The sequence below is a fragment of the Pinus tabuliformis genome, chromosome 8 (assembly GCF_031772625.1).
Source record: "Pinus tabuliformis cultivar Carrire ecotype Pingquan chromosome 8, CPIR1, whole genome shotgun sequence".
NCBI classification, from domain to species: domain Eukaryota; kingdom Viridiplantae; phylum Streptophyta; class Pinopsida; order Pinales; family Pinaceae; genus Pinus; species Pinus tabuliformis.
In genome coordinates, this window is record NC_142294.1 from 2,070,329,573 (window position 1) to 2,070,473,751 (window position 144,179).

The 144,179-nt window shown below is 39.3% G+C and overlaps 1 pseudogene; it reads right to left on the reverse strand.

Moving 5' to 3' along the window:
• Positions 1-362: 362 nt before the first annotated feature.
• On the reverse strand, positions 363-74,299 carry LOC149244784 (peptidyl-prolyl cis-trans isomerase CYP40 pseudogene; annotated as a pseudogene).
• Positions 74,300-144,179: the final 69,880 nt, after the last annotated feature.

The following is a 144,179-nucleotide window of genomic DNA, read 5'->3' on the forward strand; positions in this document are numbered from 1 at the left end:
TTCTGCATAACACTGGGGCTGGTACAGGTTCTTGCAAAACATAACTTTCACTTAATTTCATTGCAGTTGTAGTATGGGTGTTGTAATGATGTCATGTACTGCCGCATTATCATTGATCCATCATCATCATCATTTTAAAGAAGATCGAACATCATAAAATCATAGCTCTGCTTATGAATATGATTGGTATCCTGTAGTTGTAATTGATGACTGTATTCATGTCAGTGTCCTCCAAACAGCCACTAATGAAAACCCAACATGAATTCTAACGACAAGCAACAAACAGAACCAATAGAAGGACCTATACAGTGATCCGTTCAACCTTTGGTGATGCAACTTTATTCATATGTCATTCTATTGGTTCAAACAGTCACTGCTGCTCCAGGGACCGATATGTTGGTAAGAAAACCAATAATGTTATTCTTTAGGTCTTGCTCCTGTTCATGCATATGCATCACCAGATCTCGAATCAGGTAGTGCACTTCATCATTTATATCAACTTCATCACGACCTTCTTTCTCCCAGCAAATGTCAAGATAGCGCAATGCCTTTCTGTATTTTCTTAAAGCCATCTTATAATCCCCTTTCTTGTAATTTTCATTCCCAAAACATTTCGCAGAATCTACCGCATTCATCCACCATGAAATTTCTGCAGATTTCTCATCAAGATCAGCTGGCCAGTCTGGATACAAATCTCCATCTTTGAAGAAATTAGCTATTCCATCATCTGATCCTTCTGGGATCTCCCCACAATCTGAAATTACCACATCTAGAGAAGGGCGGTCACTACTTTCTGTGGGAGTATGCTCATTGCCACGCACAACTCCCATGCCTTTAATTACCTTCCCAAAGACAACACGCTTTCCATCCAGATGGGAAGTCCTTGTTGTTGTGATGAAAAATTGAGAGACATTTGTATTAGGTCCAGAGTTTGCCATTGACAACATTCCTCTGCGCTCATGTTTCAGTTGAACGTTTTCATCATCAAACTTTAATCCATATATTGATTCACCCCCTGTACCATTTTGAACTGAAATGTCTCCACCTTGTATTATAAAACCTTTGATAACTCTATGGAAAGGAAGCACTTTGTAATGCAGGGGGGCGCCGGTATGAGGGCCAATGCACAAAGTCCTGAAATTTGGTCATATCCTCGACAAGTTCCTCGAGACTCTGCTGAACTATGACATGCCCCTTCTCCCGCTTCTCCGCTTTCTTGATGTAACTTTGATGGATCACCAGTCTCCACTTCCCCATTCTTTTTCTGCTGCGATCACAACGAACAAAGAAATCGAATGCAGTGAAGAAAACTTCCACACGAAATGCCAGAAAGAATTCCAACTGATGCACGAAACAGTGATTCAAGCCTGTGAACGCTCTAGAGTCTCGGTTGAGCCCTAGTTTCTTGATTTCTTCTGTGAAGTCGGTTTTCAATTCCAGTTGGATTTTGAAGAATTCGGGTAGCGGACAACACACTGAAAGGATGGCGAGGATAATATGTAGCCTGACAAGTGTAATCGTTGGTAAAAGGGAAAAAGGAAAGTTACAAGAGCTTCACGCTGGCTTGTCATTTGGGTGTAAGGTACATGAGTAGTCGAGGTGAATATACTACTTGCCACATGCCGTGTCCAGAGTCGATTCTAATAGTTAATTAACACTCAGCACATGTACATTAGCAATATATCCTCCCTCAGAAACTTGCCATGTGTCATAAAGAGCTGCAAAGACAACCTTCTCATAAACCGATTCTGATCGAGCATTGGTTTCAAAAAGGACCACGATTTTGAGACTTGGGTATAAAACAGAGTTTTGATGGACCTCCGTTGGTGATCATGAGAACCTGCCACAACAGCTGTGAGAAAGTAGAACTACCACTGGAATGTTCCCCTTCAAAGCATATGCAGACAACGGCAAGTCATATCATCCTCTTCCTTCAATGGAGTACAGGCCCACATATAACAGTTTGATAAACCTCGTTTCCTGCAGTGTTTCCATCAATTCACCTTAAATATCTGTCATTTCCCAATTTCGCAGCGCAGCCAGTGCAAGGTCAGTGTTTTCGCTACGAAATCACTAAAACAGGTTGCGCTGCGAAACTGCTAAAGGATTCATGCGCTGCTGAAACACTTTGTCCTTAGCTAGTCTGAACAATTTAGTCAACAGAATTTTTAGTGATAACACCTCGGATTAACCATTGTTGAGGAGCCTAGGGTCACTTGTTGGTAAACCTCAGATTGACAATGTCGAGGAGCCTTCAAGGGGATTGAGCTTTGTTACTTTGCCCTTGCGCGTAGATCGGATCGTAGACTGTTCCCCCAGTTGTATTTTTTGCTATTGGTAACCTTAGTGTCCATAAACTTAAGATTTTTTCCTAAGGTGATGGTGAAGGAAAGATCTCACTGTACCTGGAGCAGATGTCAAGTAAAATCACTTGGACTCTCTGGGGGGGTTCTCTTCACTCGAGATGGTTTTGTGAAGAAACTTGTGCTAGTTTGTTTCATTAAGCAGGTTGTCGGGGTAACTGTTCCAACCGCCCTTTCTGTATTAAACTTCTACTAAGTTGGATTTCATCACCAACTAGTGTTTTTAGTACGGGAAGTTACTGTTTGTGCGTGGTTTGAACTCTTAGATTTTTTAGGTGTGTGATTCAACTGTTTGTTTCTTTAGAGATTTTAGGTGTTTTTATTGAAATTTTCTTTGTTGGCGTGTGATTAATTAATATTTAATCGTGGCTGAATTACTGAGACAATCTCGTAGACTTCAAGGGAAACCTCCTGAGTACACACCAAGCCAACTTGAAGGGTTGTGAGCTCTCGTATCACCTAGTGACAGTAGAGTTGGATCACCAGAAGCCAGAGAGTCATATTTAATTGTTCATCCTGATTATCAAATACAAACAATAGAGTATATTCAAGAGCCAATTTCATTTTCCAAAGTTACTAGTAGTATTTCTCCTTCCAGTGAATTAGCTGAAGAACCTGAAATTTCTGAGCCTGACACTGAACCTGCTGTTTTGGAACCATCTTCAGGATTTGTTACTCCAACTTCTAGTGATCCTGGTTCACCTAGGGTAAGAAATATCATTACTCAAAATCTTCCTTCTGGCCTCATTTCTATTGAAGAACTTGTTAGTCCAGACGAAGATGTAACTCTTCCCGAAAACCAACAGACTTTAAATCTTAGGGAGCGTGAATCAATATTCTACAGTCCTTTTAGGAGTGACGCTTGGTATTTATCATTGACAATTTTTTTAGAAAACCCGGGTCTTAGTTTTTCACCACCTCGAATTCCTTTTCATCCTACACCAAGAGGTTATTATCCTTCTTCGATCATGTCAAGACAGTCATCTATGTTTTCCCAATCACGGAAACATTTTATCTGGCGGTCCTTCTGTTCCTTCGGGGTACCAATCACTCTCTAGTACTTTTACAGGAGCAACTCCTCGACCGACTGAACAAGATTTATCATCTGGTAGTAATGGAACTCAAATGTTGAACGCAGAGCAAATCCTTATGATGTTTGGTAGTATTCCAAATCCTCAACCTCAAGGTAGTCAGTTACTGCCTGGGGGGCAACCCCAAGGTAGTCAGTTACTGCCTGGGGGGCAACCTCAAGGTAGTCAATTATCGCCTGGAGGGCTACCTCAAGGTTTTGAACCTTCAGGACCGTACACACCCCAAGGTCAACCCCAGACTCAGTACATACCCCAAGGTCAACCCCAGACTCAGTACATACCCCAAGGTCAACCCTAGACTCAGTACATACCCCAAGGTTAACCCCAGATTTAGTACATGCCTCAGGGTTATCAACCTCAAGGTCAATACCCAACTCAAGGTTTCCAACCGTCTTCTAGTCAATCATTTTTATAAGGAGCTGGAAATGTACCACTTAATTATCAGCCCTACGTTCAACCAGGTTATGGTCCTCCATATGCACAATATTTTATGGTTCCATACTCCGGAATGAACATGGTGTGGGATCCGTCTCAAACTCAACAGACTATGCAACCTAATGTGTAGTTACCTAATCAACCTAGACAACCTTTGGTTTCTGGTCTAACCCAGCAACCTGTCCAACTTACTGTTCAAATCCCTGCACCTGGTTTAGTTCAGCAGCCTGGACCTAGCACACCTCGTACTCCATCTCAAACTGCTGCAACTTCTATTCAACCTACAACACCTGTTTCTGGAGTTTCTGTAGCTCTGATTTCTACTATCCCCGCGTCAGTGCAAATTCCTCAAGTCTCTGTGCCACAGTCAGGACCTAGAGTTCAGACTTCGGTCCAGATGCCTGTAGGACAAGTACGTTTTCCACAAGTCAACTGCAATTCATATATTAACAGTTCCAGGGACAGTATCAATTCGGTCCTACTGTAAAAAACCCAGTTTATCAGTATCAACCATATCCTGGCTATACTTATCAACAGCCTCAACAACCCCAGTTTGGTCCGGTTAATCCTGGTTTTCCAGGAGGTTATAACATTCCTAATGCAAATCCGATTCCAAGTTATCTTGGATATCCTCCTCCTGGAACTGGTCTCATTACTCAAGGTTTTTGCAACCCTAACCGTTAGTTACCATTTATTGCAACTTTGGATTTACCTGATTTGTCGCGCCTTACGAACGATCTGATTTACTATCTTCCGTATTGGCCGCCAATGCCTAGTAAGTTGCCTAGTGATATCCTGAAATTCGAGGGTAAGTCAGGAGAGGATCCATCAAATCACATTATGACTTATCACCTCTGGTGTGCATTTAATTCAATCATTGATGATTCAATTCGATTGCATCTTTTTCAACGAACTCTTATTGGTCTTGCCGCCAAATGGTACATTGAGTTACCACGAGGCTCTTTTAATAATTTCAATCAGTTAGCCACTGCTTTCTTAACTCATTTTCAGTTTCCTGTCAGATACGACAATGGCACGGAACTGTTAACTTCACTGAAACAATCCACGTCCACATATATTTCTGATCATATTCATGAATGGCGACGTAGAAGGCATTTAGTGAAAGTTTTCATTCCGAATCAAATTTTAGCGGAATGGTTCATTAAATCATTGTTACCCAAAATCACTGAAGATGTAGCTAAGGGAGGAGTTTTCACTGAAGAGCAAGTCATTGCTTAGGCTCAGTACCTTGACCTCGTCTATATGCAGTCAGGTACTTTACATGAAAAAATCCTTGATCTTCCAAAACACGGTCAAATAACTGCAGCTCCTTCAGGGTCTCATGCCATTGATGGTATGATTGGTTCAGTTAGTACTAAAAGTAAGAAGAAATTTTCAAAGAATTCTTCTCCTATAATAACTTTACCTGATTCCCTAACAAGATATTCTTCCGCTGAAATTTCTGCCGACATCCATGTCGTAGAATCATCTACAACCAAATCAAAATCCGGTAGTAAAAAGAAGGGGAAGAAGAAAAACAAACAAAATTGAAAAGATAAAATGGATAAAAATGAATCTACTGATGAAAAACGGAAACCTCGCTATCCTTGTTTCATTTATGACGAGGATCATTTTACCAAAGAATGCCCACATCGAGTAGAGGTTTCAAATTTCCTTAAAGGTTCTCAAATTCCTGTTGTCTTAAAGGATCCTTTTCCTACTCAAGATAGTAAGATGATTGGTTCTTCCTCGAATGCCTTAGAAGAACCCATTATGATGATGTCTCATGTCAGGATTGCAACACGATCACAAGATTATGGTAGTAAAATTCCTGTTGGTGGTAAAGAAGCATAATCTTTTAATTCAAACACATCAACTACACCTCCTCCTGGTTCCGATCCACTACAGATCGAGAAACCCAACCCTGACTTAGTAATCAAACCACCTGCTAAAGGTGTACTTCGTAAATCAGCTTTCAATCCACATGCGAGAGCTGCTCAGAATTACAACATTGTTGAAGACTTAGCTATTTCCCCTTCAACAATGTCGGCTTTGGAAGTGTTGCAATCGTGCCCAGCACAACATAAATTACTATTGTCTACTATAGGAGTTATCGATATTCAGGATTCGAACCTAATAATCTTCGATTTAGAGAATAGTACACCCCGCCTACCTCATCAAATGGCTTTCCAGATTCCAGTTTTAGTCAAAAACAGACCTTGCTTTCAGACTGTGATTGATGAAGGGGCTTCTACGTGTATTATGTCGATCCAGTGTTGGAAATCGCTTGGTTCTCCCACACTCAATCAGTCTCCGATAATTCTAAAGGCTTTTGATGGTCGGGGGTTCCATCCTTTTGGTATTTTTCACGATTTAACTATAGGGGTTGAAGGAAAAACCGTAAATCTATATGTGGAAGTGGTTGATGCCCCTCTAGATTACAACCTTCTCCTGGGTTGTAGTTGGTCTTATGCTATGACTGCTATTGTTTCATCGATTTTTCGGCTTATCAAGTTTCCTCATAATGGAAAGATCATTACGATAGACCAGCTGACTTATTTCTCATCCGACCCAGCCTCTACAGATAGTATTCAGCACATCGGTAAAACGACTATCCCTTACAAGGATGTTGGCGTAGGTTTGATTAAAGATTCTGGTTTACTGGGAACTTTTTCCTTCCCTCCTCCTAATGTATCGCCTTCTATTACAAATATTCATATGATTTCATCGAATACTGTTACTTTTGATGATCCTTGGATTGTACCTTCTGATTCTGAGGTGGATTCATTTGATGGCGCGATGCCTTTGAGTCCCTTTGAAATTGCATATCAGGCTGTACAGTCGTTTTTTGATTCCTGTTCAACTGAAACTGATCTTCACCCTATAATTGTTGTCAGTCCTTTCGCAAATGGGGGTATTGACTTTATTACATATAACCCTCACTCGGCCGGGGGGCATGCATATATTATCCTAGTGGTAGATTATTTTACTAAGTGGGCCGAGGCAATGCCTACATTTTCGGCATATGGCAAGACTGGTGCAACTTTCATATTCAATCATATAATTGCTAGATTCAGTGTTCCTCAAGCTATTATTACTGATCATGGAAATCACTTTTGAAATATCATGATGACTGAATTGACAGATCAACTTGGCTTGCACCACGATAGTTCTACTCCGTATTACCCGCAAGCTAATGGTTTGGTTGAAGCTATCAATAAAGTTTTAGTCACTACGATTAAACAAATCATTGGTATTCATTAGTCCAATTGGCATACCATGCTATTTTCAGCACTTTGGGCATATCGGACCTCAGTGAAAACATCGATTGGTTCCACTCCTTTTAAACTGGTCTACGGTTTGGAAGCAGTGTTACCTATTGAATGCGAAATTCCATCATTACAATTAGCCATAGAATTACTCTCAACTAAATCTGAAGAAGAGAAACATTTTTTTGTACTTAGCTCAGCTAGATGAGAATCGACACATTACTGTAATAGCAAACGAGACTCATGCAAAAAGAATGAAAGCTTAGTACGACAGAAGTGTTACACCTCATAATTTTTCAGAAGGAGACCTAGTTTTAGTATATGATCAAGCGAACGATAAGCTAGGGGCTGGAAAATTTGTACCTATGTGGCATGGTCCTTACATTGTTAAGCAAAAGCTAACAAAAGGGGCTTATGAATTGATACATTTTGACGGTGTCTTTTTGAATAAACGCAGAAATGGACTTTATCTGAAGAGATATTATGCTTAAATTCTGTGTGGAGATTTTTTGTTAGATTAGTTTCTTTACAGCTGGTGTGTTTTAGATTAGAAAAGTGTGCCTAGTTTAGAGAGTGCTCTTATCACTATTCCTGCTTATCTTGATTTTACTCTTGATATTGTAGATGTCGACGTCTCTTCAAACATACATTGGTTTTGCTGATGGTGCTTGTCATAGTACACGGAACATTTCTTCCGTAGCTTGGGTTATCTATTCACCCTCTGATGAGTTAGTGTCTATGCATGGGGTAAGCCTCGATCAAACAATGAATAACATTGCAGAGTATAGTGCAGTGATTGAGTTATTATCTGAATCCATCTCATTTGGGATTTGAGTTCATTACCACTCATACTTTCCTCCTCTGCAAGTCTAAAACATCAGTTCCTCATATCAAGTCTGGAAAATAAGAGAAAAGATTTCAAAAGTCTTTAAAACTCTGGTTTCGCACTTTATATTTGTCTTACCTGCAGTCCCGCACCTAATGGTCATGTCTTCTGCACACCTGACAGCACTGTCTCTGTGTTAAAGGTGCGGACCCCTATGAAAGTTAAAAAGGCATGAGTATATTATGAAAAAAACTCACTTTCAGTTATTTCTAGAAGCTTCTGGAAGGAATCTTGAGGTGGCAAGTTCACTCTTTTAAGGTTCATGTAACCCATACCTTAAGGAGCTAATCCCTTGATGTGAGGAGCTTATCCCTTTGAAGGAGGATTCTATCCCTTCATAGGTGGACTAGTAACCTCCTCCTCTGCACTACAAAAAGAAGCATTGAGCTGGTTACTTGGGAGTTGGAAGCTTAATATTTTTTTTGAGGTGAAATTCTGCTGGAACTTAGTCTTCTTTAATTGAGTTTTTATGAGGAGAGATTACATACCTCTAAGATCTCATTTGGAAGAGTGCAAGACTTGTCAAAGTAAAGGAAATTCCTGTTTCGGACCCCAGGAAGAGCTTGTTCAACATCAAGGCTGAAAAGGTTGTAAGGTTATTCTACTATTCAAAGTTAATACAAATATATTTATTTTTCTCAATAAGCTGTTAATTCATGGTTTATTTTATGGATTCCTTTATCACCATAATAGACACGATTTATAATATTTGCTATGTAGGTGTTATTTAATGTTTGCTTGTTTGTGATTGCAGGTCTTCAAAGGTAACTCTTTCGAACGATTGGAGGACGACTACTACGAACAAGTACTGGATCTAAGGTAGGGTCTTAACACCTTTGTAGTATTTACTTATAAATCGCATATGTCTTGAGAAAGATAGGTTTGTTTGTCTGTTTGTTGCTAGACTATCTTCTGATACTAGGGAGATCGGTCTTGTCCGCAAGATCGATTTATCTGGCCAACATGAACTGAAGGTAGATCCCTCTAAGGTTGAAGTCATTGTGAATTCGCCTAAACCCAAATCTTCTACAGAGGTTAGGAGTTTCCTAGGGGCAGCACAATACTGGAGAAAGTTTATTGCTAACTTCTCATTGCTTTCAGCTCCATTACATCCTTTAACAAGTTTGAAACGAGTGTTTCAGTGGGGAGGCAAATAGCAGAAAGCATTCAACACCTTAAAAGAGAAAATCAGTACAACACCAGTACTAGCACTTCCAGATCTTCAACATCCATTTGAGATTGAGATAGATGCCAGTGACTATGCCATAGGAGCAGTGTCGATGCAACACAGAAAGCCCATATGCTATCATTCTAAGAAATTTACTTCTGCAGTAGTTAATTATAATACATATGATAAAGAATTGTATGCATTAGTACAAAGTGTGAAAAAGTGGAAACATTACTTAATGGGCAAATAACAATCATACATACAGATCATCAGCCACTTCAATATTTGCACTCACAAACTAAATTGCAACAATCAAGACATTATAGGTGGATGATTTTTCTACAACAATTTCATCTTGTCATCAGATATAAGAAGGGCATACACAATAAGGTTGTAGACATGTTGTCAAGACCAATCATAAATGCATCTACTATACTTAAGCATAACTCAATAATGCATGAAAGTTACATTGAACAATATGCTCAAGATGTAGATTTTAAAGATGTATATGCAACTTTAAGTCATGGCAAACAAGTAGAAGAATTGGATTATTATGTAAAGGACCAACTCTTATATCATTTGGGAAAGTTACGCATTCCACAAACTGAAAGAGTTAACATAATCCAAGAAGCACATACTTCTCTCATATTAGGTCATTTTGGTGTAAGTAAAATAATTGCATAATTGCAAAGATTCTGTTATTGGCCAAAAACGCATGAGACAGTTTCTAGATATATCAAAGGATGTACAATGTGTGCTATAAGCAAGCCTAGTAATAGGAAATTAGGCTTGTACACTCCACTTCCAATTCCTTCTCGTCCTTGGGAAAGTGTTTCCATGGATTTTGTTGGGGGGTTGCCAAAGTCTAGGAAAGGTCATGATTATTTGTATGTTGTTGTGGAAATGTTCAGTAAAATGTGTATTTTGATACCATGTAACAAGCAGGTTACAACTGAACAAACAACAAAGTTGTTCTTTCAGAATATATAGGTTCATTTTGGGTTACCCACTTCTATTGTATCTGATCGAGATTCTCAATTCGGGTGGAAGTTTTGGTCAAGTCTATGGGAGTTGATGGACACCAGGTTGAAGAAGAGCACAAAATTCCATCCACAAACAGATGACCAGACATAATTGGTCAACAGGACAATGATCCAGTTGCTCAGAGGCTTTTGCAACAAGCATCCCAAGCTTTGGGATGAGCATTTGTGTTATGTGCAGCATGCTTACAACCATGATGTATATCAGCAAAGACAGAATGCAAGGTGAAGGTAAGAACCTAAAACCAATAAGGTATGGACCTTTCAAGATACTTGAAAGAATTGGTGAAAATGCTTTTCACCTTGATTTGCCAACTTATATGCAGATCTACTCAGTCATAAATGTAGAAAACTTGAGATTGTATGAACCTTCATTGATTGAAGATCCTAAAGAGCAAAGTCAGTTGCCTTCTATTGAGGATCTGTTGCCTGAGTATCTCAATGAGTTACAAGAGGACACAGTTCTGGACAGGAAGGTAAGAACTACATGTCAAGGGGATGTTGAGTACCTAAGAGTAGGACTCAAAGGTTCAAATCCAAGCAAGGCACGATGGATAGAAATTGGACAAGTGAGGGAACTGTATCCTCACTTGATCGATGCCTAAAACCAACTTTTTGTGGTCCAAAAATCTTTTCAGTGGGGAGGCCTGATCCAAAATGGATCTTGGAAAAACCTCTTAAGTCTTCAATTGTATTTACAATGGGAAAATATGTTTCGAAGTCCCTTAAAGAATTATCGCATCGTAGCCTTTTATCGCACCGGAGAAATATATGTTTAAACCATGAAAAACAGAGTATAGCAGCAAAACCTTCATCGCATTCCACACACACACACACACACACACATATTACAATGGAGCTTCATTATCGCATCGAGCAAAAACCAAAGTGAAGTGTTAAAAGACCGTTGCCTTGAGGAATTGCGACATCGATCAACGCGATTTGAGGAGGGTCGTTGATCGAGCGCATAGATCAACGGTCCAGATCAACTACCAATATCACATCGCATGGAACCAAAGTGAAGTTAAAACATGTGTATGTTGAATAACCTCAGGATCGAAAGATCTGATCACCCAACGAATATCGGGTGCTAAAGTAATCGGACTTTAATTAAGAAATCAGACCCAAACTCTAATAGATTGGGAGTTTATAATTCCCATTGGGTCCATAAAGTTGGTTAAGTGTCGAGAAATTTGTTCACCCGAAATCGCTGTGGACCGTCGGATCCAATAAGTATAGATCAATGATTGTGATTGAATCGACGATCGCTGATCGGAAAAGTTGAGGACTGGAGACAATGAAACAGCGATACGTCGATAACCGATAAGGCCGATCAGTGCGATCGAAGATTGGGGAAGTGAAGCGACATGTGATGTATGAAGGGGCAATGAGTGGACCCGACAGGGTTATAGGTGTGGCAGTATAAAATTTGAAATCCGATATGAAGCGTTTATCCAGTTTTTTAGTGTTTTAATGTATTTTTTCGTATTTCCATTATAAACCCAAATACAAAGGGGACCATGGCATTTGGATCACTGTGACTTGCGATAGCGATAGAACGCAGACCCGAAAGGTTTATAAGTCAAACTATATATCTTTTGAAGTCTGGCTTTGGCAGATTTTCCACTGTTTTTCAGTGTCTTCTGTGTATTTCTCTGTGTAAATAGAGGAGAGTGTTTTCTGGGATTTTCACCCACGCCTAGTCCTTTTCGTTTGTAAAAAGGTGGCAATGATGTATTAAGCATTATGACTGTTAGTGTCGGTCTTGAAGCCCTCCATCAGTGACCCAAGCTCTTTGCATTTGCATAGGTAGGTGTCTCATCATTGTTAAGTTTTGCATCCCGTTAGGCATGCCATAGCCTTGAAGGAGGAGCTGGTTTATTTATGCCCCTCTTGGTTTTGCTGGATCAGGTCATATCAGTCATTAAGCTCTTTCAAGCTTGTCTTGTTTTGTCTTGAGGTCAAAGGTCCTAGGTCTAGGGTTTTGGTCATTTATCTCTGCAAGGTCATGTCTTTGAAAGTCCTTGAGTGCCCAGCAAGCCAGAGAGAGGATTGTAAACATGTTTCTTTGATATTTTCATCATGTACAGTTCATTTTTAACCTTGGATTTAAAAACTCTGTTTTTAAAGCCAAGGTCATGTTAAATTTTTGTAAAAAGAATGAAATTCCAAAAAGTCTTCAAAAGGACAGCAGTAACCCTGGTCCCCTTGCCAAAGTCTCTCAGATGATCTACCTGCAAAAAGAATCAAGTCAAAGCACTCAATGAGTCAAATTCAGGATAGAGGAAACCAAAAATCAGTGTTATAAAGTGTCAAAAGAAAAAACATTAGAAAGTGGGTTTGTAAATGAAATTTTTTCAAATGAGACTTATAAAAGCCCAAATTCCCTCCTTTCACTCTCATTGTGCATTCTAACGCTTGCAAGAGAGATAGAGAGAGTGATTGAGAGAAAGGAGCGAAAGAGGAGCAATTTCGGGCAGCAGAGAGGGGCGCGACCCGTCGAACCAGGTGCGCGACCCGTTGAGAGCTCTTCCGCGGTTCAGAAAAGCAACGTGCGCGACCCATTGGGAGGGGCGCGACCCGTTGGGCGGCCTGCGCGACCCGTTGGGCGGCCTGCCCGACCCGTTGAACTGTTTTGCTGCAAACTTCAAACAAAATTACCCAATCTTTCTCCAAGCCACAAATTTGTTCGAGGTAGGTGGTCTAATCTTAAAAAATCTTGTTGGTTATGAATGGTGGATGTCTTGAAAATGTTTGAATGATCAAATCATGCAAGTGAAAATACATTATATGGCTGCAATGTTAATGAGCAAACTGTGCTAGGGTTTATGTTGTTTCAAGTTATTTTTCCCTTTGGTTTGTTTCCCTCCTTTCCCTTTCACTCACCCTTATATGTTCATCTCCTTTCCCATATTATTTTACAAATGAAATGCAAATCTTTCCCCGTCCCTAATGACTAAAAATGTAAACCCTACCCGTTTCCCAAAGCATACAAAACCCTAATTTCCCTCTACCATATACATGTGTAAACAAAAGGAAAAATTCATGTGAAAACAAAAGAAAATGTTGATGAATATATCAGCAGGTTTGGTGTATGGTTTCCCTATTTCCCCTATTAATACATGTATGCATATTCCCATGTTCACTTTCATACATGTTTTTTCCTATATGTAATGATCTTTGCAAATGATTTCCCAATTACAAATATGTGTTCCTATATGCATAATGATTTGCAAAATTTCCCTTAAAAATTCCCTGTAATATTTATATATTCCCATTCCTTGTTAAAAGATCCCTCCCCTAACATTTCCCTCATGTCTTTTTCCCCTTGAAACAACATAGAGTTCAGCACTTTTTGCAGGCAGAGACAACAGTTCAGTTTGTCCACTTTGCTCCTAAACCATGTCAGAAACTGAAAGTTATGAGCAAAGTGATGACCATTCATCATCTACAGAGGCTGAGGTACAGAGGAGGCCTCGTAAGGGTGGTAAGGGTGGACATCATAAGCGAGAGGAGCCCACCTCTTTGGCAGAATTACAGGCCTGTCCTATGGCAGTCACTTGTTTTCGGTACATGTCTTGTTATGAGTTCTGTGAGAGGATTTATGGGATTCAGCACCATAGAGAGTTGGCCCGCTTGTTTGTTTTACACCTCCATGATGGACATGTCACTCTGGCAGGGGTGAGCTTTACATTGACACCCGAGGTGATCTCACAGGCTACAGGGATATCGAATGTGGGTGAGGTGTGGCCTAAGCGCAGGTTGCTAGATTTTGTTCACTTTGAGCCCTATGTCCGGCCACCATTCGTGAGACATTTGGCGGGTGTTTTTCCATTCAGATTTCTCCGGAGCGAGTATGCTCCCATCATGAGGCTTATTATGCATTATTTTACCTGTGAGGGCAGATTTTCACAGGTGTACTCATATCACATTCGCCTTTTGATGCATTTCACGCGAGTGAGGATGATGAACATCCCGGTCTTCTTCTTTCATAACATTCAGAGGATGGTGCCCATGTTGCAGAAGAAGACCCCGGCCCAGCAGTACATGAGCTTATGTCATTATGGTTTGATTCAGCTCATAGTCTCACCTCAGTTGACTCAGCAGGGCATCTCATGGGAGGAGTTCATCTCCCGTGAGTTTTGCACAGCACCACCCCAGCCACATCCCGAGGTCATTCATGAGGAGGGTGGACCGTCTCAGCAGCCTGATATTCTGGTCACTAGACATGTTGTTTCTTCACCTCGGCTCACATATCAGAAAGGCCCGAGGGCCTTATTTGCAGCAACTAGGCGAGTACTATCTCCACAGCAGGTGGAAGGGGTCTCGCCTTCATCTTCAGCTCAGCGAGTGTTATCTCCACATCAGGTGGAAGGGGCCTCGCTTTCTTCACCAGCACAGGTACTACAGAGGGGCAAAGAGCCCATGATTCATGAGGGTCCGGTGATTGATCTTGAGGCCAGTTCTCCTAGCCAAGAGGCGAAGGAGATCATTTAGCATCTCAAGGCTGAAAATGATGTTTTGCAGAGGAGAATTGAGGGTGCCCAATGGAATATCACTTACCTGGAGCAGCGGAACAAACAATTGGAGGAGGAGAAAGCACTTGATGAGCTATGGAGGATTCGTAGCGACCGATTCTTGAACCGTAGAAGACCCGGTGATCCATTGCCTGCTGACTGAGAGTCTATGCTCATTCAGGAGAATGCCCGCTTGGAGAGGCTGTTGGCTAAGGCCAACCAAGAGAAAAAGCTGCTGAGAAACATGAAGAATCACTATTGGGCAAGGATGCATGTATGCAAGGCCAAAATGAAAATGTTCCAAAGGAGGTTGTCCGAGGCTCTTAGGCGGAGGAAGAAGACCAATCCACTCCGTATCTTGGCTGAGGAATCCCTCAAAGATCATGGTACTCACTAGCTCAGCCATAGCACAAATCCCAAAAATTTTTGAGAATTTTGGGTAATTTTGGCAATTTTTGGAAATTTACAGGTTTTGGCTCCTCAACGGGTCTCACCCCCAGTGAGACCCTTTGTCATGGCAACTCCTTTTCACAAAAACTCAGCATTTCGCGATTTTTTATGCAAATTTACATATGCCCATGGATGGACTTGAGTTTTTATGGGGTTTTGGGCCTCCAGAAGGTCAAAATACATGCAAAATTTGACTTTCTGCCCCTTTTTTGAGTTGCAGAAAGCAGTCTTGGGAGAATTAAATTTTGACTAGGCAAATGACCTCCAAATTAAAAAATTCCAATTGGGTTGGAAAGTAGACTCACAGACCTTTCCAACGAGCTATCCTGTACCCAATTCTGACACCTGCAAGTGCCCCAAACAGAGCTCCAAAGGGGCGAGACCCGTTGAGCAGGGGGGCGCGACCCGTTGAGCAAACTTTGCCAGATTTCACTGTATAGCTCGGAAAAGCACAGTTTGACTTGGTTTGACTTTTTGGGGTTGAAGATGATTATCTTTGATGTAATTTTGGTAACTCTAAGACACTTTTACTCTTGTTTAACACTTCTAGAAGATTCATTCATGTAAAGGGTAAAAATTGATTGTATGAACTGGTTTCCAAGTTTATAGAGGCAAGTTGTTTTGACTGCCTATTTTCTAGTATCTAGTTTAGAAGTTGTTGAAACAGCTCCTAGGATAGTGAGCTCGACCCATGGAGGCAGGGAAAGAGGTTAGATCATCTATATTATGTACTTTCTTGCTCATTTTCATGGTTGGACTCTTGAGGGAGAAGCTATCATTGTATATTTTCACTGTATCTCTGCAATTTTTGGCTAAGGAAGACCAGGGTTTTGCAGTCATCTTTGGGATTCTTGTGGACTCATGTGTTGATGGTGTGTTTCTCAATGTTCTTGTAAGCTTTGTTATGTGATTCATTTCCTTTCTTTACTGCTGCACATTAAACAAATGAAGTGTTAAAGTACGAATTCATGCTAGCCATGCTCTGCTTTTAAATTTGTTTAATTTCAATGTTTTCTACTGTCTAAAGGGAATTCAAAGTCATTGTTTGCTCTCTTTAGCTCCTTATCTTTCATTCCTGATCATCCATCTCACTTTAAGGCATCAAAACTGTTTCCTACCTTGCCCCAAGGAACCCCCTGCAGAAACTGTGTCCAATCCCCGCACCCAAAATTGCAATTCCTCAATTTGCCACCAAAAACCCAAAAAACCCCAAATCCACCTTTTTAATCAGTTTACTAGCCTAATATCAGTGTTACCTTGTTGGTCATCTCATCCCATTGAAGATTTACCGAGATTGACCGGAGAGAGCCTTCTACTGCCCCGTAGGGCTAGCTACGAGGCTGAATGGTTTGATGTAGCCTTGAGGTTTACCTTTCTCAGCCTGAGGTGAAATTTCAAGCGCTAACATACTGGCAACCATACTGGGGAGAACATCTAATCCTTTGCTCATTGACGTGTTATTTCATAGGTCTTAGACGGAGCCTGAAGTTACGCCAGGTAGCCTTCGAAAACGCTCTTGTTTTACATCAGCGCAAGTAGATAAACGCTACTTCAGTCAATCTCCATGAGCTTGTGAACATAGTGCTTCATTGAACTCCTATACCAGTTTAATTGTTAACTCTAAGCCGTGGATGATAGGTTGAGAGTTTTCACAGGCTGAATGCTTTTTCTTTCCTAGTCATTTTGAGAAAACAAGCTGGCTACAAATCCTAAACCCATTTTTAGATCTCATTCATGTCCAACTATTTTTGATTATCTTGAAGATTTAGATTTTGACGAAAGCTTTGAATTATCTCTGTTTAAAGCTAAATCTGAAAGTGCACTCGATTCTCTAGTTCTTGACCCTGATTTTGCAGCTGCTATTGAGTTTGAGAGACATAATAAATTGGTTGAAAATTTCATCCTTAGACATCTTCAGTCACGTATTCAAGCTACTACCCTTGCTGATTTTGTTGAGAATATTTCTGATCACATTGGATCAACTATCACGGCTCACGAAGAAGCTTATCCTCCTTATGTTTCAGTTTCACCTATAATCACCTATCCTGAATCAGCAGTCGGTTCTCCTCCTTCTTCTCCTACTCCTCTGACTCCCCCAACTCCACAAACTACATCTCCTCTTGTTATAATCCCTGCTATCACAGCTCCTTCACCTCATACTCATCCTACTCCCCCACCTAGAGCAATGGCTGCCCGGTTTGCCCCATTGGTTTTACCTGCAAATCTTCATGATATGCCAGCTGATTACCAAAGTAAAATCCCCATGTTTGATGGCACTCCACAAAGTATTACAGCTCAGCAACATATCGACAAGATGACCACATTTTTTGATCTATATGAGTTAGATGAGGAAGATGTCACCATGCGGTTATTCGTGCAAACATTTGCAGGAGAAGTTAGAAAATGGTTCAGAGGATTGACAACTAACAACATTACTACTTTGGAAGCACTTCAGAATCAGTTTTTAGATCGGTGGGAAATCAGAAAGGATCCGCTTCAAATTAATGCCGAATACAACAACCTCAAGCGTAATCCGGGTGAGTCTGTTCAAGATTACATAATCAGGTTCAATACAGTTTATAATGCTATTCCCGATGATTTGAGGCCATCTAGAAAATCAGCACTTCTTAAGTTCCCGGATGGTTTTGATCCGGAGATGGCCTATTCATTGAGAGACAGAGATCATGAGGTGGGCCATTATGCAACCAATTATCCAGTGAATAAATCCAAGAAGGGATTCTCGGAAGGATCTGAAGGTGAGGACCTAGCCTCTCAGTTCAAATTGGATTTTACCCTCATTGCATGCATGGTTTCATCGATGATGGGTTGTGGTTGGTTTCTTGACAGTGGAGCCTCATTCCACATGACCGACGATAAGAGTTTATTCATTACCTTGGAGGAGAAAGACCTCCAGATGCGCATCGAGATGGGCGATGATGGAAAGTACTGTGTTTCAGGTGAAGGTACGGTTGTGTTTCAAAGGGAGCAAGGAGCGCCTCTCACCCTGACTGATGTAAAGTATGTGCCTAGACTGAAGAAAAACTTGGTATCAGTTGCGATGTTGGAAGACAAAGGCTATGATGTAGTCTTCAGTAAAGGAAAGCTTTTCCTTAGACACATCACCACGGGTCAAGTGAAACAGATCGGTTCATGGGTACAAAACCTATATGCTCTTGAGGTTCAAGATGCATGCCAAGCCTTGAGGAGCAAGGCAAATGTTAGAGACTTGGAGGTTGGGAAAGAGAGTACATTACCTCTCAACATGTATCGCCAGAAGAAGTCTCAGACAATTGTGGAGCAACCACAATTAGAGAAGCCGAGAGGAGACCGAGTGGAGGCATCCACTCATGTAAAGACCTCCAGTAGGGGGAAATTTCGAGCCAAGTGGGTAGAAGGATCACATGCAGCCATACCTCTAGGTGGGAGGTGTGGTGATGTGAAGTGATAGTCCCAAGAAGGCTAAAATAAGGGTAGGATACTTGAGGTACCCAACCTCTTTGATTAGACCTTACTACGGGAGCCCCGACGAGGAGTAGCAGGACTGGCTGAGTGGGTAGAGATAGATGCAGATGGAGCGGCAGAGGGAGCTTCAGCATAAGAGGGTGTTTCTAGCCCAAAAGGGAGGTCAGTAGGGAGATTAGTTACTTACTTCTCAATAACTGAGTTGCAGTGCAATAGTGGGTAGCACGATGCAACATGATGAGAGGAGGTGCAGTGCGGATGCAGTGCTAGGAGAAAGGACTAGCAGTAGCATGGATGCAGCAGGAGGAATCAGTGTGATTGATGCAGTTAGAGATCAAAGTGACAGAGGCTAGAGCAGTCAGATACTGAAGAGCACAAAGGTGCAGAGTTTTCAGTCGACAGAGGCAATAACAGTCAGAGACTTTGATGACAGAGGCATCATTCTAATTCAGGTTGGATTTTTTTTTTTTGTTTCTAGAGTTGTTGGAGCAATAACATTTGAGATAAGTGTTGCATGCAGAACATTCTAAAGGTTCTGGATCGGGATCGAGTTGAATCCCTTTCTTGTTGAGAGGGAGTGTTGAAAATGGCAACAAATGCTAAAAATAACATTGCTATAGACAACATTCAGGATATATTCCAATTTTAATTTGTCCTTGAATTAAAATTCGAATTTAGTCTCACCAGCTGTTTGAAAAATAATTAATTAATTCATTTTGAGTTAATTAGTTGGAGAAATTCAAACATGAAGTCTTTGTGAAGACATGCAACAGTTATTCCTTTGATTGAGGAAGTTATCCCTTAATTAAGGAGATAAGGATGAGTTGTATTTGAGTTGTAATTAGTTAGCTCAGTTAACTGAGTTAAGTCTAGTTAAATTAGTTCCAAACAGTTGGAGGAACTAACTGTGAGTTCAGTCAGTTAATACATGCATGCATGCAACTAGTGTTCTCTAGATAACTGAATATTCTCTCATATATAACTCATGCATGTCAGTTCAGACAAAGGCCCAGTTGAGATTAAAGGCAGGGACAATGTACTATCAGTTGCCAGGATTTTCCTATAAGAAAATCTCTTGCATGCAGAAGGAATTCATTCCTTCAAGATTGCGTAGTTTCTACAGAGGAGGTCAGATTAGTGTGTGAGGTGAGAATCACACAGGTTACAGCTGGAGGACCCAGGGAAAACTGTGCAAGGAAATAGGAGGTTTGGAGGATAGAGGAGAAGGCATATGTGTTGTCTATTTTGTCTATGAGCAACAGTGAGGGATTGTACTGAGAGCTGGATAGCTTGAGAGCTAAAGCTTTGTGTAATCCTGAGATTTTTCCACTTGTACGATAATACAGATAGCGGGGTTTTTAGATGAGGCTTTCCCCAGAGTATTCTTTTGTGTTTCATGTGTGATTGAACCTACTTCTCTGTTATACATGTTCTAGTTGATCTTGCTCAAAATTGATTAAGCTTCCGCAAGTTTGATTGTAGAAGTAGATTAAGTATTTTGCTTTAGTACATTGCATAGTCAGTTTAATCTACAGTGAGAATTTCTACAAAGTGTTCGCCAGAAATGTTACACACATCAATAAGAGCACACAATAATTCAAGAAATAAAAATCCTCAACATCATATTGTTAATCGTGAAACACTTCATTCTAAAATTAAACCCCCTTTTAATTAAAAAAATTACCTTTTAATTTATAACTTTAGTTATTTCTTTTCTTTCTATCTTGTTTCCTCTCCCTCTTTATATTCTAATTATCCTTATCATTTTCCCTCTAATTCCCCCTTTCTAGATTTTTTTTTCCTTATAAATAATAATTATTTTAATTAATATTAATCATTCAATTGTTTATTTACAATTATGAAACCCACTCCTCCAATCTTTTAACCTTAATTCTTTTCCTTTATTCACTTTTCATTCTTATTTATTGCGCCCCTTATTTCATTTTCTTATTTATCACACCCCTCACCCTCTCCCTTGTATCTCTTAACTTCCAATTTTCATTTTTAATTTTCTTTCCTATGTAATGCTTCCCATCTAATATTAATATATTATAATTAATAATGATAATTTTATTCACTCATCCTAGGAATAATATATCATAATTAATAATATTATATGTATTATATTATTATTTATACTATATTTATTTTATATTAATATTTCTCCCCTCTTTATGTTATTTTCCCCTAATTTATCCTTAATTCCCTCTGTGTTGACTCCTCTTCCTTAACTCATCGATTCCCTGTTACCCTATACATTCACCCTCAACTTACCTTATTTATCCTGGTTTTATCTCTTCTCATCTTTCAACTCAACTTTTTGTCCCCAATGATGAGTGAAGTGTTGTTGGGTCCCTATAATACTAGTGATTACCCCATTACTATTGTAGTTATACCCCTTATTTATATTGTTGTGCCCCTATTACCCCCATATTGTTATTTATGTGCCCCATAGAATCCCTCTATTGTTATTTTTGTGGCTTTATATTATTATTGTTAGGTCGGCTGGATTATATTGTGACTCCTTAGACTCCTATATATAGAAAGGAGGATTTGTCATTTGTATCATCCAAGAATTGTTCATTTATGTAATGTAAATGAGGTTTCCCCCTCGAAGAGGCTGAATTCTAAGGCGTTGATCTATCTTTTCTATCTTTTCTTGAGCTGGTTTCATAACATTTGGTATCAGAGCTTTGGATTCTAGGGTTTCACTGCTCCAAACAGGTCATCGTGGAATTTTCGCTATAACTTTTTTTCTGTGACGTTTCAGAAGTTGCAAAAAAACCCATTTGAGAATAAATCGCGCTGAACCTTGGTTTCGAATTTCAGAGCTTTTCGCGCGATATTTGCAGAGATATGATCTGAGGAAGTTGGTCTTTTTGCAGACTCCTGAATTACATTCAAAACAGGTGACCTGGGGAAAATCATCATAACTTTCTCTCTGGGGATCGGATTGAAATTTCGTAAGAAGGTACAGAAAGAGGACAGACTATCGTTTCTTGTGTGTGTGTTTCAGATTCAAAGGTTGAAGCAGTGACTCGTGGCACGTCGTACAAGTTCGCTTTACTGAACCAGTCTACAAGCAAGTCACTGTGGGAGATTTCACATAACGCTTCCTTGGAGAATCCAATTTGGCTCAGACTTGTGGCATTGGAAAGAGGACGCAGAAGGCTACTATAGGTAGCAATTTCAGAACTGGATATTACATAGATACATCAGATTCAATATCAGGCTTCTATAAAGTGAAAAAAAGGTGTGTAGTTTTTTTTTTTTAAATTTTTGTGTAAGCTTGGTTTAACGGAATTCAAAGGGAATAGTAAAGTATTATTATCGTTAACTGATGCCCCGAGGAAAGAAAATGCAAACACCTAGTAAGGAACCTGAAAGCTCTAGCATGACTCATGAAGAAGAGGAAGAAATGCTACATGATATATCAAAATTACAAGAACAAGTGCAACAAATGTCACGCTCACAAAAGCTAACATAAGCTAAGATAAGTGGCATGGAATCTAAGATAAATGGTGTGGAATCTAAGATAAAGGGCGTGGAAGCTAAGATGGATGATTCGAAGACAGATTTGAAGAGAGACATGGCAGATTTGAAGATAGATTTGAAGACAGACATGGAAGAATTGAAGAAGTTTCTACAAGAAAGGGTCACTAATGGTGAAAAGGTAGTAAAGGAAACTCATGATGAGAACAAAAGAAATGTTAATCATGATTCCATAGACGCTAATGTTGGATCGAAGAATCACCATATTCCAAAAATTGATATGAAGAAGTTTGATGGCAAGGATCCCGCCACATGGATATTACAGATGGAGCAATTCTTCGATCTCAATAATGTGCAAAACGCACAAAAGGTACGTATGGCAACTGTATATTTAGAACCAAATCAGTTTGTATGGTATCAATGGCTTTGCTCTCGTAAACAATTTATCACTTGGGCAATTTTTACGGAAGAATTGATAGCACATTATGAAGATACAAAAAGCAACACTTTTTTTAGCCAATTGATAAGTCTCAAACAAAAGGGTTCAGTAATGGAGCACATTGAGGAGTTCCAAAAATTAAACATAAGGGTAAAAGATATTCCAGAGGAGCATAGGATTGACGTGTTCATAGGGTCTTTAAAGGATAATATCCAACATGATGTTCACCTTTGGGAACCTGATTCATTAGAGAAGGCATTCAGGTTAGCAAGAAAAATGGAAAGCAAAATTATGGCAACCAGGAAGCATACCACTCACAACTATAAAGACGGAAGTGTTGTTGCCCTAGTCTTCCACAACCTATAAGGTTGACACCACAACAATTGGAAGAAAAAAGAGCAAAAGGGCTTTGTTACAGTTTTGATAGCAAATACACTAAAGATCATAAGTGTGCTGAGAAGAAATTATTCTACATAGATTGTGAAGAGGAAAAAGAAAAGGAGCAAGAAAGGTCAAAAGAAGAAGATATACTTCAGGAACAAAGCCTAGATGAAGAACAAATAAATCCAACCATATCTTGTAATGCATTGGCGGGAATTACCACTCCTCAAACCATCAAGATAGAAGGACAAATCAAGAAGAAAAAGGTAATAGTGTTGATTGATTCAGGAAGCACCCACAATTTTATTCATTGTAGGGTAGCAAAAGAATTGAATTGCTTCCTATATCCAACACCAGAGTGTCAAGTGATGATTGCAAATGGAGGAACAATAAATTGCTATGGAAAGTGCCATCATATCAAGCTATCCATGGGAGAATATGTATTGACTAGCCCAATGCTTTCCATTCCAATGGGAGGTGCTGATGTTGTACTAGGAGTCCAATGGCTACAATCCTTGGGTACAATAGCTTTTAATTTTCAAGAACTTTTCATCAAATTTTCTACAGAAGGAAAGGAAGTTGAATTAAGGGGTATTGCAGGGAAACCATGAAAGATAATCAGCTCTAATGGCATGACAAAGCTTCTAAAAAAGGAGCAAAGAGGTGTATTTGCACAATTATGTTCGCTAGATGTTTCCACATTGGAATCATCTATTTCTCCAGATCTCCAAAAAGTCCTGGACAATCATTCCAAGGTATTTGAGACTCCGAAAGGTCTCCCACCTATGCATGATCATGATCATGCTATTCATCTGATTCCAGGAAGTGTTCCTCCAAACATCAGGCCGTACAGATATCCCTATGTCCAAAAAAGTGAAATTGAACGTATGGTTGCAGAAATGCTAGAGGCTGGTATAATTCAACCGAGTCAAAGTTCTTTCTCAGCTCCAGTAGTATTGGTGCACAAGAAGGATGGATCATGGCGCATGTGTCCGGATTATAGGGAGCTCAACAAGCTCACTATTAAAGATAAGTTCCCCATTCCTGTTATTGATGAATTACTGGATGAATTGCATGGATCAATTTACTTCACCAAGTTGGATCTTCGTTCGGGATATCATCAAATCAGAATGAAGATTGAAGACATTCCGATTGGCATCAATGCATCATGAAGCTTTCTCTAGTTTACTACATGTTGTCCTCTAAGATGATTCTAGGTTAATTAATCATGCCAGAGCATCTAAAATGTTTTGTTTGTTTTAAAGTTTTTGGATGACCAATGTTATGAACAATTTGAAAATAGGTGCTTAAACTTTAACACTTGTCAAATAAAATGAAAGGGTTGTTTATTTGTCTTCAAATAGTTAATTGATTTTAATTGAATGAATAGTAGAGTTTTAAAGAATTACAACTTACTAAATATTCAAACTGAATATTTAATTAATTATAAGAAAGAATGCAGGTAAACAATGTTTACTTGCTCAACAAAATGTATTTAATCTTACGCAGATGGGTGTGACAATTTATAGATATAGAGGAGTTTATAATAACAGACAATTTTATAAACTAATCTCTAATTATTGTTTATAACTTCACAAGGGATTTAAGATGGACTAATATTCAGTTTAATCTTACCCAAATTTCTCCATAAAAACTTAAATACATGAAGAAAAACATAACGAAATGAACAAATAAGAAAAACTCACAAGGAGACAAACTATTTGAGGCAAATCCAAAATCATTTCATTAATTTGAAGCAAATCTCCAGTTTGTTGATCTAGATTGTCATTGATGTCAATATGGCAATATTATGGGATACTAAATGATTATATGAATCCAAGGATAAATAGAGCATATCCTTGAAGTAATAGGAGAAAGAAGCCAAGGAGGAAAGCCATCAAGGAAGCCATTGGAAGTCATATCGGAGCAAGAGAAACATATCGAGAATCAAAGAGTAGATATTAGAAGTCATAGGATTGACAAGCTAAGAAAAAGCATATGCCCAAGAATAAGAGACATATCAGAGGAACTAAGGAGAAATATCAGAGGAAGGAATAAACTATGGAAACCCTTTAAAAGTTCACAACACATGGAATAAAACAAACCGAAGGAGTTAACATATCAACATATATAATATCGGCGGGTTTTATTATGTGTCACCGCTCGAAATCCCCGATTGCAATATAAGAATTGTGGATCCGATGGTTCTGTTACATCTGCCTTAATACAATATCGCGTCTACCATATCACAAGTTTTTAAAGCCTTGTCACGATTGGAACCTTCAATTGCGATTTGAGTTGTGGACCTGATTGCTCGATTATAATACGCCTTATTGTAATATCGCATCCATAGTATCACAAGTTTCAAAGGAATGACACATAAAACCGTCGATTGCAATAACGCTTGTGGACCCAACGGACCGCCGATTGCGATAAAGTTGTGGACCCGAAGATTTATTAAAAACAACTTATTGAATATCGCATCCGCTCCATCGACAGTAGGGGTATAAAAAATGTTACATCGTAAAGCCAAAGGGTTGCGATTGCGATAAAAGCAGTGAAGTGGCATGTGGGGACCGTCAAACATCTATTATAATGTGGGTATAGCCTCTCCTATGTGGGTTACGTGAATAAACAAGTTTATGATTTAAATTGGATGAAAGGACCTCCGATATATATTTTAATATACAAGTCGGCCTCCCTTCCGATAAACATGTCTTTCGGTCATTGGTTAAACTCGTATAAAAACGAGTTAAAACGCTTCACTTCAAGTGGGCATCTGAGGCATTGATTACAGAGTAGAAGAAAAAGTTCACAAATCGTGAACTTGAAGGAACAAAGGAAGCGAAAGGTCGAGTAGGAAAGAAGGAAGCCAAAGGTCGATCAAAGGAGAAATACACATGAGCATTAAAGAGTTGAAGAACGAAGAAAGCTGAGACTGACTGCGCATAGGATCATTCATACAGCTCGAAGTTGTGTTTGACAGTGATTCAAATGACAGTTCAAAAGATAATTTGAGTATGAACATGGTTGTTTTCAAGTGAACGCACAATATAAAGCCACGACAGTCATTCCTTTGAATTAGTCACTCCTAAAGCAGCAACTGTGATAGTGAGAACAAAGGCTCGAAACAAAGAATTATTTGGTGTAGACTTTTGAGGCTTAGTGCAGCTTATTAAAGGCACATTGTTAAGAAGTCCTAGTTGTCCTTAGAGTTAATCTTGGAGACCATGATGCATTAATCATCATGAAGTGACCTTGGAGAAAGTGGTTGGGTAAATATGAAGAACAATGGCGACACTTTCATGGTAAGACAAGGTTGTCATTGATAAAGTAATGTGGAGACTAAGTGAAGGAATTAATGAAGATTGACAAGGCTTGTTGAAGAAGATTTTGGGAGCCGTCAATTACTATAAAAATATCTATACAAAGGAGTGGGTTGGAGCCCAGAGTGTTGGTGCCCTAAAGGTTGGAGCCTCAAACAAAAAAGGTAGGTGCCTTGAAGGATAGGGTTGAAGCCCTAGAGGATCGGTGTCCTCAAGAAACTAGGTTGGAGCTTGTACCAGAGAAGGGTTGGTGCCCTAACGGTTGGAGCCTCTAAATGCAAGGTCGGTGCCTTGAGAAGGTAGGGTCGGTGCCCTAGAGGTTGGAGCCTCACAAAAGACCAAGTTGGTTCTTGGAAACAAGTTGGAGCCTAGGGAATTGAAGATCAGTGTCTTCATCAAGGGTTGGAGCCCTATATATTGTACTTGATTCATTATAAAGATTATATTAATAAAAGCAATTATCCTATTGCTTATTTTTTGTTCTAAATATAATTGATTTAAGTTGTAAAAGTAACAATTGAAAAGAAATGCGGATTCACCCCTCCTCAGTATTTCCAACAATTGGTTTCAGAGCCAGTACCTTCACTCAAAGCCTAACAGCTTGAAGGTTGATCAATTAGAACACAAATGGTGAAGCCAAGGAAGAAAGTCTCCAATCCTCCTAAAGATGTGTCTCCCTCAACCACCGAAGTTGAAATCAATCAATTTGTGAAGGCTCCATTGTTCAATGGAAACTTTGATATATGGGAAGCAAGAATGAGGAATTTCTTAAAGACTCAAGGAATTAAAGTCTGGAAATTAGTGATTGCTGATAACATGATGGATGAAGAATCCAAGGAGTACAATGAAAAAGCGAGGAAGGCAATCTTGAATGGGCTACCAGATTCTATAAAGGACAATTTAGAAAAGTGTTCGTCAACAAAGGGTATATGGGACAAACTTCATGACCTTCACTCAAAAGGAGCATTGACCATGACCACTAGTTAAGAAGATGATGGAAAGCAAGAAGGAAATCCATAACCCATCATGGAAGCTAAAAATAAGAATGATGAAATCAAGGCTAAAGAAGACCTAGAAGATGAAGAGAATGAAAAAGATTTTGAAGAAGATCTCCTCACTAAACTTATGGCTGCCATGGAAGAGATTATCAGTTTGAAAAAGGAAAACGAGGAACTTAAGAAGAAAGCACTAGCTGGTGATCAAGACCAAACAAGGAATGAATTTGACCTTTTCAAGCTTAAAGTACAAGGAAGGGATGAAGAGCTTGCAAAGCTTAAGGAGTAATTTCATCAAAACAAAAGACACATCATGAAGAAGTCATATCCATGAAAAATCAATTAGATAAGGCAAAGAAACGAGAAGATACCTTGTCAAGCCATCCTGAACAAAGGCACAAAATCTTGAACAAACTTGAAGTAGAAATTGGTAAATACAAGGAAGAGGTCTCCTCTCTTAAATATCAACTAGAAGAAGCAAGAAATCTAGTACAAGGAGCTGAGAACACAATGGAAGCATTGGCAATCATATAAGGACAGTTTGATGAAGCAGAAAAGGAAAGAAACACCATGATATGTCAACTAAAAGTAAAGGATGAAGAATTCTTCAAACTAAAATTTAATGTCAACCTTCTCAACGCTGAAACATGTAAAGATACAAGGAATATGGAAGAAATGGAGAGCAGTCGAGCTAAGGAAAATGAAGAAATTTTCAGAATGAAATCAAATATCATCTCCCTTAAAACATAAGAAAATGAACCAACTTGTATCAAGGAAGAAATTGAGAAACAACTTGCTAAGAAGAATAATGATTGTGAAAGATGGGAAGAAGAGATTGTCTCACACAAGAAAAAGGTTGAAAGAATGGACAAAATCTTGAAGAGCTCTCAAGTCTTGGATGACATGCTCAACAATTAAAGATCTCCATTTGATAAATCAGGTCTTGGCTATGAAGGTGAATTCCCAAGCAAGAATGATAATGCTTCAAACAACAAGGATGTGAGGAAGCCATAAAGAAATGTTATGCTCCCAGTTCCAGCAAAGGCAAGGATAAGAGTCAAGGAAATAATGAAGGAAGTCTCATTCCAAGAAGAAATGTAGATGGTGTCAAGGATGCAAGAAGCAATTGTTATCATCAAAGGATCTCAAGGTAGAAAGACTTCAGAAGTACATCTAAGAAGTCTCCATCTTTAAGGTACCAGATTTTATTTCTTGGTTATTGTTATGCTTGTAGAAACTTTGGGCACATGGCAAAAGATTGTAGGGCATATCAGAAAGATAAATATTATGGTCCCCAACAATCTTCGAGAAGTAATTTGCAAGAAATCGTGAATTCTCATTCATGAACAACATAGAATGCTTCAAGTGTCATAACATTGGTCATATAGCACGTGATTGTTACTTAACTTGGGCTCCTACATAAACTAGAACCATGTCAGAGAAGAAACTTATACAAGTATGGAGAAAGAAGCAAACTGGATCCGAAAAACTCTTGAACACTCTCACCAAAAACACATGTCGTTGACTTTATGAAGAAATCCTTGATATTCTAAGTGTTTGATAATGGGATTGTACTAAAAAGAGACCATGCATACAGTTAGGTGGAGCTTGTGATTCTTGATCATTATTGCAAAAGCTATCCGTGAAAGGGTCCCTATGAAATCCTTGATGAGCTATATTAACAATAATTCTTTGATAGATCATTTCTCAGGAACACTCCATTGAAGAACATGATCTCTTATCTATCCAATGAACTGTTGTTGAAAATGTTTTTCTACTTGATTACTAAGTAGAAATTGGAGTAACAGAGAAGGCCATCTAATGCTAAAGAAATGGGGCGAAGAACTATGTTACTACTACTACAGAAGTTGAATGTCTCAACTCAGGGATATGATGTAAGAACAGGTAAATTATGGACACAAATAGAGGCAACCTTCAAACAAACAGATACATGTGGGAATGGATCTTGAAGCAAGAGCAGTTTTCAATCAGTGGAAAGAATTTAAAAGACAGTCACAAATTGGATATCAAAATATGCTAGTGGAGATAACTTGCAAGAACACAAAAAAAGGGCTCATCAAAAGGAATGTAGAAAGGAGAATGTTGTGTAGTTGAATATATCTAAGGTTGATACTTGAAACATCTTGAGAAAGTTCTTCTTTTTGGAGTAGCATCCTAAACCATCTTGGAGCAGGCATCATTACCCACAATTGAGCGTGCTTAAAGGCAAACTTTATGTAGAAATTATGCAAATTATCTACAAATCTACCTATGATATCTATGTAGAAAATTTGATTGTAGATTTACTCGATAATGCAATATACCAAAGAAAAATACTATAATCTACTTCTACTATCAAACTTGCGGAAGCTTAATAGATTTGAACAAGATCAAGCTGAACACATATAACCAGAAGAAGAATCAATGCACATGAAACACAGAAAATACTCAGGGGAAAGCCTCAGCTAAAAACCTCGCTATTTGTATTATCATACAAGGTGGAAATACATCAGAATTATACAAAGCCTTAGCTCTCACAGCTAGCCAGCTCTCAATACAATCCTCCTGGATGCTCACAGGAAAACAAGGCTTCTCACAAACCTTCTCCTCTGCCCTCCAAGCCTCCTATTTCCTTGCGCAGTTACCTCTAGGATGATCTCCTTCACCTAGTGTAACACTGCTCTCACACACTGTCAGAACTGCACAATCTTCAAGGAACCTTACCTTGAATGCATGCTTGTGTTTCCTTTATAGGCAAACACATGCAACTCATAGTACAATGTCCTTGTCTTTAATCTCAACTGGGTCTTTCTCTGAATAGACATGCATGAGTTATTTATGAGAGAATCTTCAGTTATATGGAGTACACTAGTTGGATGCATGCATGCATTAACTGACTGAACTCACAATTAGTTCCTCAAATTGTTTGGAACTAATTTAACTGGACATAACTCAGTTAACTGAGCTAACTAATTACAACTCATCCTTATCTCCTTAATTAAAGGATAATCTCCTTAATTTAAGGGATAACTGTTGCATGACTTCACAAAGACTTCTAGCTTGAATTTCCCCAACTATTTAATCCATAATGAATTAATTAATTATTTTTCAAGCAGCTGGTGAGACTAAATTCAAATTTTAATTCAAGGAAAAATTAAAATTGGAATATTCTGAATGCTATTTTTAGCTTTTCTTGTTTCTATTCTCAACACTCCCTCTCAATAAGAAAGGAATTCAACTCGATCCCGATCCTGAACCTATGGAAAGTTCTGCATGCAACACTTCTCTCTAGTTTTGTTGCTCCAGTAACTCCAGAAACAAAAAATATCCAACCTGAATTAGAATGATGCATCTGTCATCAAAGTCTTTGACTACTATTACCTCTGTCGACTGAAAACTCTGCGTCTTTGCTGACTCAGCCTTTCTGCACTGTTGTCAATCCTTCTCTGTGCTCTTCATTATTTGACTGCTCTAGCCTCTGTCAGTTTGATCTCTGACTGCATCAATCCCACTGATTCCTCCCGCTACTATGTACTTTGGGCTCCCGTAGCAAGGTACGATCCATGAGATAAAACCTCTCAATGGACCTTGCCCAATTTTAGCCTTCTTGAGACTATCACTTCACATCGCCCCACCTCACACCTGGAGGTATGGCTGTATGTGATCCCTCTGCCCACTTGGATCGTAATTCCCCCCTACTAGAGGTCTCTGCATGAGTGGATTCCTCCACTTGGTCTCCTCTCAGCATCTCCAATTGTGGCTCCTCCACAATTGTCTGAGACTTCTTCTGGGACTGCATGTTGAGAGGTAATTTACTCTCCCTCTCAACCACCAAGTCTCTAATATTTGCCTTGCTCCTAAAGGCTTTGCATGCATCTTGTACCTCAAGTGCATACAGGTTCTTGGCTAGCACACCAATCTCTTTCATCTTTCCCGTCATCACAAAATTTTCTGGAAAAAAAACTGATTTTAAATTAGCGATATCTCCCTCATACGAACTCCGATTCAACCGATTTTTTTTTTGAATTTGGGTATTTTTTCACAAGGAATCCAGATGTGTTATTTTTTTCTAAAAATTTTGCACAAAAATTTCCATATCTGCTCTGCAAAGTCGGAGCCCAATTTTATTATTATTATTATTTTTTTTTCCCGTAGAAAAAAGTCGTAATTTTATTCATATGAAGAAAATTACATTTTGCAGATGCTTAAAGCATATGCATATGAGCTGTTTCTGAATAATCAGGTAACATAAAAAATACAAAAAAAACAAGAAAAGAAGAATTGCTCCATCTGGCCTATACTTTCCTGCCTTTCTTCTTCTCCACTCTTCTCCAACCTCTAGTGCTGGGAGTGGGAGCAATAATGGCAAGTAGGTTTTCCAATGTATTCATTGGTTGTTCTTTGTCAGATTCCGATCCTTCGGAACCATGTGTTCGTTTGGTTCCACTTATTTCTAGTTGTAATTCTTGTTGTTGTTTCAAAATATTTTGCCCTAGGTTTGGCCCCTGGGTGTTCTCTTCCTGCGTGTTTTCCTGTCTCATTTGTGTGCCTGTAGGTTTTGTCTTCAATTCATCCTCTTCCAGTGGTTCGGTATGCTGCCAACCTTTGGGTTTTTTCTGTTGTTTCTTGTTCCCTTTAGGCTCCTTGCTAGTCAGTGGACAGGCATATTGTAGGTGCCTTGTTTGTAAGCAGCTGCGACATCTGAATGCTATGTTCTCATAGTCAAGCGGTTGTATCCACAGTGAATTATTGAAATTCAATGTGATGTGATCTGGTAGTCCTTGACTCAGGTCCACTTCTACACATATTCTGGCATATGTGAAAATTCCCCGAATAGCTCTGTCTTCATCTGTTTTAAGGAACTTTCCCAAGGAGTTTCCAATGGCTATTAAAACTTTTTGATGCTAAAAATGTAGTGGAAGGTTATGCAGCCTTACCCATACTGGCATTGTTGAAACTATCATGGTATTGGCATCGAATTCCGAGAACCAGGGGGTGATGAAGAGGCCTGCATTGCCCCAAAACCAAGACCCCTGATTGATGATGTTGTCTCGTTCCTGTTCTGTGCTGAATCTAACTATGAAAAACCCTTTAGGGCATAGATATATTTCACAGTTAGATGACCATGATGAGAAAATCCATTGATGTAGTGCATCCGATTTTGGCCAATAACCATTGAATCTACATATAACATCATTATGGGCCAAATTAGTGTATAGATCAGTTACCTCTGGTAGAGATACTGTAAGCGTTGGTGATTCCAGCTTCTGTTCCACGATGTAGGGGCCTGGTAGCTCTGATGTGGGTGCCGATTTGTTTAGTTGTGGTTCTTTTCCTTTGACTGCATCGCGAAAAGAGCCTGAAGCTTTTGAACTGGCTCCCTTGCATCCAGATCGCAGTCTCAGGTTGAGAATGATAATTGAATCTTTAATGACTCCATAGTCCTGTAGTGAGTGATGGTCCTGCAAGCTGAGTCCTGTATATATCAGATTTTGATATGTTGATGGGGTTCCCAATTTTATCTGGATCTCCTTTTATAGCTCTTGTATGCTCATCCCTTTTTTGATCTGTATGCAACAATGTCCTCCTTCTATCGATTTGATAAAGATGTGCATCAGATCTGCATTCATACATGGTGGATCAACCTTGTCCAGTCCTCAATTTGCTGGATCTGCCTTTTCTGTCTGCCCAAAGGCAACCCGAAAAATGGGAGTCTGTTTGTGTCTTATTATCTCCTGTTCAGGCTCGCCGACAGGCTCTCTCTGGCGATTTTCCAGATCTAGCCAGTGCTTGGCCTGATATACTATTGGGCGGCCTATTTTTGAGGATCCCCTTCCAGATCTGTAAGGGATATCGTATTTCAAAGAGGGGTAGGCCTTCCGAGTCCCCCGAGGGCCATGCGATCCCGTCAAGATCTCCCTATCGAGGAGCTATAGAGATCTTCGGATCTGAGGAAATTGCGAGAGCTTTAATCTTATCAGGGGTCCTAGTGCTGCAAAGCTACCTTAAAGAGGGTAGTTTATCCTCGTCGGAGCCAATGGGATTACGTGGAATATCAGATTTGGGTTTCTCTGTTGGATCCCCTTATATACAGCCAGATCTCGTGCCCTGGGGTTTCGCACCAAATAATCGCTGCTATGAGGGATGTCAACAGTCTGTGCATCGATGGCAAAAAGGATATCTTCCTCAAACTCAGACCGGTTATATGCGTGTCCCAAATCAGATCCGGGCTTGTCCATTAGCGAGAGCTTGTTGCACAGAAGCCAGTAGTGTGGATTGGCATGTATCGCACCAGATCTGGTGGCGGGACGGGCTTCAGGGGAGAAAATGGGCGCTGAGGACTCAACCAGAAGTGAGGTGCTGCGTCCCTGTTCTGCAGCAACTGCAGTTGATGTTGTCATTTCCTCCTGTCGTGAGCTAGGGTTCCCCAATTTTATTATTATTATTATTATTTATTTTTATTTTTCGAATTCTCTTCTTCGTATACTGTTCATTGCTCCGATAAACTTGGCTCTGATACCATGTAGAAATTCTGCAAACTCTCTACAAATCTACCTCTGAGATCTATGTACAAAATCTGATTGTAGATTAACTCGATAATGCAGTATACCAAAGAAAAATACTATAATCTACTTCTACTATCAAATTTGAGGAAGCTTAATAGATTTGAGCAAGATAAAGTTGAACAAATATAACTAGAAGAAGAATCAATGCACATGAAACACAAAAAATACTCATGGGAAAGCCTCAGCTAAAAACCCCGCTAACTGTATTATCATACAAGGTGGAAATACATCAGAATTATACAAAGCCTTAGCTCTCACAGCTAGCCAGCTCTCATTACAATCCTCCTGGATGCTCACAAGCAAAGAAGGCTTCTCACAAACCTTATCCTCTGCCCTCCAAGCCTCCTATTTCCTTGCACAGTTACCTCTGGGATGATCTCCTTCACCCAGTGTAACACTGCTCTCACACACTACTCTAACACACTATTAGAACTATGCAATCCTCAAGGAACCTTACCGTGACTGCATACTTGTGTTTCCTTTATATGCAAACACATGCAACTGATAGTACAATGTCCCTGTCTTTAATCTCAACTGGGTCTTTCTCTGAATAGACATGCATGAGTTATTTATGAGGGAATCTTCAATTATCTAGAGTACACTAGTTGGATGCATGCATGCATTAACTGACTGAGCTCACAATTAGTTCCTCAAATTGTTTGGAACTAATTTAACTGGACATAACTCAGTTAACTGAGCTAACTAATTACAACTCAAATACAACTCATCCTTATCTCCTTAATTAAGGGATAATCTCCTTAATTTAAGGGATAACCGTTGCATGACTTCACAAAGACTTCTAGCTTGAATTTCTACAACTAATTAATCCATAATGAATTAATTAATTATTTTTCAAGCAGCCGGTGAGACTAAATTCGAATTTTAATTCAAGGATGAATTAAAATTGGAATACTTTGAATACTATTTTAGCATTTCTTGTTGCTATTCTCAACACTTTAAAGGTCTGTTTGGGACATTCTTGGAGCAACATTGTTGAAGCCATGATAAAGTGGTTTTTGAGACATGAAGAAGGGATAATGTGCTAGCTGATGATGAGGCAACAATCTTTCTATGTTGAGTAAAAAGAAGAACACCATGACAAGGGGAGTAACATATCCATGAAAATCTACTATTCATGAAGAAGAGAAGCAGCTTGATAAGGGGAGCAATTCGACAGGGGGATTCCTTGTGCACTCCTTTGCCATTGAAATCAAAGGGGGAGAGAAGAAGAATATTGCCATCAATGACAAAGGGGCAGATTGTTGATCTAGATTGTCATTGATGTTAATTAGGAAATATTTTGGGATACTAAATGATGATATGAAGCCAAGGAGAAGTAGATCACATCTGTGAAGTAACTGGAGCAAGAAGCCAAGGAGGAAATCCATTAAGGAAGCCATTAGAAGTCATATTGGAGCAAGAGAAATATATCGAGAATCGAAGAGTAGCTATTGGAAGTCATAGGATCGACAAGCTATGAAAAAGCATATGCCCAAGAATAAGAGCTATAATGAAGGAACTAAGTAGAAATATCAGAGGAAGGAATAAATTGTGGAAACCTTTAAAATTTCACAGCAAATGGAATAAAACAAAATGAAGGAGTTAACACATCGACATATATAATATCGACGGGTTTTCTTATGTGTCACTGCTTGAAATCCCCGATTTTTGATATGGGCATTGTGGACCCGATGGTTCCGTTACATCTGCCTTAATACAATATTGCATCCTCCATATCGCAAGTTCATAAAGCCTTGTCACAATTGAAACCTTCGATTGCGATTTGAGTTGCGGACCCGATTGCTCCATTATAATAAGCCCTGTTGTAATATTGCAGCCACAGTATCACGAGTTTTAAAGGAATGATGCATAAAACCGTCGATTGCAATAAGGCTTGTGGACCCCACGGATTGTCGAATGCGATAAAGGTGTGGACCCGAAGATTTATTAAAAACAACTTATTGAATATCGCATCTAATCCATATGCAGTAGGGGTATCGAAAGTGTTACATCGTAAAGCCAAAGGGTTGCGATTGCGGGATTTTCATAAAGTTGTGATTGCAATCAAAGTAGTGAAGTGGCATGTGGAGACCGCCATACATCTATTATAATGTGGGTATAGCCTCTCCTATGTGGGTTTTGTGAATAAACAAATCTATGATATAATTGGATGAAAGGACCTCTGAGATATATTTTAATATATAATTTGGCCTCCTTTCCAATAAACGTGTCTTTTGGTCATTGGTGAAACTCGTATAAAAATGAGTTAAAACACTTCACTTCAAGTGGGCATCTCGGGCATCAATTACAGAGAAGAAGAAAAAGTTCACAACTCGTGAACTTGAAGGAACAGAGGAAGCCGAAGGTCGAGTAGGAAAGAAGGAAACCGAAGGTCAATCAAAGGAGAGATAGACAAGAGCATTAAAGAGTTGAAGAATGAAGAAAGTCGAGACTGACTGCGCATAGGATCATTCATACCACTTGGACCTATGTTTGATAGTGATTCAGATGACAGTTCAAAATATTATCTGAGTATGAACAGGGTTGTTTTTAAGTGAATGCACAATATAAATCCATGACAGTCATTCCTCTGAATTAGTCACTCCTAAAGCAGTAACCGCGATAGTGAGAACAGAGGCTCGAAACAGAGAATTATTTGGTGCAAACTTTTGAGGCTTAGTGCAGCTTATTGAAGACACATTATTGAGAAGCCATAGCTGTCCTTAGAGTTAATCTTGGAGACCATGATGCATTAATCATCATGAAGTGACCTTGGAGAAAGTGGTTGGGTAAATATGAAGAATAGTGGTGACACTTTCATGGTAAGAGAAGGGTGTCATTGATAAAGTACTGTGGAGACTAACTGAAGGCATTGCTAAAGATTGATAAGGCTCATTGAAGAAGATTTTGGGAGTCGTGAATCACTATAAAACATATCTAGACAAAATATAGCAGTGGGTTGGAGCGCAGAGGGTTGGTGCCCTGAAGGTTGGAGCCTCAAGCAAACAAGGTAGGTGCCTTGAAGGATATGGTTGGAGCCCTAGAGGATCGGTGTCCTCAAGAAATCAGGTCGGAGCATGTACTAGAGAATGGTTGGTGCCCTAGGGGTTGGAGCCTCTAAACGCAAAGTTGGTGCCTTGAGAAGATATGGTCGGTGCCTTGGAGGTTGGAGCCTCACAAAAGACCAAGTTGGTGCTTGGAAATAGGTCAGAGCCTGGGGAATTGAAGATCGGTGTCTTCATCAAGAGTTGGAGCCCTATATATTGTACTTGATTCATTATAAATATTTTATTAATAACAACTTTTATTCCTATTTCTTATTTTGTGTTCAAAATATAATTGATTTAACTGGTAAAAGTAACAATTGAAAAGAAATACTGATTCACCCCCCTCTCAATATTTCCAACAATTGGTTTCAAAGCCAATACCTTCACTCAAAGCCTAATAGCTTCAAGGTTAATCAATTAGAACACAAATGGTGAAGCCAAGGAAGAAAGTATCCAATCCTCCTAAAGATGTGTCTCCCTCAACCACCGAAATTGAAATCAATCAATATGTGAAGGCTCCATTGTTCAATGGAAACTTTGATATATGGGAAGCAAGAATGAGGAATTTCTTAAAGACTCAAGGCATTGAAGTCTAGAAATCAGTGATTGTTGATAACATGATGGTTGAAGAATCCAAGGAGTACAATGCAAAAGCGAGGAAGGAAATCTTGAATGGGTTACTAAATTCTATAAAGGACAATTTAGAAAAGTGTTCGTCAACAAAGGGTATATGGGACAAACTTCATGAACTTCACACAAAAGGAGCATTGACTATGACCACTAGTTAAGAAGATGATGGAAATAAAGAAGGAAATCCATAACCCATCATGGAAGCTGAAAATAAGAATGATGAAATCAAGGCTAAGGAAGACCTAGAAGATGAAGAGAATGAAAAAGATTTTGAAGAAGATGTCCTCACTAAACTTATGGCTGCCATCGAAGAGATTATCAGTTTGAAAAAGGAAAACCAGGAACTTAAGAAGAAAGCACTAGTTGGTGACCAAGAGCAAACAAGGAATAAAGTTGACCTTGTCAAGCTTCAAGTACAAGGAAGGGATGAAGAGCTTACCAATATTAAGGAGGAATTTCACCAAAACAAAAGAAAGCATCATGAAGAAGTCATATCCATGACAAATCAATTGGATAAGGCAAAGAAATGGGAATATACCTTGTCAAGCCACCTTGAACAAAGGCACAAAAGCTTGAACAAACTTGAAGCAGAAATTGTTCAAAGAGGTCTCCTCTCTTAAATCTCAACTAGAAGAAGCAAGAAAGCTAGCACAAGGTGATGAGAAGACAATGGAAGCACTGGCAATCATAGAAGGACAAGTTGATGAAGCAAAAAAGGAAAGAAACACCATGATATGTCAACTAAAAGCAAAGGATGAAGAAATATTTAAACTAAAATCCGACATCAACCTTCTCAAGGCCAAAACATGTAAAGCTACAAGGTTCATGGAAGAAATGGAGAGCAGTCTAGCTAAGGAAAATGAAGAAATTTTTAGAATGAAATTAGATATCATCTTCCTTAAAATAGAAGCAAATGAAGCAACTTGTATCAAGGAAGAAAGTGAGAAACAACTTGCTAAGAAGAATAATGATTGTGAAATATTGGAAGAAGAGATTGTATCCCACAGGAAAAAGGTTGAAAGAATGGACGAAGTCTTGAAGAGCTCTCCAGTCTTGGATGAAATTCTCAGTCATCAAAGATCTCCATTTGATAAATCAGGTCTTGGCTATGAAGGTGAATCCCCAACCAAGAATGATAATGCTTCAAAAAACAAAGATGTGAGGAAGCCAGAAAGAAATATTGATGCTCCCAGTTCTAGCAAAGGCAAGGATAAGAGTTAAGGAAACAATGAAGGAATTCTCATTCCAAGAAGAAATGCAGATGGTGTCAAGGATGCAAGAAGAAATGGTTATCATCAAAGGATCTCAAGGCAGGAAGACTTCAGAAGTACATCTAGGAAGTCTCCATCTCCGAGGTACCAAAGTTTATTTCTTGGTTATTGTTATGTTTGTACAAACTTTGGACACATGGCAAAAGATTGTAGGGCATATCACAAAGATAAATATTATTATCCCCAACACCTGGTCCTGTATAACTTTGTTTAAATCACCTATTATTGATGTAGACTCTGTTGTTGCTGATCTCGATTCCCCTACTTGATTCGGATTTAAACAAGAACGCAACAAATTACATATATAACCATAAATACAAATATGCAGTAGAAATAACACTTCATTTCATTAATATCAAACACTGAAATATGCTTACATACAAAATGGGAATAAGACTAGCTCGGGCAATGGTAGCTTATCTCTGAGAAGAGATGTGGCGGCTACATGCCTCTGAACTCTGTTACAATGAGGCTCAAAGGACTTTTTATTGTTGAGAAACAATGAAAAACCCTAAACATCCAAAAACCCAACCCTAGGAGATGAAGCACCAAACTATGGGCCCCGTTTGGGTAAATTGGTACATCAACTTCCCAAGGTCGTAACTTTCGCTTACGATCTCCATTTGATCCACAGAATACCTCGGTAGAAATATCTATCCGAGGACTACAAATTTTCAGTGAGGAACATTGCCCATGACCCATGTTGCTCCCAATTTTCCCAAAAAACTTCGTTTAGGACCTCAAACGGCTCCATAAGTTCAGGACCCGAAAAACTGTCAAAAATAGTAAATTGTGCTACAAATAAGGAAACTGAAAAACTGAAAGAAACAATGTTGGGAGTCTAAGTGGAATAAGCGGTTGGCCACCAATATCCACCTGGATCATTCCTCCTGCCTTAGGAAGTAATGGTCCCCATTGCGTTGAGTTCCTCCATGAGATGAGGAAACTTTTGCTGCACTTAGTCCCTAGTGAGCCACTTGCCCTGGTGAAGGAATTGGCCTGCTTTGACAACTCGATATAGTTCGATCCTTTGTTGTCGGGTCTTGATTTGTGTGTCCATGATCCGATTAGTTGTGGCTTGTTCCATGCAATCTGGATTTAACTCTGTAGGTGTGAGTTGTTCTGTAATGTCTGATGTGTCTAGCAATGGTGGGAAGTATGGTCGAAGGCGGTCCACATTGAACATTGGGTGTAGGCCAAGGAATGGGGAATGTTGAGCTCAAATGCATTGTCTCTCACAGCCTTGGTAATGGTGTAAGGACCATATCAGAGTGGTCCGAGTTTCCGATAGGCTCCGGTAAGGCAATCCTTTTGCAAATGCAACCAGAAATTGTCGCCCACCTGAAACTTGTGTGGCACTCGATGTTGATCATGTCACTGCTTGTACTTGGCATTTGATTTCTCCAGAATGTCGTGGACCTACTGGCAGATATGTTGGAAGTGCTTAATGAAGTTGTTTTCCTTATCGATTTTGGACTGGACATGAGCCGAATCTGCCCGAGTAGTTGCAAATGGAATGGTCACATTAATGGGACATAGTGGCTAGAATTCCAAGCCCACCTGAAAAGGGTTGTGGCTAGTCGAGCTGTGGAGAGCCCGATTATGACTTTCCTGGACATAGGGGAGGCTCTCATCCCATGTACGTGGATGCTTTGAGTTGTACATGTGCAGAATGTGTATGATCATCCTATTGACGACCTCTATCTGGTCATCAGTTTGTGGATGGAAAGTTGTGGACTTAGTGAGCTTGGTGTCCGGCATCGACCAACGACTGGACCAAAATTTACTGAGGACCCTACTGTCCTGATCTAAGATGATAGACTGTGGGATCCCAAAGTGTACCCACACTCTTTCAAAAAAGAGTTTAGCAGTGGCTTCCACTATGATATTCTTCTTGCAGGCTGCCATAATGGCCAGCTTCGAGAATCTGTCGACGACCACAAAAACATAGTCATTGTCATGCCCAGTAGAAGGAAGGCCCGAGATTTAATCCATGGAGATGGATTCCCAAGGTCGACTAGGAGTAGGCAGCGGAGTATAGAGGCCTTGCTTCTTGATGGTGGGTTTGGCAATGGCGCAGGAAGTGTAGGATCTGATGTACTTCTCGACATCCTGTCGAAGATTCGACCAATAGAAATACTTCTGCAGTACTGCCACCATTTTCTCGACCCCGAAACGCCCAATGTCTCGACTGTAGTGTGCTTCCAAAATCATCTTGGCACGCTCGCTTGAAGGAACACAAATGTGTCCCAGGTGGCATAATAGGGCATCCTCGAGGTGAAAATCTGGAACTTGCGGACCCTTCAAGAGCGTTTGGTATGTGTGGCCGAATTCTGGGTCGCTTTTGTAGAGAAGTGGCCAATCAGAAGTCTTGTGCCCACGAGAGTTTAGCACAGTGGTTAACGCCATGATAGGTGGTCAGATGAGGCAATCTGCAACATTATTGGTGTTGCCCTTCTTATACTTGATATTCAAATGGAACTGTTGCAGGTATGTGGACCACTTCTGATGGCGATCATTCTACAACTTCCCTTGCGTTTGTATGAACTGCAGGGGCTAGTGGTCTGTGTGGATGAATGTTTCGTTCCCCAAAATGTAATGCTTCCATTGTCGACAAGCCTACACAATGGAATACATATCTTTGTCATAAGTGGGATACTTCTGGAATGTGTCTGAAAGTGTCTCACTATGATATGCCACTAGATGCCCCGGTTGAGAAAGGACTACCCCAATAGCATAGTTAGATCTCAAATGGCTGTTGCAAGTCTAGTAATGTGAGCATTGGTGCAGAGTAGAGGTGATGTTTCAAATCTGTGAATGCCTTCTATTGAGATTTAGACCAAAAGAATTTGTATTTTTCTCCTCCCATGGTGACGTGACTCAAGGGCCAAGTGATATGAGAGAATCCCAACACGAACCTACGGTAGAAATTGGCAAGACCTAGAAAGTTGCGGAGCTCTGTCAGAGAGGTTGGAGCTGGAAAATATCGAGTGACTTGGATCTTGGTTGGATCCACATGCACCCCCCATTCATCAATAATGTATCTCAGATACCGAACCTGGGTCATGCCAAAAGTTCATTTCTCCAAATTGGCACATAGCTTGTGTTGCCGCAGTGTTTGGAGAACTTGTCGGATGTGGTGGAGGTGCTATTCCCAACTCTGGTTGAAGATCAGGATGTCATCCAAGTATACCACTACAAATGAGTTGGTCAATGGCTGCAAGATGTCATCCATCAGCCTCATGAAGGTTGCAGGAGCATTCGTCAACCCGAAAGGCATAACCAACCATTCAAAAGGGCCCTCCTTGGCTTTGAAGGCAATCTTCCACACATTGGAGGGTTCGATTGGTACCTGGTGATATCTTGATTTCAAGTTTATCTTACTAAAATATTTTTCCCCTTTCAGTTGGTCCAAAAGATCATCAATATATGGGATTGGGTACCTATTCCGGACAGTGATCTTGTTCAACGCCTGATAGTCAATACAGAGTCTTAAAGTCCCATCCTTCTTCTGTACCAACACGATTGGACTCCCATAGGGCGATGAACTTGGTCAGATGTGACCTTTCTGCAGCAGCTCTTGAATCTGCCTATTGATTTTATCGTTCTCCAGAACGGAGTGTTGATAGATCTGTCCATTTGGCAGCGGCGCACCTGGGGTCAGATTGATGGAGTGCTTGACCTGACATTGCAGAGGCACCCCTACGGGGGAGGTGAAGATGTCCTCGTACTCCTCCATGACCTTGTCCATCTGTTGTTGTTGTGAGAAGGGGCCCTATCTTGAGGTTGTGTCCACCGTATTATTCTTTCCTTGAGGGCGTATCATCAAGAAAACAAATTTCCCGGTTTTGGAAATGAGCTTATTGCATTGTTTTGCAGTAACCAAAGAGATGGTGGTAGGCGGTGCTACCTTCGGTATCCTGTACAACTTATTTCCCAAAGTAACAATAACAACACGAGGCCTTGACTCATACACAACATGTTGCTTCCATAAGTATGGTTGGCCTAGTAATACATCACAAACATCAAGGGGAGTAACGTCACATAATACCTCATCTGTGAAGGGCTTGATGCTGTATGGAAGGCGACACTGCTGGATCACGCGAAGATATCGTCCTTGGTGAAGCCACCCAATGGTGTACATTTGTGGATGTGATGTGGTCTATAAGCCCAACCACTTCATGAACTCTGCCTAAATGAGATTCTTTTGGCTCCAGCTGTCGACAATGAATTGTAGTGGGGAACCCTTTACCCACATCTGGGAGTGGAAGAGGTGCTCCTCCTCCTCTGGATCTTCGGGTTCCTCCTTCTAGATCTTCATGGTGGCAACGATGTTGTTGGGCTCCACATCGATAATCTAATTCCCTTTGTCATTCCCCTTGTCAGGTTCTGTCTTAGAGTCGGAACATGCACTTGATTCTGAAGCCTTTAGCTCGGCCACCAGTGACTGCTTGGCCGACACTCACTTGTGTTGTGAGTGGAGCTCTTAGGGAATCACACCACTTTCTCGTGTCCTTATTCGGCTTCACAATGTTGTTCTTTGTTTTCAACTTTGGTGGGTTGTCCTAGGCCGCCCTACCTTGGCTTGGTCCTCTATTCTGCGTTTTGGGGGCACCTTTCCCTTGCTTCATATTCGCAAATCCAAAGTCTCACTTCTTCTGTTTAAGATTTTTCTCGATCTTGATGACATATCAGTATGTCGTGCTGAGCGAGGAGATGTCCAGGAACTCCATCTCATCCTAGATGTACCTGTATAGGCAGCCGTGGTACTTGAGAACCAAATTCTTCTCAAAATCCTTGATACCCAACTTCATGTGAAGGGTATAAAAAACATTGGTAAACTCTGGCACATCTTGGTCACTTCCCTGTCACAGCGTTGTCCACTTGATGTATTTATCCTCATAGCTCCTGATAGGGTAGTACTGCTCCTTTATGGCATCCTGGAACGAGTTCCAAGTGGGTGCGGTTGAAAACAATGAGTTTGTACTTTTATCCTTCTACTCACAGTAGGTTTCCCACCAGTCTTTAATGTGGGGGGCTGCTTTGAGAAGTGAAAAAGTGATCTTTTCCCGGCTAGAAAAATCATGAACGAAAAAATATCCTTATAGCAGATTTAACCATTTATCTACAATGTCTGCATCTTTCTGACCCTCAAATATGGGAATGTCAAAGTTAAATTTTACCTTAAAGGGTGTGGCGCTCCCAGAGTAGCTTTCGAAAGTAGATGTGTCGCCCTTGTCTAGCCGCTCTGGGCAAAGTTGTCCATCATCACATTCCTTTGTCACTCGAAGGCTTCTTCAAGCAAGAATTTGATAGGATCTACGACCCCCTCGTCTTTCTTTTCATCCTCCATGGGAGGCCGTCGGGATTTGCAAAGCTGGTCTTGCAAATGTTTGACCAGTTCAAGCCCTAACTCCTTATATCCTGACCTCGTTGGGGACATGCAAAGAAAAACAGAGAAAGAGTAGACCCCTTTGATACCAGTGATCCGGATTTAAACAGGAACGCAACAAATTACAAATATAACCATAAGTACAAAGATGCAGTAGAAATAACACTACATTTCATTAATATCAAACACTGAAATATGCTTAGAGACAGAATGGGAATAAAACTAGCTTGGGAGATGGTATCTTATCTCTGAGAAGAGATGTGGCGGCTACATGTCTCTGAACTGTGTTACAATGATGCTCAAAGGCCTATTTATTGTTGAGAAACAATGGAAAGCCATAAACATCCAAAAACCTAACCCTAGGAGATGAGGCACCAAACTATGGGCCCCGTTTGGATAAATCGAAACATCAACTTCCCAGGATCGTAACTTTGGCATACGATCTCTGTTTGATGCGCAAAATACCTCGTTAGAAATATCTATCCGAGGACTACAACTTTTGAGTGAGAAATATTGATATATGGCCCATGTTTCTCTTGGTTTTCCCAAAAAACGTCGTTTAGGGTCTCAAAACGGCTCCGGAAGTTCAGGACCCGAAAAATTTCCAAAAATAGTAAATTGTGCTACAAATAAGGAAACTGAAAAATTGAAAGAAACAATGGTGTGGGTCCAAGTGGAATAGGCGAGTGGCCACCAATATCCACCTGGATCACTGTTATCCCTGCCACTGTAATGGGTATAGTTGTAATTGGAACTATGGCTACTTGAGCAGATTCTTCCTTTTCTTTAAGTATTTTTTCTATTTGCTATTCCATTGTCCTTATTTGTACATTTTGCTTAATGATTAATTCGAGCATTTCTTCTTTGCGTTGCTCACTTTCTTCTATCTCCTTAGTTTGAGGATCCTTTGTAGAAGGTAGTTTGAGCTGCTTCCTTAATGCTGAAATATCTACATTCTTCTTTTTTATAATGTCCTCTGTAACTTTAACATCAATGGGTCATACCCAATTTTGATCACTAAGTCTTCTAGTGATTTTACCCTATTATCTTTTGCCAAAGAGGATATATTTTCTATATTTAATTGTGACTGCACATTTGAAAGAGTTGTCCTTAATTTTGATAATGCCATAGCAGTGTTAGTCATGGTAGAGAAAAGCATCTCACCACACTGTGTGTGCATGTCCATCTGGTCGATCAGGTTTATCTGGTTGGCATCAAAGGAAAATATGGTCTTCTTGGAGTTTGAAGAAGCCTTTGGAAAAGGCACTTTAGCTTGTAGGAATTCCATTTGCATCCTGCCTTTTTCATTGTCAAAGGCTGTCAATGACCTGTGTTGTGAAGTGGATGTCTGTTTCCAAACTGAGCGTAGACATTTGCCTTCAAAGATTCATTCTTTTGTTTAATTTCAAGGAAATTGGTGAAGATGTTTGGCTCCTCTTGCTCACTTACTCCTGTAGACTGGGTGATCTCCAATAAATTCTGTGAAACTGAAGAGGAGGATGGAGTGGTGATACATTTTCTTCTGACCTTGTAGAAACCTGTGAATCATCCAAATTGATGATTATAGGCTCTTTCTAACCTTGAGTAGTAGTACCTTTGGAGTCAGTCTTTGGTTTCTTCTGATAAATAATGAATTCCTTTGCACCCTTTGCTGAAGATGAAGATTCTTCTCTTGGCCTCTTTTCCTACTTGCTTTGAGAAGTGGGAGTCTGGAGGGTAGAAGGAGGTAAAATATGTTCTTCTGCTTCTTGAAGTGTGTTTTCCTCCCATTATTCCTGATTTCCTTACTTTTCAATCTCTAGTCTTGGAGTATGATTGTAAGGTGTGGTTTTGAGTTCCACCCTTAAGTTGGAGATTATACTAAATGGGTCATAAGACTAGGTGAAACTTGGTTGGAATCCCATATGTCTGAGGATTGAGTCTGCTTCAATGCCTGCTGATCTGTTATTGCAAATAAATGATCCCACTTGGGATTTGATCTTAAACTAAGGTTTCCTCTTCCCTGAAATAAAATGTAGCTCATCCATATTGATAATTTGCCTTATATATTCTAGAGATAAAATTCTCATTGGAACATATTTAGGAGATTTGCGTGGAGCTAATTCACAACCATACACCCTAAATTATGTGTAATTCTAGTAAGGATACCTCTCTCCTGTCTTGGCTTGGTCACTCAGGTGCATAATTCTTTTAATCTTTGGGCTGATTCTAGGCTCACTTTGGCTACTGAGAATCTGTGCAACTGGATGAATAAAACAATCAATGAAATCTGAAAATTTGAACTCAGTTGAGTTCCTCCTGATCAATGAGGTCCACTGTGTGACTGATTGACTTACTTGCTGATCATCCTGCTTGTGTAAGGTTATAGGCAACACATCTCCTTGTTGAAAAAGGATCATATGCACTAATACAAAAGAATACTTGAATACTCCTTTAGTAGTGATTTTCATTAATTGTTCATGCATACTTTCAACCAAAAATTGACTGTAATTATACATGAAAGTTGGTTTGTGTTCTTTGGAGAAGATGGATAGATAACCTAGAATAGATTCATCTACCCATTGATATGTTTGGTAACCTAACAAGAAAGAAACTAAAGAAATGGTATGTTTTAACTCTCTTAGGGAACTTGGATTTTGAATAAGGAGGGTTTCTTTTAGGAATTCCAACATCTTATGGAAGAAAGATCTCAAAAATTTGAGCTCTTTGGGGGAAAGTGAGCTTATGGTATAGATCCATGAGGACAATAGTGGAGAAAAAGCTAAGGGAATCATTCTCAGGGATAAGAAGCATTTTATTGATGGTTTCAGGTGTGATAGATATCAGAATGTCTCCATTTTGAGCTACCACAGTTCTCTACAGGGGATTGTACCTAGCTTGACACCACATGACTAAATCAGGAAATGGATGGGTCTGAGGAAACATGAACATGGGAAATAAAGATTCCCATAGGTTAATTTCATCTTCTGAGTCTTGATAAGTTTGTTTTAACCAATGGTGCAATTCGAACATATCGAATTCACACTCTATGTCTACAATTTTGAAAAATTGGTCAGCTAAGGGAATGTGGTCAAGGTCTAGGGTATCAGTGACTTTGGGATTTTCCTGCGATGAGGTTTTACTACTAGAGGGCTGGTCCTTTCTTTTTGGTGCCATTATTTGCAAAAATGGGTGGAAGAAACAATAGAAGGCTAGGAGTAAGAATACCTAACAGAGAGCAGCTTTCGTTCTGATGGTAAATCTGGGTATGCCACAAAGTAGGCGCAAAGAGCAGTGAAATTTTGAAAACCTGTTAATCAGAAATGAAATAGCACCATAGAAATCACGCGAAAGGGATGAGGGGTTTATTTATAATGAGGAAGCACATAATTGTTAGAAGGGAACTGTTACCAAACGGGAGGGTGTTCATTGATGGCTAACGAGAAGCTAGAATGGATAGGTAAAATGGATAGGAATATAACGGATAAGGACACATGGACTGAAAGGATTAGTGGACAACATGCATGAGAAATGGGGATAATTGTTGGCAATATGACGTATGAATGAAGTGTGATGAGCGGATTTCAGAAGGGGTGGGGTAGTGGTAAGTTGTAATGAGTGGGGGGAGTGCTAAGTAAGGAGGGAGTGACACGTTGCAATCAGATCGCCATAAGGGAAACCGGTTTTCAGACCCCCCTCCTTGCTGCTATCGAGCAATGGTCGAAGGGGGTGCAAAATGGCTTCCCTATCGTTGATCTGGGTGGGGAAGAGGATCGTCGTCCAAAGATATTGGCTTGTTAGTGCTTCACGACAAATTTCCTTTATCATTTTATGACTTTGGTTAAAAACATCGTAAGTTTTTATTTATACAAAATTTATCACCTTTAATAAGAAATTAAGTTCTAATTAAACAAACCTTAATCTAAATTTGGGCGCATTTGGACTAGCAACCAATTTCTTGCCTAATTTCTTTGTAACCCTAATCTAATACATCACTTGGCCAAATTTTGAGCATGTTAGGCCATCATTTATTCTATTCTATCCTATCTAATCATGTTCTACCAAGATTAAACAATTTGGTGAGCTTATTCACTAATATAAAAACATAAATTTAAATGATTTGATCATGATTAAACTATATGATTCAAATCAAAACATCAGGTTGTGGCATTTTAAACAAGTTGCACACAAAACCCTATTTTATTTACAATGTAATTTATTCCTTTGAAGTGGCATTTAAATTTGCTCACTTGTACAATTTTTGATTTTCTTTTGATCGGGTTTCATTTAACACACACACACACACATATATAAAACTAACTTATCAAAAATAAAAATGTTACATCACTACCAACCTCTTTTTGCCTCTTTTATTCTCCAAATGTTTATTAACATAACAAGCAGGGCAGGCCCCTAGGCTCCCAGTTTTTTTGATCAAGCCCTTTTGTAGCAAATATACATTTCTTCTTTACAAGTTCTCAGCTCTTTTGGGCTGATAAAATATATCGTTTCTTTTTGTGGAATATCCTTATAGTTTTATGCATATGGTAAGTCCACAAAATAGTTTTCCTAAGACCAAAATGCATATGGTCTTTCACTACAACACTTAGTTTTGAACTTAGTGATAGTGTCAAAAAGGACATCATCCTTTCTTAATTCACATTGGCTACATATCTTTTTGATCTTAACCAAAGAGTCGATAGCTTGTTCAAAAACATGGTTTAGAGGGAGAGTAACAACTCTTAGCTAAATTTTGTTATGACAAATATTCCAAAAGTAGGTCAAGATAGCATGGTACTTGGCATAGGATAACATTGCAATAGAGTATATGAATACATCTATATGATATACCACCAGACCTTCTAATTTGATTGCTATAATGATGTTAAACCTTTTAATTGTGGGATTTGTGCAAATAAACAAATAGCGGAAAGACCCTTTGTTAGCCTTATATTATGTAGTTGGGACTTCTTCAAAAATGGTTTTACTTAACTCATTATCTGAAGATTCATATTTTTCAATTTTAATTTCCATTATCATTTTTTTACAAGAGTTCCATTATTGAGCCATCTACGATGCTTGTTATTTCATCTCTCTGTCCTTTTCTTTCAAGTCTCGAAGTAGTTTCTTTTTAATTATTTGTTGTTGAAGATGGAGTATCAAATTCATACTAGTCAAACGAATATGCTTTTGTATTGTCATCATTGAATGCTTTACATGGATCCTTATATGGATTGGATTTATGGGAGCAAAGGAGGAGGAGAGATACGGAGACTCACCATGTTTTCACAAGAAGAATGCATGGCTTACAATCAAGAAATATGTGAATGAGTGTAAAGGCGAAAAAGATTTTGAATGTTCCACAAATTGGCAACGGGCCTCATGGCTAAGGTTTTTCTAATTATGGTCAACTCAAAAATATCCCTATCTTTTTCTAGGAATACCTTTGGGGGGTCACCTTCTTCTATAAGATTCTTTCAGAAATTTCCTCTTTTCCTAGGAGCCATAGTCTATTGAAAGTAACTTCTCTAAAGAGTAGGAGCAAAAAGAAAGTACCCAAAACTATAGAAATTGGATACTTTGGAAATGATGGCTATGTACTTCACCTTCAATTATTGATAGTTAGAATGATTTTAGGGATAATTAAGACGTTAGATTTAAGGTGGAGTAATAGTTCGAATAATAAGAATGGACACGATTAAGTTTTGCACCTATCTCCCCACAGGTTAGAAAAATCTAGGTGGTTTCACCCCAGGCCTCAAGTAATTTTTCCTGGGACTTCAATGGAGTGAAGCACTTGTGATTGGTTCATAGAAATTGTAACACCCTCCTCCCACATCTACCTAGGTAACCCACCAACTAGGGTAAACATGTGATGAGAAGTTACTATGATATGATTCGACTCCCTATGTGTCAGTTAAGGAAGTGGAACCAATGGAACACATCACACATACCTTCCACATCAACAACAAAACTCCTAAGAGCCATCCCAACCACTTAGGTAACCAACCCTTGAGACCAACTGAAGTTTTAGTGCATCAAACCCTTGGACGCTCCCTTGATATGGACAAGGGTGCGTCTGAGAGGTTCCAGAAGCTCCCACAACAAGGGCAAGGGAGATTCTGGGAACATTTTTCCCCAGTGTTGTGCTTGCGACTGTGAGATTTGTGCCACTTTTTTAGGACTAGAGCCTAGATCACTGCCCAAAACTCAATGACACTTCCAAAAATGAAAGATAACAATGAAATATTGATACTAATGTAATTACTTGAACAAGGACTTGACTAGACCCCTACTATCCATGACAATAATTTTGTAAAATATGTCTCAAAGATGTAATCTAGAGGTTTAAACAATATAAGTGAGCATAGGGGTCTCATACTTATTTGAGAATCACTAAGAAGCATTGATGCCTCATCACAATAACTACATTACCATCTATTAAGTCATATATTCATTGTACATTCAGTGATTAACCAAAACATGATGAGATCCATACATTTCCATTGTCATAAAACTCATTCATAACCAACACATAAACAACGAAATATCAAGGATATAGCAACCATATAAACCACATATAAACAAGTTTATTTACCCATAACATACCAAGGTGAAAGAGATATTTTATTGATGATTGAATAGGCTGACCAGGTATGGGACTTCCATGAACCACCCGACCATAGACTAGGCTGAACCAAATCTTTCTTTCAGCTGGTCACCCCCATGCCATGTTCTAAGCATGAATTGGGATATCATGAAACAAATCCATCAAAACCAAACCAGGGCTTCTAGAGGCCAAACCATCTCAACCCTCAATCAGTGGTTCCACCTCACAGTCAGACATCATTAACCATCACCAGATCGGTCTCTACCCATGTTGTCCAAGGCTCCAATGCATTTGTTCCAACCTGGCTTTCAGGACTAATAACTCAACCCACAACTATCGTCAGGCTTCTAGAGTATTTGTCTAACCAAGGCTTCCAGGACTAGTAACTCGAACCACAACTGTCGTCAGGCTTCTAGAGCGTTTGTCCAACCAAGGCTTCCAGGACTAGTAACTCAACCCAAGTTGTTATAGGGATTCCATATCGTTTGTCCAACCAAGGCTTCCAAGACTAGTAACCCAACCCAAGCTATTACAGGGCTTCCAGAGTGTTTGTCCAACCAAGGCTTCCAAGAACTAATTACTCAACCCACAACCAAAGGCACAAGAAAACCAACCAAAAAACAAAAGTAAAAATCACAGCACCATGGCTATCCAGGAAATGGAAAGGCTAGAAAAATCCATTGTCAATCTAGGCAATTCTCCATGCCAATGATAGATCCTAACCAAGAAACCACATGCATGTGCAATGCATGCCAAAACTAGTAAGGAAAACATACATGCAACTCGGTACCTACAAGCAAAACCTGTTGTAGCTATTGATCCCGATGTCCTCTTGTGCTTTCCTTCTCTTCCTTTGCCATCTTGCTCCAAGCATCTAACTATGCCACACTCCCTAAGAGTGCTTCAAGAAAAATCAAAGTGTCCAAGAGTATGAGAGAGAGAGAATAGAATGACAGCTCCAAAACTGAACTGGCAAAAATCTTACACTAACCAAGCCTGTCCACTAATCCTCAAAAGCATTTTTATCAATGAGGCCTCTATTTTCTTCATTTTCTATTATTTTCCTTCATTTTCTTCCTCGCATGCAACTTTTGACCTTTCATCTTCCTTTTCTCCTAATTTCCATTATTTTCATAAATAAATGTGCCAAAAATGCAATTTTGCCTTTCCAAAGCCTTTGACATTGCCTTTGCCAATTTCCTTAGCCATTATAAACCAAATGAAAACCCACTAGGATGATTTTCCCACAATTCATCTTGGAATAGATGTCCCATGACCATGGTATTATATTTTTTACATGAATTTTTAACGAGCGTTGTTACAGAAATCAAAGGCAATTTCTACTTTTAGCCCCAACTTGATTGAATATCGATTAAGCAAGTTCCTCGACTGAAATGAATCTCCTCAGTGGGATTGGGATTTTGGTCGATGATCATATGTTTCTTCAATAGATTTGAGTGGCGGGTCTCGCGTGCATTTAAAGGGATAATTATTGGAAGTTAGTTAAGTTAATTGATTGCTTTAAGATTTCTCAAGCAAATCAAAAGTGTGGCTTTACGATTTCTTAAGTGGCCTTTGATCAATGATGTAATTGAATCATGTTACAACAATTCCCTCCATCTAAGGATATACACTTCCTCAAAGAGTGATAAGAATTATCATAGCAATGCCTTTTTGAAAGGATATGGTTTCAAGTATCTGCCAACAAATTTTCAAATATCATGTGAGGGGAAAGTTGTGTGATAGATGATGTCATTAAGGCCTCTAATCACAACATGACATATCATATCATGTTGGTTTGATTATATAGTAGATGCATATTAGACATGTCAATAATTTTCAAGCTAAAACTGTAGTTTATAGGATGGGAGAGAGTAGAAAACAACAAAAAACTGTCAATAAGGTAGAGAAGTTAAATATTACTAAGGAACACCCTAATGTAGATTTTGAATGTCAAGAATTAGTGAGTTCAATTTCTTCTGCTACACCTATAGTTTTTTGGTCAAGCATTCCTGCTCATGTTGCAAGAAGCTGTCCCGAAGTTTGAAGGAGGGCTCTAGTATTAGAGGTGGAAGGACCGAGCATGACAGGATGCGATTTGGATGCTTATATAGAGATCATTATGAGTCTAAACTAGATCCTAGTTGACTTAGTTGACATTAGGGATGACTTACATGTCTTTCACTACAAGCGTTGCAAGAGTTGTGCTAGAAAGGAAAGAGCTAGTGATTCAATGGATATAATGGACATTAGTGATGATTCTACTTGAACTAGGTTGCCTCTGGGAATTTAGAATGGAACTGTAAACAACCAGTTGATAAATGTCCCTGTATAGAGCTCGATGAAGAATGTGCCTTTTATTTTAGGAATATGATTGGGGTCAATATGTGTCTTGATGTCATGATGATATGAAATATCAACTTTGTAAATTTTTTTTAAGTTTTTACAAGAGAGTGTATGGAAGACTTTGTACATTATATTGCTATCTGGTGTGGGCTTCTAAATGATTTATTTATGTACTATCACCGTCATTTTATTTTTCCAAGAGTAGAGTACAATTTTATGCATTGTGATTCCCTTATCTCGTTTATCCTGTATATGTTTTGTGTAAATAAATAATATATTATTATTTTAATTCTTAAATATTCTTATATAAAAGTTTTAAAGACAAATGGTAACCTATTGTATAATAAATTCCTAATTTCACTTGGACTTGGTTGAGAAAAGCAAGGGTGTTGGAGATGGTCGGTAACAACTTCATATTTGAAGAAATAGTTCATGGAATAACTATAATGTATATCAGCGATAATATTTTTAAAGAAAAAATTCCTTTATTTGACTCAGACTTTTGAGATAGACATTGGTAGATCAAACCTCTATAATGGTTGCTTGCTACTCAAGATATTCAAAAATCACATTTTGAGGGTTAAATTGTGGAGGTTTTTATGAGTACAATATATCTTTTACCAAGGGGTCTCCTTCAGATGTTTCTCATTTTCCCGCAGACATTCGTAGCCCCGGTGGAGTCATCCTTGCTGAAATCATTTCCCTTAAGGTGTTTTGTTCTTGAAATAGTGTATGGAATGACTATTTGTTGATGAAGGGACTTTGTATTGGCAAGTAGAAAGTGCCTTCAAATGCCCACGAATGATTTTTAGTATCAATAAAGTGAAAGAATCTGGAAATAGTATATGTTGAAGCTACTACATCTTCTCTCTTTAATGAGAGCCAATATAAGGCTTCTTTCTCGGTACAACTGATTTTGTCATAGTTGCATAATTACACTTTAAATTTTGATAATGAAGATTGTTTCAAACAAGTTGGAAGCTCGACTCAACTATTTCAAGGGTCATCATGGATAATTTCAATGCGATGATGAAATTTAGATTTTTAACTAAATAAATGTTAAAGGAAATGTCCATTAATGGGGTCAACTTTCTCCTTACAAGTTCTCCAATACAAAGACATGTTCCCCTTCTCTAAATTTTATGATAAAGGGACCTACCCATAATTATTAAACTTGTTATGTTTCCATGGTTCCACTCTTTTTTTTTTGTCCTATTTCAATACTAAGTCCCTAATTAAAAAAATAAATATAGCTTTTATTTTCTTATCAAAGATTGTTTTCATTTTATTTTGATATATGTTATAATGGGAATCATTGTTATCTCTTTTATTTACTATGAATTATTGATACATTATGCATTGTAAATCATTTGTCTCTTCTCAAAGATATTCTAAGACATTCATTACAGGGATTTGAAGATGAATATGCAATATAACATCAACACAATAAACAAGTTGAAAGGGGCAAGTGTTAATAAACCTTTTAATAGAAATCCTATTAGCTCACAAAGCAAATTTAAGTTTGGAATCCCATTTTATTTTATTATCTGATAAAAATTTCTTAATGATGCACATAAGGTTTTTAATATATGACTTTGCCAATCCATTCCTTTGAGTGTGATAGCTTGTGGAATGACTAAGATGATGTTATAGTCTTGACAAAATTTGACTACTATTGAAGAAGACAATGCTTTCACATTATCTTTCGTAGAGAACCAAAACTGCAAAGGATGTTGATTTGATATTATGAAGGGAACATAATGAAATACATATTTATAACCAAAACACAAAGATCATTGAAAATTGACCTCAATTAATAAATGGAAAATGTTGAAATTGCATACATGCAAAATGAAATCAAACTAGCTCAAATGGTGGTAGCTTATCTCTAAGAAGAGATGTTACAACTATGTGCCTTCCTAAACTGTGTTACAATGAGGCTTAGAGGCCTTTTTATCATGGAGATGCAATGAGAAAACATAGACACCCAAAAACCTAACCCTAGGGGATGAAGCACCAAAGGCTTATGGGCCTCAATGGGGTAAGTTGGAACATCAACTTCTCTGGGTCATAACTTTGGCATACGACCTTCATTACGCACAGATGATAGCCCATTGGAAAGGACTATTTGATGGTACGTTTTCCAACTATTGAAAACAAACAATACCTAAAGTCAACCCATTTCCAAAAAAAGGTCATTTAGGGCCTCAAAACAACTCTAGAAGTTCATAACCTAAAAATTGCGAGAGATAAAAAATTGCCAAAAAGGGAAAATTGTGTTGTAAGCCAGTGGAATAGGTGGGTGGCCACCAATATCCACCTAGATCCAATGTTTTATTCTAAGAATTTAATAATGGTGGCTTCATTTTATTGTCTAACAGGAATAACTTCTACCCATTTAGCAAAGTAATCAATGGCCATAAGGATCCATTTATGTTGACTACTAGATGAAAGATGGATTTCTATTATGAAATCTAGTTCCCACTGTTGAAAAGGTACACTAATTCTAACTGGTTTGAGGGGCAGGTTTGGGAAATTTTATTTCCCAGTGAACATTTGGCTAAAAAAATAAGTCCAGTAGAAACCACTTCTCAAAATTTTATGAGTGGTGGATTTCCATGAAAAATGGCCACCACACAATGCGCTATGGTGTTGGTCTATAAGTTCACTAGTTTCTTCTTGTATGAGATAGTTAAGCAGGACATCGAGAGGTCCTTCCAGTATAAAATTTTATTTAACAATATCTCAAAGCTTTGAGTTTTATAACTTAGGCTTATTGTTTATTTAAGTTACCGGGGATTCAACATATTTGGTGAGGATGGGGATATTACCTTAATTTTGACATGGCTTATATTGATTATTGTGGGATTAGTATACATGACAGACCTCAAAAGGTATATCGACTTGACATAAATTAATTACAAAGACTTTAAGGTTAGAGTCAACCAATAATTTGGTCAAACCTTGGACTTTTGCCAACATAGTTGGTTTAATATGCTAATTTTGTCAAACCTTGGACTTTTCCCAGCATAGTTGGTTTAATATGCAGGTTGATTCTTGCAATCCATTTTCCCCTGTTACAATGGAAATCTCCCTGTATCAGTAATTTTTGCAGAGTGGGGCACACATGTATTTATTTTAGAATGGATTATGTTATTTCAAAATTCCTTAAGAGCTTTAAATAGAGTGAAATCTTGTTTTTCCATTATCTACTACTTGAGCTCAGAATCTCTCAAGGTTTTATTGGAAAACGCTCTAAGCTACTCAAATCCTTGGTCATTCTATTGTAGTAAAATAATTGCAATGGTGCGATTCAAGGAAAAAGACAATATTATGAACTCTTTATTGAAACCAAGGCTTACTAATACTGAAGCCTCACTTAAGGCAAAATTGATTAGTTTAAAAGCACCTTTGAATGACTCAGACCATTTAATTCATAACCCCTTTTCAACACGTTAATCCTTTACTAATTCTAAGAATTTAGGCACAATTCTTCTAAAAAATAGACCTTCCCTAAAAAGGATTGGATTTCCTTTTTATGTCTCGGTAAGGTGATGCTTTAAATCCTGGATCCTATTAGGACCAATTTTTATCTCTTGTTTTGGAATAGCTTAGCCAAGCATCTTTCCTTCAATCACGGAAAAATATGAATGACTTGGACAAGGAATTATATTATAAAATTGTAGTTGTTGGTGATCACTACCTCTCCTGTGGGAAGGGTGGCTGGAATATCTACAACAACAAGCCAAAAACATGTGTTTATGATTTCTTGGGAAATTTTTAGGTTTTGGATTGAAACTCCTCTGCATGCTTGGTTTCTGCAACTTAGAAGTTAGTAACATTGATTTCAAAATTAGAGTAGGCATATGTTAGAGTAGATCTTAAAGAAATAAAATTCAATTCATCCTTTCCACTTTGATTCATGTTGTTGCAATATTGACCATTTAATGCATGTACTTGATTAGTCTGAAAGGATTGTTGTTGACTTGCAGGGGTTGGCACACTCATCCACATCCACTCAGACCATTCCACCTTCCTACTGGACATCTCACACTGTTCTCAAAATTTGTCATTGAGATCACCCTTATAGGGCAAATGAAGGACATCATGGGCATGAACTTGTGTGGAAGATATGCCTCTTAGGGGTACTAGGCTCAGAAAAATGGCTCCCACACCCTTCATTCACCTCCATCCACCTTCCTCCACCTTTAAGACACCATCCTTGCTCTCAGAAGGTCTCATACCTCCTCTTGTAGCATTGCTAAAATCCCACCAGATTTGCTCTAAACTTTGAATCTTGCATTTTGAAGTTGAATAATGGCCCCTAGGCTTTAATTTAATGATTAAGGAAAATTCCAAGACCACTCCAACCCCATATTTTCCTCACTGTAATCACAATATAGCAAGTATAATTAGTCTTAGTACTTTTGAATTCCATAGTTGTGTTGAAGATTGAATTCCTCTTTTCAAGCAAGTTGTAATTATATAGATGAATCGTGCAAGTATATTATTGATTTGATTAGTGTGAAAGTAGGGTGGCATGGTTTACTTCTGCAACTAGACTATTTTATTCCTTTCATGCAATTACAATTAGCCTTTACATTTAATGAATGGTATTTTCATTTCTGTAGTTAGAATCATGTTCATTTCCTTGCAATCATGATATGATTTCATAAGAAATTATCTTTGTAGTTAGTTGAAGGAGTGATCTCTGAATACCTTGATCTAATCTAATGACTGAGGATGACATGAGTAGAACTTAACCTACTATGCATATAACACTATCACCTCTAAGTTTGTACGAACCCCGGGTTGATAATTTAAGTTGAGAGCCTTGGGAGTTGCAACATCCTTGATGCAATTCCAAGGATCATCACTTTTTGGCGTCATTTCTGGGGAAGTGTTCAAGTAGGTGTTGTTTATACTTAAGATTTACTTGTTTTTTTTGCATAAGTCTTATTGATTTAAAAGCTTAAAAAAAAGAGAAAAGTAATTCAAAAAACAAAGCTAGTCCTTTCATTTCTCGTAGGAGTAGGGATAGTCAAGGGAAATTCTTACCAAAAACCCCCACCCCTTCAAGTAGTCAACCTTCATTCTTCTTTGGTGATTGTGAACTTCCCTCTTTGGCTATAGGGGAGTTAGAAGACCCTCTAGGAGATCAACCTAAATTTTTTGAGGAACCCATAGGGGAAGAAGAACCTATCTCACTTACCCAAACCAAGGCTAAAAATAGACAAAATGAGCTCTTCCCTATAAGAGAAACCAATTGTTAGTCCAGAATGAATAATATAAGCCCTGCTTCCCTTCCACATTTCCATGGCCTAACCTCTGAAGATCCTGACACCTTCATGTTTGAATTTTTTGTTGTCTGTAGGACCTATGACTATGCCTTGGATGAACAAAAGTTGAAGTTGTTTCCATCTACCCTCAAAGATGCACCCTTGCACTAGTTTATGAGTTTACCTGGAGGCAACATCACTACCTAGGCCCAAATGCAACAAGCCTTCAATGACAAGCACAAGGATTTAATGCAAATTTGAGAGGAACAAATTACTCATAAACACAAACATAACATTTATTAAATTATTTTCTCTCCAAACTTGGTTCTAGAAATGAATTACATGGCTATTTATTCTGGAGGAGGAAAAATCTCGAATTCCTAAACGATAGAACTACTTCCTAGATATTTGGAGGAAGTTGAGAGAAATCCTATCAAGTCTAGGAATCTATCCTAACTACTTTATCTCCAACAAATTCTAGAAGTCTCTATAAAATCTAGAATTTTCTAAGATTCTCCAAATTAAATAAATAAACAAATATAAAATAGGAGATGCTCCTACATCATACTACCGAGGGGAAAAAGATACATTCATATGTTTTGCTTTTGGAGTTCTTCAATACTGGTACCATATTTTGAAATCTTTGTTGTTGTCATCCAAGTAGCATCTTCAACTGGTTGATTTTTCCATTTAACCAAGTATTGAAAATACTCTTTATTCCTGGTCCTTTTAGCCACCCTTTTGTCAATGATTGATTCAATCTACTTTGTTGGTGTTGAAGATAACTGCATCTCCCATTGAACTTTATCACTAGTAGGTGCATATGTATAATCATTTATTGGTTCCTTAAAGGGGTATATATCTGAAACATTAAATATTGGTGAGATGCCAAAGCCTTTGGGTAGTTCTATTTCATAATAATTCAAGGAAAATTTCCTATAAATTTTGCATAGTCCGATCTTTTTCAGTGTTGACTTATTATATTCCCCTTTAGGAAATATTTCTTTCCAAAGATGTGCCATAACCAAGTCCCCAACTTCAAAATCTAGTTGCCTTCTTTTGGAATATACTATTTGTTTATACTTGCTGCTACTTTCTTGTAATGTGACTGCTTGACTCGGTCCTATATTTCCTGCATACTGGCTGCAAAATCTTCGCCATGCACTTCTAAATTCTTGTTTTCCAAGGTTCCTTAACTCATAAATTCCTATTGGATGCATTCCATAAACAATTTGGAATGGATTTAATCCCGTGCTTTTGTTAGGTGAGTCGTTATATGCAAATTATGCCTTAGCAAGTACCTAATCCCATTGTTTGGGATGTCCACTTACCAAACTCCTCAAGATATTTCCAAGACTTCTATTTACCACCTCTGTCTGACCATCAGTATTGGGATGGTATGCTGAAATAAAATTGATACTGGTTCCTAACTTTTCCCATAGGGTTCTCCAAAAATGGCCCACAAACCTAGTGTCTCTGTCATAAACAATACTTGTATGTAATCTATGCAATCTAACTATTTCTTTGAAGAACAAGTTTTCTACATTAGTTGCATCATTTGTTTTTTTACAGGCTATAGAATGTGCCATTTTTTAGAATCTGTCAATAGCAACAAATATTGAGTCATTTCCTCTTTGTTTTTTAGGAAATCCTAGTATAAAATCCATGTTTATATAGTCCCATGGTTGATTTGGTATTGGTAAGGGTTTATATAATCTATTGTTTTGACTTCTTCCTTTTTCATATTGACATTTCCTGCATTTTTCAACAAATCTTCTTACATCTTCTTGCATGTGAGGCCAATAATAAAATTCTTGTAACTGTGCTAGAGTTTTATCTTGCGCAAAATGACCTACTAAGCCTCCACTATGTTTTCTTTTAACACATTTTCTCTCATAAAACATCTTGGAATGCATAACTGTCTTCCTTTGAACAAAAGTCCTTCTTGGATCATGTAATCTAACCATGGAGTTCTATCTCTATTTACAGGATTTTCACAAGCTGCATAAGCTTCTTTGAAATCTGGATCATCTTTATACATATCTTTTATCTCATAAAATCCTAAGACATTCACTTGGAATTCTTGTAGAATTTAGTTAATCCTGCTTAGTGCATCTGATACTTTATTTGAATGCCCACTTTTATGATTGATAACAAATGTAAAATTTTGTAAGAATTCAATCCATTTAACATGTCTTTGACTCAATTTTGTCTGAATGTTGATATATTTTAAAGCATATTATTTGTGTAAAGGATGAACTCTTTTGGCATAAGATATTGTCTCCATTTTTTTAAAGTTTGTATGATGGCATAGATTTCTTTATCATAAGAAGGTTATTTTTGTTTGGCTTCATTTAGTTTTTCATTGTAGTAGGCGACTGATCTTCCTTCTTGACTTAGAACAACTCCTATTGCGGTTCCACTGGCATCAGTCTCAACCTGAAATAACTTATTGAAATCTGGAAATGCTAAAAAAGGTTTTTCTCTAATCTTTTTCTTTAATAATTTGAAACTTTTATTAGCTACTTTTGTCCAATGGAATGGTTGATTTCTTTCTTTGATGGTTTCTACAATTAGAGCACATATTCCATGTGCCAATCCATGAAAACTTCTTACCTCTGAAATGTTTCTTGGGGTAGGCCAATTGATTATGACCTTCACTTTCTCCTGATCCATATTTAAGCCTTCCTTTGAAATCACAAAACCTAAGTACAATAATTATAATTTCATTAAACTACACTTCTTTTAATTGATTAATAATTTGTCTTGTTGTAACTTCTTCAAAACCATCTTACGATGTCTTAAGTGCTCTTCTTTTGACTGACCATAAATTTGGATATCATCAAGATAAACTATAACAAATTTAACAACAAATTCTTTTAGGACCTCATTCATTAACCTCATAAAGGTACTGGGAGCATTGGTAAGTCCGAATGGAATTACCAAACATTCATATAAGCCATTATTAGTTTTAAATGTTGTTTTGTATTCGTCACCTTCTTTGATTTTGATCCGATGATATCCACTTTTAAAATCTATTTTATAAAAATATGCAACACCACTTAAACAATCTATGAGATCATCAATACGAGGCAATGGAAACCTGTACCTGATTGTGATTTTGTTGATGGATCGAGAATATTTACACATTCTCCCTTGGAGTTATTATGTAGGCTACTTTGTTTGGAAGGTTGGCACCTGGAATGAGATCAATATGATGGCTGATAGTTTCAGTGGGAGGAAAATTATTAGGTAAGTCATCCACTTCAATATCAATGAATTCATTCAACATATTTTTAATTTCTTTTGGAAGATCATCTAGATTTGTGCTAGTGAGGACTACCTTTGGCTTACCAATCAAAGCAAAACTTATCTCCTCATGCTTGATTTCTTGAAGGAACTCTTTTCCACTAAGTAACATTACCTTGGATTGGTCTTCTTCTTGTGGTTTTTCACCCTTCAAAGGCAAGAGTACATGATTTTCTCCATCCCTTTCAAAATTATAGGTGTTGATCCTTCCATCATGTGTTGCTTTCATGTCAGATTGCTAATGTCTTCCAAGCAGAATATGATAAACATCCATAGGAATAACATGACAAAGAAATTTATCTTTATAACATCCTATTTGAAACTCCACTTCGCATTGCTCATTAACTAATATTTGATGTCCCTTTTGCAACCACGAGACTTTGTAGGGAGTAGGATGTTTAGTTTTCCTTAAATTCAACTTTTCTACCATTTCTGTGGATACTATATTATCAGTGCTTCCACTGTCAATAATGACTTTACAACATTTTCCTCCCGAGGTACAAACAATTTTGAATAGTGTTTTCCTTTGTGTAGGTTCGTTTACTTCTTTAGGATACTTTAATAAAGTTATTTTCATCATTAAGGATTCACCAGTTTCAGGTGCATTTTCATGTGTAGAGGATTGTACACTCTATGTATAAGTTTGTGCCATATGTGTCCTACCATGACTAGAAAATATTTCGGGACATTCATCAGATTTATCGGAAATTTTAATACATGTATAACATCTTACCAGAAAATATATATGTCTACCTCTTTGATATGGTCTCCATCCTCTAAAATCTCCTCTTGATGATTCTTCCTGATGTGAATTGTTGCCTTGTTCTTTTTGAATGGGAAATCTTCTGCTTGAATATCCTCTACTTGTTTATCCCCTACTTGAAGATCCTCTGTTGAAAATGCAACAAGATGATGGAGCTTAGTGAAAAGAAGTCGCCTTCACTAAGTGGGCCCACAGACTATTTTTGGCGCAAAGTCTATTTTTAGACTATGTCTATTTTTAGACATATGGATCATGGTCTATGAGTTGCAGGATGCTTTTTATGGATGATTGGTCATGTTGGTAAAAATAGATGGACCTCTATTTTTAGACATATGGGCGGAGTCTATTTTTAGACTGGCAGTCGAATATTATTAGCTCTTAATAATATTTGGACTATAAACATTATCTTATCCTCTTGCAGCACTTCAGTTCGAGCTACGGATATGGCACATGCAACTGCCAGAAGGAAATACACTTTTCCTATGGGTTGGTTGAGCTATTGCATGATGGACTTCAGTTAGAACTCAAGTGATTGAGTTTGGTGGAGTTGATTGAGGAGTTGATGGAGTTGTGTTCAGTTTGACTTAGTTGAACTAGTTGTATTTAGTCTAACTACCAAATACACTAGTGATGAGTGATGTGAATTAATTATTAATTAATTCACTAATTATTAACTCATAAATCAACTAAAGGATACATCAGTTAACTCAGTGCATGGACAATTCAGTGGAGACAAGTGTTAGAGGTGGGTAAAAGGGTGAGACTACTATCAGTTGTGACTATAGGTGTGCATGAGATTTGCACAATCATTGATTGAGATTGCCAATGAGGATTGCGCAGTACAAGCCAAGGGAATTCAAACTTGGATCTGATCTATTCTCAACTTGGATTGCGCAGTAGAGGCAGACAAACAGTGGAGGAGATTTGAACCCGTGACTTGTTCAGATCTGAGCTAGTTTGTGTGTAGCAGGTGGAGATAGTACTGAGTACTTGTGAGGAGTATTGTACTATGTATTGTTACATGTTCTCTATCATTATAATATACAGATAGTCGGGGGTTTTCAGCTGTATTCCTTCCCTAGTACATACTTCGTTGATATGTGTGATTGATGTTTTTAATGTGCGCATGCGATTGTTTTTGAATTCCGCAAATTGATGATCAATAGTAGAGGAGGTTATGTATTATGCATGCATTCTGCAAATAGTGTATAATCAGGTTAATCTCTGTGAATAAGTGTTATATTATTCAAATTTCTACATGGTATCAGAGCAGAGTTGATCATCAGATCTATTATTCAAAAAGTGATTACGTTTTATTTCTTCAGGCAGAGTCTGTAATCGGGCCGGGTAGCCTCTAGATTCATCCTTCTTTTGGAAGGTGAGATATCCGGTAAATGCCCATACAGTCAATCTCTGTACGAGAAATACTTTGTTCTCACGAATTTTAGATCAGAATCGGTTGAGTTTTGAGCTGGTGGAATTCGAATTTGCAGCAGTGTTTTCTTGGTGTCGAAGTTGAAATGTCTTTCAACGGATTGCGATTGGAGTATGCTCTTGAAGGCAGCTAGAATTATATTGCATGGAAAGACGATGGAGGTGGTGTTAGGTGACAATGGGTTGAAGGAGTTCATAGATGTTGAGGTCCCAAAGCCTAATGATGCTGCTCACGTTGAGGCTTGGCAAAAGAAGACAACAAAGTGTCGAAGGATTCTTTTGGAGGGCGTGAAGGATCAATTGTATCCAGCCTGCATGGAAAGCCTTCTCCATACTTGATTTTGAAAGCGTTGACAGATTTATTCCAAAGCAAGAGTGACCAGAGGAAGTTGGCGCTCAAGTATAAACTCAGAAACATTAAGTGTGAGAAAGGAGACAGTATGCCCAAGTATCTCACAAAGTTCACCCAATGCCGGGATGAGCTGGGAAGTGTGGGGGTGACTGTCGATGATGAGGACTTGGTGAGCTTGGCTCTCCTTGGTCCTCTGAAGAGTTGGCATTCCTATTCGGACTCTGTCAATGGTCGGGAGAAATTGCCAGGATGGGAGAGACTTTGGTTGGATCTTGTGCAAGAGGAGATCAGGCGGAATACCAGGGACGGATCTTCATCAAAGGCATATGGTGAAGAAAATTGTGCTTTGGCTGCCAAAGCAAAGAAGGGGAAGAAAAAGAAAGCTTCTCATTCCGGTGCGAAAGGCAAGAAGCAGGACATGTCCAAGGTGAAGTGCTTTCACTGTCACCAGCACTGTAAGATCTAAATTTATGGGAATGATTTCATTGCTGCAATCAAAAGACAATTCTACCCTCTAGCTTATATGTAGAAAGCCAACATGAATTGGCAGAAATTTAGACAACTTAAAGGTCAAAATGTGCAAGATTACATCCAAGAATTCAAAATAGGTCTCTGATGTTAGGTGTATATTTGTAGTCACAGGACACTTTACTAAAATACGTAGGGGGTTTACACAATTACCTTAGGCATACTATTTTAATGTTTAATCCCAATAATCTAGATGATGTGTGTGTGAAAGCCACTCATCTTGAGGCAAGAGGGAAAAACATCTCAGAAGAAGGTAGTAAAAAGTCGTTTTAGGGTAAAGAGAAAGAAAAGGGTTTCAAGGGAAATAAAAATGCATCCATTGAAAAGGAAGGAGAGAAAAAACTATGTAAACATTGTTCCAGAGAGGGTCACGATGAAGCTTACTGTTGGAAGCTTCATCTCGAAATGAAACCAAATAAAGTCAACAACAAAGGAAAAGAAAAGACAACTGAAATCACTCAAGAAGAGGATTTGGGATCCGAATCGGGTGATGAAAAAAAATCACGGCCATGGGGTTTCAAGGAAAGGAATCCATTGCCAGCACTAGTTCTTCAAACTCACATAATGAATCTCCAAATGAAAAGAGGAGAATACAACTGTTTCACATAAGGGTGATATTGAAACATAACAAGATTGAAACGTTGTTTGATTAGGCTCTCAAGACAATCTTATCTCTGAAAAAATTATCAAGAGTTTAAATCTGGAAACTGTTCCACATCATAAACCATATCCACTTGGATGGGTATGTGACAATGCGCAATTGCAAGTTACGAGAAAGTGTAAATTGAAATTCACAATCACTGCAAAATTCATAGATGAAGTGGAGCCTGACGTTGTGTTGTTAGATATTTGTGGCATCGTTTTGGGTAACCCATAATTTTATGATAGAGAAGCTATTTTCCATCGACATGAAAACAAATATCACATATTAAAAAATGGAGTAGAATATATTGTGAGAGCTCACAACAAGAAAACAAATCTTTTGCTTGTTAATGTAGGGCAAATGAAAACACTGGTGAATTCGAGCAAGAATTTTATGCTTCTCATGATCAAACCCAGGAATGATATTAATTATGAAGCGTATGATGGTTGTAATTTGAATTTGAAAACTGATTTTGTTGACGCTGTTAACCAATCTAGTGAAATGTTTCAGGAATCAAAGGGATTACCTCCCAAGAGAGGGATCCAACATGAGATACAATTGCAACGAAAGTGTCTTCTTCCTAGCATTGGCATGTTCAAGATGTCAGTGATGGAAAGCATAGAAATTAAGACGAAAATCCAGGGATTGTTGAATAAAAGGATCGTTCGGCCCACTCCTTTACCGTGTGGTGCACCTCTTATTTTGGCACCAGAGAAGAATGGTAAGCATTTCCTTGAATGGGATTCAAGAAGTGGTTTTCATCAAAGTAGAGTTGTTGAAGGAGATAAAGGGAAGACGACATTCAAAAATAGGAAAGGTTTGTTTGAATGGCTTGTTATGCTTTTTGGTCTTTGCCATGCTCCTACTACTTTTATGCATATGAAGAAATATGTGTTGAAGGCATTTCTAGATAAGATAGTCTATTTGGATGATATTTTCATTTTCAGAAAATTTCATTATGAACATGTCATGTGTGAGAAAAAAATACTTGATGTCGTATGTCAAGAACAATTGTTTATGACGATATCAAAGTATATGTTGGATAAAACTTCTTTGATGTACTTGAGTCATGAAATTGGTTCTTTCAAGTGTGCTCAAGTTCCCAAAGGGTTTTTGGCAATCTGCGTGGGACGTGGAGAAGGTGAGTTGAAGTTAGACCTCTCCAAGATTGATGTCGTAACAGTCTCTGGTGGTATTGACTCCATTCCTGTAGACACAATTGAAAGAATCATAGATCCTTGTGAAGATGCAGATGCCTTTGCTCTGCTTGTAATTTACGCAGGCAGGCTCAAGATGGTCATTTGGATAAGAGGTTTTTTTGGAGCATCCCAATGTTGGAGGAGAAATTTTGTTAAATTTTCTTCTATTGTAGTTCATTTTCATTCGTTGGAATTTGCGCAAAAGGTCTTCCAGTGGGGAGGAAAACAATGAGAGACATTTGATGTTTTAAAACAAAAGATCAGTATAGATCCAGTCCTTGCTTTTCCATACTTAAGATAGTCATTTAAGTTTCAGGTTGTTGTATGTGACTATGACATGGGCGCAGTCTTTCTGCAATGTGGTAAGCCCATTTCTTTTCATTTGGAAATTTTCAATGATAAAGTGTTTAAGTTGCAGCGACAAAGGCATTTCCATTAGATGGGTTTTCTTTTTCTATTCCACTCAGTCAAAAGATATAAGAAAGGTATAAGCAACAAGTTTGTTGATGTACTTTCTAGGCCTATAGTTTGTATAACTACTTTCCTCGAGCATCATTTTGTTTTACATCAAAGTTATGTTCAGAAAAGTACATACTTTCGAGATGTATATTCAAGCTTGAGTTAAAGGAATCAAGTGGAGGAATTTGTTTACCATTTACATCATAGTGTATTATATCATCTTAGTAAGAAGGATGTCTCTAATGATAGTAACATGGACAAGGCCAAAGAGTTCATTGAATGACTCCAAATGGTACATCAAATAGTGCAAGAACATCTTGAAAAGGTTAAAGGCAATTACGCAGAAAGACACGACAAGAATCGTGGAGATCACAAGTTCCAATTCAATGATAAATGGATCGAGATTGGAAAGGTGAGGGAACTATACCCTCACCTTCTGAACAATTGAAAGTGATCCTTTTGGTGTCCAAAAGGCTTCCAATGGGGAGGAGTGATCAGGTGCTCAAAATTGTGCTCAAAAAGCAAAGTGTCAGAATTTTATTAAAATGAGCTTCAAATCGAAGAGCTCGTCATTCTGATTCCAATGGTGTGAACGAAACTCAAATCCAAGCTCGTATGCAGAAGTTAGAGAAAGTCAAAGTTCATATTTGACTTGCTTACATGGCAGGATTGGATGATGTGGCAATGTCCTTCAGCGAATGAGGAGGTGCCAAGTGGCAGGCCTTCATTTTCCCCCACATATCGCAAATCACATGTCGTGGGTAGGTTGTGTTAAAGAATCAGCCCCAAGTAAGGCCAGGGTTGCGATGCGATAAATCACAATCGCACTTCGCAACAGGGAAGACATTACAAAAATCAGCCTCAGCAGGTACCGGGTTGCGATGCGATCGCAATCGCACATCAACGAAGGAAAGCATTGAAGATAATCAACCCCCATCATACTTGGGTTGCAATGAAATATCACAAATGCAAATCGCAAAACTCTGCAAAGTCCCGCATATCCAAGACGCGGGGATAACCGCAAATTGTGAAATGCGAATAAGTTCTCATATGCGAGATGTCATCAGTTCTAGTTTAATGTCCCATCAGGTCCGCCGAATCGCAATCGCATATCGTTGTTGGGTTCACAGTCCATAAGCCCGCATAACTCCACCGATTGCAATTTGTGATAAGACAGTCGGTGCTCACAGATTAAGGCCCGCCACTTCACAAAATTTTCACTCGGTTAGCGGATTTTGCAGTGAAATTGTGGATTCCTGTTGGTTGTGGAACATTTTGTGGAACAAATAGTGAGAGAACTAGGAGAAGTCATAAATTCTTCAATTTTCCACCAAATTGGATGCAAAAAGAGGCTAGATAGCCATTTTTTGGACATTCTGAACTGATTGGAGCAGGTTTCAGAAGCATTTGATCATTGCAAACACATATTTTTACACTTTTGAGCATAATAGAGAGGCCCAATCCATTGGAGGCTAGACCAAGGAGACGTAGCTCAGGAGGGGTGAACTCCTTTATCATGTGCTTGTTTGACGCAGGAGGTTGACAAAAATGGGGTGGTATTCTGGAATTAGACTACTGGTTAACTTTGTAACCAATTAGCTGCGCACAAATAGATTCTGTACGTGTATTTTTCCCTAAGGGTCCCACTTGCTTGACCAATCACCATCGGTCCTTCTTTGACTTTTCCCTTTGTCAAGCGCTTCAATCCGCGTCGTTGATCTCACTTCTCTAGATCCAACAGATATCGCGTCGTCCACTCACCAACTAACCTGAACGATCTCCACCGTCGATGTGACCTGTCCAATCGAACGGTTGTCGTGAAATCTCATGCAGATTCTTGCACAACTGATATCAGGTCGAGAGGGTGTGAGAAAAGTTGTTTTCTCGTGCTACGTGTCGCCCGCTAAGGTTAATCGCGTGAATTTTTGAAATAAAATTTCCAGCCTTTTGGTTGCACGAGATACCGCTTACCACTTGTCGAATACTACCACGTGCTTAATTCACAATTTTAATAAAGATTCTTAAGGAAAGGTTTAGCGCTTAAACTCAATATTTACCCTTAATACTAATCGACCGTGATTTATAAATAAAATATTTAAATAGAGAAAAATACCAGATTAGGGTCCTGAATGCTGATACACAGCTACAAATGAATTTCTGCACCAAAACAGTGCGTCCACGCCACACTTCAATTAATTATTCAACAAAATGGAAATTACAGAGTCTTGGCCCTCTCGGCTCGATTAAAACAATTTGTCTGACCTATGTTCAATCTCAAAGCCTATCTCTATCACTCAAACTCTCGCTTACTCACTCTATTCTCGATCATCTCCTCCTTGTCATTACATTCTTTTTCCTTTTATGAATCAAATCCTATCCTAACTGCATTGACAACTCAATCTCTATTTTTATCAACTCAACCATTAAATCCCTATTCTCAAGCTCTGATACACACCTATACTAACAACTTATCTCTTAGTCTAAAAATAATACAATATTCTAATTATTACAATAATTAAGTAAAGATCATTTTCAAGAGATCCAACCCTCTCTACCAAAACTGATTTTGACCACTCAGGTCAGTGAAATTCATCTCTTGTTAGCCACAACATGTGAACATACAATCACATTGTTGGCTAAGTCTGGATGCTCCTACATCAGACTCCCGGGGAAGAAAAGAATTCTTCATCAAACTTTCAGGATTTACTCCATACTTTTGTAATTTTGCTGTTGTTATCCAACTGGCATCCTCCACTGGTTGTCCCTTCCATTTGACTAGATACTGAAAATAAACCTATCCTCTGGTTCTTTTGGATACTCTTTTCTCCAAAACAGCTTCCACCTCTTTCTTGACTGTCTTTGGCATTTGTTCTTCCCAGTTTAAAGTTTGAACTTCATCTTCTGTAGGTTCCTTCTGTAGCTTTGTCTCTGTCTCTTTGTATGGATACAAATCTGCAACATTGAAGATAGGTGATATTCCAATTCCTTCTGGCAATTCAATTTCATAAGCATTAGTTGAAAACTTCCTCACAATTCTGCATGGCCCTATCTTTTTCATCTTTAGTTTATTGTAAATCCCAACAGGAAATCTTTCTTTCCTCAAGTGTACCATCACTAGATCCCCCACTTGGAATTATTTTTCCCTTCTTTTCATATCATCTCTCTGTTTGTATTTGCCACTGATTTCTTGCAATCTGCCTTTGACATCTTCTTGTAGTCTCTGCAAACTCTTTAGCTTTTGCACTTCTTGTCTCCTGTTTACGCAAATTTCTGAGCTCATACACACCTCTTGGATTCATTCCAAAAACAATATGAAATGGACTCATCCCAGTACTTCGGTTTGGAGTGTCATTGTAAGCAAACTCAGCTTGAGCAAGTGCTAAATCCCACTGCTTAGGATTTTGATATAGTAAACTTCTCAATATGTTCCCCAAGCTTCTGTTTACAACTTCGATCTGTCCATCTGTTTGAGGATTGTATGCTAAATTGAAACTAACGTTAGCACCTATTTTCCTCCAAAGAGTTCTCCAGAAATGCCCAACAAACTTTGTACCCTGTTCAAACACAATACTTACAAGCAATCCATGTAACCTTACAACTTTTGAAAAAAACAGATTAGCAATATGTGTTGCATCACTAGTCTTTTTACATGCAATGAAATGTGCCATTTTGGAAAATCTATCTACCACAACATAAATGGAATCATTCCCTCTTTGAGTTCTAGGTAACCCCAAAACAAAATCCATACTAACTGCATCCCATGGTCGGTCTGGTATTGGCAATGGCTGGTACAATCTTGTATTTTGGCTTCTCCCCTTAGCATGTTGTATACCTGCACTTCTCAACAAATTTATTAACATCAATTTACATCTTTGGCCAATAGTAAAAAGCATTTACCTGAGAAAAGGTTTTGTCTTGTCCAAAGTGACTAGATAATTCTCCACTGTGTTTCTCCTTGATTATGTTTTCCCTCATAGAACATTTGGGAATGCACAATTTGTTACCTTTAAACAATAAACCTCCTTGGATAAGATAATCCAACCACTAACTTCTATTATGAACTGTCAGATTTTGTACAACCGCATAAATATCTTTAAATTTTGCATCATCTTTATACATATCAACCATTTCTTCAAATCCTACAACACCAACTCTTAGTTCTTGCACAATGAAATTTACCCTGCTTAAAGCATCAACAACTTTGTTCAACTTACCACTTGTGTGTTTTATCACAAAAGTAAAGCTCTGTAAAAACTCTACCCACTTGGCATGTTTTTGATTCAATTTTGGTTGGTTGTTTATAAACTGTAATGCATGATTGTCAGAATATAATACAAACTCTTTTGGTAGCAAATAATGTCTCCATTTTTTTAAAGCTTGCACAATAGCATAAAATTATTTATCATAAGAAGAATACTTCTTCTTAGCTTAATTTAGTTTCTCACTAAAGTAGGCTATTGGTCTCTGTTCCTGACTCAAAACTGCTCCAATTGCAACTCCACTAGCATCAGTTTCAACTTGAAATACTTTTCCAAAATTAGGTAAAGCTAAAACTGGTTTCTCTGTAATTTTCTTCTTCAGCAACTTAAAATTTCGGTCTACTGCTTCTATCCACTTGAATGGCCGATTATTCTCTTTGATTGTTTCAATAATTGGTGCAAAAATCTGACTAAAATTCCTGATAAATTTTCTATAAAAACTTGCAAGAACATGAAAGCTTCTTACCTAAAATATGTTTCTTGGAATAGGCCAGTTCCAAATTGCTTGGACTTTCTCTGGATCCATTTTCAAGCCTTCTTTAGAACTACAAATCCCAAATAGACTAATTCTTCTTTCATGAAACTACATTTCTTTAGATTTATCAACAGTTTCTCTTTCTGCAAAGTTCTTAAAACCAACTTAAGATGCTCTAGATGTTCTTCTTTGCTTCTACTGAAAACTAGAATGTCATCAAGGTAAACAATGACAAACTTGCTTGCATATTCCTATAAGACTTCATTCATCAATCTCATGAATGTGTTGGGTGCATTAGTGAGTCCAAAAGGCACCACTAACCACTCATACATCCCACTGTTTGTTTTAAATGCAGTCTTCCATTCATCTCCTTCTTAATCCTTATTTGATGATATCCACTCTTCAGATCTATTTTAGTAAAATACTTTGACCCACTTAAACAATCCATCAAATCATCCATGCGTGGTAAAGAAAATCTATACCTAATAGTAATATTGTTTATGGCTATGAAATCAGTACACATGCGCCATTCACCACCTTTCTTTGGACTGAGTACTGTTGGCACATCACATGGACTAAGACTCTCTCTGATTAATCGCTTATCCATCATTTCTTGCACTTGTCTTCCAACTTCTGCATTATCTTGAGGATTTAATCTGTATGCTGCTTTGTTTGGCAAACTTGCTCTAAGTATTAGATCAATATGATGACTAATACTCTTGATGGGTGGTAATGTATTTGGAAACTCATCCATAATAATATCAACAAAATCATTTAATAGAGTTTTGATTTCTTCAGATAAATCGTCTAAGTTTGTGGAAGTTAAAATTACCTTAGGTCTCCTTATGACAACAAAATGCATTTGTTCATCCTTCTTGACTTCTTGCAGCAATTCTTTCCCACTCATCAGCATAACACTGTTTCCAGGCGCTTCTTTGTCTACTTCATCCTTCAATGGCAGTAGTGTATGTTTATTTCCATCTTTCTCTAAAGTGTAATTATTCCTTCTCCCATCATGAATAACTTTCTGATCAAACTGCCAACGTCTTCCCAGCAACACATGGCATACATCCATTGGAATTACATCACACAATATCACATCATTATAAGTACCAATATGTATCTCTACCTTGCATTGTTCTGTCACAATAAGTTGATGTCCTTTTTGCACCATGATACTTTGTAAGGAGTAGGGTGTATTGTTTTCACTAATCCTAACTTGTCCACCATTTCTGTAGAAACAAGGTTATCAGTGCTTCCACTGTCAATTATCACTTTACAGAATTTCCCTTTGGACTTGCATGTAGTTCTAAATAAACTCTTTCTCTGAGCTGGTTCTCCTGTCTCTTTCTCTACCTTAAGCAATACCCTTTTCAATAACAAAGATTCTCCTTCTTCGGGTGATTCTTCCTTGTTTGCAATTTGAGGTTTTTATTCCTTTGCCTCAGCCACATTCACATTCCTCTAATTTGTTGCTTTATTATGAGGACAGTCCCATGATCCATGTCCCCATCCTCCACATGTGTAACACCGAATTTCTCTTCCTCAGCCTCTTCCTCTGGGTGCAAATCTTCCTCTACTAAAGTCTCCTCTCTGTGGTGGTCTACTACTTGAACTTCCTGCTTCACCCCGAGGGTGCTGAAATCTTGGTCTGGTAGTTCCTCTACCTCTTGCTGAGTTTTTCCCTATGTTCCTTTGATTTTGCTTCCTCAACATCTTCTCCTCTAACTTCAAAGCTACTTGATAGGCATCTGCAATTGTCTTCAAACTCAGCAAGCTAATTTCATCCTGCATGTCATACCTCAACCCATTGATATATCTAGCTACCTTCTCTACGTCATCCTCTGCATGTCCTGCTCTAATACTCATCTTATAAAACTCTTCTGTATATTCTTTGACAATCATTCCTTTTTGCCTCAAATTCTGTAGCTATCTGAAAATATTTAACTGATAATCTTTTGGCATAAATTTAGCTTTCAATCTACTCACCATTTTGTCCCATTGTTGATCTTGGACTTTCCTTTTCTTGCTTTGGATGTTTGTAATTCATCCCACCAAATAGATACATGACCCTTAAATCTAGTAACTGCAAATTTCACCTTCTTTTTGTCATCAACCTCCTCATAGTCAAAATACTTATCTGATGAACTGATCCAGTCCATCAATTCTTCTACATTGAGATTCCCATCATACAAAGGTATTTCCACCTTTGGTCTTCCACTTGCTTTGGCCAATATCTTTAGAACTTTGGTAGCTTCACTTTCATCCTCTTCTTCTTCCTTAGAAGATTCCTCTGCAGCACTGGCATCTCCTTGATCAGGTGATCTCCTTTGAGCAGTCTCCATTGTCTCCATCCTTGTACGTAGATTCTGGATCTCATCTAGCAGAACTGCATTTGCTATAGGTCTCCCCCGACCTATGCCTCCTTCTCTCCTCGGTGGCATGTTTACTGTAGCAAAACTTAATTACTATGCTCTGATACCAAAATTGACACAGGAGGTTGACGAAAATGGGGTGGTAGTCTGCAATTAGACTATTGGTTAAATTTCTAACCAATCAGTTGTGCATAAACTGATTCTATACGTGTATTTTTCCCTGAGGGTCCCACTTACTTGACCAATCACTGTCGGTCCTTCTTTGAATTTTCCCTTTTTCAAGTGCTTCAATCTGTGCCGTTGATCTCACTTCTCCAGATCCAATGGATATTGCGTCGTCCGCTCACCAACTAACTCGGACGATCTCCACCATTGATGTGATCCGTCCAATCGGACGGTTGTCGTGCAATCTCGCGCAGATTCTTGCACAATTGATTTTAGGTCGAGAGCGCGCGAGAAAAGTGGTTTTCGCGTGCTACATGTCGCTCGCTAAGGTTAATCGCATGAATTTTTGAAATACCATTTCTAGCCTTTTTAGTGCATGAGATTTCGCTTACCACTTATCGAATACTACCTTATGCTTAATTCACAATTTTAATAAAGACGCTTAAGGAAAGGTTTAGCACTTAAACTCAATATTAACCCTTAATACTAATCGACTGTCATTTATAAATAAAATATTTAAATAGAGAAAAATACCTAATTAGGGTCCAGAATGCCGATACACAGCTACAAATGAATTTCTGCACCAGAACAATGCGTCCACACCACACTTCAATCAATTATTCAACAAAATGGAAATTACAGAGTCTTGGCCCTCTCAGCTCGATTACAACAGTTTTTCTGACCTCTGTTCAATCTCAAACCCTATCTCTGTCACTCAAAGTCTTGCTTACTCACTCTATTCTCGATCATCTCCTCCCTATCATTACATTCTTTTTCCTTTTATGAATCAAATCCTATCCTAACTGCATTGACAACTCAATCTCTATTTTTATCAACTCAACCATTAAATCCCTATTCTCAAGCTCTGATACACACCTATACTAACAACTTATCTCTTAGTCTAAAAATAATACAATATTCTAATTATTACAATAATTAAGTAAAGATCATTTTCGAGAGATCCAACCCTCTCTACTAAAACTGATTTTGACCACTCAGGTCAATGAAATTCATCTCTTGTTAGCCACAACATGTGAACATACAATCACATTGCTAGCTAAGTCCGGATGCTCCTGCATCATTGTTGTAATGTGTTTTTGATGATGTTATATACATGTTTATGCTGCTGTTAATATTCTGATTTATGTTAAATTTCTCATTGTTAAACACACACATGGGAAGCAACAGAATATGAATGATAAACAGGAGAGTACATTTATTATTAACAAATTATATACATTTATAGTACATGGTGTGACCCTTGGATTCATATTCCAGGTGGTCTCTTGGACTCCTTTTGGCTGTTTAGCTTCCACACCAACCCTTAGAGGATTAGGTGTCCAACATTCCCCCCCTTAATCCGAAGGGTTATGTATGAGTCCAAGAAGAGAGCTGTAATAAAAAACGTGCAAAAATGCATGGCAACACTAGGCTGAATGTGCTCTCTAATTTTTTTTTTATAAAGGGCAGTGGTTTAAGGATGACCACCAACACTAGAATGCTTAGTGTAGTTCCCAGAACTCTTCCAAGTCTGGCATGAAGCTCAAGTCTTCTGCTAGAGGAAGTGCTTCTGATGTTTTGAAGAGGGAAACCTTCAACCATGAAAGGGAGGTCTCACCCCGCATAAAAGGGAGAACCTCAACCTGAAAAGGGAGGTCTCAACCTGTGATGGTTTAAGGATTACCACCAAGTTTGGAATGCTTAATGCAATTCCTGGAACTCCTCTGAAATTGGCAAGAAGCTGAAGTCTTCTACTAGAGGAAGTTTCCCCAATTCTTTGAAGAGGTATCACCGACTGAAGGCATGCTCAGGGGCATCTTTGTCTCTGGCTACAACTCTAAATCTGGTATGGCAGGTTGCGGCTCAGGCTCGCTTGATGTGGCTTTGAAGCTTGTAGATGACTATCATTCCCCCCTGTCAGATACAAGGTGAGATGATGGAGAAAACTCAACTGCAAGACTGTTCAATACTCTAGAACAAGTTCTGACATGTGACTAGAATATCTTCTTGGTTGTTGATGCCCATTGCCAAGAAGCGATCCATCCAAGATGAATCTTTGTTCTTGCGGTAGGCTTGTTTCTAAAGCATCTGTGTGAAGAATGGGTGATTTTATGACAGTGCTTACATGGATGAAGATCAAAACCGTGATCTTTCAGATGGCCAACTCGGTCATAGTGTTGGCATTTCACAATCTGTTGCTGTGGAAGAGGGGTAGAATCTGAAATAGCTGAAAGGTGAACTGTCATGAGGAGCAGGTGAAGATGAACCGTCCTAAAGAAATCCAACACTTTGAAATTGGATTGGTTTGGAGTAGTCTGGAATATGAAAGGACACGTCCTTTCCATATCCAAGACCAGTTCTGTGCTTGTTGTGGACAAGCTCTTCCCAAGGTCTAATGACCAACTTGGGAAGTGCAGACTGAATTTTGCTTGTGCATGCAATTTTGCTGCTTTATTGAGCACTGGATCTGAATCAATTGTAACATTATTGTCTTGTGTTTATGGGAGTTTGTTTCAATATTCTAAACAGAATCATGTTCAAAATGATGACTCCACTGCTGTAATTCTTCCTGCTGTAGTTGAGATTCAAGCTGCAAAAATTCTACCTTTTCTTGTGTATACTGCAGATAGGTTTTAATATCACAGAGAGTGTTCTTGCTGATTTTCATTGTATCATGATCAGTAGAATGTATCATAGTTTTCAAGAACTCTAATATTTCAGTAATTCAAGCCATATTCTTCATTTTCAAAATTACACTTTTTTTTTAACTGATCACAACTTTGAACAAATGAAGAAGCAACACCCACTCACAATACTATGTCAAAAATCTTTTCTTTATCGTTGGAAATTTGGAACCTTAAGCAAGTCAACATTACCATTGACCAAGAAAATTTCAGCTTTGGAGAGAGTGCAACTTACAATTCAAGGTATATAATTCAAAGCAGAGAAAACATCAGCATATATATGCCACACAACCTTAAAAAATAACTCAATGCACATATAATTTGTCATTTGTCATATGAGTCAAGCTGTCAATGCAAAGAGAAGAGCCACCATACCACATACTACGTGCAAAGCATACCATGAATTACACACTTATACCATGACCTTCAAAACATATGCTCCATTCACCAACGCATAAAAATAATGCAGCATATAAACCAACACCCATCACAACACATATATATGGCTTCAACATATATAAAAGAAATGTAGCGAACAAAGTTTGGATGACACCAATGCTCACGGAACTGTAAACACACCAACACACCTCTTTCCCTTCCAACCATATATCCCATAAATGTTGTCCATGGTTTTTCATCCAAGCCTCGCAGTTTCTCTGTAAGCTTGAATTATAGCTTCTAGACAACAGTTTTTGGAGGGATTTATCCCCACTTCCCTATCTGCAAAATCAGAGGATTTGGGCACCATACTCAGAAGGATTCGGCATACCCATATGCGCATCTACTGTGAAATCTAGAGGAGTCTAGACCCAACAATGCAGGGCCCAATGAGGAGCATCCAGAGCTCAAGCAAAAGGGAGCAGAAGTTGAAAAAGTACTTGAAACCTGGTGCATTGGCCCAGCTTAGGGATGTAAGGATCCATGCCAGATCTCAGACTTCAAAAATCGTATTCCATTAATGTAATTATCGCAACTCATTCTACTATTCACCAAAACGAAAGAAGCAATAACATGTAATGCAAAACTAGCCACTATTATAATCACCAAATAATCTCTATTAATTCCGACAGAAAGGAAGCATAGTCACCCAACAATTGCACATCTTCTGGGTATGAGGGGAATATGCCCGTTTTGCCATATCGCAGAGTTTCATGTCGGGTTTTGATCCAGACTTAAACAGGAACGCAACAAATTACATAGATAATTATAAACACATATATGCAGCGGAAATAATACTTCATTCCATTAATGTAAAATACTGAAATATGCTTACAAACAGTAATGGAAATAAACCAGTTAGGGCGATGGTAGCTTATCTCCGAGAAGAGATGTGTGGTGGCTACATGCCTCTGAACTGTGTTACAATGAGGCTTGAAGGCCTATTTATTGTTGAGAAACAATGTAAAACCCTTCACATCCCAAAACCTAACCCTAGAAGATGAAACGCCAAATTGTGGGCCCCATTTGGGTAAATTGGTACATCAATTTCCCAGGGTCGTAACTTTGGCATGCGATCTCTGTTTGACATTTACAATAGCTCGTTAGAAAGATCTATCCCAAAAAACGTCGTTTAGGGCCTCAAAACGGCTCTGGAAGTTTAGGACCCGAAAAACTGCTAAAAATAGTAAATTGTGCTACAAATAAGGAAACTGAAAAGCTGAAAGAGAAAGTTGCGGGGGTCCAAGTGGGATAGGTGGGTGGCCACCAACATCCACCTGGATCATTCCTCCCCCCTTAGGAAGTAATGGTCCCCATTGCGTTGAGTTCCTCCATCTGCTGAACTTGGTCCCTAGTGAGCTGTTCTGCAATCTCTGATGTGTCCAGTAATGGTGGGAAGCATGGTCGATGACGGTCCACATTGAACACTCGGTGAAAGCGAAGGAATGGAGGAATGTTGTGCTTCAAAGCATTGTTTCCCGTAGCCTTGGTGCTGGTGTAAGGACCTGTTGTGCCCTACAACAACCCCCCATTTCATAACATTTTTATTCACAAACAATTAACATATGAAATGGGTCCCTTTTTAAAAATTTAATTGGCATTAATGAATTTGTTCGAAAAAGGTATGATAATCAAATGAATTTGTGAATGAAAGCCTTTTTGAATAAATATCAAGCAATTTTTGGTTAGTGCGAAAAAACAATCGCAAGATCGCATGTCGCAATAACAAGAGAAACACATTTAAATATCACCTTGGTCCTTGCCGATGCGATATCGCTATCGGCGATCGGCGGTATTCAATGCACACACAAAAAGAGCACATATCTTACACCCCGATGCGACGTGATATCGGCGATCGGCTATCGGCGCTGCCTCTTGTGGAAAAACGCCTTAAGTTATAAGCCCCGACCCGATGCGATATTGCTATCGGTAGTCGGCGGAATCCCATACACTTTCATAAGACGCTCAGATCTTTACCCCGATGCAATGTGATATCGCAATCGGAAGTCGGCAAATCATTTGATAAACATCTAGTAATGTGTTCACGCACTAATCCGATGCGATGTCACAATCGGCATTCGCCAAGACCTCTCCCAAACGATAGTATCTCTCACACCCCCGATGCGATGCGATGACGCTTAACGATGATCAGAGTTCCTAAAAGGTGATTGCTTCAAGCTTTAAAGTTATATTTAAATCCGTTTGATAAAAGCACAGATTCCAAAATGCCGTTAAATGCAGGGATAAGGTAATGCATGCGTATTTAAAACTTTGCCCCTTCGATTTAACGAACACTTACGATTAGACCTTTAAAATATCTGTTGCACGCTTTAAGGGGTCATTCAGCCTAATAACGATGTAATGGTCATTTATGGAGCTGCAGGCCGTAAAATCACCATCATTGCATCTGCGGTGTCTTCTCAGATCATTAGATCCGCAGCCACTTTTAGAATTAATCTTGCCACGCTTCAAGTAATATATCTTTCCCGTTATGGATTGTCGTTGTTATTTCCTTGTTACGATTTCTCTTGCATTTGTGTAGAATTCAGCTGTCGAGAGAAGCCTGAACATGATGGGGAAGAAATTCAAGAAGGCTGCGGGTTCTACTGCAACACCTGTCGCAGGTCAAGCTGCTACAGTTTCGAAGAAAGGCCTAATCTCAGATACTACATGCACTGGTCTTCCTAGCACTACATGGCAGGGTACATATAATCTGTTAGAGGCCGAGCAACCAGCAAAGACAGTGACTGAGGCTAGTGTGGATGAACAAAGGAAGTCCGAGGCAACTCTCAAAGACTTGGCCGACTCCTTTTTGCACAGAATAGCAGCCAGAGAGCAGGTCCTACCTTACACTGATGTAGTACGCTGGGCAATTGAGGAAATTACCCTCACTGATAGAACTTTTCATACAAGGGATGGAAGGATTTTTGGGTCATTCAAGCCTGATGACCTGAGACAAATGTATCATTTGCCTGAACCGGAGCTAGTCTATAACAGAGCCTTCGTGGAGAAGTTCGCGAACAAGAATGAATCACCATTCGAACCCCTCCGAGATTGGAGGCAGAACCCAGCCAAACACAAGCATGGAAGTTCGGGTAAGTACTCCAATGCTTCTTTGGCTTCTCCCTATTGCTATGCTGGGATTATGATGTGTAGATTGTGGGGATTACATGACTCCGCTAATATCCATATTGACATGGTTCCCCTAATGGAAGCGGCTGTCAATAGTACAATTATGGATTGGGCCACTATTCTGTCTGATAAGTTGGTCACTGCTGTTCGTGAATTTAGAGCCAAAACCAGAGTCACCGAAAGGAAAATCCCACCATTTTATTACTCTGCTTACATTATGGATACCCTGTGTTTTAATTCTGAGTTTCCTGTCCTCGGTTGGAGATGGACCACCCAAGATCCAACACCCATTCATTTGTACCATCAGAAATTGTGGAAGTCCTCTTACAAGGACCATTTGTATCAAATTTGCAATGGTTTCATGGTGCCCATTCACTATTCTATTTTCGACAGACCCATCCCAAGAATTTCCTATGAAGCTTCTTTTAACTTACCAGCCGTAGCGCATTGGTTCGGGGAAGAGCATTTCACCTATATTAGAGTTTTTGGAAGCAAAGCTAGGCCGCACATTCTCCCTTTATACATCCCAGACAAATTGTTAGCCCGGGAAATCTGCTACCAGATTATGTCCGAGAGTGTTACACAAACTCTCAAAGATGAGAAGAAGAGAGGATGGCCCTCTTTTCCTTTAAGAATTGGAGTTTATACGCTACATAATTACAAGCATGCAGAAAAAGAAGCAACAAAACTCCAAATGATATCCCTGGCCACTATCTCAAACAGACTCTATGATCCGAACAAGACTGCTTTCATTGCCCTGGAACAGGCCAAACTATCAAAGATTGTCCATCAAGAGGATGAGTTTGATGACTTGTTCGCAGGTGCTGGTTCAATAAGCCAAACCAAACAGCTTGCTGCAATGAGATACGAAGATGTGGCGTTAACTGAGTTTAATAAACTTAGAGAGCAGAGGTTGCAAACTCTGCCTCTAGATTTATTATCCACAACCCTAGCATCTTCCTCAAGCGAGCCTGGTCGGCAGCAGATACGTCCACCTCCTGTTACAATTAAAGAGCATGATAAACAACAGGAGGAAAGGCAAAACAAGCTGCAGGCAGAGAGGCATAAAAAGGAGCAGATAGAAAGACAGCAAAAGGCACAAAAGGATCAAGAGCATAGAAAGCAGAAAGAGATAGAGGAACAGAGGAAGAAGGAAGAAGAAGAGAAAGCAAAGAAAGAACTGGAAGATATGCAGAAAAGGGAATTGGAGGAGCAGCAGCGGAAAGCACAGGAGGAGCAGCAGTGGAAGGCACTTGAAGAACAGCAGAGGACAGAACAAGAAAAAGAACGGAGCAAATCCCACACAGAGCAACATGAGCAAACCTCCACCGATCCTGAATTGATTAAAGAATGGAACCAATTCGATTCCATTATCAGTGGTAAGGAAGCCTCCAAAGACTCAGACACCTCTAAAACAAGCAATGCTCCTGATACTACTTCTTCTCAGGTTCTAGAAGGAACCAGCGGCCCACCCATTTCACAGGATGTCGAGGTAATCACTCAAGACCCGTCCGATCAAATTGATCTTCAGGTGGAAGAAATTCCTCCCCTAGATATTTTCTACAGCCCAAAGCATAGAGCCGTTGTTAGGCGCTCTAGGAAAAGACGAAGGCTTGATCAACCTTCTATTTCTCCTGAGCAAACAGTCACGGGCAATGTAGTCTGGAAGGGGGAATTGGACCCCTCCGATGATCTAACTAAGCTGTCGCAATTTGCGGGAGCTTATTCGGCAGCAACTATTGACAAAGCATCAGAGGTAAGTCTTATGTTGAAGACTAAGGACCATGAAATTTATGCATTACAGGCAGAAGTAATTGAGGCGAAAAACAAGGCAGCACAGGTAGAAGAGCAGTTGCTGGCTCAACAGCAAGAAAACAATTTGTTAACCCAGCAGCTGCAAATTGAAAAACAGAGGATAGACCAAAGTGAGGTTCAGAAGGCAAAAGAATTATCGGAGGCATTGTCACAGTTGAAAGCGTCAAATGAGCTGATGATGAAATCTAAAGATGAGCAAATAGCTCAGTTATCGGCACAGCTCGAAGGTATCAAGGACGCCCAGAATGTTAACGATTTCAGAGCAGAGGCAACTCGAATAAATGGTGCATTAATATCTCAGATCAGACTCTTGTGCCGACAACTTACTGACGCTGAGTCATTATGTGAAACATCCACAGTAGTACGTCAGCAGATAGAGAAAGCCAGAAATGAGCTAGATCAGGCCGAAGACACCATATCCGAATATCTTGAGTGGCAAGATTCCGAAGAAGGGAAAGCGGCAAATTTACCCCGAATCTATGAAACGTACAAGGACATACTCTTCATGGAATGGAACACCCAGGTAATGAAAGCGGAAAGGGCGGCCTCAAGATGTAAAATGATTGCCAGCAACATGATCAATCTAGTCAACGACACACTCTATCTGGCAAACATGATCTCCCAGTGCACACCTGGAAGCATAACAACAGCAAACATGCTGGAGCAGAGAAATTATCCTGATCTGGAGAAACAAGGACGGTTAATCGCTGGAGTAAATACTTTAACCTCCGACGCATACTGGCTCTTTCTGATTAAACCACACTCTCAAAGGTCAGCTCTTAACTGTTTAACAGATGCCCTCCTTCTAGCGCCAAAAATGTTGATGCCCCGAAAATCGTTGCAACAACATCGGGGAAACCACCTGGTCCGGAATTGATTAAAGAATGGAACCAATTCGATTCCATTATCAGTGGTAAGGAAGCCTCCAAAGACTCAGACACCTCTAAAACAAGCAATGCTCCCGATACTACTTCTCAGGTTCTAGAAGGAACCAGCGGCCCACCCATTTCACAGGATGTCGAGGTAATCACTCAAGACCCGTCCGATCAAATTGATCTTCAGGTGGAAGAAATTCCTCCCCTAGATATTTTCTACAGCCCAAAGCATAGAGCCATTGTTAGGCGCTCTAGGAAAAGACGAAGGCTTGATCAACCTTCTATTTCTCCTGAGCAAACAGTCACGGGCAATGTAGTCTGGAAGGGGGAATTGGACCCCTCCGATGATCTAACTAAGCTGTCGCAATTTGCGGGAGCTTATTCGGCAACAACTATTGACAAAGCATCAGAGGTAAGTCTTATGTTGAAGACTAAGGACCATGAAATTTATGCATTACAGGCAGAAGTAATTGAGGCGAAAAACAAGGCAGCACAGGTAGAAGAGCAGTTGCTGGCTCAACAGCAAGAAAACAATTTGTTAACCCAGCAGCTGCAAATTGAAAAACAGAGGATAGACCAAAGTGAGGTTCAGAAGGCAAAAGAATTATCGGAGGCATTGTCACAGTTGAAAGCGTCAAATGAGCTGATGATGAAATCTAAAGATGAGCAAATAGCTCAGTTATCGGCACAGCTCGAAGGTATCAAGGACGCCCAGAGTGTTAACGATTTCAGAGCAGAGGCAACTCGAATAAATGGTGCATTAATATCTCAGATCAGACTCTTGTGCCGACAACTTACTGACGCTGAGTCATTATGTGAAACATCCACAGTAGTACGTCAGCAGATAGAGAAAGCCAGAAATGAGCTAGATCAGGCCGAAGACACCATATCCGAATATCTTGAGTGGCAAGATTCTGAAGAAGGGAAAGCGGCAAATTTACCCCGAATCTATGAAACGTACAAGGACATACTCTTCATGGAATGGAACACCCAGGTAATGAAAGCGGAAAGGGCGGCCTCAAGATGTAAAATGATTGCCAGCAACATGATCAATCTAGTCAACGACACACTCTATCTGGCAAACATGATCTCCCAGTGCACACCTGGAAGCATAACAACAACAAACATGCTGGAGCAGAGAAATTATCCTGATCTGGAGAAACAAGGACGGTTAATCGCTGGAGTAAATACTTTAACCTCCGACGCATACTGGCTCTTTCTGATTAAACCACACTCTCAAAGGTCGGCTCTTAACTGTTTAACAGATGCCCTCCGATACCTGATTTCCGACATTCAGGATGCCACATATGATGCCCAGCTAACTTTGCGTCTCAACACTCCACCAGAAGTAGAGCCAATGCTGGCGATATGTCAGCGAAGGAGTAAAGGCAAAGAGACCACCGAATGAAGCATTGCCGCCGACTGCCAGATCACCAGAATAGAAGATGATATTTGTTAATGCCAATTTAGTAGCTTTTCAGTTTTTTTAGATATTTAGATATTTAGATTAGCATAGTATTTATAGACCCTTTCATTGTTTTGGAAAGGGTCGTAAAATTTTGTAAAAGACTTAAAGGCTGAAGTTTGCACTATTGTGCTTCAGTCTATATTCTTTTGTGAAACTCGACCGATGGTTCTTAATTTTGATTAGAAGGCTATTTTATGCAATTGTGCACTACTGTCTCTTGTTTGGAATGCTTTCTAGTTTGAAGGAAGGACTGCGACATAGTGATTAATATACTGGATTGATCAAACAGCTTACATGGTACTATTATCTGTATCTGTGTTCTTTCCTATTATATGAATTGCTGTGTTATTATCTTTGCTATTGTTGAATACATGTATGCAATATAACAACAAATCTTCATTTCATATCACTATTGAATGTTTTGTGATTTGTTATCTCTTTTACTCATGCATGTAGCAATGATATAAATGACTAAGTGTAGTAATTCGCTATCATCGCTCTGCATAACTAATTATGCAGAGCAATCTTAAATGGTTTAAACATCTATGCTTTAGTGTTAGAGTCATCTATATGCCTGCCATAAAGCACAGATTATCAAACGCTACACTCTACAAATTGATAAGTCCCGGGATTAGATTATAGTTATTATATTTCTCTTATAGTTTAGGTGTTCGCTTATTACCACCCTATATCCTAAGTCATTCATCCATCCCGTTTACTTATAATTCTTGGGAAACTGGTCCCATTATCCCCAGTCGGAGCCACTATCCCAAATGGAAAAGGAGCTGCACTAAGGTCCGGACCGGGTGGTTTCCCCGATGTTGTTGCAACGATTTTCGGAACATCAACATTTTTGGCGCTAGAAGGAGGGCATCGACTGTGAATGGCAAGCAGACCCAAATCTGCAAGCCACTCTAAGAGTAATTCTCCCTCCAAATCCCCTCCTCCTTCTCAATCACATGCTGGTTCTCCGGCACACAATCGAGAAAAAGAGGAATCAACCACCACTGCTCACACCCATCATATTTCAGAACAATTAAGTCTTGAATCTCCTGAAGTCCAGTCTCTTATCCATAAACTTCAGAGCTTCTCGATTTCGCCTCAGGAATCTGAAGTATCACAAAGCAGTGCGACCTCGCAGTTCAATTTATCTCATCCACTTACCAGACTTCAGAGCGAAAAACTCGATATTGAACCTACTGAGTTCCCTTTACCGAAAAGGAAAAGGGCTAAAAAGATTACTGAAGGATCTGATAGTGAAGACCTTTCTTCCATATCCTCCATCTCATCTCCTAATCTGCAAAGTCAACCATCCACTCCTCCGTTACACACTGTTGTTTATCAGGGACTAGGTACTACAGCATCTCAAACTACTCACTCTTCAACACTCTCTTCTCCTCGGTCATCTGGAATCCCAACAGTAGTGACAACTACTGTCGCTAGCATAATGGCAGACCCATGGACTAGGCCAGGTGCAGTCAACATGCCCGGACCATTGCATGATCTACCTGATGCTCCCGAAAAATGGTTGCCTAAATTTAATCCAGATAACGGAACACAAGCTGAAGAACATATTAACAATTTTATGTTAGCAGTTAACTTAAAAGGAGTGACAGAGCAAGATGTCGTAGTAAGACTGTTCCCTTACACTTTACAAGGATCGGCAGGATCCTGGTACTTTTCCTTACCCTCTGGTTCAATTACCAGCTGGGCCACATGCCAAGAGCAGTTCCTTACCAAATATGGAGATGACAGGTCCCTAGCCACTTTAATAAATGACCTCTCCAATCTGAGAATAGAGCATAGGGAACCAATAAAGGAGTTTAATGCCCGATTTAATAAACTCCTAAATAAAATCCCTACCGCTTCAAAACCAAGTGAACAAATTAGAAGCGAATGGTATATTACCGCCCTCCCTGCCAACATAGCCATTTTTGTTGACAGGGCTGGCAAACCTACCTTAGCCGAAAATATGAAGGAAGCACTTGCTGTTGAGAAGCGCATCAACGCTCTAGAAAAGAAAGCTACCTTGGAGGATAGAAAAGCTAAAAAAGTCTCATTTAAAGAGGATTCTAAGAAGAAAACCCCAAAGGACCCATATGACATGGAAGGTTTACAAAAAGTCCTTAAAACATTGTCTAATGAAATGGTTGAGATTAAAAAACAGGTGGCCTAGACTTCAAACAAAAGACCATTTAGGACTTTCAAGAAAACTGAAGCAAAGCCACCCAATGTTATATCTAATGCAGACTCAGAACAGGAAGAAGAGGAAGAGGAAACAACCTCCCAAACAGATGATGAAGAAGAAGTAGCCGAATGCCACGGCATGTGGGATTTTATACTCCCAAACTCTGACACCGAGAATGATGAAGAAGCCTTTCCTGTTACTACAAGAAGTAAAATCGCTTCTGAACCTGCCCAGGCAACTACAAAGAAAAGGAGCGCAGGTGCTGCCACACCAAAGGAAAAAGTTCTCCCAAAGAAGTCACCTGTAGCAGCTCCCCAAAACCAGCCTTCAACTTCTAATTCTCCTTCAACATCTAAGACACTAGTGGTATCTGACTCCATGGAATATAATATTGTTGATGATATGAAAAAGACTAAGGCAAACATAACCATGTTTGAACTTAGTAAGTTAAAACATCAGCAGAAATTGCTTCTAAGAGAGTTGAATGCTGTCCCCTCTTCTCCTCTTCCCAGTTCAAAAGCTGCTAATGATTCAGGACAACCCCCTCCAGGTATGGTTGAAGCTACCGATTCAGTTCTAATCGGAGATAGATCCAATTCTCATACTCCACCTTTCTTGCTGACCTATGAAATCTATAATCGAAATCTGCATAACTGTTTAATCGATTCAGGGGCTTCATCTAACATTATGCTAGCTTCAGTTTGTTCTAAACTGAACATAGAACCCCAGAAATCTGCTATTCACATTGTACAGTTAGACAAAACCAAAGTACAGGTTGTAGGAGAAATTAATTCCGTGACTATCAGGTTGTCTGCTGATCCCAGAATTGTACAGAGAATAGATATTTTGATTGCTGACATACCTGAATTCTACGGTTTAATTTTGAGCAGAGATTGGTTCGAAAAGCTGCATGGGTACATTTCCACTGATTGGTCACATATGTGGCTCCCCTACAAGGGTAATCCAAATCAAATAAGGATCGACCGTGAGAAACACATGACCCACACAGTAACTGATTTCGAACAAGAAAACCAGCCTGTGGCCTTCAACAACAACATTTTGGGGAATTATTCCTCAGAATCATTCTTTGGCAACTTTGTTTCCCAACCCTCTCCTTTTTCAGTTAACCATTGTACATCTCAAATAGAAATTTTTTCACAAACGAATTTATCCAGATGTTTTAATGAAAATCAAAAGGATGTAAATATTTTTGTTAATTCTCCTTTATTTTGGTCTTTGTATTTTGATGGCTCTAAGTCCAGCGAGGGCTCAGGAGCAGGTTGCATTTTGGTTAGTCCGCAAGGCGAAAAGACAATGCTGTCCTGTAGATTAGAATTTGAGTGCACTAATAACACGGCCGAATATGAAGCTTTAGTGCAGGGATTATATAAGGCAATCGACCTTAAAGTCCAATATATTAAAGTGTTCGGCGATAGTGAGATCATTGTTAAGCAGGTAAGAAATGCAATCCACTGCCTTTCAAACCACCTTAAGCATTATCAATCGCTAGTGCAAGATCTTACTTCACATTTCTCAGCATTCAACATTTCCTCAATTCCTAGATCACAGAACTCAGCAGCCGATTTACTAGCCAACGTAGCTTCCAAACTTTTGCCTTCTGAAGACTATAGCCTTGATAGATTTTCTGTAGAACTAATTTTTAGGCCTTCAGTTCCTGATAATATCACTAACTGGAGGGTTTTCAACCATGACGAGGATATCTTGCAATTCTTAACCTCTGAAAAGTCCTATGACAATCAAATCATTGAAGAAGATGAGCATGATTCTCAAATGAAAAGAACATCTCAAGACAACGCGATTCCTAAGCCTGTGGTAAAGCTCGAAGACCTTTATGACATTAAAGACAGGTTTAAACCTGTAATTAATACAAAACTCCAAAGCTCTACCCTTAGATTTGAATTGATTAATTTGGGAACAGATCAAGCTCCTCAAAATATCAACTTAGGATTAGGACTTTCTGTAGAAGAAAAGGAAGCATTTATCAAACTGTTAAAGAAAAACAAACAAGTTTTTGCTTGGAAGTATGATGACCTCAAGACATATGATACATCTATCATACAGCATACTATTCCTATGCTTCCCAATCAGAAACTGATCCAGCAGAAGTTAAGGAAAATACACCCGAATTTGGAGAGCCAGATAAAGTCGGAACTTAATAAGCTTTTAAAAGCTAAGATTATCTTCCCTGTCCGACACTCAAACTGGGTCTCTAATATGGTACCAGTCAGGAAGAAAAACGACGACATCCGAATTTGTATCGATTTCAGAAACTTGAATAAGGCAAGCTTGAAAGATAACTTCCCATTGCCTACTATGGAGCAGATCCTCCAATCGGTAGCAGGATCTGAATTGATGTCCTTTCTCAATGGATTCTCAGGATATAACCAAGTGCTAGTTCATCCTGATGACCAACTTAAAACCACATTCAGAACAAAATGGGGGACTTATGCATATCAAAAAATGCCTTTTGGATTCATAAATGCAGGAGTGACATTCCAGAGAGCTATGGATACAACCTTTAGAGGGTTAATTAATCGAACAATAGTCGTCTACCTTGACGATATAACTGTATATTCTAAAAAGAGATATAATCACTTGCATGATTTAAATCAGATTTTTCAGCGATGCAAAACACATGGTATCTCTCTTAACCCAAAAAAGTCTTTCTTTGCTCTTAACCAGGGTAAGCTTTTAGGTTTTATTGTATCTAAGGATGGCATTTATGTAGATCCTGATCGAATTAAGGAAATTTCTGAAATTCCTTTTCCACACAATAAAAAATCGATGCAGTCGTTTTTAGGCCAGATTAATTTCGTTAAACGATTTGTTCCAGATTTTTCACAAATTGTACTACCACTACAAACGATGATTAAAAAGAATTCAACCTTCAGATGGGGATTAGAAGAAAAGCAAGCTTTTAATGACATTAAGCAATCAATAATCAATGCCCCAGCTCTGAATACTCCAAATCTTTCTAATCATTTTACATTATATACCATTGCATCCGACTTATCTTATGCAGCAGTGCTCACACAGTTGAATGATGACAATTTGGAAGCGCCCATCTCATTCTTTAGTTCAAACTTTCAAGGCGCCGAATTGAACTACTCCGACGTTGAGAAACAAGCTTTTGCTGTGTTTAAAGCAGTCAAACATTATCGACCCTTTCTTTTAAAAACCCATACTAAAGTGATAGTTCCTTTCTCGGCAGTTAGGCAACTATTAATTCAAAAAGAATTGGGTGAAAAAAGGGCAAATTGGGTCGCGGCTCTCCAAGAATATGACCTAGAAATAAAGCCAGCGAAGATTGTTAAGGGTCAAGGTTTTTGCAAGATATTGGCAGGAGCATCCAACATTCCGGAATCAAGCGATACAGAGCAAACTCAAGAAGTTAATCAGCTAAGTGTTCCCGATTCCGAATCTCAATATGCAGATTTAATCTTTTATTTAAAGAATGGTTATGCACCTACGAACTTGTCCTACAAAAACAAAAGGGCCATTAGATTAAAAGCGAAGAGTTTTTCGATTATCAATGATGTGCTTTTCAAAAGAAATTATGATTCTGTTCTATTAATATGCCTTGAGAAACCTGAGGCTCAAAAGGTTTTGCAGGAGCTACATGACGGACCAGCAGGAGGACATTTTGGAGCTGATACAACAGCTCAAAAAGTTATTCATGCTGGATACTATTGGCCTAGTTTGTTTAAAGACGCTCACAAGTATGTAAGGAAATGTCTCAAATGCCAAACTTCCGGTGGAAGACAACAAAAACCAGCTTTCCCTTTGCAACCAGTCAACATCGAACAGCCTTTTGAATAATGGGGATTGGACATCATTGGAGAAATTAATCCGCCTTCTTCCAGGCAGCACAAATATATCCTTACAGCCACCGATTACTTTACAAAGTGGGTAGAAGCAGTTCCGTTAAAGACAACAAACTCTGAGGCTATCATTGAATTTATAGATCAGTTCATCATTACCAGGTTTGGTGTTCCAAACGCTCTTGTCTTTGATAATGCTTCTTATTTCTCAGGTAATGCAATGATTGATTTCGCTATCAAAAGAGGATTTAAATTAAAGTATTCTGCTAATTACTATCCTCAGGGTAATGGCCTAGCAGAATCAACTAATAAAAATCTAATCAAAATTATTAAGCGAACAATCGAAGAGAATCATAAGAACTGGCACAAATCCTTAGTATTTGCATTATGGGCCGATAGGATAACACAGAAAGCCTCCATAGGAACCTCTCCGTTTAATCTTGTCTATGGAAAAGAAGCAATTGTCCCAACCAATCTTCTTCTTCCCTCTCTAGCCCTAGTGCAATTTATTGAGGAAACTCCTTCTTCCTCTATCCATCTTAGATATGATCAAATTCTCAAACTTGAAGAGGAAAGGGAAAAGGCCAAGGTTACACACGCCAAACATCAGCAAGTCATTAAAGCAGCTTTTGATCTAGCCTCATCTAATCCTAAACAATTCCAAGTCGGAGATTTAGTTCTGAAATGGGACAAAGCCCATGAAGACAAAGGTAAACACTCCAAGTTTCAGAAACTGTGGCTTGGACCATTTCAGATCTATGAAAAGATAGGCCATTCCACTTTTATACTGCAAGATTTATCAGGGGTGAGAGATTCTCTCCCTGTCAATGGTCTGATCTTGAAGAAATTCTTTAATTGAGGAGGTAACCCCTTCTCCTTATAGTTTGATAGTTTTTATAGTTTGTAGGATTTGTAGAAAATAAGGATGTAGGATATCTTCCATTGACCTTTTGCTGTAGTTAAAAGTTGTCTCGCTGGGGCACTATCAATATTTGCTTTTGGATAATAGAGTCTTAAACCAAGAGAGATCATTTCTAGGAAATTAGATATCTTTCTATTTTGAGATCACAGTCTAACTTTTGTAAACTTCTCTCTGAACGTAGTTCTATGAGTCATTTTGGGTTTTCAAAACTGGTCTCCAAAGGTTATCTATATTAAAATAGGAGCTAATCCATCTTCAGCATCTTTAACTCTCAACCTGTCATCCATTTACTCTCAAGGAGACGATTGTTCATCCCATTCACCAAAAGTTTATGATTACTCAGAGTGTAATTCTAAAATATAAAAGATTAAAGATAAGAGGTCTTATTACAAGCCTGCTTACCATGTTCATAGGAAAATAATTTAACTGACATTACCAAAACTGCATATCAAACAGGGTAATGGCTTGAAATTTCAAGACAAGGGGTCTCATCACGAGCCAGCTTGTTCAGTTTGATTACTACCCGTGAGTGGCATTGTCATTATCTGGCCACCAAACCAGGACAATGGCTTTTATCTTAAGCAAAGAAAAAAAGAAAATGAAGTTCAAAATGTGAAAATATGTTTTGAATTCATTCTGTTTAGTCACACTCTTAAGTGAATGGAACAATGGACAACAGCATGGTTAAAAGGTAACCCTGCCGAGACTATAAACGTTTGCTGGCAGCAGAGGCTCTACCTATGACAGAGGAGTTTACTTTAAAAGCTGATTTGGGAAAAGTTTTCTGTTTTACCATTATGAACCATTAAAGACCTGTTTTAAAACTTAGAATGCATTTATTTTCTTTACAAAAAGAGGAAGTCAACAGAAGAATTCTGCTTTATTCAGAATCAATAGATATCTAGTTATATTAGAAATTTTCTTTCCCTTATAGAGATTCTATTTGAAAAAGTTTAAGTATTTTTATCAGTCCAGAGATAACTGGTTCTACCAACGAATCGCCAATTGTTGTGCCCTACAACAACCCCCCATTTCATAACATTTTTATTCACAAACAATTAACATATGAAATGGGTCCCTTTTAAAAAATTTAATTGGCATTAATGAATTTGTTCGAAAAAGGTATGATAATCAAATGAATTTGTGAATGAAAGCCTTTTTGAATAAATATCAAGCAATTTTTGGTTAGTGCGAAAAAACAATCGCAAGATCGCATGTCGCAATAACAAGAGAAACACATTTAAATATCACCTTGGTCCTTGCCGATGCGATATCGCTATCGGCGATCGGCGGTATTCAATGCACACACAAAAGGAGCACATATCTTACACCCCGATGCGACGTGATATCGACGATCGGCTATCGGCGCTGCCTCTTGTGGAAAAACGCCTTAAGTTATAAGCCCCGACCCGATGCGATATCGCTATCGGTAGTCGGCGGAATCCCATACACTTTCATAAGACGCTCAGATCTTTACCCCGATGCAATGTGATATCGCAATCGGAAGTCGGAAAATCATTTGATAAACATCTAGTAATGTGTTCACGCGCTAATCCGATGCGATGTCGCAATCGGCATTCGCCAAGACCTCTCCCAAACGATAGTATCTCTCACACCCCCGATGTGATGCGATGACGCTTAACGATGATCAGAGTTCCTAAAAGGTGATTGCTTCAAGCTTTAAAGTTATATTTAAATCCGTTTGATAAAAGCACAGATTCCAAAATGCCGTTAAATGCAGGGATAAGGTAATGCATGCGTATTTAAAACTTTGCCCCTTCGATTTAACGAACACTTACGATTAGACCTTTAAAATATCTGTTGCACGCTTTAAGGGGTCATTCAGCCTAATAACGATGTAATGGTCATTTATGGAGCTGCAGGCCGTAAAATCACCATCATTGCATCTGCGGTGTCTTCTCAGATCATTAGATCCGCAGCCACTTTTAGAATTAATCTTGCCACGCTTCAAGTAATATATCTTTCCCGTTATGGATTGTCGTTGTTATTTCCTTGTTACGATTTCTCTTGCATTTGTGTAGAATTCAGCTGTCGAGAGAAGCCTGAACATGATGGGGAAGAAATTCAAGAAGGCTGCGGGTTCTACTGCAACACCTGTCGCAGGTCAAGCTGCTACAGTTTCGAAGAAAGGCCTAATCTCAGATACTACATGCACTGGTCTTCCTAGCACTACATGGCAGGGTACATATAATCTGTTAGAGGCCAAGCAACCAGCAAAGACAGTGACTGAGGCTAGTGTGGATGAACAAAGGAAGTCCGAGGCAACTCTCAAAGACTTGGCCGACTCCTTTTTGCACAGAATAAAAGCCAGAGAGTAGGTCCTACCTTACACTGATGTAGTACGCTGGGCAATTGAGGAAATTACCCTCACTGATAGAACTTTTCATACAAGGGATGGAAGGATTTTTGGGTCATTCAAGCCTGATGACCTGAGGCAAATGTATCATTTGCCTGAACCGGAGCTAGTCTATAACAGAGCCTTCGTGGAGAAGTTCACGAACGAGAATGAATCACCATCCGAACCCCTCCGAGATTGGAGGCAGAACCCAGCCAAACACAAGCATGAAAGTTCGGGTAAGTACTCCAATGCTTCTTTGGCTTCTCCCTATTGCTATGCTGGGATTATGATGTGTAGATTGTGGGGATTACATGACTCCGCTAATATCCATATTGACATGGTTCCCCTAATGGAAGCGGCTGTCAATAGTACAATTATGGATTGGGCCACTATTCTGTCTGATAAGTTGGTCACTGCTGTTCGTGAATTTAGAGCCAAAACCAGAGTCACCGAAAGGAAAATCCCACCATTTTATTACTCTGCTTACATTATGGATACCCTGTGTTTTAATTCTGAGTTTCCTGTCCTCGGTTGGAGATGGACCACCCAAGATCCAACACCCATTCATTTGTACCATCGGAAATTGTGGAAGTCCTCTTACAAGGACCATTTGTATCAAATTTGCAATGGTTTCATGGTGCCCATTCACTATTCTATTTTCGACAGACCCATCCCAAGAATTTCCTATGAAGCTTCTTTTGACTTACCAGCCGTAGCGCATTGGTTCGGGGAAGAGAATTTCACCTATATTAGAGTTTTTGGAAGCAAAGCTAGGCCGCACGTTCTCCCTTTATACATCCCAGACAAATTGTTAGCCCGGGAAATATGCTACCAGATTATGTCCGAGAGTGTTACACAAACTCTCAAAGATGAGAAGAAGAGAGGATGGCCCTCTTTTCCTTTAAGAATTGGAGTTTATACGCTGCATAATTACAAGCATGCAGAAAAAGAAGCAACAAAACTCCAAATGATATCCCTGGCCACTATCTCAAACAGACTCTATGATCCGAACAAGACTGCTTTCATTGCCCTGGAACAAGCCAAACTATCAAAGATTGTCCATCAAGAGGATGAGTTTGATGACTTGTTCGCAGGTGCTGGTTCAATAAGCCAAACCAAACAGCTTGCTGCAATGAGATACGAAGATGTGGCGTTAACTGAGTTTAATAAACTTAGAGAGCAGAGGTTGCAAACTCTGCCTCTAGATTTATTATCCACAACCCCAGCATCTTCCTCAAGCGAGCCTGGTCGGCAGCAGATACGTCCACTTCCTGTTACAATTAAAGAGCATGATAAACAACAGGAGGAAAGGCAAAACAAGCTGCAGGCAGAGAGGCATAAAAAGGAGCAGATAGAAAGACAACAAAAGGCACAAAAGGATCAAGAGCATAGAAAGCAGAAAGAGATAGAGGAACAGAGGAAGAAGGAAGAAGAAGAGAAAGCAAAGAAAGAATTGGAAGATAGGCAGAAAAGGGAATTGGAGGAGCAGCAGCGGAAAGCACAGGAGGAGCAGTAGCGGAAGGCACTTGAAGAACAACAGAGGACAGAACAAGAAAAAGAACAGAGCAAAGCCCACACAGAGCAACATGAGCAAACCTCCACCGATCCTGAATTGATTAAAGAATGGAACCAATTCGATTCCATTATCAGTGGTAAGGAAGCCTCCAAAGACTCAGACACCTCTAAAACAAGCAATGCTCCCGATACTACTTCTTCTCAGGTTCTAGAAGGAACCAGCGGCCCACCCATTTCACAGGATGTCGAGGTAATCACTCAAGACCCGTCTGATCAAATTGATCTTCAGGTGGAAGAAATTCCTCCCCTAGATATTTTCTATAGCCCAAAGCATAGAGCCGTTGTTAGGCGCTCTAGGAAAAGACGAAGGCTTGATCAACCTTCTATTTCTCCTGAGCAAACAGTCACGAGCAATGTAGTCTGGAAGGGGGAATTGGACCCCTCCGATGATCTAACTAAGCTGTCGCAATTTGCGGGAGCTTATTCGGCAGCAACTATTGACAAAGCATCAGAGGTAAGTCTTATGTTGAAGACTAAGGACCATGAAATTTATGCATTACAGGCAGAAGTAATTGAGGCGAAAAACAAGGCAGCACAGGTAGAAGAGCAGTTGCTGGCTCAACAGCAAGAAAACAATTTGTTAACCCAGCAGCTGCAAATTGAAAAACAGAGGATAGACCAAAGTGAGGTTCAGAAGGCAAAAGAATTATTGGAGGCATTGTCACAGTTGAAAGCGTCAAATGAGCTGATGATGAAATCTAAAGATGAGCAAATAGCTCAGTTATCGGCACAGCTCGAAGGTATCAAGGACGCCCAGAGTGTTAACGATTTCAGAGCAGAGGCAACTCGAATAAATGGTGCATTAATATCTCAGATCAGACTCTTGTGCCGACAAATTACTGACGCTGAGTCATTATGTGAAACATCCATAGTAGTACGCCAGCAGATAGAGAAAGCCATAAATGAGCTAGATCAGGCCGAAGACACCATATCCGAATATCTTGAGTGGCAAGATTCTGAAGAAGGGAAAGCGGCAAATTTACCCCGAATCTATGAAACGTACAAGGACATACTCTTCATGGAATGGAACACCCAGGTAATGAAAGCGGAAAGGGCGACCTCAAGATGTAAAATGATTGCCAACAACATGATCAATCTAGTCAACGACACACTCTATCTGGCAAACATGATCTCCCAGTGCACACCTGGAAGCATAACAACAGCAAACATGCTGGAGCAGAGAAATTATCCTGATCTGGAGAAACAAGGACGGTTAATCGCTGGAGTAAATACTTTAACCTCCGACGCATACTGGCTCTTTTTGATTAAGCCACACTCTCAAAGGTCGGCTCTTAACTGTTTAACAGATGCCCTCCGATACTTGATTTCCGACATTCAGGATGCCACATATGATGCCTAGCTAACTTCGCGTCTCAACACTCCACCAGAAGTAGAGCCAATGTTGGTGATATGTCAGCGAAGGAGTAAAGGCAAAGAGACCACCGAATGAAGCATCGCCGCCGACTGCCAGATCGCCAGAATAGAAGATGATATTTGTTAATGCCAATTTAGTAGCTTTTCAATTTTTTTAGATATTTAGATATTTAGATTAGCATAGTATTTATAGACCCTTTCATTGTTTTGGAAAGGGTCGTAAAATTTTGTAAAAGACTTAAAGGCTGAAGTTTGCACTATTGTGCTTCAGTCTATATTCTTTTGTGAAACTCGACCGATGGTTCTTAATTTTGATTAGAAGGCTGTTTTATGCAATTGTGCACTACTGTCTCTTGTTTGGAATGCTTTCTAGTTTGAAGGAAGGACTGCGACATAGTGATTAATATACTGGATTGATCAAACAGCTTACATGGTACTATTATCTGTATCTGTGTTCTTTCCTATTATATGAATTGCTGTGTTATTATCTTTGCTATTGTTGAATACATGTATGCAATATAACAACCAATCTTCATTTCATATCACTATTGAATGTTTTGTGATTTGTTATCTCTTTTACTCATGCATGTAGCAATGATATAAATGACTAAGTGTAGTAATTCGCTATCATCGCTCTGCATAACTAATTATGCAGAGCAATCTTAAATGGTTTAAACATCTATGCTTTAGTGTTAGAGTCATCTATATGCCTGCCATAAAGCACAGATTATCAAACGCTACACTCTACAAATTGATAAGTCCCGGGATTAGATTATAGTTATTATATTTCTCTTATAGTTTAGTTGTTCTCTTATTACCACCCTATATCGTAAGTCATTCATCCATCCCGTTTACTTATAATTCTTGGGAAACTTGTCCCATTATCCCCAGTCGAAGCCACTATCCCAAACAGAAAAGGAGCTGCACTAAGGTCCGGACCGGGTGGTTTCCCCGATGTTGCTGCAACGATTTTCGGGGCATCAACAGGACCATGTCGGAGTGGTCTGAGTTTCTGATGGGTTTTGGTAAGGCGTTCTCTCTGTAGATGTAACCAAACTTTGTCACCCACCTGAAACTTGTGTGGTACCCCTGTGGGTGAGGAGAAGTTGTTCCTGTGTTCTGTCATGACCGTATCCCTTTGATGCTGCTGCTGCGTGGAGGAACCCTTTGCGGGGGTCATGGATGTAGCAACGATCTTCGCCTTACTTTGGGAGCGAACCAGACAGAAAATGAATTTCCTAGTCTGGGAGATGATCTTGCGGCCTGTTAGCGCTTGAAATTTCACCTCATGCTGAGAAAGGTAAACCTCAAGGCAACATCAAACCATTTAGCCTCGTAGCTAGCCCTACAGGGCAGGAGAAGGCTCTCTCCGGTCTATCTCGTAAAATCTTCAATGGATGAGATGACCAATAAGGTAACACTGATATTAGGCTAGTAAACTGATAAAAGAGTTTGATTTGGGGTTTTTTGGGTTTTTGGTGGCAAATTGAGGAGAGGGCAATTTCGGGTGCGGGGATTGAACATAGTTTCTGCAGGGGGTTCCTTGGGGCGAGGTAGGAGACAGTGTTGATGCCTTTAACTGAGGTGGATGGTCAGGAATGAAAGATGAAGAGCTAAAGAGAGCAAACAATAACTTTTAATTCTCTTTAGACAGAAGAAAACATTGAAATTAAACAAACTTAAAAGCAGAGCATGGCAAGCATGAATTCTTACTTTAACACTTCATTTGTTTAATGTGCAGAAGTAAAAGAAAGGAAATGAATCACATAAAAAGCTTACAAGTACATTGAGAAACACACCATCAACACATGAGTCCACAAGAATCCCAAAGAGGACTGAAAAACCCTGGTCTTCCTTAGCCAAAAATTGCAGAGATAGAGTGAATAATACAATGATAACTTCTCCCTCAAGAGTCCAACCATGAAAATGAGCAAGAAAGTACATAATATAAATGATCTAACCTCTTTCCCTGCCTCCATGGGTCGAGCTCACTATCCTAGGAGCTGTTTCAACCACTTCTAAACTAAGCACTACAAACTAGGCAGTCAAAACAACTTGCCTCTATAAACTTGGAAACCAATTCATTCATTTAATATTTACCCTTTTCATGAATGAATGTTCTAGAAGTGTTACATAAGAGTAAAAGTGTCTAAAAAGTACAATAATTACATCAAAGAGAATCACATTTCATCCCAAAAAGTCAAACTGAGTCAAATCTACGTTTTCTGGGCTGTACAGTGCATTTCTGGACAAAACTGCCTGACAGGTCGCGCGCCCCTACCTGACGGGTCGCGCGCCTTTGGAGCCATGTTTGGGGCACTTGTAGGTGGCCAAATTGAGCAAAAGTAGGCTTGTTAGAAAGGTCTGTGAGTCTACTTTCCAACCCAACTAGAATTTTTGAATTTGGAGTTCATTTGCCCTGTCAAAAATCAAATCTCCCAAGACTGCTTTCTGCAATTCAAAAAAGTGGCAGAAAGTCATTTTTTGCTAGTTTTTTGACTTTCTGGAGGCCCAAAACTTCACCAAATCTCAAGTCCATCCATGAGCATGTGTAACTTTGCATGAAAAATCTGGAAATGCTGAGTTTTGGTCAAAAGGAGTTGCCATGATGAAGGGTCGCGCGGGGGGTGAGACCCGTTAATGGGAAAAACCTGCAAATTGCCTGAAAATGCCAAAATTCACCCAAAATTCTAATTTTTTTTTGGGATTTGTGCTGTGGCTAGGCTATTTAGTGCCTTGATCCTTAAGTGAAGCCTCAGCCAAGATACGGAGGGGATTGGGCCTCTTTCTCCGTTTTAGTGCCTCGGTCAACCGCCTTTGAAACATCTTCATCTTTGCCTTGCACACATGCATCCTTGCCCAGTAATGGTTTTTCATGTTCCTCAGCAATTTCTTTTCTTGGTTGGCCTTAGCCAACAGCCTCTCCAAGTGTGCATTTACCTGGATGAGCATGGACTCTCGGTCAGCGGGTAATGGGTCACCGGGTCTTCTTCGGTTCAAGATTCGGTCACTACGAATCCTCCACAGCTCATCAAGTGCTTTCTCATCCTCCAACTGTTTGTTGCGCTGCTCCAGGTATGAGATTGTCCATTGTGCACCTTCTAGTATCTTTTGCAATACCTCATTTTCAGCTCTAAGGTGCTGAATGATCTCCTTTGCCTCTCGGCTAGGAGAACTGACATCAAGATCAATAAGCTCTATATCCGGAACACCTGATGGTCCCTCATCAATCTTGGGCTGTTTGCCCCTCCCTGGTACCTGTGCTGCTGAAGAAAGCAAGGCCCCTTCCACCTGATGTGGAGATAACACTCGCTGACCCGATGAAGAAGGCGAGACCCCTTCCACCTAGTGTGGAGACAATACTCGCCTGGCTGCTGCAAATAAGGCCCTCTGGCCTCTCTGATAAGTAACCAATGGAGGAGAGCTGACATATCTGGTCTCAGGGATATCATGCTGCTGTGATGGTCCTCCCTCTTTATGAACAATCTCAAGGGGTGATGATGGCGCTGTGAAAAGCTCACGAGAGATAAACTCCTCCCATGGGATGCCCTGCTGTTTTGACTGTTTGAGATGCTGTTTCAAGGGGGACAAATAACACAAGGGAGAAGTTAGGGAGGGGGACTTTTGAGGGGACTTAGGGAAAATATATGTAAGAGGGAATTTAGGGAAGAAATTATGACATATACAACATCACATAATCATAATATGCAAGGGTTTTATGGGAAGTAGGGTTTAGGGTTATGTTATTGATTTTTAGGGGTAGGGGTAGGGTTTTAGGGCTTTTAGTATTTTTGGTAGGGAGATTGGGTAAAAATGATAAGGGAAGTGGTAATGGGATGTGGGGAGAAAGTGGGGATGAAAAGGATGACCTTGAGCACAGCAAAACAAAACCCTAGCTTTACTTGCACTTTGACCTTTTTAAGCACAATACACATGAATTTCCCATTTCATCTTGATGGCATTTGACACATCTTCCATGCTCATTTTTTCTTTACCAAGCAAAATCACCATGATTTAGAGGCCTACCTGAAGAAATTTAGGAGAAAGAATTTGATTTGTGGCTCACTGGAAAATTTCTGTGGAGAAATCCCCAACGGGTCGCGCGCCCTCAACGGGTCGCGCCAGTGTAATTTTTGCACTGGCAAATGTGTTTTGATGGGTCGCGCGCTTTTGCAGGAGGCTTTTGGAGGCCTTACTGGTGTCAGAATTGGGTGCAGGATAGCTCGTTGGAAAGTTATTTGAGTCTAATTTCCAACCCAACTAGAATTTTTCAATTTGGATTTTATTTGACCTGTCAAAAAGCAAATCTCCCAAGACTGGTCAAAAAGTGCCAAATGAGGCTGCCTCAAGGAAGAGTGTTGTTGCAGTCAACTTTTGAATGCATTCCTCAACCCCAAATTGAGCTCATGATAGCGCATTGGAAATATCTTTGTGTCTAGTTATCATTTTACCCATCAAGCAAATCATTTGGCCAACCAAGCTAGGAGAAAACTTGATTTTCCCAAGGTCACTTCAGAGGTGTCTTTGATTCTCCTGAAGCAACGGTATTCTTGAAATTTCTCTCAAACCATGACACCTGTGTAAAACGTGAAGGAGGGTTTTCTTCCTTGGAATGTTTTAAACAAAAACCTCTCTCAGTTTTCCAAAATTCATCTTTGATTGCTCTGAAACAGCTTTTGAGTGAAACTTATCCCGATGTGTGAAACAAGGAATTTTGTCGAAATGAAGCGAAATGAAGGGGATAAGGGGCTTCTAAATTCTTGGGGAAATTTTTGGAAGTAGGGAGGGATGTTAGGAAGCAGGGGAAAGTGGAATCTCAGGGATTGAGTGAGGGGAAGGGGTCCAAAAGGGCAAAACACAGGCCCAACCTAGAAAATTGCCAGGTTGTAGCTAGAAACTAGGGTTTGTGCAAAAATGAGGAATTTGGCGGATCTAAGGGATGGGAAGTGTTTAATAAGGTACATGAAGGATAGGGGAAGGTGTATGAACATCAGGATACAAGTTTTTCTAATGGTTTGACCATCCAAGAGAAATTAGCTTTCAAAACCCTAGGAGAGGGAAATGACCTTGTCTGGGCGCAACTGAAGCATAAACAAGGTGTAAAATGACTCATTAGACACTGACATGATAATGAAAACCCAATGAATGATGATTGACTCAACTGAATAGTGACATAGATTGGCATTTTGACAACTTTAGAAGGAGTGAAAGTAAACCCTAGACCTAATGCATAGTGACCAAATTTTGCTTGAAGACTCACTGAAATGACAAAATTTTACCTTGACACTTCAAAATCACTTTGTAAGAGCATATTTGATCACTGCAGGAAGGCTGGAAAGATTGACACTAACATTGGCTCCAATGGGGATGGTAGCTCCTTAGAGGTGCCAAGAACCTTAGACCTCTGGGAGAGCAGACCGGAGCTTTATCATCATTGGGAAATGGAGTCAATATTTACACCTTTGACACAAAACTTTGACACATTTATTGAATGAAAACTTGACTAAAAAGTGACTGAAACTTGACTCAAACCGACTCGATGACAAATTGAAATGATGGAAAAACTTGACTCTAACAAACTAACTCAAGACCTGAACTTAAAATTTAAAACTTGATGGCAGTACATAACCGCCTATGTTTCTTACAAGACAACCTACCATCAAACTATATCATAATGCCAATGCAACCAATCAAGAAGATGGCTTCTTGATTGATTCTCCTGGTCAGATCTCATGATCAACAATAGATACTGGTAACTGGGCATCCAAAAACATAGTTGACCATGATCTCCTTCATCACTGAACATCGCAATAAACACTGTCACTGCTGGCTGCAACAAACTTGCTAGAGGATCGTGAAAAACATGAAGATTTGCCATTGCCACCTTCTGCTGAAAGAACAAGTAATCCTTTATTTCAAATTTTGATCTTCCTTCATCATGTGCTTCAGTAAAAGTACGCTCATGGGCTTCAAAAAACTCTGAACAAATGGATGAGCAGATCTCTTCTTGGAAAGACATTTCAGCACATGAAACATATGAAGAATCTGAAAGGTAATCCTGTATGCTCTGATCTTCTGTAGCTTAACAATACGGTAGATCATCTTCAAATGATATGACAGCCGGATTATCATCTTTGTGAAGGAAAACATTATCTATTTGCTGATCTACAAGACAGTCATCTTCTTCAACATAGGAAGAAGTTTCCCCAACATTTTCCTGACTATGTGTGCATTGAAAATCTGTTGTAGCTTGGGCTGTAACAAGACCTTTCAAAAGCTGATCTATCTCCTCTTCAGACAAAGGAGACAATGCCTTTTGTTTTCTTCTACTTGAACAGTAATTATCTTCATATGATAGGGCACTCAAACTATCATTTATTACTGAGCTATTGAAAGGAGATTCATCACTTACTTGCACAAAGGTCTCACCTTGCTGTTCATGAACATCTGAATCCAAAACTCTGTCTATGATCTCAACAGTAGAGCTCTCTTTGATGGGCTTCAGCACAAGATATTCCTGGTCATCATAATTTGAATATAGAACTGAAGTAGCTGTTGTGTCTTCTTCAATCTGCGTGTTGTCTTCTTCTGTGGGCAGATCTGAAATAAGATTTTCTCTTTCATCAATTTCAGCCATATGGCCATCTTAAATCTGCTGATCTGCGTTAACTTGAGCCGGAACAATACCTCTCAAAAGTAGACCTATCTCATCTTCAGATAGAGGAGATAATACCTTTTGTTTTCTTTTGTTCAAACAGTGATTGTCTTCATTCATTTCAAGTGAAGGAGTATACAGATTTTCCTCATACTGCTGATCCATTTCATGCAATTCCTGTTGACTGTCAAGATGCGAAATTGTTTCATTTCCCACCGTACTAAGATCTTGGTCCTACTGCAAATTTTCATGATCATCTCTATGGGAATTTTCTAGGTTCTCTTCATGTTGCTGAAATGGATTCTCGTACAGAGCCTCCATGATCTCAACATCCATAAAATTATCATCTTCATAGTATTTCTCAAGGCTTTCAATAAAAGTAGAAGCATGTTTGCAACAGTCATGAACCAAATTTAATGATGGATAAGATGCTTGATATCTTTCAATGAACATAGTATGAAAATCCTTTAAACAGTAAATACAAGCAGGCGGCAAACTTTCATACCATGATTGGGCTTCACCTTCCAGAGTGGCCAAGAATATCTTCATCAAGCAATCTTCAGGAAAATCCACCTTCAACTTGCGAATATGCATATGAAATCTAACTAGATGAAGAGCAACATCCTTCTTACCATCATCATTAAATATAGGCAGATTCCTTGACCAATCTACCTTCAGAATTTTATTTGGAAAACCAGGGATGTGATCTCGGCTCAGGGGAGCATATCTTCTTGCAATCCGATCCATCTTGAAAATCTCAAAGCTACTGATCTCTCTACAGTGAAGTCACCATGAAGCATTGATCTCTGGATTTTTCAGTGAAGGAGTCGCCAGTGAATGATTTTAGCCTTTCAAGTGTCTGATCGTTGTCCACCATCAACAATCAGATCTGAACTTGATACATGTGCTGGGGTAAAATGCAATCGAAGTGTTGTATTCACAAGCTCACGGAGATTGACTGAAGCAGCGTTTATCTACTAACGCTGATTTAAAACAAGAGCGTTTTCGAAGGCTACCTGGCATAACTTCAGGATCCGTCTAAGACTTATGAAATAACACATCAATGAGCAAATGATTAATTTTTTCTCCCCAGTATGGTCACCAGTATGTTAGCGCTTGAAATTTCACCTCAGGCTGAGAAAGGTAAACCTCAAGGCAACATCAAACCATTTAGCCTCGTAGCTAGCCCTACGGGGCAGGAGAAGGCTCTCTCCGGTCTATCTCGTAAAATCTTCAGTGGATGAGATGACCAATAAGGTAACACTAATATTAGGTTAGTAAACTGATAAAAGAGTTTGATTTGGGGTTTTTTGGGTTTTTGGTGGCAAATTGAGGAGAGGGCAATTTCGGGTGCGGGGATTGAACACAGTTTCTGCAGGGGGTTCCTTGGGGCGAGGTAGGAGACAGTGTTGATGCCTTTAACTGAGGTGGATGGTCAGGAATGAAAGATGAAGAGCTGAAGAGAGCAAACAATAACTTTGAATTCTCTTTAGACAGAAGAAAACATTGAAATTAAACAAACTTAAAAGCAGAGCATGGCAAGCATGAATTCTTACTTTAACACTTCATTTGTTTAATGTGCAGAAGTAAAAGAAAGGAAATGAATCACATAAAAAGCTTACAAGTACATTGAGAAACACACCATCAACACATGAGTCCACAATAATCCCAAAGAGGACTGCAAAACCCTGGTCTTCCTTAGCCAAAAATTGCAGAGATAGAGTGAATAATACAATGATAGCTTCTCCCTCAAGAGTCCAACCATGAAAATGAGCAAGAAAGTACATAATATAGATGATCTAACCTCTTTCCCTGCCTCCATGGGTCGAGCTCACTATCCTAGGAGCTGTTTCAACCACTTCTAAACTAAGCACTACAAACTAGGCAGTCAAAACAACTTGCCTCTATAAACTTGGAAACCAATTCATTCATTTAATATTTACCCTTTTCATGAATGAATGTTACAGAAGTGTTACATAAGAGTAAAAGTGTCTAAAAAGTACAATAATTACATCAAAGAGAATCACATTTCATCCCAAAAAATCAAACTGAGTCAAATCTGCGTTTTCTGGGCTGTACAATGCATTTCTGGACAAAACTGCCTGATAGGTCGCGCGCCTTTGGAGCCATGTTTGGGGCACTTGCAGGTGGCCAAATTGAGCAAAAGTAGGCTTGTTGGAAAGGTTTGTGAGTTCATTTGCCATGTCAAAAATCAAATCTCCTAGGACTGCTTTCTGCAATTCAAAAAAGTGGCAGAAAGTCATTTTTTGCTAGTTTTTTGACTTTGTGGAGGCCGAAAACTTCACCAAATCTCAAGTCCATCCATGAGCATGTGTAACTTTGCATGAAAAATCTGGAAATGCTGAGTTTTGGTCAAAAGGAGTTGCCATGATGAAGGGTCGCGCGGGGGGTGAGACCCGTTAATGGGAAAAACCTGCAAATTGCCTGAAAATGCCAAAATTCACCCAAAATTCTAAATTTTTTTTGGGATTTGTGCTGTGGCTAGGCTATTTAGTGCCTTGATCCTTAAGTGAAGCCTCAACCAAGATATGGAGGGGATTGGGCCTCTTTATCCATTTTAGTGCCTCGGTCAACCGCCTTTGAAACATCTTCATCTTTGCCTTGCACACATGCATCCTTGCCCAATAATGGTTTTTCATGTTCCTCAGCAATTTCTTTTCTTGGTTGGCCTTAGCCAACAGCCTCTCCAAGTGTGCATTTACCTGGATGAGCATGGACTCTCGGTCAGCGGGTAATGGGTCACCGGGTCTTCTTCGGTTCAAGATTCGGTCACTACGAATCCTCCACAGCTCATCAAGTGCTTTCTCATCCTCCAACTGTTTGTTGCGCTGCTCCAGGTATGAGATTGTCCATTGTGCACCTTCTAGTCTCTTTTGCAATACCTCATTTTCAGCTGTAAGGTGCTGAATGATCTCCTTTGCCTCTCGGCTAGGAGAACTGACATCAAGATCAATAAGCTCTATATCCGGAACACCTGATGGTCCCTCATCAATCTTGGGCTGTTTGCCCCTCCCTGGTACCTGTGCTGCTGAAGAAAGCAAGGCCCCTTCCACCTGATGTGGAGATAACACTCGCTGAGCCGATGAAGAAGGCGAGACCCCTTCCACCTGGTGTGGAGATAATACTCGCCTGGCTGCTGCAAATAAGGCCCTCTGGCCTCTCTGATAAGTAACCAATGGAGGAGAGCTGACATATCTGGTCTCAGGGATATCATGCTGCTGTGATGGTCCTCCCTCCTTATGAACAATCTCAGAGGGTGATGATGGCGCTGTGAAAAACTCACGAGAGATAAACTCCTCCCATGGGATGCCCTGCTGTTTTGACTGTTTGAGATGCTGTTTCAAGGGGGACAAATAACACAAGGGAGAAGTTAGGGAGGGGGACTTTTGAGGGGACTTAGGGAAAATATATGTAAGAGGGAATTTAGGGAAGAACTTATGACATATACAACATCACATAATCATAATATGCAAGTGTTTTATGGGAAGTAGGGTTTAGGGTTATGTTATTGATTTTTAGGGGTAGGGGTAGGGTGTAGAACTTTGAATAATTTAACACATATTCAATGGAGATTATCTTGATCATGTACTAATGCGGAAAACATACACAATACATAAGCTCCTCTACGTTGATCAAGAATATAGCAACATCAATAACAATAAAACATCAAGAGCATTCACACATTAACACAGTATGTATCACGGGGAAAGCATCTCGCTAAAAACCCCACACTATCTGTATATTAATGATTGAGTCATGTAACATTACACAGCATAATACTTCTCACAAGTATCTCCACCTCTGTTACACACAATACAGCTCAGATCTGATCTCCAAATCTCTTCCACTGCTTGCCTGCCTCCACTGCTCAATACCTGCTCAAGAACTGATGAGAATTGCTTCCCAAACTCGATTTTCACCTGCAAAATAGTCACTCACTCTTTGTGGACGTGAGCAAAGGCTAAAATGCGGGCCAAATACGTGAGCAAACTCATTGGCATACTCAATCCCTTGATTGTGCAAGATCTGGTGCACAACTATAGTCACAACTGATAGCAATCTGATTCTCTACCACCTGTCCCTGTTGAACTGAACATGCACTGACATGCAACTGAGTTAACTGATGTATTATTTAGTTGTATTATGAGTTAATAATTAGTTTAACAACTCATCATTAGTCTATCTGCAGTTAGACTAACTACAACCAGTTTAACTAAGTTAAACTGAACACAACTCCATCAACTGTACCTCCAGTCCACTAAACTCAACTCACTTGAGTTCTAACTGAAGTCATGCATGCAAAAACTCAACTGACTCATAAGAAAAACGAATTTCCTTCTGACAGCTGCATGTTCCACTTCCGTAGCTCAAACTGAAGTGCTCCAAGAGAATAAGATTAAGTTTATAGTCCAAATATTATTGTGAGATAATAATATTTGACTTTTCTATTTTTGACAGCCAGTCTAAAAATAGACTTGATAACTCACACTGTGATCACTCACACTTTCATCAAAAATAGAAGTCCATCTATTTTTCCCAACTTGATCAATCATCCATAAACATAGACATGATCCATATGTCTAAAAATAGACATAGTCTAAAAATAGACTTGCGCCAAAAATAGCCTGCGGGCCCACTTAGTGAAGGCGACTCTTTTCACTAAGCTCCATCATCTTGTTGCAATCTCAACACTCCCTCTCGACAAGATATGGATTATCAGCAACCCCTATCCTGCCTCGGTGGTACTCGAATTTGCTCCTGGTGAGAGCCTTTGTCAGAATATCAGCATCCTGATCCTCCGTTGGAATGTACGAAAGTAACATGATCCTCCGCTGCACACAATCTCTGATATGATGGTACCTGATGTTCTTGGACCCGAAAAACCCGACCAGGATCATCCTCATCCACACAGATCTCTGCTTCCTGCTGTACCAAGAAACTACTGTCGATCCAATACTGAAGACCCCTCCTGATGTGCTCTTTCTGTCCGTTGGGCTCCCTGCCCAATCTGCATCCGTGAAGCCACATAGCTTCACCTCATCCTCCTGTCTGTACCAAGCTCCATATCCCGATGTGCCTCTCAAGTGGCTCAATACATGCTTGCCCGCCTTCCAGAAGAGCTTGGTAGGCTTAACCATAGCTTGTGAAAGCTGGTTAACTGCATAGCATATATCAGGTCGTGTATTGACCAAATACATCAGCGACCCCACCAACTGTCCATAAACAGTGGCATCCACTTCTTCTCCCGAAGTGGCATCCTCCTTCCTCCAACCTCCAGGAAGAGGAGTATCAACAGGCTTGCAGCCATGCATGTTGAACTTCTCCAGTATCTTCCGAGCATACTTGCCCTGAGAAACAAACAGTCCACCACTGCGCTGCCATATTTCCAATCCTAGGAAATAGTGAAGGAGGCCCAAATCCTTCATCTCAAACTCTGTAGCAAGATCTTTCTTGCATGACAGTATCAACAGCTCATCACCCGTTAGAATCAAATCATCAACATACAGTACAATGATAAGCAACTTACCCTCCACCACAATCTGGTATAGGTTCGGATCCGCCTCGCTCTTGGAGAATCCAAGTCCTGTGAAATAGTTGTCTATCCGTGTGTACCAAGCACGTGGTGCTTGCTTCAACCCATACAACGCTCTCTTGAGCCTGCACACATGCGACTCGTTGCTGAAGACTTCAAAGCCTTCGGGTTGCTCAATGTACACCTCCTCCTCAATGACTCCGTTGAGGAATGCAGTCTTCACATCCATCTAATGAATGTGCCATCCCATCTGCGCTGAGAGAGCAAGAATCGTCCGTATGGAAGAATACCTTGCGACAGGTGCAAAGGTCTCCTCATAATCGATCCCCTCAATCTGTGAAAAGCCTCGGGCAACAAATCTTGCCTTGTACTTCTCCACACTCCCGTCAGCTGCCTGCTTAACTTTGTAGATCCATCTCGAACCCACCACTGATTTCCCTTCCGGTCTAGGAACAATCTCCCATGCACTGTTTCTGACAATAGAATCATACTCTTCCACCATGGCGTCTACCCATGCGGGATCCTCCACAGCTTCCTCGAAAGAGGATGGCTCAGTCACAACACACTTGCTCATAAGAGCCATGTATCTAGTGTACCGATCAAGTGACTGTCTCTGCCTGCGTTGGGCTGTAGGTGGTCCTACAACTTTCTCTGCATCTTGAGCCAGTCGCTCGGCTTCTGTCAAGCGCTTTCGCCCTCTGATGGTTGGCGTTGCATGAGTGGTCTCTTCCACTCCATGAACCTCGTCCTGCGGCTGATCCACGTCCTGAAGCTCATCCTTAGGAACTAATAGCTCCTCATCTGCATGCAAGTGTAGCTCCCTCTCAAGCGAACACTTCATGGCTTTCTCCTCCTGAAATTTTATATCCCGTCGCACAACAGTTTTACCACTGTCTGGCAAATACACACGATAGTTGTGGGGCGTATCAGTGTACCCCACAAATATCCCAACCTCTGCAGTCGGCTCCAACTTCTTTCTGGCATCCTTCGTCACATGCATGTAAACGTTAGCGCCAAAAATCCTCAAATGAGAAAGATCAGGCTTCTTACCAGAATAAGCCTCCTCGGGTGTACTCATGCCAAGTATCCTATGAGGACAACGGTTCTGCACATAAACTGCTGTATTGCATGCTTCCGGCCACAAGTGAAGGGGTAGGCCCTGATCATGCAACATTGCCCGTGCAGCACCCACAATCGTTCTGTTCTTCCGCTCAGCTACCCCGTTCTGCTGTGGGTTATGGGGAGCTATGAGCTCTCTACGAATCCCTTCTGCCTTGCAGAAATCCTTGAACTCGTCCGAGATGTATTCACCACCATTATCGCTCCTAAGAGCCTTCACCTTCTTCCCCGACTCCTTCTCGACCAGTGCTTTGAATTCACAGAACTTTGAATATGTCTCGCTCTTCTTCTGCATGAAGAAGATCCAGCACTTACGAGAGAAATCATCAACAAAAATCACATAATACCTGTGTTTTGCTGTCGAAGCAACTGAGAAAGGTCCACACACGTCTGTGTGAATTCTCTCAAGGATCGTCGTGGCGCGACTATCCTTCTTGTGAAAGGTGGCTTTCACAAACTTCCCCAAAGTACACCCCTTGCACTGATCTGACTGCGCAAGTGTGCCTTTAGGAAGCCCTGTAGTGATCTGCTGCAGTATCTTCAAGGCTCCATGGTGAAGGTGACCCAATCTCCTGTGCCACAACTCGCCATCATCCCGGCTCACCAATCCTTCTGCCTTGCCTGCCATTGCTGCGCATCCATCTACATGCAACTGATAAAGGTTCCTCACTCGAACCCCTATCTTCCGGGTCTCACCAGTTGTCTTGCTGCGCAGGAAGGCCTTTCCCTCGCTGAAAACAACATCATACCCCTTGTCTTCTAACATCGCCACTGAGATGAGATTCTTCTTCAATCCTGGAACATGCATGACTTCCTTCAATACAAAGGGTTTACCAGACTCCCTCTCAAAGGAAATGGTACCGATACCGGTCGCACTGTATCTACCATCATCGCCCATCTCGATGTGCACTCCAAGATCTTTGTCCTCCAGATCAGAGAACAAATCTCTATCTCCCGTCATGTGAAAAGACGCACCACTGTCCAAGAACCACACTGATCCCATCACACTTGAAACCAAGCATGCGATCAATGAAAAATCAAGCTCAAACTGAGAAGCTAAAGCCTCTCCCCCTGCAGATCCAGCAGCTTGCTTGTTCTTCTTCTTCTGCGGACAATTTGTGGCATAGTGTCCATGCTGGTGACAGTGAAAACATTTCACCTTGGACATATCCTGCTTCTTGCCTTTCGCACCAGACTGAGAAGCTTTCTTGCTCTTCCCTTTCTTTGCTTTGGCAGCCAAAGCACAATTCTCTTCATCAGATACCTTTGATGAAGATCCATTCTCACCTTTATTGTTACTGAGTTTATCCTTGAGCGCCAGGTCGCTCTTGCTTTGGAATAACATTTGCAATCCGTTGAAAGACATTTTCAACAACACTGCTGCAAATTCGAATTTCCACCAGCTACCAACTCAACTGCTTCCGATCTACCCTCGCTTGATATCCTGTAAAAATCTCTTCTACAAATCAAGCTGCTCCGATACCATGTAGAAACTTTTTCTACAATTATCTAGCTCTGATACCATGTAGAAACTTTGAATAATTTAACACATATTCAATGGAGATTATCCTGATCATGTACTAATGCGGAAAACATACACAATACATAAGCTCCTCTACGTTGATCAAGAATATAGCAACATCAATAACAATAAAACATCAAGAGCATTCACACATTAACACAGTATGTATCACGGGGAAAGCATCTCGCTAAAAACCCCACACTATCTGTATATTAATGATTGAGTCATGTAACATTACACAGCATAATACTTCTCACAAGTATCTCCACCTCTGTTACACACAATACAGCTCAGATCTGATCTCCAAATCTCTTCCACTGCTTGCCTGCCTCCACTGCTCAATACCTGCTCAAGAACTGATGAGAATTGCTTCCCAAACTCGATTTTCACCTGCAAAATAGTCACTCACTCTTTGTGGACGTGAGCAAAGGCTAAAATGCGGGCCAAATACGTGAGCGAAATCATTGGCATACTCAATCCCTTGATTGTGCAAGATCTGGTGCACAACTATAGTCACAACTGATAGCAATCTGATTCTCTACCACCTGTCCCTGTTGAACTGAACATGCACTGACATGCAACTGAGTTAACTGATGTATTCTTTAGTTGTATTATGAGTTAATAATTAGTTTAACAACTCATCATTAGTCTATCTGCAGTTAGACTAACTACAACCAGTTTAACTAAGTTAAACTGAACACAACTCCATCAACTGTACCTCCAGTCCACTAAACTCAACTCACTTGAGTTCTAACTGAAGTCATGCATGCAACAACTCAACTGACTCATAAGAAAAACGAATTTCCTTCTGACAGCTGCATGTGCCACTTCCGTAGCTCAAACTGAAGTGCTCCAAGAGAATAAGATTAAGTTTATAGTCCAAATATTATTGTGAGATAATAATATTTGACTTTTCTATTTTTGACAGCCAGTCTAAAAATAGACTTGATCACTCACACTGTGATCACTCACACTTTCATCAAAAATAGAAGTCCATCTATTTTTCCCAACTTGATCAATCATCCATAAACATAGACATGATCCATATGTCTAAAAATAGACATAGTCTAAAAATAGACTTGCGCCAAAAATAGCCTGCGGGCCCACTTAGTGAAGGCGACTCTTTTCACTAAGCTCCATCATCTTGTTGCAATCTCAACATAGGGTTTTAGGGCTTTTAGTATTTTTGGTAGGGAGATTGGGTAAAAATGATAAGGGAGGTGGTAATGGGATGTGGGGAAAAAGTGGGGATGAAAAGGATGACCTTGACCACAGCAAAACAAAACCCTAACTTTACTTGCACTTTGACCTTTTTAAGCACAATACACATGAATTTCCCATTTCATCTTGATGGCATTTGACACATCTTCCATGCTCATTTTTTCTTTACCAAGAAAAATCACCATGATTTAGAGGCCTACCTGAAGAAATTTAGGAGAAAGAATTTGATTTGTGGCTCACTGGAAAATTTCTGTGGAGAAATCCCCAACGGGTCGCGCGCCCTCAACGGGTCGCGCCAGTGTAATTTTTGCACTGGCAAATGTGTCCTGATGGGTCGAGCGCTTTTGCAGGAGGCTTTTGGAGGCCTTCCCGGTGTCAGAATTGGGTGAAGGATAGCTAGTTGGAAAGGTCTTTGAGTCTAATTTCCAACCCAACTGGACTTTTTCAATTTGGAGTTGATTTGACTTGTCAAAAATCAAATCTCCCAATACTGGTCAAAAAGTGACAAATGAGACTGCCTCAAGGAAGAGTGCTATTGCAGTCAACTTTTGAATCCCTTCCTCAACCCCAAATTGAGCTCATGATAGCTCATTTGAAAGCACTTTGTGTCTAGTTATCATGTTACCCATCAAGAAAATCATTTGGCCAACCAAGCTAGGAGAAAACGTTATTTTCCCAAGGTCACTTCAGAGGCATCTTTGATTCTCCTGAAGCAACGGTATTCTTGAAATTTCTCTCAAACCATGACACATGTGTAAAAAGTGAAGGAGTTTTTTCTTCCTTGGAATGTTTTAAACAAAAACCTCTCTCATTTTTCCAAAATTCATCTTTTATTGCTCTGAAACAGCTTTTGAGTGAAACTTATCCCGATGTGTGAAACAAGGAATTTTGTCGAAATGAAGCGAAATGAAGGGGATAAGGGGCTTCTAAATTCTTGGGGAAATTTTTGGAAGTAGGGAGGGATGTTAGGAAGCAGGGGAAAGTGGAATATCAGGGATTGAGTGAGGGGAAGGGGTCAAAAAGGGAAAAACACAGGCCCAACCTAGAAAATTGCCAGGTTGTAGCTAGAAACTAGGGTTTGTGCAAAAATGAGGAATTTGGCGGATCTAAGGGATGGGAAGTGTTTAATAAGGTACATGAAGGATAGGGGAAGGTGTATGAACATCAGGATACAAGTTTTTTTAATGATTTGACCATCCAAGAGAAATTAGCTTTCAAAACCCTAGGAGAGGGAAATGACCTTGCCTGGGCGCAACTGAAGCATGAACAAGGTGTAAAATGACTCATTAGACACTGACATGATAATGACAACCCAATGAATGATGATTGACTCAACTGAATAGTGACATAGATTGGCATTTGGAGAACTTTAGAAGGAGTGAAAGTAAACCCTAGACCTAATGCCTAGTGATCAAATTTTGCTTGAAGACTCACTGAAATGACAAAATTTTACCTTGACACTTCAAAATCACTTTGTAAGAGCATATTTGATCACTGGAGGAAGGCTGGAAAGACTGACACTAACACGGCCTTTCTTGGCAGTGATTAAAGAGGTGGCGGTAGGTGGGGCTACCCCCGGTATCCTGTATAATGAATTATCCAAAGAAATAATGACAGTGCGAGGCCTTGACTCATACACAACATGTCACCTCCACAAGTATGGTTGGCCTAATAATACATCACAAACATCCAGAGGTGTAACATCACACAATACCTCGTCTGTGAAGGGCTTGATGCTGTAGGGAAGGTGGCACTGCTAGCAAACTTTGAGATCTTGTCCTTCATGAAGCCACCCGATACTGTATGGCTGCGGGTGTGGTGTAGTCGGTAGGCCTAAGCGCTTCACGACCTCTGCTGAAATGAGGTTCTTTTGGCTACCACTGTCGACAATGAATTGCAGCGGCGAACCCTTCACCCACATCTGTGAGTGGAAAAGATGCTCCCCCTCCTCTGGATCTTCAGGTTCATTCTTCTGGATCTTGGAGGTGGCAGGAGTGGCGCTGGGCTCCGCATCAATGATCTACTTCCCTTTTCCATTCCCCTTGTCAGGTTTTGGCTCAGGGTCGAAACATGCATCTGATTCAGAAGCCTTCAACTTGGCCACCAGCGACTGCTTGGTCCGACACTCACTTGTGTTATGAGTGGGACTCTTGTGGAACTCACACCACTTTCCTGTGTCCTTCTTCGGCTTTGTTGTGTTGTTCTTTTCTTGCAGCTTCGATGGGTTGTCTTGGGTCACCCCGCTTTGGCTTTGTCCTTTGGTCTTCGGATTTGTAGATCCAAAGTCTCGCTTCTTCTATTTGAACTTTTGCTTGATTTTGACAGCGTATCGTTACGCCATGCCGAGCGAGGAGATGTTCAAGAACTCCATCTCTTCCTGGATGTATCTGTGTAAGCAACTGCGGTATTTGAGTACCAGATGTAGCTCAGAATCTTTGATACCCAACTCTGTGCGAAGGGTATGAAAAATTTTTGTGAACTCTGGCACATCTTGGTCCCGTCCCTGCTGTTAGCACTTGAAATTTCACCTCAGGCTGAAAAGGCAAATCTCAAAGCTACATCAAACCATTCAGCCTCGTAGCTAGCCCTACGGGGCAAGAGAAGGCTCTCTCCAGTCAAACTCGGCAAATCTTCAATGAGATGAGATGACCAATCAAAGGTAACACTGATATTAGGCTAGTAAACTGATTAAAAGGTTGATTTAGGGGTTTTTTGGGGTTTTTGGTGGCAAATTGAGGAACTGCAATTTAGGGTGCGGGGATTGGACACAGTTTCTGCAGGGGGGTCTTTGGGGCAAGGTAGGAACCTGTCTTGATGTCTTTAGCTGAAAGAAATGATTAAGAAGAAAGATGAGAGGGCTAAAGAGAGCAAACAATGGATTTGAATTCTCTTTAGACAGCAGAAAACATAGAAATTAAACAAATTTAAAAGCAGAGCATGGCTAGCATGAATTCTAACTTTATCACTTCATTTGTTTAATATGCAGCAGTACAGAAAGGAAATGAATCACATAAAAAAGCTTACAATAACATGTAGAAACACACCATCAACACATGAGTCCACAAGAATCCCAATGATGACTGCAAAACCCTGGTCTTCCTTAGCCAAAAATTGCAGAGATACAAGTGAAATATACAATGATAGCTCCTCCCTCAAGAGTCCAACCATGAAAATGAGCATGAAAGTACATAATATAGATGATCTAACCTCTTTCCCTGCCTCCATGGGTCGAGCTCACTATCCTAGGAGCTGTTTGAACAACTTCTAAACTAAGCACTACAAAATAGGCAGTCAAAACAACTTGCCTTTAAAAACTTGGAAACCAGTTCATACAGTCAATTTTACCCTTTTACATGAGAGAAACTTCTAGAAGAGTAAAAAAATGGTAAGAGCATCCAAAAAGTGCCACAAGTATGGTCAAAAGGACCACCATCGACCTCAGAAAGTCAAACTGGAGCTAAACTGCAAATTCTGGGCTGAACTGGTCAAATCTGGCACAAATTCCTCAACGGGTCGCGCACATCCTCCTCAACGGGTCGCACACTTTGGAGCCCTGTTTGGAGGCCTTCCCGGTGTCAGAATGAGGTGCAGGATAGCTCGTTGGAAAGGTCTCTGAGTCTAATTTCCAACCCAACTGGAATTTTTGGATTTGGAGGTCATTTTCCTAGTTAAAAGTCAATTCTCCCAAGACTACTTCTGCAGCTCAAAAAAGGGGCAGAAAGTCAAAATTTGGCTGTAATTTGACCTTTTGGAGGCCCAAAACTTCATGAAAACTCAAATCCATCCATAGACATGTGTAACTTTGCTTGAAAAATCCAGCAATGCTGAGTTTTCGCAAAATGGAGCTACGATGACAAAGGGTCTCACCGGGGGTGAGACCCGTTGAGAAGCCAAAACCTGTAAATTGCCCACAAATGTAAAAAATGAGCCAAAACTTCCAAATTTTTTTGTGCTTGGTGCTGTGAAGAGTCTAGTGGGTGTTATGATGAGTGAGAGAAGCCTCAGCCAAGATACGGAGGGGATTTGGCTTCTTTCTCCGTTTTAGAGCCTCGGTCAACCGCCTTGGATCCGGCGATTGTAATTTTGACATTTCTCTAAAACCATGACACCTGTGCAAAAAGTGAAGAAGGTTTTTCTTCTTTCACGTGTTTTGGACAAAAACCTCTCTCAGTTTTCCAAAATTCATCTTTTATTGCTCTGGAACATCATTTAAGTGCGACTTGTCCCGATGTGTGAAACAAGGAATTTTGTCGAAATGGAGCGAAATGAAGGGGATAGGGGGCTTCTAAATTCTTGGAGAAATTTTTTGGAGTGGGGAGGGATGTTAGGAAGCAGGGGAAAGTGGAATCTCAGAGATTGAGTGAGGGTAAGGGGTCCAAAAGGGCAAAACACAGGCCCAACCTAGAAAATTGCCAGCTTGTAGCTAGAAACTAGGGTTTGTGCAAAAATGAGGAATTTGGCGGATCTAAGGGATGGGAAGTGTTTGATAAGGTACTTTAAGGATAGGGAAAGGTGTATGAACATCAGGAAACAAGTTTTGCCGATGATTTGACCGTCCAAGAGAAATTGGCTTTCAAAACCCTAGGAGAGGGAAATGACCTTGCCAAGGCACAACTGAAGTATGAACAAGATGTAAAATGACTCATTAGACACTGACATGACAATGAAAACCCTATGAACGATGATAGGCTCATCTGAATGATGACATGGCCTGACATTTGGGCAAAGCCTAGACCTAATGCCTAGTGACCAAATTTTGCTTGAAGACTCACTGAAATGACAAAATTTGACCTTGACACTCTGAGACCACTTTGTAAGAGCACATTTGATCACTGGAGAAAGGCTGGAAAGACTGACACTAACACCTGCCACAATGTGGTCCATTTGATGTATTTGTCCTCATAACTTTTGACAGGGTAGTACTACTCCTTGACGGTATCCCGGAATGAATCCCAAGTGGGTGCAGCTGAAAATAGGTTGCTAGTACTTTCATTCTTTTGCTCGCAGTAGGTTTCCCACCAGTCCTTGATGTGGGGGGCTGCTTTGAGAAGAGCGAAAACAATCTTTTCCCGACTCAAAAATTCATGAACAGAAAAGTAACCCTCTAGCAGATTTAACCATTTATCTATAACATTTGCGTCTATTTGACCCTTGAAGATGGGGATTTCAAAATTAACTTGTACCTTAAAGGGCGTGGCATTTCCAAAGTAGTTGTTGGAATCCGAAGCGTCGCCTCTGGGTAGCCGCTGAAGGATCTGCGTAAAGTTATCCATCTCGCGTTCCTTTGCCGCTCGAGGGCTTATTTGAGCAAGATTTTGATAGGATCTCCTACCCCCTCGTCTTTCTTCTCATCTGCCATGGGAGGCCATCGGGATTTGCGATGCTGGTCTTGCAAAGGTTCGACCAGTTCAAGCCCTAACTCCTTATATTCTGACCTCGTTGGGGACATGCAAAGAAAAACAGAGAAAAAGCAGACCGCTCTGATACCACTGATCCGAACTTAAACAGTAACGCAAAAAATTATAGAGATAACCATAAAAACATATATGCAGCGGAAATAATACTTCATTTCATTAATGTAAAATACTGAAATATGCTTACAAACAATAATGCAAATAAACCAGCTAGGGCGATGGTAGCTTATCTCTGAGAAGAGGTGTGGTGGCTACATGTCTCTGAACTGTCTTACAATGAGGCTCGAAGACCTATTTATTGTTGAGAAACAATGTAAAACCCTTCACATCCCAAAACCTAACCCTAGAAGATGAAACGCTAAATTGTGGGCCCCATTTGGGTGAATTGGTACATCAATTTCCCAGGGTCGTAACTTTGGCATACGATCTTCGTTTGACGCGTACAATAGCTCGTTAGAAAGATCTATATGAGCACTACCACTTTGGGAAGGGCAACAATGGTCCATGGACCCATGTTGCCCCCAGATTTCCCAAAAAACGTTGTTTAGGGCCTTAAAATGACTCCAGAAGTTCAAGACCCGAAAAACTGCTAAAAATAGTAAATTGTGCTACAAATAAGGAAACTGAAAAGCTGAAAGAGATAGTTGCGGGGGTCTAAGTGGGATAGGTGGGTGGCCACCAAAATCGACCTGGATCAGGTTTACCAGAGTCAAGCCTTCCAGTCCCTGAGCAATGAGGAAATGAGGCGCAAATATGACTTTACAGGTCTCGATGAGGATTTCAAGTTAGCCCAACAACAACATGTGAGGAAACGCCCTCCGGATATCCAAGTGTATTTTTCGGAAGCTTGGAAAATGTCGCAACAGCACTCTATTCAGTCTGGTCTCACTAGGGTGTATCATTTCATATTGAAAAACAATATATCCAACTCCCACATGGGCTCCAGTTCACCACTATCCACTGCGCGGCTCCGATATGGATTGAATATGCCACTTCTCCCATCTACTATGCAGAAGCCTGGAATAATTTGATTGCGATTCGCAGAAGAAGAGGGATGATAAAGAAAGTGCAATTCATTAGCTATTTCTTCGCCATAGACACATATCTGCCCGGGTTGAGTTTTAAGTTGATGTTGCTCCTCAAAATCGCTATCAATGTAACGGTCATGTTGTGTCAGTGCTGAAAAGCTTAAAAAAATGGCAGTTTTTTTTTTTAGCGGATTACTACAGAGAAACGACTGAGCAGATTCAAAATGGCAGGACAGAAATGGCAGAGAGCGATTTTGAATTGGTTTTCAAAACTGTATGCAGCACAGGACAACATTGTTCAAGGGAATATGAATCTACTCTTCAAATCCTTGGAAAGTAGCAATGATATTTTATGTCAACGTTAGAGAATATTAATGGTTATATGTAGTGTGGCAGAGTAATTCCTGGGCATAAATATGATAGGTATAGTTCTAAAATGCGTAGAGAGACAAACTTTATTTGCTCAGAAAAATTAATAGAAACATGTCCAACGATTTGTGGGCAAAGATTGCAGCTAGAATTTAGCTAAGAAAACATTCATGAAATGCAGAACTGACCTACACAGAAAGGCCATAAAACAAGTGGCTCAAATATGAGTAGGGCAGGATATCACCCACTCTGATACCATGTTAAACAGACACATGGGCAGCAACAAAATATTAATGATAAATAGGAGAGTACATTTATTATTAACAAATGATATACATTTATAGTACATGGTGTGACCCTTGGATTCATATTCCAAGTGGTCTCTTGGACTCCTTTTGGTTGTTCAGCTTCCACACCAACCCTTAGAGGATTAGGTGTCCAACATTCATAAAATTAACATAAAAACTCTTCATTTCACTTGTAAAAATTGATGAATCCTTAAGCACAATGAAAGCATTTTGTTTATAATCTGAGGAAGATCTTAGCACTGCAAACTAATATTCTAAATCAGATCAAAATGTCAAATATTTGAAGGAAGAAAGAAATTGCTCACGTTTCCCCTGAAACCTATAGCATTTGAGTCACCATTTCAGCAATGGGGACTCGATTTTATGGGTGAGATTCATCCCACTTCATAAGAGCAACACAAATGGATACTGACAATGGCAAATTATTTCACCAAGTGGATTGAGGAAGTTCACATGAGACAAGCTACGAATACAGTGATTGTTCAATTCTTGGAAGGAAATATTTTGTCCAGATTTGGTTGTCCACAAAAAATTATTACAGATAATGACATTGCATTTAGAGCGAAGAAAATGATAGATTTATGTCATATGTAAAACATTATTTTAGGCCACTCCACAACCTATTATCCTAAGGGTAATGGTTTGGTTGAATCATCCAATAAGAGCCTAGTCAACATCATTAAGAAAATGCTGCAGGAAAACAAGAGAAGCTAGCATAATAAATTGGTACATGCACTATGGGTAGATTGGGTAAGTACTAAAAAGTCAATAGGCATGTCTCCATTTCAGTTAGTTTATGGAGAAAATGCAATTTTTCCTTCCTCTTTAGGAGTTCCGGTCATGAAATTATTGCAGGAAGTTGAGGTAGAGCCTAATGATATCCAACGAAGAATTAGTCAAAATGTTCCAACTTCAGCAACCAAGAGACGAGGTGTTCAAGAATACATAGTTGATACAAGACTGAATTAAAATAATTCATGACAGAAGGACTAAATAAACTGATTTTCAAATGGGAGATTTAATGTTGAAGTGTTTTAGAAAATTATATATTACGGAGCAATGGAACACATAAAATATTGCAGATATATAAACACAGAAAACGCACAAAACAAGAGAGACACAGATATACGTGGTTCACCTAGGTTGGGCTACGTCCACCCCGAACAGCGAGTCCTTCCTTTCTATTATCCAGCAAAATGAAGAGACACAATCTACAACAAATCCGTTGTAATATCCTATGTTTTCTCTCACAGTCTCACCTCTTCGTTTCTCACTCACACAGAATACACATCTATTTCACGGCCTCAAATACAATACCCTCATACAAAGAGAGGGGTTGCCTTCTAGGGCAAAAAAACCCTAAACTAAACATAAGTTCTACCGTCAGATCATCTGCCTAATGAACAGCCCAGATTGACTAGAAATTACTATACTTTTACAAGGCAATTTTACAGTTGTTTTTAGCTTCGGGGGCGCTGCCCCTGAAACCCCCCGCCAGGGGGGGGCTCCCAAAGGTCGCAGCCGTCCCCCCCTGGACCCCCCCTGCAGCGAATATTTTACGGGTGGCGTTGCCGCCCCCATTTCGAACTGGGGTCCTATGTGGCGATACCTTTGAATATAGAAGATAATCAGGCTCCACACCCAACAATCTCCCACTTGGAGACTGATTGTAGCAACTCCACTGCTGCTCCATTTGCTGGACAATGACTCCTCTTTGGACTTGGCTGTTTCTCATCTTCATCGTCATCCTTGAAGACCAACTAAAACTGAGCATATTCTCAGTTTCTCCCTGGTTACAACTTTTGTTAGCATATCTGCAGGATTCTGGCTAGTGTGTATCTTTTCCAGCTTCAACTCTCCATCTTCCAACACTGATCGTATGAAATGGTACTTGAGTTGTATGTGTTTAGTCCTGGAATGAAATGTTGAGTTATTTGCAAGATGAATGGCACTTTGGCTATCACTGTATAACGTGCCCATATCGTGCTCCTTACCCAATTCACCCATAAACCTTTGTAACCAAATCATTTCTTTACTAGCCTCTGTAGCAGCAACATACTCTGCTTCTGTTGTTGAAAGTGTAACAACACTTTGGATTTTTGAAACCCAACTGACAACTGTTCCTCCAACAGTAAATACATATCCTGTAGAAAGTGTGATGCCAGAAACGAAGAGAAGGGGAAGCACAAAAACTTTGAAAATATGTGGAAAGGGCCTTTTACGATTGCTACATTCAAGGGGGAAAATGCATATTTTCTTGAATATTTGTATGATGAACCAGTTGGAGCAGGGCCTATGAATGGAAGGTTGTTGAAACATTTTTTGTTTGATGTCACAGTTGATTCATCATCTCATTGTATATATCGTTTTACTTTTGAATACTGCAAGTGTGGGTAGTTGGGGTTGGGATTTGAAGCCCGAGGTGAAGGCCATAAGGTCCCAACATTTATGCTACCATATATAAGTCAGTTAGTTGAGTAGGTTCAGTCAGTCAGTAGTCATTTTTCAGTCTGTTAATCATACTTTCAGTTATATTTTTAGTTTATCAGTTGACTCTATTGCCCAATGGACATGCTACTAGTCTGTGTTTTGTTCTTGGCACCTCGCTGGGAGGCTGCCATCCCCAATGGAGCCAATGTTAGGGTCAGTAGTTTTACATTTGTCGAATGTCTTCGAATTACTTAATTTTTAGTTTGAATAAATCGAACTTATTGTCATTGTCACTGTCATAAGTTCGAATGTCATTGTCCAAAACATCACCATGATTTTATTCATCAAGAGTTTCAGCTGAAAGCATGAATTGGTCTTGAGTTATTCAGAAATATTGTACAAAAATCTTGAGTAATTGAGTCATGGGGTATGTGTCAATAATGGGTCTGTTAGGAGGTTTACTTGAGTCAGTGATAGTTGAAAATCCTACTACTCAAAGCAAGATGGCCATTAAGAGCAGCACCTTTCTTTTCCCTTCCTAGTCTATAATTTTTTCCCTAAGATTATAACCCACATCCTACATTTTCCCATCTCCCATTATTCATTTATTAAATCCCATACCCTATCCCCCTATTCATTATGGCATGGAGGCTTTGTTTCCTTCATCTTTCGGAGTTCTTGTGATGAAATTACTGCAAGAAGCTCAGGTGGAACCCAGTGACATTCAAAGAATAATAAATTAGACCATCCATTTGCAACAAACCAGAGAAGAAGTGCACCAAAGATCCCAAGTGTTACAAGAAAAACTCAAGAAAATATTTGATAAAAGGATCAAAGTAGAAGACTTCTACATTGGAGACAAAGTTCTAAGGTGGGATTCCAGGAGAGAAGACAAAGGAAAACATGGGAATTTTGATTACCTATGGAAAGGGCCATTTATCATTTATGCATTGCAAGGGAACAATACTTACTTTCTGAAAAGCCTGGATGGTACAAAAATAGAAGATGGACCAATGAATGGTTGAATGCTGAAACATTACTTTGATCCAGTTTTTTGATATATTTTGACTCTAACATGTACATAATGAAATTCAGTTTCAACAGTTTGAAATATGTGATCAGCTTGTTCATTTCAGCTATGAGAATGAGGAGGAAAAGGCAGAAAATTTTGAAAGCAGTAAAGTAACTTTACCATTTTGTTTTGCCTCATTTCAGTTTATCAGAGCCCCAAAATGCCAATGAACATCAGATTGCAGAAGAAGAATTGGGAGCAGGAACAAAATAATCCAAGTGAAAGCTATCCAAAAACAGATGTACAATTGTTTGAATCGGCTTAAGAATAGTGTATATATTTTACAGCATCATTTTGTAGAGTTTCTACATTCAGCGAAGGAAGATTTCAGAGCACAGCTAAAGGTATTCATAAGGCCATCTGACCTGCTGTTCTTGACTTTCCACTAGGGAAAGCCATCCCCAAGTGGAGCCAGTGTTATACTCCTATAGTAATAGGTGTCATATTTCATGATTGACTGGTTGAGCTCTGTAATATGTTCATCCTTTCCTTGCTGAAAAGGTTTCCATATTATAAAAAAAAAAAAAATCAAAAAAATTAAAAAATGTAAAGAGGGTATACCCTAAAAGAAAAATCAAAGGGTGAAAAAAATAAATGGTCAAAAGAAAAAAAATGAAAAGAAATGAAACCCAAATGAAAATAGACCAGGAAAGTGTGCAAGTCCAAGTGCCACTACTATTTCATTTTCTGTAAATAAAGCATCATGTACAGCTTGTTGAAACTTTTTGCCACAATTAATGAATGGCCAAATAACTTAATCTTGGCTAGTTCATGTTTGAATTTCGTGTTTTAGAGATAGAGAATAAAAATTTGTCCAAACTGTTTAATCTTGGCAGATAAGTAGATAGGTAAAGAAGCAAAGGAGCTCAACAGTTTAATATGAGCTCTTGGATGTAATAAGTGCAGATTTAGGTAAGCTTTCCATGAAAAGAAAAAGAAAAATATGTAAAGGGTTTGCTAGTCTAAGTGCACCCGAGCAAGGAAGAAAAAATGCTAGGCAAAGTAGGCAGGGTAGGTGGATTGATGTTGCAAAATGAGACTTGTGATGAATCATATCCCTCAAATGTGTTAACTTTTACTCATCACAAGTTCCAAGGTAGATATTTCTTTTTGATGCAGCTCAAGCGAGGCAGATTTCATTCACTAACTCCCCTTCACATTTTGTCCCAAATCATTTACTAATTTCCCCAAAATATTAAGAAATCTGTTCTTAGTATAAAATCACTCATCTCATTCCATGATAATTTCCTAAGTGAATTCCTGTTTTGCTTAGGAAATGGCCATATTCCTTGTATAAACCCCTTTTTTTTTTTAGCCTAAGTGTTGAATGTTAAATCTCTAACATTATACTTAGCTCTGTTCATTTCACAAATTCATATTAACTCTAACTTTATTGTATAAATCCCATATAAATTGTTCCCCTCCCCATATTATGTATATATAACAAAGAACCCCGATATTTTAATATTCCCGCCCCGGTTAAATATAACCATATAAAAATCATTTAAAAGGGATTAATGGTTCATTTGGAATCCATTGGCCTTCCCGCCACGCTCAGGGGATTAATTAACCCCACATTAATTAATAGCCTAACCACCTCCCGAACCAATAGAAATAGCCCCGATACCATTATAAACCATTGTTTATTATGTCGGTCCCACGCATTAACCCTTCGCCATATCCCGTGAGCGCCCACCGTCCGATCTGGGCCCATCCATCTGACGGTCCACGATCATTTCACAACCCCCTCCGCTTTCGAGCTTTAACTCCCGGGGAAACGGTGGTTTTGGTGCCGTACCAAGGACATGCGTCACTCCATCGCTGTGCTCGCTCCCTCCCCACCCGAAACCGCCAAGACCCAAAGGCGATGCGGGCAGAAACCACTTACCACCATCCACCGACCCTTTGATGACGTAATCTGCTGACGTCCTCCACCCAGTGCTGACGTCACCTGCCAAATCACCTGCCATGTCACCGCCACCTCATCTGTCCCGTACTTCCGCTGACATCACCCGTTCGTCAAATCATGTTTTCCCGCCAAAATTCATTTGTCAATTAAATGGGAAAAAGGGTCATTTTGTTATGTTTTTGCATACAGCGCCCCGCGCGCTCCAGGCATAAAAGAGACCAAGGTCGCAGTTCAGGTTTTTGACCACCTCCGACCAAGAAAAAGCTCCATCGACGAGCTCGGCCTCAACCAACCTGCCATTTTACAGTTTTCTCCCTCGTTTAAACACAGTTTAAAGCAAACTGAGTGATTTCCAAAGCTTGTAGAAGAGAGAAACCGACATATACAGAGATATTTTGGGCTAAACACCAAACATATATGAAAAAAGAAAATAGGGTACACAACAAGTCAAAGAGTATCAGATCAAGCATTAAAGAGTATCAGGGCAGAATTAAAGGCAAATCAAGTCAGAATCAAAGAGTATCCGAGCCGATAAGGAGAAGCAGATCAGAATTTAAGAGCGCAGTTAAGATAGGCAGATGCGCAGAGATACTACAGGATAGCTACAAGCCGAGCCCTAAAGGCCTGCCTCCAGCGCAACATTAGTTATCCTTCTCAAGCCGCTTCTATGATACTTGTAAATTACTTTAGGTTAAAATCTAGATATTATCTCATAGCTTTGATGAGATACCGGTTGTACATATTTTGTTGTATAAATACCCCCTTCATCAGAGTTTTGAAGAGGTTGGGTGTTTGTAGATTTGAGACTTTGTTGTAAACATTGAACTTTTGGAATAGAAAGCTGTTGGAATCAAATTGTTGTCTGGCCTATTGGATGAAGAATTGATGCAAAAGACCTGTCACAGAATTCTTGAATCAACCTATGGATCAATAAGTACCCTTATATCTTGTGTTTTACAGTTTTCTGAGTTATTATGTCATCTACGTTTCATGATCTAAATGATAAAGAGAAAGAATAATTCATAATTTTCTTGACTGCACTCTGTTTTCAGTCTTTATTATTCTCTGTGTTTTCTTCAGAATTAGTATAAGCAGTGAATTCTTAATTGCTCCTGTTTCCTGATTCTCTCATATTGTTTATTTGCTAAGGAATTCTTAATTGCTCCTTAACAATAATTGTTACACAGTAATTTGTCACTGTCTCCCTGTCAGTCATCCTACTGTGTCAGGAATTCACAATAATCAAGTTCATGCCTTCTGAACTGGCCAAAAACCCACTTTTCCAAAGTTTTCCTCATCAGCGCGTCTGTTTCTAAAATATCCGCGATGACTGGCGCTTCATAACAGGCCGCGTGCGCTGCCAGCGCGGAAGCACACGCCTTTCCCGCGCTGATCGAATTTCATGGCCAGCGCAGCCTCTGTTTGTATTTACCCGCGCTGACATGACCCTTTCCATTATGTCTTTGCGACGTCAGCGCGCCAGACCAGTTATGCACCCACGCTGATCCAGTTTAGGCGAATTTGTTCCAACAGCCAGCCTTCCAGATAACTCCAGACTTGGTTGTTGGCTTTGTGAGTATCGCCTCCCTTCTATGGCATGTCTGTTCGACCCTTTGCAACTACTTCCCTTGAAGATAAGCTCATCCTTCCACCCTTGTAGGAGCCTCCTTCTCCTATATAAACTTCCACCATTACCATGAGCAGCTAGTTTTGGAATAGCTTGGATTGTGTAGAGCTTATAGTGCTCAGATTGCTGCTACTATAGGTATTTGGTGTGATAAGTGTGGAAGTGCATGATAGCTTAGGGAAGGTTGTGTTGTGTTGCTTGTGTGAGAGAGAGAGTTTCTTGTCTTGGGAGAATCATTTCCAAAGGTGAATGCTTGAGACACTTGCTGACTGGCCCCTCCTGAGAAGGATACCGACGTCAGAACATTTGGTTGTACTCTTCTCTGCTTGATTAATAATAGATGACTACTATTATTGTTCCATTCTCATTTGTCTATGCAATGGTTAAATGTGAATTACATCCTTTCTGACTGATGTATGGTTGCTTTTATTAGATTTCACGCTTGTGTTTGTTTCCTCTTCGTGTGTGCAGGTATCTATTCGCAGAGATCGCAGAGGATCGTGACCAGCCAAAGCGAAGGAGCGAAGGTGGCATCTCTTCATCAAACAACAGCGCTGGAATCCAAGTAGGTGCTCTTTACCTCTTGTTTAATTGCAATTAGGAACTTGCATAGTAGCATTGACTGATTGTTGCTAGACCCTTGCTGGGCTAGTAGGGATCGCCTCTATCCGTAGAGGGGATTTACCTCTCCAACAGTAATCATCTATTTTCCGTCTGTTAATATGTTGAAGGATTCTTAATTTCCCTTCATCCATTTGAGTCCATTCCACTTGATTCCAACCTTTAATTGTTCCATGTTTGACTACCTTGCTTTGTGATGCCATCCTTTGTAAGAAACTTAATCCAGAAAGTCAACTTTCTTTGACTCCATCATGCCCAATGGACTGAACTACTTAGTTTTACCTCACTGTTTTATTGAATCTCACCACCCAAACCCAAATCCAAAACAAAACCCTTGAACTTCATAATTAACCTAACACCTTTAAAAACAAAGCTAAATCATAAAGAGAGAGCCCTCTCTGGATGCAGATTGGCTAGAATCTGTATCTAAAAGATTGGTCTATGGTTACCTCGGCCGTATTCCCTTTCTTACACTTTTGGGAACAACCTGAGTGATAACATCATTGGCGACTCCACTGGAGAACTAAATAATTGTCTGTTACTATTGTTTATTTCATAAGCTACAGATGGAGCCTGAAGTTAGCCAGGTAGCTTTTGACATTGATTTTGCTTTGCAATTGCAGTAGTAAATAAATGTTGCTTCAGTCTATCTCCGGTCTAGTTTATGTTTTGAACAGTTGGTTGCAAATACTTGATCATTTCCCCTTTTTAAAAGTCTTTTAGGATAGTTCAAAATTCCCACATCTAAAATTTCCTAGAAGAAATTGTTAAAAGTTGTATTATCAGACCTATTTTAAGAAAAAACCAAAAAACATAACTAGAAACTAGCTTCAAAAAAGATTCATTACACTAGATCAAATCCTGATCCTAATCCTCCACCTGTATTTGAAAATCCTAATCTGATTCCCAGGATCCTTAGAAGACAAGAGAGCCAAGAAAATTCTGCTAGTTCACACCTTGACAAACATTTGCAGAACTCCCATCAATTTGAACTTACCTCTGAAAAAACACCAAATCTTTCTTTCATTGCTGCAGCTTCTCTAAGTTCACCATCAGCACCTCAAACCACCCTTTCCACTCCTCCATCTTCAACATACATTCCTATTGTTATCCCTGCTCTTCCAGCTGTCACATTTATCTTTGCAATCATGGCAAACCGATATACTCCCCTAAACTTACCTGCAAATCCAGGGGCTATGCCTCAAGACTATCAAAGCAAAATCACCTATTTTGACGGTACTGGCACTTACACAGCTCAACAACATACCAAGAAAATGACTGACTATTTTGAAAACTATGAGATTGATGATGATGATGTCAGAATGAAAGTATTTGTTCAAATTTTAACTGGAGATGTTAGAACCTGGTTTAGAGCCCTCCCTGCAAACAGTATCAATGACCCATAAGCTCTTTATCAGATCTTCTTAAACAGATGGGAAAAGAAGAAAGATCCTCTCCACATTTTATCAGAGTATGAGAACCTAAGAAGAGGCACACAAGAAACTATCCAAGATTACTGTACCAGATTCAATAATATCTACAATGCTATTCCTCAAAATCTCAGACCTCCTCCAGATTTGGCCTTGATCAAATTCCCTGATGCATTTGATTTTGATATGGCATACCAACTTAGGGAAAGAGCTCCCCGAAACTTAGAAGAAATGTAGAGTATAGTTGTTAGTGTGGAAGCCAATCTCATATCTAAACGATCTAGAGCTAGAGCTGAAAGGAGGACACCTTTCAACGAAGAACCTTCTGCCGTTGAACAGAAATTAGATGCAATTCTTAAAGGAATGGATAGACTTGGAGATAGAGTAGAAAAAATTGAGAGAAAATCCCCTTGGGATAGTCAACCAAGCAATACTAGAGAAATCCAAATTTCAGGAAAAATCAAATTCCTAACTGTGGAAAGACAGGGCCTGACCAAAATATCAGGCCCCCATTTCAAGAAAATTATGCTGAAGCCTCAACATCTAATGAAACAACAGAAGACACTCAAATTAATTTGATGGGACTCAACAATGAACAACAAGTTTTCTTGACTCAAGAGGATCAAGAAGCTCACATTGTGAAACAATTCCAAACTCAGTCAGGTGAATCATTTGACTTTAGGGAGGGATATGATACAGCCATTTATGAAGTCCACAAACAATACAATCTGAGGAGCAGAAGAATAGATGTCCCTGAAATTAGCAAACAGAAAGATACCCAACAGCATAACAAAGGTAAAATAGTAACCCCCCTGTACATATTCTTTCCAAAACAGATTCTAACCTTGATAATCCAATTGTTGAAGACATATCAGACAATCAGCCACCTAACAGATAACCTTCCACTATTGTTCCTTCTAAAGAAAAACAAGAAGAGCCTCTAGAACATGATTTGTAAACAATTGTAGCCTGTAATCCCAGTCCCGAAGAAGAGAAAAATGCAGAAAATTCAGTTGTCCGAATTACAAAAACCCAGACTGAGAAACCTTTCAATCTTGAGAAAGAAGTAGGCAAAATCAAGATAGTTGTTCCTTTATCAGAATTAGCTAAACATGATGTCTACAGAAGTCAAATCAGCAGATCACTCAAAATTTCTATGAGCGAAGATTCAGTAAAAGTTTTTGTTGACCAGCCTTAACTGATATTTGGCCCTGAAGTAAATGGAAAAACAACAGAGGGACAAGTTCCTCCTTTTTATGTGGCTTTAAACATACATGATAAGATACTCCATAATGCCATGTTCGATTCTAGTGCTTCCCATAACTTAATGCCTAAATCTGTAATGGAAAAACTTGACCTTGACATCACCAGGCCATATAAAGACCTTTTCTCTTTTGATTCAAGTCAGGTCAAATGTTTGGGTTTAATCAAAGACTTATGTGTGTCACTAGTCCAATATCCTGCCAAAACCATCTTAATGGACATAGTAGTAGCAGATATTCCTCCAAAGTATGGTATGTTATTGTCTAGATCTTGGGGTGCAAAGCTTCAGGGATCTCTACAGTAGACATGTCTTATGCTACTATTTCAGTGTTTGGTCAACCCAAGAGATTATACAAAGAAACCTTAATGAAGTATGTAGTAAGTAGTCAAGAGAAACCTCAAAATTTCCCTATCTACTCAATACATTCAAACATGGATTCTTTTATCGTTTACAATGCTGAAATCAATTACTCACAGACAATAAAAGTTTTAGCAGATGACACGACAGAAACAACACATGAAAAGTCTAGTGTCCAAATCCAAGAAATTTTTGACAATCATGAAACATCAGATAAACCAGAAGAAACTTAAAAACCAGATCTCCCTATCAAACAGATCCCTGAAACTCCAGATGCTAATTATAAACACGAAATCCTTTGGTACTTGGAGTTTGATGGCTCTGTCAACAAATTAGGAGCAGGGGCAGGGGTCTGGGTGCACAATCTTCAAAACAAACATGCTGAAGGTCATGCCTATAGATTAAACTTTAGGTGCACTAATAATATGGCTGAATATGAAGCTCTGTTGCTAGGTCTTAAACTGATCAAGAAATTGGGAGCAACTAGAGTATCAGTCCTAAGAGATTCTGATTTAATCATCTAGCAGATAAAAGGGAAGTTCTTGACAAATGATCGCAGATTGAGACAATATAGAGGGACAACCATAGAAATCCTCAATACCTTTCTAGAAACTCAGCTTGCCAAAATCCCAAGAAAACATAACTTGCAAGCTCACAGCCTAGAAATGTTTGCCAGCACCTGTAAATTGTTGTTTAAACCAAATCGTCAATTCACAGCTGAAATTAGACACAGGCCAGCCATACCTGATAATGTGAAGAAATGGCAAGTGTTTGACAGTGATAACCAGATCAACAATTTTTTAACCCTAGAAGAGGAATTTTTCAGCACTAATATAGATGAAGATACAGTTAGTGATTTTGATCTAGCAAAGCAGATACAAATAGACATTTCAGCAGAAAATGCAACTAAAATGCTTCATCCAACGAAATTTAACAAAGAGGAAATACAAGATCTTAATGAAATAGATGTTGATGAGATTGTTGAAGCAGAATCTGAAATTATCAATTTAAAAGACAATATTTTCCCAAAGGATTGACTTGATTTCAACGATATTCCAAAGAAACCTCAACTGGAACCTCCAAAAGCGAACATTGAAGACTACAACATAGGAACTAAGGAGAATCCAAAAATGATAAAACTGTCCAAAACTTTCCCCCCTGATCAACAGCTTAAATATGTTGAACTGATCAGAGAATTCCAGGATGTTTTTGCTTGGAGATATGAAGACCTGAAATCTTATGACACCTCTATAATTCAACATACAATACCCCTCAAGGAAAATCAAAAACCATTCAAACAAAAACTTAGAAGAATCAACCCTGTGCTTCTTTCTTTAATTGAAAAAGAGATCAGACTAATGCATGATGCAGGGATAATTGCTCCAATCAGGTTTTCAGAGTGGGTGTCTAATTTAGTGCCTACCAGGAAGAAAACAAGAGAAATCAGATTATGTGTTGACATAAGAAATTTAAATAAGGTTTCTTTAAAGGAAAACTACCCTTTACCCAAGATGGATCATATTTTATAAAGAGTAGTAGGTGCTTCTAGGATTTCACTTTTGGATGGGTTTTCAGGTTTTAATCAGATTCTAGTTCATCCTGATGACCAAGAAAAAACTGCATTTACAACACCATGGGGTACATTTAAATATGTTAAAATGCCATTCGGACTTAAGAACGCAGGGGCAACCTTTCAACGAGCAATGGACATAGCTTTTGCAAAAAAAATTCACGATTTTTTGGTTGTATATCTAGATGACCTCACTGTATTTTCCAAATCAGATCAGCAACATTTAGATCATTTGAGACAAGTGTTTTTAAAATGCAGAGAATATGGTATTTCACTGAATCCTAAAAAATCTTTGTTTGGTTTAGAAGAAGGGAAACTCTTAGGCCACATCATCTCCAAATATGGCATCAGAATTGATCCTGCTAGAATAGAAGTTATTCTGCAAATACCCCACCCCAGAAATGTCAAAGAACTTCAAGCTTTCTTAGGGAAGATTAATTTTTGAGAAGATTCATACCTAATTTGGCTGAATTAATTAGATTGTTGAACAACATGTTAAAAAAGGATTCAAAGGTAAAATGGACAGAAGAAGCCCAACAAGCATTCGAAGAAATTAAATTGGCTTTAACTAGAACACCAGTCCTCACAAGTCCAAAGTTCGACAGAGACTTCATAGTTTTCTCATTTGCATCAGAACATACCATAGCAGTTGTTTTACTTCAAAAAGATGATCAAGGATGTGAAAAACCCATAGCCTTTTTCAGTAAATCACTTAGAGATGCACCTTTGAATTACAAAATCATGGAAAAACAGGCTTATGCACTTGTGAAATCCATTCAAGACTTCAGAGTTTATATACTGTACTCCCATGTAATAGCTTATGTGCCAAATGTTGTTGTCAAAGATATCTTGACTCAGGATGGAATTGAGGGTAAACGAGGTAAATGGATAGCTAAAATATTGGAGTATGACATTGAAATAAAACCTACAAAGCTGATAAAAGGACAGGGATTAGCTAAACTCATGACTGAAACAAACTTTCAAGCCCTAGACATCAATGAACTGGATAATGAACAGGAGATGGCGACTCCACAAATCAGCCAGGCCTTCTTAGAATCACCTTGGTATGCTGATATAATTCATGTATTATTAAACCTGCAAGCTCTACAGGGTTATCCAGAACAGAGAAAAGATTTTTGAAAATGAAAGCTTCAAAATTTTGTATTCTAGATAATGCTCTTTTTTGGAAAAATCATGAATGTATTCTATTGAATTGTTTGTTAAAAGAAGAAGCTGACAAAGTTCTCAAAGAATTTCATGCAGGGGACTGTGGTGGACACCTGTACTGCAAATCAACTGCAGATAAAATCCTAAGGGTTGGATTTTACTGGCCATCATTGTTCGCTAATGTAAAGAAGTTTGTTACTGCTTGTCACAAATGCCAATTTTTTGAAGGAAAAAGGAAACTGTTGCCCTTACCCTTGAGACCAATTTCCACTGAAAAACCATTTCAACAATGGGGTTTGGACTTCATTGGAGAAATCCATCCTCCCTCATCTAGCCAGGATAAATGGATCCTTACCGCCACAGACTATTTCACCAAATGGATAGAAGCCATTCCTTCTAGACAAGCCAATGACACAGTGATTATAGGATTCTTAGAGACCAACATCTTGTCTAGATTTGGCTACCCTGAAAAAATCATAACTGACAATGATACTGCCTTTAAATCCAAGAAACTGATAAATTTTTGCAGCAAATACCACATCACTTTAGGCCATTCCACAACCTATTACCCTCAAGGTAATGGTCTAGTTGAGTCCTCCAATAAAAGCCTGATCAATATTATTAAGAAACTGCTGGAAGAGAACAAGAAAAACTGGCACAAGAAACTCACAAATGCATTGTGGGTAGACAGACTTACTACAAAGAGATCCATTGGAACCAACCCTTATGAGCTAGTTTATGGTATGGAGGTTGTGTTTCCTTCATCTTTAGGAGTTCTTGTGATGAAATTACTGCAAGAAGCTTAGGTGGAGCCCAGTGACATTCAAAGAAGAATAAATCAGACCATCCATTTACAACAGACCAGAGAAGAAGTGCACCAAAGATCCCAAATGTTACAAGAAAAACTCAAGAAAATATTTGATAAAAGGACCAAAGCAGAAGACTTCTACATTGGAGAAAAAGTTCTAAGGTAGGATTCCAAGAGAGAAGACAAAGGAAAACATGGGAAGTTCGATTACCTATGGAAAGGGCCATTCATCATTCAAGCATTGCAAGGGAACAATACTTACTTTCTGAAAAGCCTGGATGGTACAAAAACAGAAGAAGGACCAGTGAATGGTCGAATGTTGAAACATTACTTTGATCCAGTTTTTGATATATTCTGACTCTAACATGTACATAAGGAAATTCAGTTTCAGTAGCTTGAAAGATGTGATCAGCTTGTTCATTTCAGCTATGAGAATAAGGAGGAAAGTGCAGAAAATTTTGAAAGCAATAAAGTAACTTTACCATTTTGTTTTGCCTCATTTCAGTTTATCAGAGCCCTAAAATTCCAGAGAATATTAGATTGCAGAAGAAGACTCGGGAGCAGGAACAAAATAATCCAAGTGAAAGCTATCCAAAAACAGATGTACAATTGTTTGAATCGGCTTAAGAATAGTGTATATATTTTACAGCATCCTTTTGTACAATTTCTACATTCAGTGAAGGAAGATTTAAGAGCATAGCTAAAGGTATTCATAAGACCATCTAACCTGCTATTCTTGACTTTCCACCAGGGAAAGCCATCCCCAAGTGGAGCCAGTGTTATACTCCTATAGTAATAGGTGTCATATTTCATGATTGATTGGTTGAGCCCTGTAATATGTTCATCCTTTCCTTGCTGAAAAGGTTTCCATATTATAAAAAAAATCAAAAAAATTAAAAAATGTAAAGAGGGTATACCCTAAAACAAAAATCAAAGGGTGAAAAAAATAAATGGTCAAAAGAAAAAAATGAAAAGAAATGAACCCCAAATGAAAATAGACTAGGAAAGTGTGCAAGTCCAAGTGCCACTACTATTTCATTTTCTGTAAATAAAGCATCATGTACAACTTGTTGAAACTTTTTGCCATAATTGATGAATGGCCAAACAGCGTAATCTTGGCCAATTCATGTTTGAATTTCCTGTTTTAGAGATAGAGAATAAAAATCTGTCCAAACTGTTTAATCTTGGCAGATAAGTAGATAGGTAGAGAAGCAAAGGAGCTCAACAGTTTAATCTGAGCTCTTGGATGTAATAAGTGCAGATTTAGGTAAGCTTTCCATGAAAAGAAAAAGAAAATTATGTAAAGGGTTTGCTAGTCTAAGTGCACCCGAGCAAGGAAGAAAAATGCTAGACAAAGTAGGCAGGGTAGGTGGATTGATGTTGCAGAATGAGACTTGTGATGAATCATATCCCTCAAATGTGTTAACTTTTACTCATCACAAGTGCCAAGGCAGATATTTCTTTTTGATGCAGCTCAAGCGAGGCAGATTTCATTCACTAACTCCCCTTCACATTTTGTCCCAATTCATTTACTAATTTCACCAAAATATTAAGAAATCTATTCTTAGTATAAAATCACTCATCTCATTCCATGATAATTCCCTAAGTGAATTCCTGTTTTGCTTAGGAAATGGCCATATTCCTTGTATAAACCCCTTTTTCTTTTTTAGCCTAAGTGTTGAATGTTACATCTCTAACATTATACTTAGCTATGTTCATTTCACAAATTCATATTAACTCTAACTTTATTGTATAAATCCCATATAAATTGGTCCCCTCCCCGTATTATGTATATATAACAAAGAACCCCGATATTTTAATATTCCCGCCCCGGTTAAATATAACCATATAAACATCATTTAAAAGGGATTAATGGTTCATTTGGAACCCATTAATAGCCTTCCTGCCGTGCTGAGGGGATTAATTAACCCCACGTTAATTAATAGCCTAACCACCTCCCGAACCAATAGAAATAGCCCCGATACCATTATAAACCATTGTTTATTATGTCGATCCCACGCATTAACCCTTCGCCATATCCCGTGAGTGCCCACCGTTCGATCTGGGCCCATCCATCCGACGGTCCACGATCATTTCGCAACCCCCTCCGCTGTCGAGCTTTAACTCCCGGGGAAATGGTGGTTTTGGCGCCGTACCAAGGACACGCGTCACTCAATCGCCGTGCTCGCTCCCTCCCCGCCCGAAAACGCCAAGACCCAAAGGCAGTGCGGGCAAAAACCACTTACCACCATCCACCGACCCTTTGCTGACATCATCTGCTGACGTCCTCCACCCAGTGTTGACGTCACCTGCCATGTCACCACCACCTCATCTGCCCCGTACTTCCGCTGACGTCACCCGTCCGTCAAATCATGTTTTCCCGCCAAAATTCATTTGTCAATTAAATGGAAAAAGGGTCATTTTGTTATGTTTTTGCATACAACGCCCTGCGCGCTCCAGGCATAAAAGAGACCAAGGTCGCAGTTCAAGTTTTCGACTGCCTCCAACCAAGAAAAAGCTCCATTGATGAGCTCGGCCTTAGCCAACCCACCAATTTACAGTTTTCTCCCTCGTTTAAACACAGTTTAAAGCAAACAGAGGGATTTCCAAAGCTTGCAGAAGAGAGAAACCGACATATACAAAGATATTTTGGGCTAAACATCGAACATATATGAACAAAGAAAACAGGGTACGCAACAAGTCAAAGAGTATTAGATCAAGCATTAAAGAGTATCAGGGTAGAATTAAAGGCAAATCAAGTCAGAATCAAAGAGTATCCGAGCCGATAAGGAGAAGTAGATCAGAATTTAAGAGCGTTGTTAAGATATGCAGATGCGCAGAGCTACTATAGGACAGCTGCAAGTCGAGCCCTAAAGGCCTGTCTCCAATGCAACATTAGTTATCCTTCTCAAGCCGCTTCTATGTTACTTGTAAATTACTTTAGGTTAAAATCTAGATATTATCTCACAGCTTTGATGAGATACCGGTTGTACATATTTTGTTGTATAAATACCCCCCTTCATCAGAGTTTTGAAGAGGTTGGGTGTGTGTAGATTTCTGAGACTTTGCTGTAAACATTGAACTTTTGGAATAGAAAGCTATTGGAATCAAATTGTTGTCTGGCCTACTGGATGAAGAATTAATGCGGAAGACCTATCACAGAATTATTGAATCAACATATGGATCAATAAGTACCCTTATATCTTGTTTTTTACAGTTTCCTAAATTATTATGTCATCTGTGTTTCATGATCTGATTGATAAAGAGAAAGAATAATTCAGAATTTGCTTGACTGCACTCTGTTTTCAGTCTTTATTATTCTCTTTGTTTTCTTGAGAATTAGTATAAGCAGTGAATTCTTAATTTCTCCTGTTTCCTAATTCTCTCATATTGTTTATTTGCTAAGGAATTCTTAATTTCTCCTTAACAGTAATCATCCATTTTCCCTTTGTCAATATGTTGAAGGATTCTTAATTTCCCTTCATCCATTTGAGTCCATTCCATCTAATTCCAGCCTTTAATTGTTCCATGTTTGACTACCTTTCTCTGTGATGCCATCCTCTGTAAGAAACCTAATCCAGAAAGCCAACCTTCTTTGACTCCATCATGCCCAATGGACTGAACTACTCAATTTTACCTCACTGTTCTATTGAATCTCACAAACCAAACCCAAATCCAAAACAAAACCCTTGAACTTCATAACTATCCTAACACCTTTAAAAACAAAGCTAAATCATAAAGAGAGAGCCCTCTTTGGATGCATATTGGCTAGAATCTGTATCTAAAAGATTGGTTTGTGGTTACCTCGGCCGTATTCCCTTTCTTACAACTTTTGGGAACAACCTGAGTGATAATAGAAAGGATGGAAGAGAAAGTCCAGCTTAATAAAGATAATCATATGTCAAGCTTATTCCATTTTTCCTTGATAAAAATCCTGGTCATGTTTGAACTTTAGAAAAGGAAGGTTTCTTGGTCTAATTTTTTGTCAAGTCTTGGTTTATTGCCTCAAACAGATTCTTCGCCAATGAAGGTTTGTGAAGAAAAGCAAGAACCACATGATGAATCAATGACCGAGACAGTGAAAAAAACAAGTGAAGATGAGCATCCAAGTGAGAAACCAAAAAGGAAACCCAACAAAAAGTTATGCAAGAGGCAAAGTGCAAAAGGAAAGAAGACTAGGTGCCAGGGTTCATGTAGCAGAGTTCCAAATAGCAAAGGTTTAGTTAACATCAGAGGAGAGAGTTATGGATGCACAATTCATAGTGAGACCTAGAACTATGTCAAAGGGTAAGCAAGTTATTGAGGAGCCAACTCCTCAACCAAGTGAAGTTGCTCCAGAAGAAAAACAAGAAGAGGAAGTTGCTCAGTTTGCGTTGAGACCTAAAACTAGGTCAAAATCTAGACGTGATGTTAGGAAATTAGCTGAAGATATAGTTTCAATGCAAAATTCTCAGTCAATGGATGGATTTTCAGGAGATAAATGAGAGAAATATGTAGAAAAAGAGGTAGATGTCCAGATGAAAGAAGTGAATGATGAAATTGTTAGACTAAAAGATTCTCTTGCAAAGGTACAACTAAAGATGACCTTTTTGAAGATGCAAAATGAAGAGTTTCAACTACTGGTTCACAAGTAACTCAGGTAAAAGAAGAGTCAAAGCCACCCCTTAAGCCTACTACATAGGATAAGGGTAAATGAGTTACAGATGTAGAGCTGGATGAAGAGCCCAAAGTAAATCCTAGAAGACATATGACCAAAGCATCAAAACTCAATCAAGGGTGGGTGCAACAAATGAAACAAGTAGACCAATCTCCAGATAAACCATATTTTGATCAATGGAGGGAGTATCATAGGTATTTAGAGGAGCTTGAGGAATGTTAAAGTCAGGTAATGTAAATATCACAATACAATGATGATTTCAAGAAGGTTGTCTGTCAATTGATTCTAGACGTTGATAAGGAAGTGTTGCAAGCTTGTAAAGCGATTAAAAGAGCGAAACATTTCCTCAAGTGAACTCTCCCTGTAAGGAGTTAAGTAAAACAATACTACATAAGGAACCTGGTACTGAAGAGGAGGGTGAGAACCATGAAACATAAATTATCAAAGGCTTGGAAGCTAGTGAGGAAATATAAAGAAGCAATGGGGTCGCCTGTACCTAGAAACACACCTAAACCAAAGATCAAGCCAAAAGTAGCAACAACGAAACGACTTCAACCATCAGTGATCAAAGAAATCCATCCAAAGGCACTGAAGACAAGACATCTTCCAACAAACCTTTATCTAGCAAGAGAAATAAGAGGTAATATGTTTTGTCGAATGAACCAAAATTTTGATTATTGCTCGAGATTTCCAGTGTTGCGTAACAAATTTATTTTAGTTTTTGCAGAAGCTATTGGTATCATTTTGTGTCTTTCTGAAGGCTATCATGGGTAGTCTGAAAGTATTGATTATGTAGTTGGGTCGTGTTTTGAAATTTTGAGGCGGGGAAAGGAAACATACACACACTTTTGAAGTCGTGCTACACAACTGTTATGTCATGTTACACACAATTTTGTGTATATTATTAAGGCTGTCATTTGTCAGAAGGTGGGTGGATGAGTGCGTTGTTGAGTCAGAAGTTGTGTCATCACTAAGTAATCAACCATGTGTCTTCCTTTGCATGAAAAGTCATGCCAACAAGGCACACTACTCAAAGTAATTAGTACAATTTTTTGTTTTTGTGTCAAAAAACATGGTTCGATGACCAAGATGTATTTATGGATTTTGATAGCTTTTGAGATAGGATAGTGTGATAAGGTTTAGTAAGTGTGTTTCTTTTTTTTTTTTTTTTTTTCTTTTTTTTAGAAAAAGATTGTCCATATGTTAATATTACTACTTTTGTGATCAATTTGATCCACCTCATGGATCAAAGATGTATTGTATCTAGACATGATATTTTTGAAGATGTAAGGCTATATAATGCCGAGTGATACAAGTTAGAAAGGGTTGGATATTATTGTGAACTATTTCAGACATATTTGTGTTGTGATATTTTATTAATGATAATGCTTAATGCTGAAGTTATTCTAGTTATCATTGCAGAGATACTTGTGGTATGATGCTTCAAAATTGTTCTTCTCTCGTGTATTTGTGATCTTATTTATTTTCCTCCTAGGTCTTCTTTAAGGGTATAATGGAACAACTACATTAGAATTCATCTTATATGCTCTTGTTTAGCTGTGTCGAATGTTTTAGTTGCAAATGGAATGTATTATGCCTTTAAATGTTCTATTTTCCCTCTTACTATTCACTCATTGAAAATGTAGTAACAAAAGTCTCATTTGTTCTGTTATTGTGGATGAGTGTTTTTTATTTTCATGTTCCACTCTACTACAAATTATCTTTCCTATTCGAAGTATGTGCTAGACAAACCTTTGTGCATGTAACTGGTTGGTAAATTCATAGGTATGTACAGCCAGTAATTTTATGATCACATGCATCAATTATTCTAGAACCCTTCACCAATTTCCAATTAAAATTTAAAAACACTCTTCAGATTTGGTCTCTTTCTTATACGTGCTTTCAAAGTCTTCATTTTTAGGTTTTTCTAAGTGAGGGAGCCCCATATGGCTATAAAATACCAGTTTCCAACCAAAAGCGGTTTGTGGTTACCTCTGTGGCCCTTTTCCTTCAGCGTAAAAGGATTCATAGAGTGCTAACAAGAGTTACCTTCCAACTATTGAGACTTGAAGAAAATGCACCCCAAGAGGGTGGCAATCCTAATATAACAATAATCACTAATTCTTTGTTTGGAAAATTGTCATCGATGGCCAAGAGATCATCCCTAAGTCTAGCTATCTTCACAAAGAGGGTTTCCACAATATCTTCTTTAGTCATCTTCGTATTCCTCAGCTCATTCTTCAAACTTGCTACTTGATCAATGTTCTTAATAGTGAACAACTTCGACAAGGCTTCATACATCTCTTGAGCATGATCAATGTTAGCTATGAATGGAACAATATTATATTTTATCTCTTCTACCATCAGAGTCATAGCTACCAATTCTAAATCCCTAAATTTTTCTTTGTCGGCATCACCAAATTCTTCTGTAGGCTTCTGTTGGGTCCCCATAATACTAGTGATTACCCCATTACTATTGTAGTTATACCCCTTATTAATATTGTTGTGCCCCTATTGCCCCCATATTGTTATTACTGTGCCCCATAGAATCCCTCTATTGTTGTTTTTGTGGCTTTATATTATTATTTTTAGGTCGGCTGGATTATATTGTGACTCCTTAGACTCCTATATATAGAAAGGAGGTTTTGTCATTTGAATCATCCAAGAATTGTTCATTTATGTAATGTAAAGGAGGTTACCCCATCGAAGAGGTTGAATTCTAAGGCATTGATCTATCTTTTCTATATTTTCTTGAGCTGGTTTCATAACATTTGGTATCATAGCTTTGGATTCTAGGGTTTCTCTGCTCCAAACAGGTCATCGTGGAATTTTCGCTATAACTTTTTTTCTGCGACATTTCAGAAGTTGCAAAAAAACCCATTTGAGAAGAAATCACGTTGAACCTCGGGTTTGAATTTCAGAGCTTTTTGCACTATATTTGCGGAGATATGATCTGAGGAAGTTGGTCTTTTTGCAGACTCCTGAATTACATTCCAAACAGATGACCTGGGGAAAATCATCATAACTTTCTTTCTGAGCATCGGATTGAAATTTCGCAAGAAGGTACAGAAATAGGACGGACTGTAGTTTTCTTTTATATAGTTTTCAGAGTCAAAGGTCGAAACAGTGACACGTGGCACTTCATACAAGTTCGCTCTACTGAACTAGTCTACAATCAGGACACTGCGGGAGTTTGTGCATAACTCTTTCTTGGAGAATCCAATTTGGATCAAACTAGTGTCATTGGAAAGAGGACACAAAAGGCTACTACCAGTAACAATTTCAGAACTGGATGATTCGAAATTATAGAGATACATCAGATTCAATATCAGGCTTCTACAAAGTGAAAAAAGGTGTGTAGTTTTTTTTTTTTTTTTTTTTTTGCGTAAGCTTGGTTTGAAGGAATTCAAAGGGCATAGTAAAGCATTATTATCGGTAATTGATGCACCGAGGAAAGAAAATGCAAACACCTAGTAAGCAACCTGAAATCTCTAGCATGACTTATGAAGAAGAGGAAGAAATGCAACATGATATAGCAAAATTACGAGACCAAGTGCAACAAGTGTCACTTGCACAAAAAGGAACAAAATCTAAGATGGATGGTTTAAAGAAAGATGTAGAAGCTAAGATGGATGGTTTAAAGAAAGGTGTAGAAGCTAAGATGGACGATTTGAAGATAGATTTGAAGACAGACATGGAAGAATTGAAGAAGTTGCTACAAGAAAGGGTCACTAATGGTAAAAGGGTAGTAAAGGAAACTCATGATGAGAACAAAAGAAATGTTAATCATGATTCCATAGACTCTAATGTTGGATCGAAGACCCACCATATTCAAAAATCGATATGAGGAAGTTTGATGGCAAGGATCCTGCAACATGGATATTACAGATGGAGCAATTCTTCGATCTCAATAATGTGCAAAACACACAAAAGGTACGTATGACAACTTTATATTTGGAACCAAATCAGTTTGTATGGTATCAATGGCTTTGCTCTCGTAAACAATTTATCACTTGGGCAATTTTTACGGAAGAATTGATAGCACATTATGAGGATACAAAAAGCAACACTTTTTTTAGCCAATTGATAAGTCTCAAACAAAAGGGTTCAATAATGGAGCACATTGAGGAGTTCCAAAAATTGAACATAAGGGTAAAAGATATTCCAGAGGAGCATAGGATTGATGTGTTCATAGGGTCTTTAAAGGATAATATCCAACATGATGTTCGCCTTTGGGAACCTGATTCATTAGAGAAGGCATTCAGGTTAGCAAGAAAAATGGAAAGCAAAATTATGGCAACCAGGAAGCATACCACTCACAACTATAAAGACGGAAGTGTTGTTGCCCCTAGTCTTCCACAACCTATAAGGTTGACACCACAACAATTGGAAGAAAAAAGAGCAAAAGGGCTTTGTTACAGTTGTGATAGCAAATACACTAAAGGTCATAAGTGTGCTGAGAAGAAATTATTCTACATAGATTGTGAAGAGGAAGAAGAAAAGGAGCAAGAAAGGTCAAAAGAAGAGGATATACTCCAGGAACAAAGCCTAGATGAAGAACAAATAAATCCGACCATATCTTGTAATGCATTGGCGGGAATTACCACTCCTCAAACCATCAAGATAGAAGGACAAATCAAGAAGAAAAAGGTAATAGTGTTGATTGATTCAGGAAGCACCCACAATTTTATTCATTGTAAGGTAGCAAAAGAATTGAATTGCTTCCTATATCCAGCACCAGAGTGTCAAGTGATGATTGCAAATGGAGGAACAATAAATTGCTTTGGAAAGTGCCATAATATCAAGCTATCCATGGGAGAATATGTATTGACTAGCCCAATGCTTTCCATTCCAATGGGAGGTGTTGATGTTGTACTAGGAGTCCAATGGCTACAATCCTTGGGTACAATAGCTTTTAATTTTCAAGAACTTTTCATCAAATTTTCTACGGAAGGAAAGGAAGTTGAATTAAGGGGTATTGCAGGGAAACCAGGAAAGATAATCAGCTCT